Source organism: Sciurus vulgaris (genome assembly GCF_902686455.1).
Source record: "Sciurus vulgaris genome assembly, chromosome: 5".
NCBI classification, from domain to species: Eukaryota; Metazoa; Chordata; class Mammalia; order Rodentia; family Sciuridae; genus Sciurus; species Sciurus vulgaris.
Window position 1 is genome coordinate 101,530,928 of NC_136465.1, and position 144,179 is coordinate 101,675,106.

General features: G+C 35.4%; 1 long non-coding RNA gene and 1 pseudogene across 3 annotated transcripts; one reads left to right on the plus strand and one right to left on the minus strand.

Moving 5' to 3' along the window:
• Positions 1 to 27,280: 27,280 nt before the first annotated feature.
• Positions 27,281 to 93,323, minus strand: LOC306660863. Of its 2 annotated transcripts, XR_013763773.1 has the most exons (4): positions 93,182 to 93,323; positions 91,164 to 91,229; positions 87,332 to 87,433; positions 27,281 to 28,258 (listed from the first exon to the last, which is right to left on the minus strand). It is a non-coding gene; the product is annotated as an uncharacterized lncRNA (long non-coding RNA). The 2 variants fall into 2 exon arrangements; XR_013763772.1 differs by lacking the exon at positions 91,164 to 91,229.
• Positions 38,463 to 40,263, plus strand: LOC306662265 (dTDP-D-glucose 4,6-dehydratase-like; annotated as a pseudogene). Its single transcript has 2 exons — positions 38,463 to 38,500; positions 38,736 to 40,263. The product of its transcript is annotated as a dTDP-D-glucose 4,6-dehydratase-like (transcript).
• Positions 93,324 to 144,179: the final 50,856 nt, after the last annotated feature.

A 144,179-nucleotide genomic window follows, 5' to 3' on the forward strand; every position in this document is an offset into this window, starting at 1 on the left:
TACAGAAATAGAGCAAGCAATTATGAAATTCATCTGGAAGAATAAGAAACCCAGAATAGCTAAAGCAATCCTCAGCAGAAAGAGCGAAGCAGGGGGTATCACAATACCAGATCTTCAACTTTACTACAAAGCAATAGTAACAAAAACGGCATGATATTGGCACCAAAATAGATAGGTAGATCAATGGTATAGAATAGAAGACATGGACATAAACCCAAATAAATACAATCTTCTCATACTAGACAAAGAGGCCAAAAATATGCAATGGAGAAAAGATAGCCTCTTCAACAAATGGTGCTGGGAAAACTGGAAAACCATATGCAACAGAATGAAATTAAACCCCTATCTCTCACCCTGCACAAAACTCAACTCACAATGGATCAAGGACCTCGGAATCAGACCAGAGATCCTGCATCTTATAGAAGAAAAAGTAGGTTCTAATCTTCAACATGTCGGCTTAGGATCAGACTTCCTTAACAGGACTTCCATAGCACAAGAAATGAAAGCAAGAATCAACAACTGGGATAGAGTCAAACTAAAAAGCTTTCTCTCGGGAAAGGAAACTATCAGTAATGTAAAGAGAGAGCCTACAGAGTGGGAGAAAATCTTTCCCACTCATACTTCAGATAGAGCACTAATTTCCAGAATATATAAAGAACTCAAAAAACTTTACACCAAGAATACAAATAATCCAATCAACAAATGGACTAAGGAAATGAACAGACACTTCCCAGAAGTACAAGCAATCAACAGATATATGAAAAAATGTTCAACATCTCTAGTAATAAGAGAAATGCAAATCAAAACTACCCTAAGATTCCATCTCACCCCAATTAAATGGCTATTATCAAGAACACAAGCAACAATAGGTGTTGGCAAGGATGTGAGGAAAAAGATATACTCATACATTGCTGGTGGGGTTGCAAATTAGTGCAGCCACTCTGGAAAGCAGTATGGAGATTCCTCAGAAGGCTTGGAATGGAACCACCATTTGACCCAGCTATTCCACTCCTTGGCCTATACCCAAAGGACTTAAAATCAGCATACTACAGAGATACAGCCACATCAATGTTCATTGCTGCTCAATTCACCATAGCCAGATTGTGGAACCAACCTAGATGCCCTTCAATTGATGAATGGATAAAGAAACTGTGGCATATATATACAATGGAATATTACTCCACCATAAAGAATGATAAAATTGTGGCATTTGCAGGCAAATGGATGAAATTGGAGAATATCATGCTACGTGAGATAAGCCAATCTCCAAAAACCAAAGGACAAATGATCTCGCTGATAAATGGATGATGACCATAATGGTGGGTGGGAGGGGTTAGCATTTGGGTTAGGGTTAGGTTTTGGGTTCGCGTTAGGGAAGGGGGCAAGAATGGAGGAAGGCAGGACTGTATAGAGGGAAAAGAGGGGTGGGTGGGGAGGGAGGGAAGGGGGAAAAAATGGCAGAGTGAATCAAACAACATTGCCCTGTGTCAATTTATGATTACATGAATGGTATGTCTTTACTCCATGTACAGAGAATCAAAATGTATCCCATTTGTTTACAATAAAAAAAAAAAGAATACAAGTCACATGTTGATCCAACTTTGTTCAGAAACAATCTTTTTATAGCTGCTTTCATTTGGAAGTATGAGCAGGAACAATATTCATAAACATATTTGACATAGAAATACATCATATTTTATAACAACCAGAAATATTTTTAATGTAATAAATACAGGTGTGTGGGGTGGTTTGATTTTCCTAATTTTCTTCTTATATCCCCCACAAAAATATAATAACTGGATCAATCATTATTTTCGAAGAACCCAGGGCTCTTCATTTTCTACAAAAGTATGTATAGCTTAATGTATAATGAGAAGATGAAATATAAGGAGAAAAATTTAGGAAGCCTTCCATGACTGTGTTGGTCAGTTTTTCATTGCTGTAACCAAAATACTGACACAAACATCTTGAAGGAGTAAAGTTTTATTTTGGCTCATGGTTCCTGAGGTTTCAGTACATGGTCACATGGCTCCATTGGTCTGGCCCTGAGGTGATGTAGCACATCATGGTGGAAGGACATGACCAAGGAAAACCTCTCAGCACATAAAAGCTGGGAAGCAGAGAGAGGGAGAAAGAAAAGAAAGGCTTGGGGTCATGATATAGTTCACCAGGGCACCCCCTGCCAAGTGACCGACTTTCTCCAACCTTTGCCTACCTGCCTTAGCTTCTACCACCTCACAGTAGTCTATTCAGCTTCCAGTGGATTCACCCACCAATGAGGACAGAGCCTTTCTGATCCAATCACTTTCCAAAAACCCCATCTCTGAACATTGCTGCATTGGGGCCAGGTCTTCAATACATGAGCTTTCGGGGACATTCCAGATCCAAACCATAATGATGCCATTGTACTTCTCACAACTGAACATTTTTTTAAAAATTTGTAACCATCATCACACTATGTCAATTACCAGCTCATTTGTTTCTATTCTTTACTAGACTACAAGATTCATGAAGTCAAGGATTGTGATGTCATGTTCACAAACATCAGACATATAAACCTAGCAAATGTTCAATGAATAAATTTTACAAAGTGCATGAGTCACTATGAATAAATGCGCAAGGAGGTTGAGCTAGAACAATTTTACATTCTTTAAATACAGGACTATAAACAAGTTTAGCAACATTCTGTGGAATTTTCATTATCTGTTTTTTTAAATCAGAGATTCAACTACTTTAATGTTCAAATACATTTTTATAGTAGAATGCCTTCCTAAAAAAAAAGGAAGAAAGAGAACAAAAGAAAGAGAGAGAAAGAGAGAAAGAAAGAAAGAAAGAAAGAAAGAAAGAAAGAAAGAAAGAAAGAAAGAAAGAAAGAAAGAAAGAAAGAAAGAAAGAGGGAGGGAGGGAGGGAGGGAGGGAGGGGAGGAGGAAGGAAGGAAAGAGAAAAGAAAAGAAAAGAAAAGAAAAAGTAGGAAAAGTTGGGGAAGCTATGGTCTAAAAGAGATTCAAGATTAAGATCAACCAACATGTAGACCTTATTTGGATACTGATATTAGCAAATCAACTTTTAAAAAATGTAAGTCATAGTAAGAAACTTAAACACTGACTGATGATATCAAAAGATTATTGTTGTTTTAGGCACTATAATATTTTGGTTGATTTCAAATACAATTCTTTCAGAAATATATACTGAAACGCTTACCAGAGTGCCTCTGTATGTCAGAATGAAAATATTTTTTGCTTTGAATATTTCTATATAAATGTGTTGAAATATTACTTAGAAATCTATATGTTATGTATATATTATGTAAAAATAATTTAGCATTTAGGATGACCTAAATTAAAATTGATTTAGAAATATGTGTGTACATGTATGTGTATACATGTATACTTGTGTGCACTTGTACACTTACCTGTGTGCCAAAGTGCAGTAGCTATAAAAAGAAGATCCTTTACTTTGTATTTTTAACAATTAAAATTAGTTATAGTAACAATTTGTTGATTTATGGGGATTTAAAACATTTGACAGACATAACTAATGAATATGTCTGATAATATTTAAAATTAGAATATTCTAACATATAAATGCATATAGAAAAAATCAAGTTACTACCTTATAGATAGGAAACTGAGGCTAAAGAAAAAAAGGCATTGCTCTTTGTAACATCAGTAATTGTAGTTGCTGCTCATTTCTCTTTTCTTATGTACCCCTGTTCAAAACAGTATCTTTTTGTCTTGCAATTATATTGATAAATTCTCCAGGTAGTCGATTGCATAGCTGCTTTCAGAAGATGTGTTGTAGTTCTGAGTCACTGAAATTAGTTTAAATTTACATATTTCATGTTACATTACATTGACATTTAAAATAATGGAACATCATACCTAAATTTTTCTCTTTCTAAATTTAGGCATATCAAATAAGGTACAATATGACATTCATTTGTTTTCATAAGGATCTTATACTGCTTAAATGTGGTTGCTATTTGTTGCTGTTAGTTTAACTGGCGGTGAGGGAGGCATGCTTTTTACCCACATAAATAAGCAGGACTATTATTGGATACCATATTCCCATAATGATTTTGAAAAAAATTACAACCAACTCCATCATCTGTGGGTGTTCAATTTTTCATTTATGTTATCCACCTTACCCATTAAAATAGAGACATCTTATTAAGAAAGTTCATAAGGTTTTTGAAATAGGTTATTTAAGTTGCAATGATCTGGCCTATGGATGATGTGATATAATCAAATGTTTCTTACTACATCCTTCATTAGTATCACTATAAAATTTTGTGTTCATTATCAATACTGCATTTTCACTTTTATAGATCACAATATAAAGTGAATCTCAAATTTATAATTGCAACATGAATATGAACAATTACTATAGTTAAAGCAAACAAATATTTATCTAGCTTATGATTCTGTGGGCCAGCAGTTTGGATTTGGCTTAACTGGGTGTTGTTCAGCTGATCTTAACTAGACTCACCAAGTTCAACTAAGTCATTTTACAAGCAGAAGCCAAAGGAAACGGTGTTGATTGGGGTTGTAGGGATACTTGATCTGTGTCACCGGGTGAGCCTGAGCTCCTTTCCTTGGTGGCATTGCCAGAGGTCCCAAGAGTAGCAAGAGAAGGCAAACCACAATGTACAAATGGTTTTCAAATTTCAGCTCATTTTATGTTTGCTACTGTTTCTTTGAACAAAGCAAATCACATACCCAAGCCCAGAGCATTATCAAAGGACTTGGATGAAAAGAGAATTTGTCCTAACTTTTACAATCAGTCACAGATGGGTTTTGGATAAATTGATTCATGGACTCCAACTTTGCTGTCTTATTAAGGGTATTAATCAATTTGTAATTATAATTGGTGTTAAATACCAGTTAGTGGGTTAAACAGCAAATGGGCCTGCTCCCTTATGCTGTCACATCATTAAGACTGGCAATTTAGGTTACATCCACAGTGTTAAATATTTTTATAATATATGAAGTGATTCTCCCCTTTTCATTATCAGTTCATGAACAATCTTTTGGCTTATTGACTGAGAATTTACAAGTTTTTAGATATTTATTTCAGATGGTGCTATGAAACATTGAACCATGTAATTCTTAATCCCATAAGTACAAAAGAATAATTTCCATCATAAATCTTGAACTATGCTTTAAAAGAGTTGATTTCAACTCCACCCAAAACCTCAAAGTTTCCTCTCAGAGCTTTTTAAATGTATCATTACACTGACCTCCTTGGTAAACTGTTGGTGTTAGTTACTTAGATACACACATAGGTATATGTATCTAAGTAAATATACTAGATAATCCCTGAATGAGTCTACCTTTACTGGAATAATTAATCTGTTTGCTAAGTATTTTGGAGTCTCCTTGGATTTTCTTTGTTTTTTTGGTACTGGGGATCCCCCCCCCCCCCGCCCCCCACCGTGGCTCTTCCTTTCCTATCCCACTTTCCAGAGCTCAACCACAGCTGCCTTTCTGGCCCTGCCAATGTCAGAGGATCCTCAGCAAAAGGCAGGATGGAAACAGACTCTCTAATCAAATTTATGAGCCTGCAAAACTCTAAGTGACTGTGTGATCTTCTACCTGCTTCTTATAGGTGTCATTAACCTAATTAGTCTCCTGTTACAGTGAGGACCTGTTAGTTTTAAGTAACAGTAAAACACCCATAACTTAAGAACAAATAATATAGAACAAGGAATTTATTGGAAGAGCAAAGAAATAGCTGTAATTACCTTAGATCTTCCTTGAATCTTGGGCCTAGAACAGACTTAGTTTTTCTCTCTTTGTCTCTTATCTCTATTTCGCTTGGCCTGATGACCTTATTCTCCTACTATAGCCAGATTTCCCCATTCAGTCAAGAAGAATGGCTAGCAGGAGCCCTGTGCTCAGATCAATCATTGAGGGAACACTAGGACTGAGATTTCTCCCATCCATTACCTTTGATTACTCTGGTTCGGGAGCTGATGAAGCTTATTATCATCATTAAATACAAATTATTGAACTTTACTGCATGTCAGAGACTGTACTATGAGTTCTCATAAGTAATTTAATTCTCATGTGAACTGTTGGAGACAATCATAAAGGAGGATATAATCCCATGTTATGCACATTTTACTGATGAAGAAATTGAACAAAAAGATTAAGTAACTGTTCTAAAGCCACAGCTAGTTAAGTGACTGAGCCAGAATTCAATATGAGGGCATTTGCCCTAGGGGTAAAAGTCCAGTGAACCTGCCATTCTTTGGAGTTTAGAGGTAAACAGTGGTCAACCACTTTCCAACTTTTTACATAGCCTGCTTCCAAGAAATGGCAATTTCAACACCTTATCTTCTATGCAAAAACCATGAATTTGAAATGCATTTATGATGGTTTTTTGTTTTTGTTTTTGTTTTGTTTTGTTTGCAAATGTGCAATTTTGTGTTTTGCAATGTGCAATTTGGACTCTTTTAAGAGTTAGAAAACAGCTTCAGTTTTATCCAGATAGCTGAAGAATGAAAGGACTAAATAAAATTTTGGCTGGTGAGCAAATGATTATATACAGCAAAGACCTGTCAAAAAACTCTTATATTGGATCTATCCCACCTTCATTATGATTAGCTCTGCTTGAGCTTTGCATTATTTCTTGTTCTTCGTGTGGGCATTAGTTATTAACTTTATAAAGAATGTTTATTTTACTGTAATGTTTTCAAGAAATACAACAAGAACTTTGTGCTATGGAATACAAATAAAATATACAGATGCAATAAAATAAAATGGTAATTTATAAATTAAAGTTCCATATTATAGGACAAATTCTTCAAATTTTGTAGCAACAAGATTCTTTAATCTTCTCTAGTATGGTGTTGTAGAGAAAGCTAAATAAAATGAAGTTTATTTTCTCCTTTCTTTGCTTCAGTTTCTTTATTTTATTTGAGCTTCACAGAACAACCACACTTCTTATTCTGAAAACTCCTATTATCAGTGAAGAGACTGAAAACAAGCAGGTTAATGGCACTGCCTCCTTTACCTCTTGGCCTGTTTCATCAAATTCAGGAGCATTCCTTTTCTTCTGACCACAGTCCTTTACAAACACTTAAAGAAAAGCCCTCTTAAAAATGTTCTTAAAATACTCTAAATGAAGACAAAGAAGCAACACTGACATTCTGATTGGAATGTTTGGCCAAAGGCACTGCTTATCTGTAACTGCCAGATTATAGATCCAATTACGTACAGAGATGGTGGTTGGAAAGACCAGACAGATTCTCATTCAGGAGAGTCTTTTGCAAACTAAAATAGCCACATATATGGTTTTGTGAAAGTCAGCCTTAATAAAAGATACCAAAAAACTTGTCATGAGAAATGAACCTAGAGATTCTTATGACACAGAAAATTTCTTTTGTTTTCCCATATTATTTACTTTTCACTTGCTACATGATGTGAACCATGTTAAATGCTGGTCTCTTCCTCAGGAAGAGAAAGAAAAGATTTACTGAATAAGTTCGGTGGGTTGGAGTCTTGTCATCCATTCATCAGCAACTTTACTTTTCAGCATCAGCAATAGAGCAGTAAGACAGGCAAAGTTCCTTATTTCTGAGAGGTTGCATTCACATAAAAAAGGCAGATCATAAAAGGAAATAAGACAATTTCAGAGAAGTAAGTGTGATGAAGAACATTTAGAAGAGATGATGTGATAGAGCTGGGTCAGGCAGGGACCCTGGGAGATATGTAAGGAAATCTCTTAGAAATATTTGTGTTGAATTACTGAATAATAAGAAGGAAATATCTAAGGTAAGTGTGTGGAGAGGAGTATCCCAAAAGAAGAAAAGAGCAAATGCAAAGAAAGACCTGAGATCAGTACACATCTTATCTTCTTTAGTCTTTACTAAGTTTTTGTAAAGCAGGTAAGATTAACCTAATTTCATCAGTGACAAAATTGGGAGCCACAGAAGTGACTTAGTAAGGTCACTACCAGACATCAAGTAGGATGCCCTGACATGAGCTCAGGATTATTTGACAAGAGAATCCATTCTTTTTCTGCTGCTTATGCTACTTCATGAGATGTTTGATCAAAGTCAAACACATACATCAGTAAGGAGTTTCAAAGAAAGAGAGATTTCTATGCCAAATATTGGTAAATCTCCTAGATGGTCCTTCATTTTCTTCTACTAAGAAATATTCAACAAAGACTTTTATGTCTTCACTGCTCATTAATTCACTCCATATATACTTTGATTATCTTCAGTGTAACTATACTATTTATGTTAAAGGACTAAATGATAGTCAGGTGAAGAGTATTGAACTATTTTCCTTCAAGAAACTGAGAGTGGATTTTTTGGTGTATCATTTGGGAAGTCTAGTAATATAATCTGTTCTGTCAAAAAGTTACATGGAAGGGCATAATACATTAAAATCTCAAAATTAATTGAAATTATCTCTAGAGTTGATCCTCAGAACAAAAGAGTATTTCATAAGGCATTGATTTATATAAAATTTATAAGGCATTGAGTTATCTTATTACTGGGACTCTATGAACTCTAATAATTATAAATTTTAAAAAATCAAAACTCTTGAGTTCATCATTGTCTAGATCTATTTTCTATTATTTTTTTCTGCTGTGCTTTCTGGCTTATTTTATTATTGGCTAATGTAGATAGGACAATGCTGCAGCAAAAATAACAGAAGTATGTATAATCCATTTCCTTTACATACGTGAATGGTCTTGTGAAAAGAAACCTGTGGTTATTTAAGCCAATGAATGTTCTTAGTGTTTAATCATAACGGTTCTCATACCTGAAGTCTGCAGTAGCAACAGTAACCTGCACATAATAAGTACTTAATGTTGTGAAAAGATTATATACATGTAGTCATATAACTATACTCTTTAATTTTTCATAATCTTTATAACATTATATTTTAATTTATTATTGAATAGTTTCACTAAGGAGTAAGGAAACTAGATCATGTCAGCCTTATGAAATTGTAAAGACTGGATTATACTCAAATGGGCTGAGAAACTGTTGAGGGATCTTGAGCAACAAGGGTATCATTTTCTTAAGAGAACAATTCTGGCTGCTCTTTTGAGCACTGACTGAAGAATGGATGCACAGAAGTAAAGAGATGAAGCAGGGGCAAAGCAATGATTTTGGTGAAATGTAATGGTGCCTTTGTTTGGAATGACTGAACATGCCAGAGACTAGAATACAGGCGTCAAGCTGGCATAAGCAGGGCCTTTTAGATAGCTTTATCCCCAGGGCACAGATTCACGTCTGGAGTATAGCAGGAGCTCAATAATGTTTGTGCATGAATGAGTCGATGGGTACATGAACATTAGCTTTCCATAGCTTCTGTCTTCTCCCCATCTGTTCATTACTTAAGTTAAAAATCTAAACTACTTTCCTTATCCTCTTATTTTCAAAATTACAGTAAAGGAGAAACAAAACAAACCAGCCAAGTTTCTTCTCAAATGTAATTGAATTCAACAAGTTTCTTTTAGAGCACTTTTATGTAATGACTTCTTTGGGAACATCAGATGCCAACAGAGAGCTCCAAGAGAGTGAGATGAGATTATTGCTTAGGGTCAGGACTATGCCACAGCACCACAATTTACTTTAAAATTAAAATTGCTACATAGGATTTAATTTCCTCCTCAGAAGGGCAATAACCTTTTCAATGAATCAAACTTGGTTTTTCCTACTTACTATAAATGGGACCATGTGATCGTGACATTACAAAATACCTAAATGGCAAGCTGTATTAAAAAAAAACTGGGGGACAAAGGGCACAAGAGTATATTTGGTATGTAAATTTGTATGTGAGAAAGCAGAGAAGTAGGGCTTGGGGTTTTAGCTCATGGCAGAGCACGTGCCTCAAGGCCCTGAGTTTAGTCCTCAAACAAAAAAAAAAAAAAAAAAAAAAAAAAGAAAGAAAAAGAAAGCAGGCACGTACACATACAATTGCTTTGATATACATTAGAGAAACAGAACAGATACAGAAGCAAGTAGAAAAACAGGTTTTTCTGTAGGGGCAGGAAAAAAACTGGATAGACAGGAGCAAACTTTTTAATAGATATTTTTATATCATTTTGATGAATGATTGTGTGAAGTGTTACCTATTTAATGAGTGAATGAATGAACAAATAAAAAAATAAATGTTTTTAAAAAGCTAGGGGATGCAGGGAAGAAGAGAATTGGGGAACTTGAAGTGAAACTTCAAGTGTTTGTTTTGTCATTTTCCTAGTCCTTATAAGCTGCATTTTGAGCTGGTAATTCTCTGATGAAATATTAGTAAATAAAAACTAACCTTGTCATTTTTTCTTAACAAACAGTCATAGGCCATGAGACTGCTGGTTTTTTGTTTTTGTTTTGTTTTGTTTTTTTAAAGGTGGTCTTGCTGCCCAGGTTGGCCTCAAACTCCTGGACTTAAGCAATCCACCCAGCTTAGCCTCCAAGTTGTAGAGCCACAGGTTCATGCCTCTCTACCCAATGAAGCTTAATTTTTTTTTTTTTTTTAGTGTGGGGTGTGGGCAGTGCCTCATGAAGTTGCCCAGGGTGGGCTCACACAATTATCCTCCCTAAGCCTCCTGAGAAGCTGGGTTTACAGGTGAGCACTGATATGGGACCAAGACTATGGATTCTTTTTTTTTTTTCCTTTTTAATATTTTAGTAGAGGCAGGGTCTTCCTGGGTTGCTTGGGTCTCGCTAAGTTGCTGAAGCTGACTTTAAACTCTGTATCTTCATCTTTTTTTTATGTTCATATGTTTTATTGCGCCTTGAAAAAAAGCCCTCTGTAGTTGCATCGGATTCTTTTGTGTTGCTTTTCTTTGACTTCATTTGAAAACTCTTAGTTTCGTTTCTTTTTCTTTTTTTTTAAATTTATTTATTTTGATTCTTTGTAAACAAATGGGGTAAAACTTATTTCTTTGGTTGTACATGAAGTAAAGTCATACCATTTGTGTAATCATACATGGACATAGGGTGATGTTTGTCTCAATCTGTTATTTTTTCCCCTTCACCCCACCCCTCCCACCCCTCATTCCTCTAGAAACTGTGGTATATATACACAGTGGAATATTACTCAGTCATAAAGAAGAATAAAATTATGACATTTGCAGGCAAATGGATGAAATTGAAGAATATCATGCTAAGTGAGACAAGCCAATCCCCAAAAACCAAAGGCCGAATGATCTCTTTGATAAGAGGATGATGATACATAATGGGGAATGGGAGGGAGGCTGAATAGAGGAAGGAAAAACTATGGATTCTCAAAAGGCTAGAGAGGCCAAATGAAGAAAACCAATCTGTAAGGATGATTGGCAGTTCTCTGATCCTTTCGGAGGCTAAAAGAAGTAAAATTCTGCTGTGGAAATTGTTCTAGTGTATTTCTGCTTCCAGGAAGGGGTTATAAGATTCTGAAATTTTGCAAGCATTCCTGCTTAGAAGACTCCAGGGATCCAGGCCATACCTGGCATCAACCCTGGGAGCAGTAGTGTGGAATCCCTCAGTCCTGCAAGGCTCAGCCCAAAGCAGCCTGTCAACCTGCACACAGAATCTTCCCACTTGTCAGCCACAGCTGTGAAATCTGCCCCTGTTCTTCTCTTCGATAAAAAGTTTCGCCATCTAAATAACACCTTCACCCTTTGTCAAGTTTTATATTTTTCAAAATGTTTTCACCTGTGTCATTACATCTTATGGGGAAGCTAAAGGATGGAAGAAACTTCAGATGCTGTGACCCCCATGTGGCAGATGGACAAATCAGGAGACAAAGTGATCACTTAGCCCAAAGAGTTAGCAGAAGAAATACTCAATTCTCCTGGGTCTTAACCCAGTAATTTTCTATTACTATCATATAGCAATCTCAATTGTTTTCCTCGGGCTCCTCCATTTTTTGAGGGTTCATTTTCTTTTTTTTTTTTTTTTTTTGTCGTGTTTTGTTTTGCTTTGTTTTTGGTACCAGGGATTGAACCCAAGAGTGCTTAACCACTGACCAACATCTCCAATAGTTTTATTTATTTATTTATTTATTTATTTTAATTTTGAGACAGGGTCTTGAGAAGTTACTTAGGGCCTTGCTAAATGCTGATGCTGTCCTTGACCTTGTGATCTTTCTGCTTTAGGCTCTGGAGTAACTAGGATTTGAGTCTTCTTATTGTGTTCTTCTTGACCCATATGTATTAGTTTTTTCCATCATGCATTAAAGATGACTTTAATGAAAATTTAATAATAATAATAATAGCATTTAAGTATAATATAATAGAAGTTATATAAAATTTGATAATTTCTTATTTTGGTTGAAGCTTTCAAAAAATCACCATAAAACTGTTGTTTTTTGCCACCAATTATAGTTTCATCCTCAGTTTCTATGTCTCACACACTGAAAAATTAAGCATAAATAGAAATGCTGATTATTTAGAGTTGATTTCCTTACCAGTGCTATGATTTATACTTGAATTGTTTCTTATCAGATTTGTTAGAAGATGGAATCTTCTAAGTACTCCCTTATGAATATTCTTTACCACTGGGTCCACACTAATGAAAGCTCTGTCAAAAGTTTGATAAGAAAATGTTTCTTAAAGTCAAAGCTGATGACAGACACTATGTCAAATTTTCTATTCCATGATAGGAAAAAGAAAAACAGCATTTATGTCTAAATTCAATTTCAGTAAAAGGCAAGGAATTATATCCAGGTCAAGTTCCAATCCAGTGAGGTTTGAATCAATTGAAATATTATATCTCAGAGTTCAGTGCTTGGCATGTTTAACATTCAGAGACTTGCTGGAAGTTAAATCAGCATTGCACAGAGTTGGAATGATATCACTCTGCAAAGGCGAGCATCCTCAAAGGACTGTGATTCTATTCTGAGTGATTTCCTCACTCAACATTCATATGCTCTGTGGTAACCAAAGGGCTGCCTTGATACCACAGCACCAAAAGGCCCATCCTCTGGCTATTAACAGAATGATGAAAATATTACTTGGGGACATTCAAGAACTTCCTCTTGGCTGATAAAAGACAAAGTATTTTCTTCCTTGCTGATAATTTCCCTTCACGTTGCCAATAGAATAGCCATTTTCTTCATGACTTCTTACTTGTGTCAATGCTATGGTAGGAGCTAGAATCAGAATTTCTTTCTGGTTCATTCTTAAATTTTTCCCTGATACCTCTGTGTTCTTTTTCTAAAACAAGAGAAAAAATTTAGCTCAGACTTCCAGCTACCTTGTGTGGATTCATAGAAGCTTTTTTTCTAATTAAAAATGCAAGTAGGTTAACTGGTAGGGGAATTTTTTTAACTGAAAATGAAATCTTAGGTAAATCTATAAATATCTTATTCTACCATTAACTATATTATTGTAACATAATTGTGATCATTAAACATTTGATTAAACTTTAAGTAATTTTAAGTATTGGTTTATATGTTACTTGGTACAGGGAGATATCTTTCAAAACAAGATAGAGAATATTTCAAAATGTTTTCTCAGTTTTTGCAACACATCTGTTGTTGGTGACAGAAAACCTCCAGTCTCCTATGAATTTAAAGTGCAAGAAAGATTTTAATGGTCAAATGCCTCAACATTTTAACACAGAGATTTGTAATGAAAAAGTTGTCTACCACATCCAAGAAAATGTGTTCTTTTTAACTAAAGTTTAAATTACAGAGAAAAACTCTACATCTAAACTTCTTCACTGCTTAAAGAGATTTTAAAGAACTCAATGCTACAACATGAGTCAACACAAGTAAATTCTCCTACAACTGTTATGTACAGAAGTTACACTGTTCACACACACAAAATAAGTTTAAAATGGATTAGAGATTTCCATGGTTTGAATGGTTTTGTCCCATTCAAAATTCATACTGAAATTTATCTCTGAGTGCAACAGTATTAAGAGGTATGATCTTTAGGAAGTAATTACGAGTCATGCAGTTGGGATTAGGTGCCTTTATGAAAGGGTTTGGTAATGGAGTATGCCCTTTTCTTTTTCTCCCATCCTTCCTATTGTGTGAAGTCACAGCATTGCTCCTCTCCGGAGGTTGCAGCAATAAGACTCCTTCATGAAAGTAGAGATTGGGCCCTTGCCAGATACCAAGATTGCTGGTACCATGATCTTGGGCTTCCAAGTCTCCAGAACCAATCTCTGATCTTTATAAATTACTCAGGATCTCGTATTTTGTTATAGCAGCATAAATAGACTAATACAGCACTTCAGTTTTCATCTTGAGTGTCTTCGAAAGACCTGTGTGTTAAACCCTTGGTCACTAGCCTGTGGCACTATTGGGAAACTTTAGTAGCTAGAATCCTAGTAAAAAGAAATTAGGTCACAGAGAACATGACCTAGAATGGCATATGAGGACTCCAGTCTCTGCCTATTTCTCTTTTCCCGTTTCTCATGAGGTAAACAGGTTTCCTCTGTCACGCATTTCCACCATGATGTACTACCTTGCCACAGGCCCAAAACAATAGACCCAAGTGACCGTGAATTAAAACCTATGAAGCCAAGAGTCAAAATAAGCCTTTCTTCCTTTTGAGTTGCTTATTTCAGGTACCTTGTTATAGCAACAAAGCTGACCAACACAGAGACCTAAATATAAAATGAAAAGTTCTAGATTTTCTACAGGAAAAAAGCTAAGAGGAAAATCTTCTCACCTTGGATTTGTTGATGAGATTTTTAGGTATAACATAAATGCACATCCATGAAAAGAATAGACAAAACATAGGCTGGGAGAAAATACGCCCAGTATATATATTTCATAAAAAACTTATATCCAAAATGCACAAAAATATCTCAGACTCAACAACAAGTAAACAAACAACCCAATTTAGAAATGGGCAAAAGATATGAATAGACATGTCATCAAAAATGATAAACAGATGACAAATAAGCATATAAATAGGGACTCAACATCATGCATTAGTAGGTAAATACAAATTACAATGAGATGTCATTTACACACTTATAGCATGTCCAGAATATATAAATATTGACAACCAATTGATGGCAAGAATTCAGAACAGCACAAACTCTCAATTATTGCTGATGGGAGCACAGAATGTAGAGCTGCTTTGGAAGACTGGTAGTTTATTACAAAGCTAAACATTGTCTTGTTGTGTCACCTAACATTCCTAGATATTTACCCAACTGGTTCCAAAACTTATATCTATACCAAAAAATTGCATACAAACATATGTAACAGCTTTATTCATAATTGTTCCCAAACAGAAACAACCAAGAGCTCCTTCCAGAGTTGAATGGACAAACTGAAATAGATTGACATGTCATACTATTTATCAATAAAAAAAGGAATGAACTAACAAGTCATGAAGAGATATGCATAGATCTTAAATGCATATTGCCAAGTGAGAAAAGACAGTGTGAAAAGGCTAGATGGTGTACTATTCCAAATATATGACATAGAGAAAAGGCAAAATTATACACATTAAAAACAGATCAGGGACTGGGGATATAGTTTACTGGAAGAGCTCTTATCTAGCATACACAATTCTCTGAGTTCAATTCCAAGCACTAAAAAAACAACAAAACAAATAGAAAAGAAAACAAACAAACAAACAACAAAAACAATAGATCAGTGTGTGACAGGTATTTGAAGGAAAAAAAATTAATAGTGAAATACAGGGGATTATTTTTAGGGTGAAGAGAACTATTATGTAAGATATTATAATGGTGAATTCAATGCACATGTCAAAGCTTCATAGTCAAAAAGTGAACTTCGTTGTATGCAATTTTTTAAAAGTCATTTAGGTTGTCAGGGAATCTTAGCTAGAATCCTGAATGTGACCAATGACTTTAACTGTATTACAAGTGTATGAAAAAATTTCAGTGAAGGGTATGGGAACAAAATGGTTCTCAATTGGAAATGAATCTGATCCGTAAGACAAAGGGCAAAACACAAGTGCTGGACTATACTTGAAAAGTTGTTTCCCACTGAGTTATGGATTAGCAACTCTAAAACCACAAACATGTATACTGGAATTGAGAAATTAAGTAAATACATGGAGTTGGTAGGAGCAAAGCAATAACGGTGGTTAACCCGCTTCCTCAGATGTTGAAGTCAGTGTGAGAAGCACGCTGAGGAAGAAGCTTTATTAAAGAAAGTAGAACAGACTTCTCCCGGGTGGAAGAAGGGGACCTAAAGGTGTAGAGCAAGAAAAGTCTTGCCCTTTTTATAGATTTAGAGATTTCTTTGTTCTCCTGTCCTCTCCCCGCTTATTTCTCTCCTTCCTGCCTAGGCCCCTTCAGAGGCCCAGGAGATGGTGAGATGGTGAAAAGGTAAGAAGCAGATGGGCAGGGGGAAGGGCCTAACACAGTGATTCAGGCAGGTAACAGCCTAGGGGGGCGTTAATTAGCAATTCCTTGCCTGCAGTCTTTTGGAAAGGATAGTAAGGGCAGGTAAATTTAGTAATCAATGGGCTCCAGAGGTCTTGACATTCCATTCTCCCAGCAGTGGTTTGCAACTTCCCAGTCACAGATGGCCTCCATTTTCTCCATTTGGCCCAATTTCCTATTCTACAGTAATTGCCTGTCCTCAATTCTGGCTTCAAAAGTATCTCACTCAGTATGGAAGGTTACAAATGATAACAATGATTTATAGTTAGGGGTAAACTGGAGATATCAGCATGAACTCATGTTCTGCTTAACTTAAACACAAATGGATGCACATAAAATGTAACTTTTATAAGCACATATTTCCTCACTCTGTCATCTTAGAAAGCCTAGAATCAATAATATTGCAGTAGCCACAGGTATGCCTGGTGCCCAGATCTTGGCTTCTAATACACTCTCCAATAAAGGAACGAAGAATTCTTGGAGAAATGGTTGATTTTAAGAATGGGACAGTAAGTATACAAGATGTCTTTGGAGCATCTTATACTACCATAAAGAAAGAAATGGTTAACAGTGAAAACAAAAAACAAAATCTCACAATCTCATAATGTCTGTGTGTCAAGGGTCACAGGAGTCAACAGAAAAAGTTTCCAGTGACCAAAACTAGAACACCTTGGGCAACAAAATAATGTTAAAGCATAAACTAAACCGTGAAGTAAATTCCCACGAGTCCATACTGAGAGAAATAAACCTCCTTGAGTGCAAAAGAATTCCAAATAATCAATGTAAATACCCTCAAGGAAGAGAACTACTCCTTAAATATGGGATGACAATACTGGATCCCTTGTGAAGAATATAGCACAGAACATGGGGGAGTAAACTTATAGTGGAGAAACCTGACAAATATTAGCTTAGCCAAGTGACCCAGATGAGCACAAGTGATCCATCCTGTTGATAAGATGCTCCCTCAGATTATGTTGTGATGGGGACAGCACTTCAGTTTTATAATCATCCTCCTGAATTTCCATAACCCAAGTCCAGTCATAAGAGAAAGAATCAAACAAATCCCAACTAGAAACTGTCATAGTCTGTTAGAGTTGCTACAACAAAACACATTAGGTGACTTCTAAGCAATGAAAATGTATTTGTCATAGTTCCGAAAGTGAGAATGGTGAATTTGAAACTATCCTTAAAAAGTTTAGTTTAAAATTATGTACATATAAAATCTCACAAGTGAAAATGAGAATACAGCTGGTATGTGTGACTATCAAACATAGATCAGGGAAGATATTGAAGATCTGTACTAAATTGAACAAATTCAAAGGAGATTATTAAAACAACTTTAAAAAATAGTCACTTTATATAGATAGGAAATATTGACATTAACAAAAATTCTGACATAAAACTTTGGAAGAATAGGTACTCGAGAAATGTGTGTAGAGAGGAGAAATAAAAGTTGAATTGAGAACCAAGGAAAAAATGAGTATATTCTTTTGAAGTTAGAGATATAAATAGCAAAGGACAAATCTCAGGTAATTGAAGAAGTTGCTTCTGAGGAACAAGATTCAGTAATAAGGTAGTTGTCAACTATAAGAGCAGTAAGACTGGCAAGAATTTTTGATAAAACAATTTTAATGTAAAACATAAACAATGTAAAATGTATATATAAAGATACACACACACGTATATGTTTTAAATATATTAAATAAAGGAACAAAAACAACAAGTAGTGTGTTTAATGGAGAAACATTAGACCAAAATTTAGGAACTGCAAGTTCTGTCACTAACAAGATGTGCATGTTTAAGCACAGCATCACTCTGATCCTTCATTTTCTCCTTACTGAACTAAAACAATTCCAAAAGAAACTTCCCCTCTAAGATTTTTATGACAGTAGAAAAATAAATAACAAAGTTTAAGGAAATAATACCAGAAATTTAAAGTTTTGAAAATCTTAGGAGGTTCCAGGAAGATTAATGATTAAATGAAAAGGAAAAATAAGGTGTAGCTTTCAAACAGTTGGTGTCAAACTTTGCAATAAATAAAGGTAGTTATAATAATGAACAAAAACAGTGAGGCTTTACCAAGAAAAAGTATAGCCAAATATATCTTGACAAATTTACTCACTGAATTTTAGAAAGTGAGAGCTTAAAGAGAGACACGAGGTATCAGTCATTTGTTATGGATTGGATATTAAATGTGTTTCAAAGGCCCATGTGGTAAAGGCTTGGGCCCCAGCCTGTGGTGTCACCAGGTGGTGGTAGGACATTTAGGAAGTAAGTTGAAGGGGACACTGGGACTCCAGCCCCTTCTCCTCTTGGCATCTCAACCACCATAACGTGAGCATCTTTGTTCTGTCATCTGTTCCTCACCATGATGATCTTTCTCACCACAGTCCAAAAGCAATGGAACCAGCTGATGGTGAACTGAACTGAAACTTCTGGAACTGTGAGTCAAAATAAACCTTTCCTTCTTTTAAGTTTATTATCCCAGGGATTTCTTTTTTTTCTTCACATAAACAGAAAGCTGACTAATACAGCAATAGAACACTTAAAAATCTACTTGAGGTAAAACAGATGTGGTGATTTTGTGAAGAAAGAAAACAGAGTTAACAGATGACGTTAGACTCCCATGTATCTAGGTTGGAATTGTGTCTGTGACAGACAGTAATAAACTTGGTAAGCACAAGTTTCTTTATAGGATTTTATGACAATTAAAAGGCATATTTTCATAACGTATTTGGCATAGTTCCTGGCTCAATAAACAACAACAAAAAATCTTTGCATCTTTTTCAAGTGCTTAAGAGGCCAGAGTTTGAAACACCTTTGAGAGATCATTAAAATAGTTTCAAGAAATGTCAATAAGAATAAATTAAGAAATAAATTAAAGAAGTAGTAGACCTTAATGACTAACCAAAGGGATAAAAAAGAACAAGGGGTCACCATAGGCTCAGAAGTTTGGTGTCTGAGTGACTGGAAGAATATGGGCTAAGAAGGTGGTGGGGGAAATACAGAATGATGAATTGCTTTAAATGCACCAAGTGTGAGGGGTTGAGGATAAATTAGGTAAGCATTTCCATCAGTCTGCTTGGGATCCGGGTTTATATTATTCCCCTGTAACCACAACTGGAGGCTCCATCAGAGTTCTGTTCTCTGTTATGCTCCTGTGATTACAATCCACCTCTCAGTACTTTCAACCAATTCCACAGTTTCAATTTGGCCATCCTATGAAAGTCCCAGGTCCATGAAGATTTCCACTTAAATGTCTCATAAACACTGTGCCTCAAATTTGATGTGTCCAAAATCAAAGCCATATTTGTCCCTCATTGATTTATCTGATTTTGTTAATAGTACCTCCAGTTCATCCAGAACAGGTAAGCTTCAGTAAACATTTATGGTTTTTTTCCTTACTTGTAAAATCTGACAGGCATGGGTTTGTTTATTTTGTTTTATTTTGTTTTGTTTTGTTTTGTTTTTGGTGAAAGTTAACATTCTCCTTTAAAAGGATTAAAGATTCATATCACCTGTACAAAACATTCATGGTTAAGGTATTGCTATTCACTTTGTTATCTGTTTTGACCACTAATTATAGAAGATAAAATTGATACATTGAACTATATTAAGATTAACAACTTTTATTCATCAAAAAACAAAATTAAAACACCATGATAATCTGAATAGAATTTATTGGCCACACAAAAGGAGCTATAACCAGCATATTTTAAAATTTCATTGCAAAAGAAGATATCCAAATAGCAAAAAAGATGGAAATTTTACTATTTAAAAGGAAATTCAAATTAAACTCACCAAGATAAACTACTACACACCCACCAGAATGAATAAAATTTTAAAAACAAAAATGAAAACCAAATATTGGTAAATATATGGAGCAACTGATGCTATCACATACTGCTGATAAAATTAAATGGTACAAACTACATTGGAAAACTGCTGACCATTATATACTACGTATATAATGCATATATTATATACGCTGCATATGCATACACCCCATGAATTCAGTCCCTAGATATACATCCAACAGGGATTTTACATGTGTTCACCAAAAGACATTAAAGAAAAGTTTGTAAGAGCATTATACATTATCATTCTAAAGTGGAAACTACCCAAATGCCCACACACAGTTGAATCAGTAAATAAATAATAGTTAATCTATACACTCTAATATTGTACAGCAATGTGATTGAGCCATCACACAAAAAAAGTGGATAACACAAGTATGATGTTGAGGGAAGTCAAACACAAAGGAATCGTCTGAGTGATTCTAGTAATCTGAAGTATTAAAGCAATTGAAAATAATCTATACTAGTAAAAGACAGCATAATGGGTAGAGCAAGAAGAGAAACAGGAATCTTCTGGGGTTCCTAGTAATGTTCTGTCCTTGATTGGCATGCTGATTTTGAATATTAAATGAGTTCAAATATACTTCAGAGTAAACTTAAAGTATAGGTCCTTTCTGGTATATATGATATTTCAAAACTATGAAAATATCAGTAAATCTTGCCTCTATAATATTTATCATTTTTGCCACATCCTTAACATTTCATTATTCACCTTTTTACATCAAACCCTAATTACTTTCACATAAACCGTTGTTGGTTTTCCATGCCCCTCTCCATTTCCATTTCTTTTAATTGCACTTAACTGACCTGTCTTAACAAGCAAAGCTTCAGTCATTGCAGCTCCTTATTGACTATGAAATTGTTTGAATACTTAGCATAGATTTCAAGATGTCCATACTCCACTTGCAAAAAATTTTCTCATCCAATCTTGCCTTATTCTGAAAAAAGGAAGATTTTTTACAATTCTAAACATGACTTTGTCCCTTCTAGTCTTCGACTATTCTTCTTGAAAAAGTTTCCACCACTTTCTACTGTTGATACTGTACCTTCTTCCAGTTCCAATTCAAATGCCCCAGTCTCCATCAATCATTCTTGGTCATTGCCTTCCTATTCATTTCAGAATGCAGTCCCTTCTTGACATAGCATCCTCTGAAACCACTTTGGGTTGCTTATCTTCTTCCATGCATTATATTTTTATCTTTTCTTCCCTTTTTAGCTTCTAGCCTTCAGTGGTAAAATAGAAGTTACCTTACTTCCTATCATCTGCTCACTTCATCAATTTTGCACAAAATTCATGATCAAGAAATACTTTAAAATTTTGTGTAATCAAAATAACCTTAAAACTACTTGCTGTTTTAAACTTTAATCCCCCCAAAATCCCATAATATCTGCTATTTTATGTTTAACAATAATGATATTTATCTTCCATCCAATGATTGACTTCAACTGGATAATCTGCTATATATTGCAATATATAGAATATGTGTGTGTGTGTGTGTGTATTATTTTAATCCGAATCACATAAAAATGCTTGCAGTAAAGATGAGTCTACTTTGCCAACACTAATCTTCCTCTTTACTTTTCAGATTACTCTGTATTTAAGCCTACTGACAAGCAATGATATTATACTGCTGTTGTTTTGCACCATAGTATTAAATTTTTATCTTTGGTAATATTAAATTGATATTTTTGGCAAAATATGTACAAAATCTGGACAAATGAGCCATTTTTAACTAATTTAACTAGAAAAGGGGAAAGAGAAAAGTTAATGTTGTAATTTGATTTTCTCTTTTGGGGTTGAAATGAAAGAACAGAGTAGGTGAGCAGTTTGGGGTGGGGTAACTTCAGAGTAAGTTTTTGTGAGGAACTATTTAGGTGTTCTTGTCACTACTAATTACTAATTGTTAATATCATTATGAATCACCTGTTCATATATTTTGTCTATTTTAATCAAAGTGTTCATTTATTTTGCTCTAATTGTTAAATTTTAATATACTAATATTAAATATTATGCATATTCTTTTATTACAAAAATTTCATTTTAATATTGATAATAACTATGCATATATTGATTTTTATTTTTATGGAAATAGAGATGTGACTCTAAAATTTAAAAAAAAAAAAGAAAGAGAAGAAAATACTGATAGTTAACATTATGTGATATCACATTATATTCTCAAATACCTGGCAAGGTAGCACTATCACCCACCCCACACATGAACTTACCCAAGGCCCACACAATTTACAGGTGGCAAAAGTGTGATCCAATTAATTTTAAGGAAGAAGAAACTTCCAATCAGACCAATAGTGGAACCAAGAGATTGCCAGTAGGAATTGTCTTTCATATCTTGTATTTTGTTAATACATACAACTTGCTGAGTCCTCTATTGAATTAGAAAACTTTAAAAAGAGGAAAGACAAAGAAAGAGCACAAGCTAAACATGAAAAACAAAACACTTCAAACACTGCATTTGTCTGTGTTTATACAGGAATTATAGAATTTGCCATCCATTTAGGGATATTTGGAAGAGGAATCTGAAGGCATAATTTCAGTTTTCACTCTGCCAACCTCTGTCTCCATATTTTCATGAACTTGAGGAAGCCATTTTGCCTTAATCCACTTAAACGTTTTCTAATTTGTACAATGGAGATGATATCTGTCCTATGGTTTACCTAATTATTTTAAGGATGATGCTATGAATTGATATCCTTCTTATACCTACAAAAAGCAATTCATGTATCCATGCTTAAGAACATCTGAGATATGTTTTCGGGTATGAAGTCTGAAGATGAAATGCATTTAAATTCCATAAACATAGTGAAAAGACTCTAAATCATGCTTCTGCATATTTACACTTGCTACAGCAGTGTAATGTCCAAAATTGAATTGGACATTATCATTACTTTGAGACCTAAATGATGCCAGAACCATTTAATGCCAAGCTTGTATGACATTCAAAGAATGAATCCAACACCAAAAAAAAAAAAAAAAAAATGTAAAGGTGCTTTTGTATTTGCATTGCTTTCTCTTAAAAGACCATGGTGGTTCCACTCAGAGCCTATGAGTGAACTTGAAAGTCTCTTCCTCATCCTCCTTCACTGTGTCTCCCAATATCTCAGACATTTCACCAGAAGATGAAGATTCCTTCTCTGCTTGAAGTTTGTTGTTATTAGAGTGTTATAGTAACATAAAGTAGCCGGGTTCAATCCCAACAAACTGCTTGAGGTTTTTGAGGACTGCTTCAATCTCAGCCTGTATAACTGATATCACTGACATCTCAATATTCTTTCTCTTTCTCAACCCATCCTGTGTTTCTCATACTAATTCTTATATCTTTCTTTGGTATGCAGTTATGGGACTCTTCCAAGGTTAATGCCAATAGTTTCCAAGGGATGTTTACTTCTCTCTAACTTAAAACTTTAATTAAAATCTGCTAGCCAACATTGAATCCTTCTTAGGATGATGGAGAAGTTACAAGTAAATACAAATGTGCAGCAGTGTTAGGTAATTAGATGCCTTGAAATAGGACTAATGTTGAAACATCGATTCCAAATAGTAGCACTGAGAAAATGACAAAGTTACAGAAGAAATCAAGATTGGAGGCAAAGATGGTGATGGTTTGTGGTTAGGCCCATCCATTTGTTTTGGATAACATGCATCTCTATGGCAGCTTTGATAGCTCTGGAAGGACAGGAAAATGATAAGGGAGATTTAAAAGCAACTCATTTATCAACTACAGCAGAAGGAGAATAGGAAAGAATAGAAGAAGGTGACTATAATTATAAATTAAAAATATATAATTAAATTATAGCTTTATAATTTCCTATAGATTTTTTGGAATGAGGTTATGAACTACTTTTCCAGTTAAGTGTTTTTTTTTATAAATGTCTCATTTCGCTAAACCTATAATTCTTCATAAAAAATAATTTTTGCATCTTCAATTATTTTAGAGTAAATATTGAGACATTTTAATCAGCATTTAAAGTATTATAAAATTAAAAATCTGTACTTTATTTAGATCTCAAAGTAGTTTTACAGCTGAGAAATTTACTAAATTGAAAAGTTTCTAAAGCCTTGAAGAATTTAGAAATGAAGAAAAATGGAAACCAATTTAATCATGAGATTTACTTGCTTGTTTGCTTGTCTTTTTACCTTTTAAAAAAAATTAAAAAGTGAAAAACTGGCATATCAGTTTTACTATGGCTATATCATTAAAGTATCATGCTTATACTCATTTTGGAGTCAAAATCAGACTGGAGATGTCAGATGGTCTAAGTTGGGAGTGGGAGTGGGCTGGGGTGGGAGGAGTGGGGTACAAGAACCTAAGAAGTAGAGAAGTAGCATGGCAGAAAAAGCACTAGACCCAAGGGAGAGGGCAATCTGTAGTCCTGATCCAGGTAAACACAGAATCAGATGCTAGTATGTGAGTCTGATAATGTGATGCTGGTCAGTACTAAATTTTAGAAAAATTTAAACTGAGACCTGAAGAAAGAGTTAGTCAATTATAAAGTAAGGCAAAAAAAAAAAAAAAAAAAAAAATCAAAAAAAAAAAAAAAATCCAGATGAAAATTTCTGCAAAGAAAACAGGAGAATGTCATAGGTATGTATGAACCACCCTAGCCATCACCTTAGGTATTTTGATTTTAAGTTTAATGAGAAAACATGGGAGGGTTTTAATAAGGAAATTATGATCTGATATATATTTTTAAAATTATCCCTCTGACTGCTACGTGGAGAATAAATTGGAGTGACTGTAAGATTATGTACTAGAAATGTGTGGCAGTAGAGATGATGGCAGGGTAGTCTGAAAAGGCCATCTGTGCAGATGGGAGACATGGTTGTTTAATGGACTGAATTCTCCCCACCCCACCCCCACCACAATTCATATCTCTGGTCCTAACTCCCATTTCCTCACAGTGTGGCTGGATTTTTGACAGAATCCTTAGAGAGCTAATTAAGGTAAAAAGAGGGGTGATTAAGGTTATATGGATGAGTCCTAATCCAATATGACTCATGTCCTTATAAGGAAAAATTAAAACAGAAGCACAAAGGAAGAGTACACCAAGACACAGGAAAAAGGCAGCTGTCTGCAAGCCTAGGAGAGGAAACTCAGAATGAAACCAGCTCTGCCAACACCTTGATGTCATACTCGTCCTCCAGAAGAGTGAGGATAAATTTCTGTTGCCTGAACTCTCCTGCCCATGGTACTTGGTTATGACAGCCATAGACTAGCATAGGGTGAACTAAAGGTGTACTTGACACATAGAATCGCTAGGACTGGAGATTGGAAGGGGTGTTAAAGATGGATGGGTCTAAGGGAGATATGTTAAGAATGCTCCCTAGTTTGAGCAATTGCCTTAATGATAGAGAAGTTATTTTTGCCCTAAACTGAGTCTTCCATAGGTTACATAGCTTGTCAATTTCTCTCATGTAGAAAGAAGGGAAGGTTGGGTTTAAAATCTGTTTGCTGAACTCCCCAAATAAAATTTAAGCTGTATGTTACTATATGCTCATATTTTAAAATACTATAATTATACCATTTTAAAGCAAAAATGAATCAGAAAATTATTAATTTTATCCCTTTCTGTTACAGTTGGAAAGCTGAGGCCCAGGAGAAGACATGGCAGACAGACCTCTCCCTTTTAAAAGAATAAGTTCAGTTTATCTTTGTATTATAAAAGGAACGGAAATAAGCATTTTACCTACCATCTGCAGGAAAAGAACTAATTCATCTCTGCTGATTAAGAGTACCCTTTTGAATAGTGAAAATCAAATTCATTAGCATTTCAAATAATAGATTTAGTTAAACTTCTCTCCATCTGATGATTTTTGTTTAATGAAACACTACCAAGCATGAAACTACATGATTGGAGTTAGCTGAATTTAACTTTAAACCTTTACTTATTGGAATGAAGTTCATTGTAGAACAGTGGAATTTAGAATAAATAGTGGTTACCTGGCTTTTGCTCCCCCCCCCCCTTCCTTATATAATCTTAATTGCTTGTCCCTAAAACCTCTTTGTTATTTTCAGAATGTACCTGATCTTACAAGTACCTACAGAAGGCAAGCATCTGTATACACAGGTAAACATCTCAAGCAGTGTGTCTTGAAAATGACCTTAGTATTGAAGTTCTGTTTGGAACTATGTTGAATAAAGTGAGGATCCAGGGAAAAGTTAAATCCTAGGAAAAAGGGGGCTTGGTTATTACAGGAGGAATGACCACCTCTCATGACCAAGATCATCACTACCATCATCACTGCCTCCTCTCTCACAAAAATGTACAATGATAAAGATATCATTCTTAAAATTCTAGTCTTTGGACCTAATGATAAGGCACCATGAAGATGTGATTATTCTTATGTTATTTCTGGTAGTTATCCATTGGATTGTGTTAGTCAGCTTTCTGTTGCGTTGACAAGATATCTGAGATAATCAGATTAAAAGAAGGAAAGATTTATTTTGACTCATGATTTTGAGAGTTTCAATCTTAGGTTGCTTGACCATGTTGCTTTGGGTCCATGATGAGGTAGGACATCCTGACAGGAAGCAAGTGGTAGAGTGAAGCTGTCACCTCATGGTGGCTAGGAAGCAAAAAAAAAGGTGAGGAGGTGCTGGGTTCCATTATCCCCTTCAATGGCAGACCCCTGCCCACTTGCCAAAGACCCTTCCACTAAGTTCAACCTCCTAAAGGTGATACTGTCTTCCAGTAGAACCACAGGCTGGTGATCAAACTTTGAGCATATGGACTTTGGGTGGACATTTAAGATCCAAACCCTAACAGATTGTTAGTTTAAAAATCAGAAACTTAGAAACAAAGAACATTAATCAATCATATGGCTTTAGACAGCTCAAAAATGTCTCTAGTCTTCAATCCTCTTATCTGTAAAATGGGAGAGTTTACGTCTGAAGGATACAACACAGTGCATGGAGGACAACCCAGTCCTTACAGTAAAACAAATTTGGTTCAAATCTCAACTGGGCTAGGGATATCTACCTAATTTTCCTTGAATATATTCTGTCTATAAATGAAACTTACATTGTTTAAATGATTCTTCACAAAAGAATTACATGGGAAAATACATGTAAAGCCCTAGATACTGGTAGAATTCAAGAAATGTTATTTCATTAAATTCCTCCTGAGCTCCAGGATCTCAAATCAGAATTGAATGAACAATTGGGTTAAGTCCTGGAAGGTCAAAGAAAAGAGACGATCATGCCACCCCTTTTAGTTTAGGAGACTGATGATGGTAATAGTGGTAGTTCCATAGTAAATTAAACAAGAAAGCACTCATTGAAGGCTAAATGCTTTATTTGGCATTAGGATGCACAGATGCTGACTCTATAAGTGACTCTCGAGGAGTTCACAGTCTTCAGGAGATGAACACATAAACATTATGAAGCAGTGTGTTTAGACCAATGATACAGCTCGATATAGAATGTAGGATATTATAGGCACATGCCCCCCAACTGCCGGGTGAATCCCATGCAAGTAAATCTCTGGTCTCTTCTCAGCATTATCTGATAAAGTGACTTCCTCTTGTGGAAGCCATTAAGTATTCAGTGTGTCATTGAGTCCCAGTAGTATCATGCCTGACAAAACAAGGAAACCAGCAAGCATCTGATTTTCAAGGATGTTCTTGGAATGTTTCAGTGTTTTGATCTGTTTTGGAAATGCTAATTTAGAAATTTTTCATTATTTGTAATTGTCAAAGATTTCATTTTCATCTCTTAAGAGGTCTGTTTAAAGACTATGTTGTAACACCACTTTTACAAATTTCCTTAACAGATATATGCTTCCATTAGATTTGGTGAAAAATCCTTCAATTGTCATTATTCTGAAAGGTAAAGGATCTTGTGTTTACTGAAGGGAAGGGAGAAAGTGTTGAAGGATTTTGGCTTTTGCAGGATACTCAAGGAAGTTATGGTTAGGTGGAGCTGAAGCATCCACAGTCATTTTAACAGTGGGAGAACCATCCATCTCTGGAAGTTTTGTTCATTCTGGAGCAACGTATCTCTGAGATGTTATCTTTTCTCTTTCTTCTAAATCTCCCCCATTCTGGAAAGGGAGGTACTGTTAAGGAAAAAAATATATATCTTTGTCCTGAAATGCATTACAAGATGTAGAAATTACACTGCCTTTTCACAAAAGGAAAGTGTTTGGGTTTGGCTAATCAGGCAAATCAATACCATGAGATACTTTGAGACTGTTAAACTAGAAACCTGAAAGTCATTCCACGTATTTTGATAAACAAATTAATGAAACATTTGGATGCATTCATGTAAAAAAATTGTCTTCAAATACTCTGAAGAGGGGCTGGAGTGTGGCGCAGTGGTAGAGGGCTCTTCTCAGTCTCACTTGTGTGAGGCACTGGGTTCGAGCCTCAGCACCACATAAAAATAAATAAATAAGATAAAGGTATTGTGTCCATCTACAAGTAAAAATTTTTTTAAATTCTAAAGATATTTCTATTCAAAGTAACATAAGCTTCTTAAGGAGATGAAACTCTTGTTATAGAAAAATTTGTGAATATGTATAACATGAATATATTGAAGTTTTTATCATAGTATATTAAAATCCAATTTAAAAAGACCGTTCTGTGTTTGTGTGTGTGTGTGTGTGTGTGTGTGTGTGTGTGTGTGTGTGTGCATAAGGGGGCAGAAACAGAAAGAGGTAGAAGGAGGGAGAGGGAGAGGGAGGGAAAAGCAAATCTGCAAAAGCAGAAATCCATTAACTCTTGGTTATTGAGTGCCAACCACAGGGGTTCCACAGGAGAGAAAAGTCAATTGGAAATGCCCACCATGGAGGTGTTTGATTCCTGATGAATTGTGAAGTGAAGCAGTAAGAGGCACAACCTTGAGCTTTCGGCATGTACAATCTGTAGCTCTGGCACAGGCCCATAGTGTACTATTAGCCCAGATTAAGTCAGATCTATGGGACTGTAGGGCTAAGTGCAGCCTAGAGTATGGGGTGGGCACTCACTTTTCCTTTAAGTTAAAGATCTTACAACATACATTAGCAATAGATACAATGATTTATCTCTAAAGATTACTACTTTGTACTTCCTGTACCCTACTGTCAATAATGAAGAAGAAAAAATACTGAAGAAATGAATGAATCACAGGTCCTTCTTTTCAAAGGCCTGTGGTAAAGGATTTTCATAGGTCTTAAAAAATGTCAAAATAATAAGAGTTCAAGACATCCTATATGAATTAAAGGCAAGCATTATAATTTTTTTTTTTTTTTTTTTTACCGCAGGAACTTTCTAATCTATGAATATGTGTCACCATACTATGTGGCAGCAACAAATAGAACACAGTTCTTTCGTATGTAGTTGACTGCACAATTAGTACCGAAGTTAGGAAGGAGAAATCAATTGGTTTTATAGAATTTAGCAGCTCAGCCTCCATTTCCCTTAAAATAAAACATATTCTTCCTTTTGACAAGGAGTTTAGGTTGATTTGGCTAAAGGGTGTCTAGACTGCTGAGTGCAAGGATGTTTTAAGACTCTTGGGCACTGTTTCTTTTGAAATCTCCATTCTAAGTCTTATGAAAACTTTAAAATGTAATCAAATGTCATATTAATAAAATGATTTTGCTATAAAGTCTTTTTAAAGGATTTCAAAGGTAGTTTTTCTGACAGTAACAAGATAGCATTTAAAAACTAAGTGCAATGCAAAACTTGAAAAGGAAATGGCCAATTATGCAAAGAAGTGGCTATCATTGGGAAAAAAAATGTCAAGGACACACACATTGATGGTGTGCATTAAAATACTATTTAGAAAAAGGGCTTCCACCAGGACCACTCCCGGGGGCATGAGTTACATAGATGGTCATGTGAATGATATGTACTAAAACTGTGCTACATGGCAGCCCTGTTTGGGAGGCAGGTGCGTCTGTGGAAGTGCTCCTGTCCAAAACAGGAGGCCATTAAGGCTGTAATCAAAGCACCAGCAGCCTCTGTTCTGAATCCAGGATCACAAAGCGATATTCTGATTATAATTTGACTTCCTGTGTAGCTTCCTACAGAGAAAGAATATGATGGCCAGAGCAATGAATATCTATCCCACTTGACAATTATTTTTCTTTTTGTAAATGAAATCAACACTGTGGTATTATCCATTAGTCCATTATAAGCTTTGTTATAGTGAGTAAACATCTTACAATTTGATCTAGTCCAAGTGAAAGACAAAGTCAAAGTTTGAGTTTGGAAATCTAAAGATCAGACCCTGCCTGATATGATTTTGAAAATATAGTACAATTTTATGAAACTTCTTAAGTATAGCCAGTGGACTTCACCTGGTACTGTAGTATCTCAAACACTTTATATTTTAACTTAAGATGAGATCCTGAGTAATAAATAATAGACCAATTTCAAGTAGAATCTGAGAAATGAAGTGTTTTACTTAGTATTTCATTACCATGACCAAAAGATCTGAAGAGAATAATTAGAGGAGGAAAAGTTTGTTTGGCTTACAGTTTCATAGGTCTCAGTCCACTGAGAGCCCACTCAGTACTTTGGGCTCTGGATGAAGCAGAACATCCTGGCAGAACCATGTGGTGGATGAAAGCATCTCAGGACATAGCACCAGGAAGTGACAGTCATGTCCCCAGTGACCCCCCCTTCTCCAGTCACACTCTACCTGCCTACATTTACCACCCAGTTAATCCCTATCACTGAATTAATCCATTGATTAGATTTCACCTCTCAATCTACTTATTTCATTCTGAACATTCTCACATTGTCTCACAATGAGCTTTGGGAGGGTACCTCCTATCTGCACCATAACAGAAAGGCAGTTGATGAAGAAAATCAATGTCAATTACATTTATAAAATGCTTCTGATAGCACTATTTCATTTCAATCTCAAAACTTTGTGAGGTAAATTTATATTGTCATTTTAATGAAGAAAATGGATGTTTTGCAAGATTTCCAATCCTTCTAAAGCCATACAACTGAGAAGAGTTAGAACTGGATCACAGGATTGCTGGCTCTCACATTGCATAAGGAAATAAGGAAAATGACTGAATGAACCTGTCTAATCCTGAGTGGAGAATGTAGTAATAATCTGAAAAGAGAGAGAACTGCAGAAGATTCAAAGCTGGGGCTGGCTAGAAAGAATAGTGAAAACATTAGCACATTTAGACTATCCTAATGAATGTCAACAAATACTGAATACTAAAATAAAAACAATGTGTATCCCAATCAAGAAGGCAAGAAGTGTGCAGTGACTAACTTAATATACACTGATTGCAACTTGAGTTGAATTATTTGTATATTTAACCACACCCATAGGCCTATGTATCTGTCATAAATTTTTATGACATAAATTTTTATGGTCAGGGACAAAATATAAACCCCAGAGTCACACCCTCAGTGACCATATTTTACTTGCAAATAACTGGAGATATATTAAAAAATAGACTTGAAGAGTATGCAATACAACTGCGCACATTAAAAAAAAAAGTTGTCTGGCTGACAAAGAACTGACCATTTATTTTTCAGTAAGTGCGCCAGAATACACAAGTAAAAAAATAAGAAATCGCATACGTTGTCACATTGCTAGTCAGGCATGTATCAATTTTAAATGAAATGCAGGGCATTTTTAGTGTCAGAAGATCATCTATAAAGGATTCTATGTATGCCAGCTGGGCTTGTACTGCCATGCAATAATCAGAAACTTGGCAAGAGTGTGTTCACACCAATCACAGTGTGGTTGCTTTTGACTAGAAATGCCACTGTGGTAGCTTTAATTAGAGACATGTCAAGTAACTCAGTATTAACAGTGGTATGGTTGAACCAGCATTGGTTACAGTTGGAAAAACTCTTTGGACCTTTACTCCATGTCTGAGAGTCTCTTGGCAACATTTTTGTGAGCTGAAAATAATTCATATTATGTCTGCTGGTCATTAAGTCATGTCCCATTGTGTTCATGCCATGACTAACTGGAAAAGCAGATGTGGCAATTAAAAACTAAAAGTGATACCCATTTATTTTTGGCCAGAGAATTACTACACATAGCAGCACTTTCTTTTTCCTTAGCCAAAAAGATGTTTTGTACAGAGTAACTATTATCTTCCTGCTGTTTATGAATAGTTCATGAATCACGACCAGCACCCAACCACCTGCATTTTTCTATTTTTAAACCATTTAAAAGATGCTTATATTCATTTATTGAAATGTCCCTTAATTCCTGGAAAAATCTAAAGCATGTGTTACCTTTCTTTCTTTCTTTCTTTCTTTCTTTCTTTCTTTCTTTCTTTCTTTCTTTCTTTCTTTCTTTCTTTCTTTCTTTTTATATTTTTAAAATACAATTTGGTTACAAAGAAAAAAAGTAGTTAAATAAGCAGAATAAAATAGCAGTTTTGAACAAACTTTGTGCTCACAGTAAAGTCACAAGCATAGAGATAGAGAGTAACGACATATTTCCCAAGTCCATCTCATACCTATTGCAAGACCAACCAGGTCATGCACTTATTTGACAGTAATTGATCAAATTAACAATCAATTTTACACAATTACCTTTTGAAGAAGATCAAAACTATTGTATTAACTAGTATTCAATGTGTCCTAATTTTAAAGATTTCTACAAGTTAAATACTTTTAATTATCTACATTTTAGAAAGATTTTTGAGAACTTTGCAAGACTTTAAAACTTTTTAAAGAATAAGAAACAGCTTCTATTGTCATAGACCTCACAATCTAATAAGGGAAAAAACTCTGTGCTATAAATAACTTTACTTCAAAACAAAGTATATTAAGAATTTTATAGAGGTAAATTAAATTGCTATGTGAGAAAATGGTAATAAAACTATGAGTAAACATAATCTCAATAAAAAAATCCCAGTAGTCTTCTTTCTGTGAATTGGCAAGCTGATGCTTAAATTCATATGAAAATTCAAGGGACTTGGAAATATAAGGATCTTGATCAAAACAATCTTAAAAAAAAGAACAAATTACAAGAATTAAGGCTTATTTTATTTCAAAACACTACAAAACTACAGTAATCAGGAGACTTTGATCTTGGAATGAGGAGAAATATATACACCAATGAAATCGAATAAAAGACCAGAAATATACCAAAATGACCATATATTCAATATACCATATATTCAAACTTATAAGTGAATGATTTTGACAGGGGTGCCAACACAGTTCAACAAGGAGAGAAGTTGATTCAAAAAGTTGTGCTGAGACAACTGAAAAGGCATATGCAAAAGAAAGAAGTTGTAGTTATATTTTATATTGTACAAAAAATAATTCAAAATGGAACAAAGATGTAAAAGTAGTAGCTAGAATGATTAAGCTTTTTGAAACAATAGGCATAAATATCCATGAACTTGGATTAGGACTAAGCAATGTTTTCTTAGTTATGACACCAAGAATAAAAGGAAAAAAAAAAAAGACAACAGACATCATCAAAATTAACATTTTCATGCTGCAAAGAACATAATCAAGAAAGTAAAAAGATAATCCACAAATGGAAAAAAAAAGTTTGAAAATCATATTCCTAACAAGGAACTTGTATCTAGAATAGATAAAGAATTTTAATGAGTCAATAATAAAAGAGAAGTAATCAAAAATTTTAAAGGGAAAATAATCAAAATAGAAATAGCTTCTATGAACGTGCCAGTGTCCAATGAATGCATGAAAAAACACTCAACAGGGCTGGGGTGTGAATCAGTGGTAAAGTGTTTAGTATACACAAGGACCTTGGTTCAATCACTCCTCCCTATCTCCCAAAATTAAGATGTTCAACATTATTAGTCATCAGAGAAATGCAAATCAAAACCACAATGAGATATCACTTCAGACCTATTATGATGCTTCAATCAAAAGGACAGATATTAAGAGTTGGGGAAGATATAGTGATGTGGAAACCCATATACACTACTAGTGGAAATGTAAATAGCACAGCCATTTTGAGAAACATTCAGGCAGTTTCTCTGAAGGTTAAACAGAACAACCACATAAATCAGAAATTCCACTTCTAGGTCTACTCAAGAGAAATGAAAACATATGTTTACACAAAAACTTATACATGAATATTTCTATTTGCATTATTCATAACAGTCAAAATGTGAAAACAATCAAATGTACATCAACTGCTAAAAGGAATGAGTGAATGAATATTGTGTGTCTTTCCCATGGGGTATTATTGGGCAATGCAAACAATAATAATGGGACTTCTAGTTTCCAGTTCTACACATAAAGAACTTGGAAATCACCATTTTGTCTATTAAAAAAAAAGTAAAAAGCTGAAAGATCAACAACTCATTAAGTCCATTAGACATGTGAGGTTACAGGGAGAACTACTGCCCCCAAACTGGAGAAAGACAAGAATAGTCACAGAATCACAACTTAACAGGAGCAGAGACTCATGAACAAGGTACTCCATGGGAAGTAGCATGGAGTAGGAAAAAGACCTGCATTTTGTTTGATGAATTACTGGTTGCTTAGTGCAGAAAACCTGAGAGTTAGAAATGCCAGCAGACCCCACACTTTTGTGAGTTTTCTCTCTGGGAGCATAAAGAGGTTCTCACATCAAATATTGGAGAAAATTCTCTTATTGCTTTCAGGAGAAAGAAGGGAACTAGTTTGAAATATGCCAGAGTGTTGTTGAGGAAAAACTTAAACTCTGGCTCTACTCACTCTAAATTCACTTTAAAAATCACTAACTTTGGAGGTCACAAAAATGACACTATATTATTAGTCTTTCACTAATTGTACTGTAGGTAACACCTCTGGCATATGGATTATGATGAAAATTATTGCCTCAGTTACTGTTTGGCAACCTGAAGACTGCTTTTGCTAAAAACACTGATACTTCACTTGGGTCTACAGATGTCTGACTAGAATGGGATGAAAACACTTGTCGTCTCTGTCTTGTGTTTGTCTCCTTTGTTGACTTAAACTTTTGGTCAGATTCTACTAAGCATTGCATATCAACATAATAATTATCGAGAAATGTTTTGTCCTAAACTATAATATAGGATCAACTTAGCCTAGACTTGCTTAGTGTCTCTCTCATTACCTTCAAGACTTACCACCTACGAGTCACCATGACCAGAAACACCAAACCATGGAGAGAATGAAAAGAAGTGGCACTCAAACTAATGGAAGATCTGAATTTCCAGAAGAAACATGAATATTCTTCCCCTTTATTAACCTCTCCCTCATTATTCCTAGTCTATATCTATAATCCCTTAGCACCCCTGGTGTTGAGAAATCAGTCTATGAGCAAAGTTCCCTCTTCTCCATTCTCTGGCCACTGAATAAAATATTTCATACTCTCCAACACTTGTCCCTGAGACACTGGTTTCTCCGTGGGATGAGTTTCTGAACCTGGGTTTGTTGATAAAAGAATTCATCTCTTTTATTTTTATTAGTTCATTTTAGTTATACATAATATTAGGGTTCATTCTGACATAATTATATATGCATGGAATATAATCTGTTGAATTCAGTCCCTGGTACTTCCCCTTTCCCTCCGCTCTTCCTGTTCCCTTTCCTCTACTCTAATTCTAATGATCTTTCTTTTATTGATATATATATATAATAAAATTTACTATATATATAAATATATATAAATTTTATTATATATATATAAATTTTATTATATATATATATTTTGTGTGTGTGTGTGTGTCTTGTGGCAGTATGTAAAGATGAGAGTCACTGGGATACATTCCTATATGTAAACAGGTAAATTTGGTCAGATTCATTCCACTGTTTGTCCCTTTTCCTGTCCCTCCTCCCTTCCCTCTCAATCTCTTTCCTCTATTCCACGGATCTCATTTCTGTCTTCGTGGAATTCCTTCCCCCATCCACTGTCTGCTTTTACTCCCCCTCATTTTGGTCTAGCTTCCCTATATCAGAGAAAACATTTGAACTTTGGCTTTCTGGGTTTGGTTTATTTCACTTAGCATGATGTTTTCCAGTTCTATTCATTATCAGCAAATGCTATAAATTCATTCTTCTTTATGGCTGAAGATCTTCTCTCAGGAGAAACTGTTAAACAAGAGCCTAAGTTGCTGGAGATTTATCAGTGCTTAACTTATCTGGAGGAAGAAGAATACCCAACTCTAGTTGGTGCTTGTCTTCCACAAGACAGAAGAAAAACACCCAACTTCAATCCACTGTAGCCAACCTAGACCACCTAAGGTGGCGGCATTGAGATGCACTTGTGACATTTATAGTCCAGTGGTATAGGCTCAGAAGGAGACTGAGACCTAATTATGAGACTATAGAACACATCCCCTCCCCTTACATCTTACTATGGCATTGCTACAGGTCTGTTTACAGATTTCTTTTTTTTTATTCAGTAGATCAAGTCCAGCTACACAGAAAAAAAAAAAAAAATGACATACTATAAGACAAAAACACAGTTTGAGGATATAGAATATGCGCACCAGAATCAGACATGGAAGAAATGTTGAAGTTTTCATATCAGTAATTTTGAACAGCAGTGATTAATAATAAGGGCTCTAATGTAATAACAGATCAGGCAAAGAGATGGACATTCGAAGCTTTGGTGGTGGGGAAGGACAAAACTAAATGCTTAGGATCAAAATGCTGTAACAAAAATAAAGAATGCTTTTGATGGGCTTGTAGTAGGCTGGAAATGTTTGAGGAAAGAATCTCCGAACTTGAGAATATATCAAAACTGAACAGCAATAAAAGCAAAGATGAAAAAAAAAAAAAAAAAAAGAACTGCAAGATAGCTACAAAAGGTGCAATATATATGTAATGAGCAAATATCAGAGGGGAAGAAAGAGAAAGGAAAAGAAATACTTATAATAATAATAATTTCTCAAAATTAATTCAAGACAACAAAACACAGGTTCAAGAAACTCAATGACGATCAAGATTGGGGAGAAGGGCAGAGAGGGGGCAAGGAGAGAAAGAGAGATAGAAAGAGAGAGAGAGGAAGAGAAAGGGACGGGGAAGGAAATACTTAATACAAGCACATCATATGAACAATGCAGAAAACCCAATATAAAGAAAAAAAAGTTTAAGTTGGAGTAAAAACACATTAAGAAGCAAACATAAAATTTTCTTCTGACTTCTCAGAAACTGTGCCTACAAGAAGAGTGGAGTGAAATATTTGAAGTGTTGATAGAAAAATATACCACTCTAGAATTCTGTACCACTGTGAAATTATCTGTTTCAGTCAGTATTTTCACTGCCGTGACTAAAAGACCTAAAAATAACAATTTTAGAGGAGGAAAAGTTTATTTGGGGGGCTCCCAGGTTCAGAGGTTTCAGTCCATAGACAACTAGCTTGATTCCTCTGGACTCGAGGTGAAGCAGAAAATTACGGTGGAAGAGTATGGCAGGAAGTGGCTCACATGATAGTCAGGAAGCAGAGAGAGAGAGAGACTCCACTTGCCAGACACAAAATATATACCCCAAAGGCAAGTCCCCATTGACCCACCTTCTCCAGCCACACCCTACCCACTTTCAGTTACCACTCAGTTATTCCTGTCAGGGAATTAATTCATTGATTGGATTAAGACTATCATAACCCAATCATTTCTCCTGTAGACCTTCTTGCATTGTCTCACACATGAGCTTTGGGGGACACATAATATCTAAACTATAACATTAGTCTTCAAAAGTGAAGTATTTTCTGAAACCAGTAAAAATGAGGGAATTTGTTGCCAGAAGACATACCTTGCCTTTATTTTTTTTCCATATTTTTATGGGTGCCTTATAGTTGTACATAAGGGTGGGATTTATTGTTACATATTCATATATGCACACAATATTATGATATAATTTTCATTCCCTAATATTTCCCCTACCCCCCCCCCCCCAGTATATCTTGCCTTGGATGCAGAAGAAAAACATAGGTCAAAAATGCAGATCTACATAAAGAATGACAAAACATTATAGATGAATAAGTTAAAAAAATCCTTTTATTATTTTTATTCTTAATTGACTAGATAAAAGTTTGTTCAAAATAACAAGAGCAACAATATATTTAACTATGCATGTTTATTATGCTTTTATATAAGTTAAATGAATGACAGTAATGATTTAAGGGATGGGAAGGAACAGTATGATTATTTCACCTTTATAAGATACAATACCAGTGAAGCAAGATAGTATTATTTGAAAGTGGACCACAATGTTATAACTGTACATTACAAATTCTAGGGCAACCACTAAAATCCATGTAACAGTGGAGAGCAAATAGAATCATATAAAGTGTCAACTAGACCCACAAAAAAAAGAAAAAGAGCAAGAGCAACAAGTAGAAACCAGTAAGAAATGGTGGACACAGCTGAGCTGGGAGATGTTGGCAGAAGGTGGGGCAGAACACTCAGGTGTTCCCAGCAGCTTTGCAAAGTGGGTCACAGTGACCTGGGATGCTGGTTTCATAATGTAAACTCTATGAAAACTGAGACCACTGTTCACTAAGCACCTGAAAGAGTACCTGGCCCATTTTATGAAGGTCTTCATTGATCATTAAATGGATAAATACAAGAGTAATGAACAGGAAACTCTCCCACCCTGAAGGAACTCAGTGTCTAGTGAATGAAGAGGAAATGTGGGGATTGATTCTCATTTATTGCCCATTAGTACATTAATCATTTCTTCTAATTTGAGAGTCACTTGGTGGAGAGTACCAGGCTGTGCATCACATGTGATTGTCTTTTTAGTAGAAGATTATCCAAACTCTATTATTATAAATCTAGACAAGCTGGATTACTGTGCAAGCTTTACAAATCATGAAACCTTTTCTAAAAAATACAACTACAAATTTATACAGAGGGCCATTTTCTGCTTTCTGAAACAGAGAAAATAGATATGGTATTACGTTTTGCTGCACAAACACATGTAGATCTGTTATTTGTCCAGGTCTTTGAGTTTACATACATTAATGTTTATGGTACTCAAGTTTTGCTAAGTGCATGAAGCCAGAGTGGAGAAGTTTATTTATGTTAGCACAGATGAAGTATGGGGAGGGAGTCTTGATAAGGAATTTGATGAATCATTACCCAAACAACCTATCAATCCTTAGACATCATTCAAAGCAGCTGCTGAGTATTTCATACAGTCTTACTGGGAAGGATATAAGTTTCCAGTTGTCATCACAAGAAGCAGTAATGCTTATGGACCACATAAATATCCAGAAAAGGTTATTCCAAAATTTATATCTTCACTGCAACACAACAGGATTAGGGCTTCAAACAGGAAATTTCCTTTATGCTACTGATATAGTAAAAGAATTTCTTACTGTCCTCAAAAAGGGAAAACCAGGTGAAGCTTATAACATTGGAACCGATTTTGAAATGTCAGTTGTTCAGCTTGATGAAGAACTAATGCAACTAATCAAAGAGACCAATTCAGTCTAAAATGGAAAATTGGGTTGATTATGTTAATAATAGACCAACAAATGATGTGAGATATCCAATGAAATTAAAAAAAAAAAATAATGGATTAGAATGGAAACCTAAAGTGCCTTGGAATGAAGGAATAAAGAAAACAATTGAGTGACTTAGAAATAATTTTCACAACTGAAAGAACATAGAAAAGGCACTAGAATCCTTTCCTATATAGCCACCATTTATATAATCAGCAGAGTTTTCAGAGAAAAAATTATGCTACCTCAACAAGTATTATAAAGTCAAGTGACCAAACAAAATGCCCTCTTCATTTGGAATTAGATTAATCACTTTTTGTATTAAATGCAAAGTCTTTAGAAGAGTTCTTACTGGCATAGGATTTAAATATGAGAATTCTTTCCAGAGAGTATGTCCGGGAAATTAGGAAATACTAAGGATAGACAGTGTCCATGAGTGGGCCAGGGAGGAGACTTCTAGTTTTGAGAACAAAGACAGGTTGTGGCTCTGTGTGGATGGCAGCCTTGGCTGACTTGGAACTCAGTCAGCTTCCCAATCTTTACCGGTGCCTAGAAAGTCTCTCAAGTTTTCATTTTCAGGCAAAGTAGGATGAGTAATATGCTATAATTCAACTTTTTTTTAAGGTACTATATTTATAGTTGCTTTTAAAATGGAACAAAATGGAGGCATATCTAGCACTTTTTAACTTTGGATAATTTTGTAAATTAAGTAAAATGCTTTTCAAAAAAAGGTTGTAAAATTTTTATATTTTCAAAATCAGTTGTTAACCTATATATAAACTATATCAGAAAAAATTTATCATGCATTTACTCTTTATAATTATTTATAAAATTATCAGCATTTTAACATATTTAATATAGAAAGAAAATTACATTTTTATTTTTCTGTAGAGGAATTTTAAAAAATACTTGATTGTATATTTTTAATCACTCTGTACTGAAGACTTAAGATGACTTGAAAAATAACTGACTAGAAATTGAGACAGTGGGAAGAAGCTCGTTGACCCTCTCATTATCCAGAACACAAACTTCTAAGCTGGTCACCTGGTCACAGGAGATATCAGCTAGAGCAGATTCCCTCTATGTTAAATGTGTTGCTAGAACCCAAAGAGGCCTATAAGACACCACTTCCTTCTTTGTGGAAGATGATGTAAGATGCAGCAATTTGACTTTTACTTTGGAGGACATGTCCTAACACACCCTGATCATCAGACTCCTAAAAACTTTACTGAAATGGAAAGCCCCTGAATCATAGGGGTGGAAGTGAATTACCAATGCTACCAGTGTGCTGTCTACCTCCTCTAATCCTGCCTGGTCAGCATGATGGCATCATTGTGATAGATCCATGTGACCTTCTACAGATGTTCAGAAGATCCAAGTCTTACAGAATAGGACCAGTTCATATAGCCCTGAGATGAAACTGAGTGAAACTCCTTATTTTTTGTGATCAAGATGGAGATACATGCATTCACTAAGTCAGTGGTTGAATGCCGTGCACCCTAAGAAGATGCCACATGGGCACAACAGCCACCATGTGAGTTGCTGTTTGATTCAGCTGGCAGTTGTCTGCAATTTCTCCAGGGTCTACCCCGTTTCAGCAGGGCTCAGATTAATGAGTTAAATAGAGATGTGGTGAGAACCCACCTCTGCATCCTTGAGATCCTCAAGGGTGACCTCATATTCACATCTCCAAGATGTAGTTTTGTTTCTGATTTACTATCTTAGTCAGGGAGTGGCCAGTTGAAGCAAGTCTGTTAAGCTGAGGTCAGGGCACTGATTGGGAAGACTTAGGACCCTGACATATGCATGGAAGTATCTGGGTGGATGCCTTTAAAGATTTTGACTTTGAAGTTTTTTAACAGTTAAGTCCCAAGGTTGGTCTTGGGCTTTGTCTTCTCTACATCAAGTGATAAGATCCTCATGTAGTTATCACTTGTTTGTTAATTACACTCAACTTTTCCTTTCCCTTCTGTAGTTACCAGTATAATTTATTAAAGACCAATCACTGCCAAAAAACATATGATGGATATTAATCCAACTGTATCAATTATCATATCAAACATCAATGGTCAAAATGCACCAATTAAAAGATAAAGATTATCATAATGGGTTAAAAAAACCTATCTACATGTTGTGTTTGAGATACCCACTTTAAATATAAAGACATACATTACTTATTAAAAGTAAATCACTAGAAAAATGTACACAATGCTTACAGTAATTTTAATAAAACAGTAGTGCTATAGTGGACTATAAAGTAAGAAACATTATCAGGGATAAAGAACACTACATAATGATAAAAGAGTCAATTCTCCAAGAGAAATAACAATCTTTAATATGTATGTGAATAACAACAAAGTATCAAAATAACTGAGGCAACAACTGATTATACTGTAAGAAGAAATAGATGAATCCACTATTATAGTTGGAGATATAGATGGACAGATTCAGAAGACAGAAAATCACTGAGGACACAGTTGAACTACACAGCACCATCAATCAACTGGATATAATTGACATCTATAGACTTCTTCATACAACAACAGCAGATGATAGATTATTCTTAAACTCACATGGAACATTCACTAAGACAGAATATTCTAGGTCACAAAACACACCTTCACAAATTAAAAAGAACAGAAATCATACATTGTCTCCTCTCAGACCACAATGGACTAAAAGTAATAATCAATTAGCAAAAATATAACTGGAAAATTCCCAAATATGAGAAGATTAAACTATATACTTTTACTTAATACAAGGGCCAAGGAAGAACTCTGAAGAGAAATTTTAAAATATTTTGAACTAAATTAAAACGAAAACATAATTTATCAAAATTTGAGAAATGCAGCAAAAGCAGTTCTAGGAAGGAAATGTATAATTTGAATGCATTTGTTAAAATGAGAAAATACCTAAAACAAATACTCTAAGCTTTTCTATTATGAAACTAGAAAAGTGAATTAAATTAAATAGAAGAAAAGAAATAATAAAAATTAGAACAGAAATCAATGAAATTCAAATTAGGAAAACAATAGTGAAAAATCAATAGAACCCCAAACTGGTTCTTTTAATAGATTAATAAAATTGACAAGACTCAAGCCAGGCTAAAAAAGAGAAAAGAAAAGGGACATAAGTTACTAAAATCAGAAACAGAAGAGTAGAAATCATTACAGATCCCACAGACATTAAAAAAACAATCAAGAAACACTGTGAACAACTCTTTGCCTACAAATTTTATAAGCAAGATTAAATAGACCTATTCTTTAAAATATATACTCTTCTAAAACTCACACAAGAATAAATAGCAACTGGAATATGCCTAAATCTATTAAAGAAATAGAATCAATAATTAATAACCTTTTAAAGCATGACATATGAGGTCTAGATGAATTCATTGGTAAATTTTACCAAACCCTTAAGGAAGAAATGATCCTGGTTCTCTACATTCTCTTTCATGATGTAGAAGGAGTGGAACTACTTCTTAACTCATCCTATAAGACCAGGATTAACCTACTACCAAACCCAGACACAAGTCTTACGAGAAAAGAAAATTAAGACCAATACTATTATGAATACTGAAAGTTCTAGCTAGTGCAAGAAGACAAGAAAATAAATAAAAGGTATACTGATTGATAAGGAAGAAATAAGACTATCTTTGTTTTCAAGTGACATGCTTATCTATGTAGAAAATCTGAAATGTTAAAAAGAAAATCCCACACAGAAAATAAATATCCTGGAATTAATAAGCAATTGCAACAAGTTCACAATTACAAGGTTAATACATGAAAGTCAATCACTTTCTTACATACCATCAATGAACAAGTAGAATGTGACATTAAAAACACAACACAATTTACATTAGCCCATTCAAAAATTTAAAAACTTAGATATGAATGTACCATAATATGTACAAGATCTACAAGAGGAAAATGACAAAATGTATGAAAGAAATCAAAAAAAGAAGTAAAAGAAGAGTTGTTTCAGGTTCATGTATAGCATATTAGGATTCTTTGGAGAAATAGAACCAATAGAATATATAGATACAGATATAGATAGATATAGATATATGAGAAGGAATTTATTATCAGAAGTAGCTCACATGATTATGAAGGCTGAGAAATTCCACAATATGCACTCTTTATGCTGGAGAACCAGAGAAGCTAATATCATAGCTCAATTCACCAGCTGAAAACCAGGGCAGACAGTGATATAATTTTCAGTTTAAACCTGAAAGCCTGAGAACTTGAAGAGGGGGAACTGATACAAATGCCAGAACCTAAAAGCCTGTGAATTTAGAGTTCTAATGTCCAAGGGTGGCAGAAGGTGGGTATCTCTGTCCACAAGACTCCTCCTCTTTTCATCTGATGGTGCCTGCTCGTATTGAGTAAGATCAATCTTACTTACAAATCTTCCCTATTCAGTCCACTGATTCAAATACCAAATTCTTCCAGAAACACCCTCACAGACATACCCAGAAATAATGCTTTACCAGTTGTCGTGTATACCTTAACCCAGTCAAGTTGATACATATGAATCATCACTGATGGAAGACTCAATATTATCCAGATGTCAGAGCTTCCCAAATTGTAGATCCAATGCAATTCCAATAAAAATTCTAGCAAGGTATTTTGTGAACATAAGGAGACTTATGCTATGGTTTATATAAAGAGGCAAAATATCTAATTAATTGGTGAAAGAAGTCAAAGGCTACATACCGTATAAGTTCAATGATGTAACATTCCAGAAAAGGCAAAACTTTGGAGATGATAAAATAGTCAGTGGTTGTCAGGGGTTGGAGGGGGGGAGGGATGAATAAGTGACCCAGTTATTTAGGGCAGTAAAATAATCTGTATGATATAAATCTAGATTCATATAATTAAATATTTGTCCATTCCCACAGAATGCACAATACTAAAAATGAATTCTATTGTAAAGACCTTGGATTGATAAATTGTAACACTTCTACCACTCTGCTTGGAGATATTGATAATGGGGAAGGCTGCCCATCATGAACTAGGTATTGTTTGACTCAGTAAACCATAAAGTTGGGTGTCGATAGAGTGAGACTCCATCAACAAATAGAAATGCTATATATTTTATCAGGCACAAGTAAGACTGAATGTTCAAGTTGTATGAGGAAATATTCAACTACCAAAAATTCTATTCTTTCTACTTTACCTTTTCTTTCTCAGTGTGAATTTATGGCTTCTTGGGGATGTTGTTATGACCTATTGACTAATTAAAAAAAAAAAAAAAAAAAAAAAAAACTTGAATCGGGTGTGTGGTGTGATGGTTTGCCTGATTGCAGTTACCATCTGAATGTAGACACTAAGACCTTGCTGACCCTTCCAGGGACATCCAGGAAAGCTATGGTGAAGGAACATCCCCCAGTGAACAGATTTCTAAGTATTCCTCTTAATTGTTCATTTTTCCGTTGAAGGAGAAATAGTCAAAGGTAAGACAATGTATAGATTCAGGGTCTAGGGCTAGTGGTTTGGCTGGATAGGTGGGTCACTGAGAGAACATAATTGGGAAATTGGTGACATGGATGTCTGGGAAAGACATATGCCCTGTGACATGGTCAAAGAACATGAAGATATTTGTGTTGCATATCAATGCTCATCAAAGGGTGACCTCAATACTGGGCTTTTTAAATAAGTGAATAGGATGGCATCTTCTGTGGATAACAGCCTCTTTCCCGCTGTTTCTGTGGTTTTCCAATGCACTTATAAACAAAATAACCATGGTGGCATGAATGAAGGTTACATCTGGGCTTAGAAACATGCACTTCCATTCACCAAGTCAACCTTTCTACAGCCAGTGCTGAATGTCGTTTGTGAGCTACAAAGATCATCACTCTGTCCTTGATATAGTACCATTCCTGGGTTTATCAGCAAGCTACCTGATGATGTGTAGTTTGCACTGGAGTGCTTCTATTATGGAGGAGTAGTGTTTGTTTCTACTATAATAGGTAAAGATTTAGTAAGGATGGATCACTTACTCTGCATTCAGGTTTGCCTTCCTTGCATTCATTGTTTGCATCAAAACTGCCATCAATGGACTTACACTGCCTTGCACACCATCATGCTATTCCACAGTCTTGCTTCTGATTAAGAAACTTATCTCTCAGCAGATGAATTGTGTTAATGAGCATGCATGTTCATGGAATTCACAGGGTTTCTCATGATCCCCATCAGTCCAAAGCATCTGAATCTAAAGAATATCGGGATGGCCATTTGAGGACCCGGTTTCATTGTCAGACAAGGGGCAGCACATTGCCTAATGTTCCCCCTCTCAGGGAAAAGTAGTAACTTGGAGTTGTGGGTTAAAGGCAGAAGCAGGATGTTTACATTCAACTCTAAATCTACATTTTTTAATGCTTTAGCATGATGATATATAATATAGTTAAAATTCTGTAATACAGATTTCTTCATGTCTTATAATGTTCTGATAGTGGTTAAGTTAATCAATTCATCCTTCTGCCAGGACAGAATCATAGTTAGTGAGTTATTTTCTACTGTTTCATTCAATCTATTTTAAAATGTCACCACTTGTGTCACTTGTCGCATTGCCCAAGCAGTAAAACTGACCTTTCTGTGACTGATTAGCTTGGTTAGCTTGAGTACAATGCTAAAAATATTGGATATATTTGAATAGGCTGTTTCATTTTTGTTTTGTTCCCAGAAAATAGTCTGAGCTGGTTAAACTCTACCATCCTTCAAACATGATATCAGCCCAGTAATATTACTATTATGTGACATGGTATCAAGAACATGACTTTAGAAGCTATGAAGGATGGATAGAATCTATCATTTGATGAATTTAATGATATTAGAGAGTAGGTGCTAGATACTGCCTTCTGAGTACTTGTGCTTGGCTGTGGAATTTATGGACAGTGGGTGATGCTATTGGAAAAGGCAGAATGTCAGGTGTTCTTTTGTTCTTTTCAGATGTTTCATTTCACTGTCTTTTGTTTCCAGAACACTAAAATGTCTGCATGTTACCAAATATTTCTTAACATGGTCTTGCCACTGTACTCTTATGCACATCATTCTTACTCTCAGAAACTCCATTACTCTTTTTTTTTTCTAAGTGGAATGTTCCATTGATGTTTTTTTCAAGGCTGAGCTCTTGAGTGAAGCTTTCACTGAAAGGAATGCGTTCTACAGAGTTCTGTGTTGCATGCACACTTGTGTGATGTTCACAAACCCACATCTGATGTGAGATCATGAGTTTCTGTGACATTGGAATCCATATCTTATTAACATTTCAATCCTCAGGACCAATATGTTGCCTGGAAAGCAGGCAATCTATATAGAAGAAAGGTAATAATATTCAAGCTCATAACCTAAAAATTAGCTTAATTACTCCAGTTTAGAAGTTATTAAACCATGCTTGATATATTGCTACTGCCATTAGGGTTTTGCCATCACCCAAGGCATTCGAACCAAGGCATCAGCCTTGTATCAAATGAGTCACAATAGCCTTCTAATTTTAAAAACATCTGTGACTGCTTTATGAGATAGGACTTCGCCCAATAGTGAAAGCACCTGCCACTGAAACTTTCAAACTCCAGTTTACAAAACTGTGAATTCTTCTATGTACCTGATTCAGTAGCTCATCTCTGAAGAAAAAAAAAAAAATCCCTATAAGGAGTCGGCCCAGGTCTCTGGAAGGTTATGAGAAGATTCATGTCTCACGGTACAACTACAGCAGTAGTTCTGTCTTCCCAACCAATCCCTCTAATCTGCACTAATGTGCTGCCTCTGAGGCAGCCTTCTTGGTCTTTGAGATCTGAGCTAAACTGCATGCTTGAAATGTAAGCAAGAGAATAGCTCTCTAGTCTACTAACTTTGTAATCATTAATTCTCAATACTTTTCAATTAATATTTTTATTATTAAAGTACACTAGAAATAATAACTATAGAAGAAGAAAGTACTGTATTTCATGTAAAGAACACTGTTGACCCATTCAAAAATGAACTCATGGCTTTCTGGTTTTCAACCAAGAATACTTATCGTATGGTTGACCTAAAAATTAAATGCCAGAATACAACACTCTTTAAAAAAAAAAAAAAAAAAAAAAACCACTTTATTGTATTTATTTATTTTTCTATGTGGTGCTGAGAATCAAACCCAGTGTCTCACACATGCTAGGCAAGTGTTCTACCACTGAGCCACAACCCCAGCCCTAGAATACTCTTATATGGAACTTTATATTTTAAATGTTTTCTAATATTGACTATGTTTTTATACTATAAAGTAGAATGATCTCAACTTGCCCTATGCTGCTGGAAGGTCAAGAAAGGTATAAAATTTCCCATTAGTTATTTATTGATCATTAGAAGTTTTTTTCTTTGTTTTTTGATGAAGGGGTAAGGAAAAAAGTTAAGTAGCTCTAGTTTGAGGAGTAAATGGACAAGGAAAACTGAAAAAGTAAATCTAAACTAATCTTTTGCTAAATTTAAATTAAATAATAATGACATTATGACAAACAGAAAGAGCTAATAAAATATTATTTATAAGGAACATGCCCAGGGTCAATTTTCCTTACTTTCTTTTTTAATCTTCCTCAACATTGCTGATGAAATGCAAGGACATAAAGAAAATAAGAAAATAATTTAAATTAATCTTTATTGACATAATGTATTAGAGCTGTTCTTCAAATAAAAATTAACTGACCAAAAAAAAAAAAATTGTTTTATTTAGCATTTTCTTGCTATGACCAAAATACCTGACAAGAACAACTTAGAGGAGGAAAAGTGTATTTTGGTCTCAAGATTTCAGAGATTCAGACTCCATTGCTCTAGACCCATGGTGAGGCAAAACAATATGGTAGAAGGTTATGGCAGAGGAAAACTCTTAGCTCATGGTAACTATGAAGCACAAAGGAGAAGGGACCAGAGACAATAGTCCAAGGCCATGCCCCATACAGTTATCACCCAGAGTACATTCAAACTATTAATACATCAAATGGATTAATCCACAGCCTCCATGATCTAATCATTGCCTGAAAGATCCACCTCTGAACTGTGTTGTCTTGGAGACAAGACTTTCAAAACATGAACTTTTAAGGGGACATTAAAGATCTAAACCATAACAACCACAAACACAAATTAAAGAAGTACATTAAAAAATAAGAAAAGACCCAGGGATGACAATGGAATATAAACTGAATATAGTAAACAAGTCTAATGATATTGTTAAAAATCTGATAGCTTAGATATGTTAAGAGGTTTATGAGCAAGCAAAGACAGAAAGTGATAATTGCATGATTTTCAGCCTTAATCAATTTCTTGAAGGCTCTATCACACTCTGAAAAAGACACAGAAAAAAAGTCCAGATTGCAACAGAGATGACAAAAAGTTAGGATTAATGGGGAAATGTTAATAGTAAAATTAAAAACTAGAAAAAGGAAAAGAGGGTTTTCTCTTACTAAATTTTATACGTTAAGGGGAAGTATTTACTATACCATGGAAGTAAAACTAAGTGTAAAAAGAGATTCTGTTTACAGCAGTGTATTAGATGTCACTGAATTGTATCCCAAGCTCACACTTACACTCTTTTTGGAGGCATTCCTTTGATTCTCCTTGTAGACATTCCTGAGAATTCTGTTTTTCAACTTGAAACTTCTCTCCTGCAAAATTTGATATGTCCAATGGTGGGCACTGTACATAGTTAGGATTAGCAGAGTATAGGGTAACTCAATTCTCCCAGACATTTTATATATAAACTCAGGAGCCATCAAAGGCCTATGTCTAGTAAATCACATGGTTATTTCATGAGAAGAAGAGAGGAAACCATCCCACAGAGATAGAGAAATAAATAGGGAACAAAGCCAACTTATGGAAATGCAAAACTTAAGATACTTGGGAGGTGGGACATCACCATGCTCTAGATTTAGGGTTCAACCTACTTTCGCATCATTGTGTTGAGGTCATAGGAGACACCTACGTGTCTTAAATAAGAAACTTTTTTTTTTTTTTTTAGCTTATTTTACTTAGGAAAAGTGTTATTCCTTTTAATACTAGAGTTATTAATGATCCAGCAAAGAAGAATCTTTTATTATCAGAGAGAGAAAGTTCTGCGGTATACTGTTAATGTGAGGATAGAGTCATGTTTGTGCATTCTTTCTCCCAGTCTTCCTCTCTCTCCACTTAGGCCTTGTCACTGCCCCACCTCAACTTTGTTCAGAGTATTGCATAAAATTCAAAATAATCACAGTCAACCTCCATGCCAATACATGCGTCAGGCAATGGCCAATTTAGTTCTCTTCAGCTGCCTTTCATGTAATGTCATTTCTCTGTTCCTGACTGAATCCTGAACAATAGTACTCCTGGTCACCTTCCCTTTGCGCCAGCAAAACTAAACTACTTGGTGTTTCCAGAATACACTTACACTTTTTTTCTGATTTCATACTTTTGTGTATAGCTCTTATCTACATTAAAAGGCCTCCTCCTCAATTCTTCCCGCAAACTTCAGCAAATTATTTCTATCCCATTTTAAGTTTGCTTAACTCCTCCACAGCTTTTTATTTGATCACTCCATAGAAATTAACTAACACCTTGTTACAATTCTTTACAGCAATTCTTTTTGTTTGGTTGTTTTGTATAAGTAATGCATGTTACTATAGAAAATTTGGAATTACATTGAAGCGCCATTAACTGAATCAAATATGATTTACTAAACTTGCAATAAAGTTATACCCTCCTGTACATCATCTGGAAATAGACCTCCTAGCCTCCTAGTTTCTCTAGAAATTCCAGGAAACATCTTAGGTGCTATAGAGTATTTAGAGATACTGCATGGTGAAAAACAATTTGTTTTGCATAGGACCCAGATACCCAGTGGAATTATACTCATTGGAAACTAAGCTACCTAGAAGTGCGACAGAGTTCCTTTATTCTATCACTAGTGCCTAGAATAGTTCCTGGCGTATACAAAACCTTTAAGAAATACAAACACACACACACACACACACACACACACACACAAATATATGGGGAGAGAGAGACAGATGAAGAAAAGTAGGGAGAAAGGAGAGAGGAACAGGGAGATGTTTTATATATATATATGCATATATGCATATGCATAAAACATACATGTATATATGATGAGAAATAAATAAGGAACAAGGCCAACTTATGGAAATGCAAAACTTAAGATACTTAACATATGTAATATTATTTATGTTAATTTTCCCCCAAAACTTTGTGTTCATTTTGTTCTAGGTGTGGTATTTATTCTTTCATTTCTATGATTTCTTTCTTTCTTTTTTTTAATTCATTTTTATTGTAAACAAATGAGATGCATGTTGTTTCTCTGTTTGCACATGAAGTAGAGGCATACCATTTGTGTAATCATACATTTATCTAGGGTAATAGTTTTTGATTCATTCTGTGATTTTTTTCTCCCCCCACCCCTCCCATCACTCTTATCCCTATAGAGTCCCTCCTTCCTTCACTCTAGCCCACCTCCCACCCTCCACTATGTGTCATCATCCACTTATCAGTGAGATCATTCATCCTTTGGTTTTCTGAGATTGGCTTATCTCACTTAGCATGATATTCTCCAACTGCATCCATTTGCCTGCAAATGCCATAATTTTATTATTCTTTATGACTGAGTAATATTCCATTGTATATATATATCAGGGTTTCTTTTTCTATTCATCAATTGAGGGGCATCTAGGTTGGTTCCACAATCTGGCTATGGTGAATTGAGCAACTATGAACATTGTTGTGGCTGTATCTCTGTAGTATGCTGATTTTAAGTCCTTTGGGTATAGGCCAAGGAGTGGGATAGCTGGGTCAAATGGTGGTTCCATTTCAAGTTTTCTAAGTAATCTCCACAGTGCTTTCCAGAGTGGCTGCACTAATTTGCAACCCCACCAGCAATGTATGAGTGTACCTTTTTCCTCACATCCTCTCCAACACCTATTGTTGCTTGTGTTCTTGATAATCGCCATTCTAATTGGGGTGAGATGGAATCTTAGTGTACTTTTGATTTTCATTTCTCTTGTTCTAAAGATGGTGAGCATTTTTTCATATGTTTGTTGATTGCTTGTACATCTTCTTCTGTGAAGTGTCTGTTCATATCCTTAGCCCATTTGTTGATTGGGTTATTTGTATTCTTGGTGTAGAGTTTTTTGAGTTCTTTATATATTTGGAAATTAGTGCTCTATCTGAAGTATGAGTGGCAAAGATTTTCTCCCACTCCATAGGCTCTCTCTTCACATTGCTGATAGTTCCTTGTTGAGAGAAAGATAGTTAGTTTGAATCTATCCCAGTTATTGACTTTTGCTTATGTTTCTTGTGCTATGGGAGTCCTGTTAAGGAAGTCTGATCCTAAGCCAACAAGGTGAAGATTTGGACCTACTTTTTCTTCTATAAGATGCAGGATCTCTGGTCTGATTTCAAGGTTCTTGATCCATTGTGAGTTGATTTTTGTGCAGGGTGAGAGATAGGGGTTTAGTTTCATTTTGTTACAATGGATTTCCAGTTTTCCCAGCACCATTGGTTGAAGAGGCTATCTTTTCTCCATTGGATATTTTTGGCCCCTTTGTCTAGTATGAGAAAATTGTATTTATTTGGGTTTGTGTCGGTGTCCGCTATTCTGTACCATTGATCTACCTGTCTATTTGGGTGCCAATACCATGCCGTTTTTGTTACTGTTGCTTTGTAGTATAGTTGAAGGTCTGGTATTGTGATACCCTCTGCTTCACTCTTCCTGCTAAGTATTGCTTTAGCTATTCTGGGTTTCTTATTCTTCCAGATGAATTTCATCATTGCTTGCTCTATTTCTGTAAGGTACATCATTGGGATTTTAATTGGAATTGCATTGAATCTGTATAGCACTTTTGGTAGTATGGCCATTTTGACAATATTATTTCTACTACCCAAGAACATGGGAGATCTTTCCATCTTCTAAGGTTTTCTTTAATTTCTTTCTTTAGTGTTCTGTAGTTCTCATTGTAGAGGTCTTTCACATCTTTTGTGAGATTGATTCCCAAGTATTTTATTCTTTTCGAAGCTGTTGTGAATGCACTTTTCCTAACTTCTCTTTCTGAGGATTCATGACTTATATATAAAAATTAATTGGCTTTATGAACATTAATCTTATATCCTGCTACTTTACTGAATTCTCTATGAGTTCGAAAAGTTTTCAGGTGGAATTTTCTGGTTCCTCTAAATATGTAATCATGTCATCAGCAAATAGGGATAGTTTGTGTTCTTCTTTTCCTATTCGTATCCCTTTAATTTCCTTAGTCCATCTAATTGCTCTGGCTAGAGTTTCAAGGACAATGTTGAACAGAAGTGGTGAAAGAGGGCATCCCTGCTTGTTCCAGTTTTTAGGGGGAATACTTTCAGGTTTTCACCATTTAGAATGATATTCACCATGGGCTTGTCATAGATGGCCTTTACAATGTTAAGGAATGTTCCCACTATCCCTATTTTTTCCAGTGTTTTGAGCATGAAGGGATGCTGTATTTTATCAAATGCTTTTCCTGCATCTATTGAAATAATCATGTGATTCTTGACTTTAAGTCTATTGATGTGGTGAATTACATTTTTTGATTTCCAGATGTTGAACCAACCTTGCATCTCTGGGATAAAACCCACTTGATCGTGGTACATTATCTTTTAAAAATATTTTTGTATGCCATTTGCTAAGATTTTGTTGAGAATTTTTGCATTGACGTTAATTAAGGATATTGGTCTGAAATTTTCTTTCCTCTATGTGTCTCTGTCTGGTTTAGGTATCAGGGTGATATTGGCTGCATAGAATGAGTTTGGGAGGGTTCCCTCCTCTTCTGTTTCATGAAATACTTTGAGAAGTATTGGAATGAGCTCTTCTTTAAAGGTTTTGTAGAACTTGATTGAGAACCCATCTGGTCCCAGACTTTTCTTTGTTGGTAGGCTTTTGATGACTTCTTCTATTTCATTACTTGAAATTGATCTATTTCCTCCTCGTTCTCCTTGTTCAGTTTATGTAATTCATATGTCTCTAGAAACCTGTTGATGTCTTCAAGATTTTCTGTTTTGTTGGAGTATAGATTTTCAAAATAGCTTCTAATTATGTTTTGTATTTCACTCATGTCTGTGGTGATATTTCCTTGTTCATTCCAAATTTTAGTAATTTGTGTTTTCTCTCTCCTTCTCTTTGTTAGTGTGGCTATGGGTTTATCAATTTTGTTTAACTTTTCATAGAACCAAGTATTTATTTTGTCAATTTTTTTGATTGTTTCTTTTGTTTCAATTTTATTGATTTCAGCTCTGATTTTAACTATTTCCTGTCTTCTACTACTTTTGGTATTGCTCTGTTCTTCTTTTTCTAGGGCTTTGAGCCATAGTGTTAGGTCATCTATTTGTTGAGTTTTACTTCTTTTATTGAATGAGCTCCATGAAATAAATTTTCCTCTAAGTACTGCTTTCATAGTGTCCCAGAGATTTTGATATGATGTTTCTTTGTTCTCATTTACCTCTAAGATTTTTTAAATTTCCTTCCTTATATCTTCTGTTGTCCATTCATCATACAATAGTGTATTATTTAATCTTCTGATGTTGGAGTAGTTTCTTTTTTTTACTCTGTCATTTATTTCTTATTTCAATCCATTATGATCCGAAAGAATACAAGGTATTATCTCTATCTTCTTGTATTTGCTAACAGTAGCTTTGTGGCATAATATATGGTCTATTTTAGAGAAGGATCCATGTGCTGCTGAGAAGAAAGTGTATTCATTCTTTGTTAGATGGCATATTCTATAAATGTCTGTTAAGTCTCAATTATTGATTGTGTTTTTGAGATCTATGGTTTCTTTGTTCAATTTTTGTTTGGAGGATCTGCCCAGTGGTGAGAGAGGTGTGTTAAAATCACCTAGTATTATTGGGTTGTGGTCTATTTGATTTCTGGCATTGAGAAGGATTTGTTTGGCGTATATGGATGAACCTCTGTTTGGGGCATAGATATTTATGATTGTTATGTCTTGCTGATTTATGCTTCCCTTAAGCAGTATGAAATGTCCTTCTTTATCCTTTCTATCTTTGGCTTGATGTCCACATTATCTGATATGAGGATGGATACTCCGGCTTTTTTGCTGAGTCCATGTGCATGGTATGTTTTTCCCCATCCTTTCACCTTTAGTCTGTGGGTATCTCTTTCTATGAGATGAATCTCTTACAGGCAGCAAATTGTTGGTTCCTTCTTTTTAATCCAATCTGCCAGTCTATGTCTTTTTATTGATTGATTGATGAATTCAGGCCATTAACATTCAGGGTTATTATTGAGATATGATTTGTAATCCCAGTCATTTGACTCCTTTTTTTTTTTTTTTTTTTTTTTTTTTTGACACAACTTGATTTCGCCTTCATTTGGTTGTTTCTTTAGGGTAGTTCCTCCCTTTGCTGATTTACATTGTTGTTTTGCATCTCTTCCTCATGGAATATTTTGCTGAGAATGTTCTGTAATGCCAGCTTTTTTTATAAATTCTTTTAGCTTTTGTTTATCATGGAAGGATTTTATTTCATCATCAAATCTGAAGGTAAGTTTTGCTCGGTATAAGATTCTTGGTTGGCATCCATTTTCTTTCAAAGCTTGAAAAAATGTTGTTCCAGGCCTTTCTAGTTTTTAGGGTCTGGGTTGAAAAATCTGCTGATATCCGTTTTGGTTTCCCCCTGAATGTAATTTGATTCTTTTCTCTCACAGCCTTTAAAATTCTGTCTTTGTTTTGTATGTTAGGTATTTTCATTATAGTATGCCTTGGTGTGGGTCTATTGTAATTTTGTGTATTTGGAGTCCTATAAGCCTCTTGTACTTGATTTTCCATTTCATTCTTCAGATTTGGGAAATTTTCTGATATCATTTCATTGAATAGATTGTTCATTCCTTTGGTTTGTTTCTCTAAGCCTTCCTGAAGCCCAATAATTCTTAAATTTGGCCTTTTTCATGATACCCCATGATTCTTGTAGTTTTGTTTCATGATTTCTTACCATCTTCTCTGTTTCGTCAACTTTGTTTTCAAGATTCAATATGTTGTCTTTGATATCTGAGGTTCTGTCTTCCACGTGTTCTATCCTATTTGTTATGCTTTCTATGGAGTTTTTAATTTGGTTTATTGTTTCCTGCATTTCAAGGATTTTTGTCTCTTTTTTTTTTCAATATCTCCAACTCTTTATTGAAATGATCTTTTGCTTCCTGTATTTGTTCTTTTAATTGTCGTTTGGTGCGACCATTCAATGCCTGCATTTGCCCTTTCATCTCCTCGTTTGCTTCCCTGATCATTTTAATTAAGTACTTTCTGAACTCCCTTTCTGACATTTCTTCTGCCATGCTTTCATTGGATTTTATTGTTATACCATCTAGGTTTGTTTGGGACATTTTCTTCCCTTATTTTCTCATATTGTTCAGGTATCTACCCTTCTTGTAGTAATACTCTGGGATATTGCAGATTTCCTCTTGACTAATATTGTCTCTGTAATTTTGCAATAACTCACCTCTTAGCCTTCAGTAGCCTGAAGTCTTGGAGGAACATGATAATGCAGTGCTCCACTCGGAAGCTGGCCTTCTATGGGTGGTGGCATTCAGGTGGGGTAAATTCCCCATTGGGTCTGAGTTGGTCCCAAGTCTCTCAATACCTCCTCTTCTTGGCTCCTAGGTCTTGTCAAAGGTCCTCTAGCCTCCTGTAGGTGTCTCAGGAAGGGAGTTGCCCTTCCAATGATGATGGCCTGGACCTCAGGAGTAATTCAAAATGCCTGCACCAGCCTATTAAGAAGCCTCTGGCAAGCTGTGTGATGGCAACAAACCTCAGCGTGGTGGTCGGGAGGGGTTGTTCTGTGATGGCGTCTGTCTTTGGCCTGGTGGTTGGGCTGGTTGGCTACCCCCCGCCCAGCTCTGCAAGTCAGGTTGGTTGGGTGCCCACCTGCTACCTCCCTGGTGCAAGTGGCCTGACTCACCCACCAGCTCTCTCCGCAACTGCAACCAACCAGTGATGGCACCAACCTAGGTGCAGGGGTCAGGCCGCGTTGTTCAGTTATGACGTCTGTGTTTGGCCTGCTGACTGGGTGGGTTAGCTGTCTGCCACCTACCTCTGCGATGTAGGTGGCCTGACTTACCCACCAGCTTGCTCTGCGACTGCCTCTATGATTTCTTTCTATATGAATGGTCTCTTTCTATATATCACATATATTTTAGATATATTCCCAATTTTATTATTTGTCTGTTAATCTTATCTAGGCCTATTTTATCTGTTATTTATACTTTGAATTAATTAATATTTAATACTAAGGTAGATTCTTACAGAAACCCCCACATAATGACTGAAATTTTCTTGATGCCATAACACAAAACTTCCCCCAACTTAGGGGAATAGAGAATATTATATTGTAATCATTATTTCTAGGTAAGCTTTGCCAAAGTGCACTGTTCCCTATGTTAACTTAGTTACATGTTTGCACTGAGGAGCATGAGTAAAATATGCTAATTTCATTCCCTTGTTTAGATCTATTTAGACAGAGAATGTGTGTAAGAGAGAGGATTTGTTTACCTTCTAATAGGATTGCTTAGATAGAAACTTTGCATAATAATGGGCTTAATCCCTGTGAAAGCTGCCAGTGGATTTCATTATCAGTCATAACCTCTGCTCTCCCACTCTGTGAAGTACTAAGAGAGGGATTAAGACAACTCTCTTAAGAGAGTTGCATGAGAAGCAGCTTAGTTTTAGGCTGCTACTTGCACCCATGTGCACACACACACACACACACACACACGCACACATACACACTCAAAACACAAACCTAAATGGCATTCATATCTCCCTGGAACTGCCAGTCACCCAATATGAGTGAGAAAAGGTACCCAGAAATTTACATTTTTAAGCATCCAAGAAAATAGCAAAGGCCATGTAGCAGTATCTAAAAATTTGGGGCCTAAAAGGAATAGGATTCATAAGGCAGGTTAAAAGCTGACAAACTGATGTCTCTTATAGTTATGAAATGTCTAATTCATTGTATTTTAAATGTGATTGAACCCAAAGAGCAAATACATCTTTATTTGGGGCACACTCAGATTTATATATGTATGTGGAAAATTTTTACACTTTGTAAAGATGTATATGATGTTTTTATAAATATCAGTCTTCTATTTTATTTGAAAATAACAAAGAGAGCTCAAATTTATATAGCTCTTACTACATACCAAGAATTAGTCAATGTTCTTGATACAAGAATTCCATTAAGCCCCAAAACAACCTGTGAGGAAGGTAGCGCTGTTCTCATCTTAAAGATGTGGAAATAGAGGCATTTAGATAAGTTCCTGTTCAAAATCACAATGCAAATAAGTCTATCAATGTTTTCCATTATGGGTTCTTCTTTTGCTATTATTTTTAGAAAAGGTTTTTTTTTTTTTTTTACTACATATTCACTTCTGTTTCCTGTGAGTCTTTTATATAAGTCTTCATTATTACAATTAACTCTTTTCCAACCAAGAATTTATTCTCAGATGGTGTAAGGAAAGTGTTAACTGTATGTCATTAATTATAATTAATTTTATAATTATAAAATTTTTCACATTTTAGCATTTCTGAAGGCAGAATCCCTCATACAGCTGAAGAAGTGCTACTGTACTTCAGGTACAGTCTCTGCCTGATTCTGCCTGCTAAGGTCAAGATAATGGCAACATCAAACTAGAGCTGTGAGTGTCAAAGACTTTGAAGAAAACACAAGAAACAATAGATAGAACATGCTTTTATGAAATGCTACATCACCCAAGTTCTAAATGGAACAAAGGACACTACTGTATGGAAAAAAAAAAAAATAGATATTGACAACCCTGAGTGAAAAAGTGAATCTGAAGAGTTTATGTTTGGAAAAAAATTTTGTACATGTCAAAAATGATTTATTGTTTTTACATTTAATTTCTGTATTTGTGGACAAAGTGGTACATGATTATAAGTCTATTTATGTAAATCCAAAATAGCTCTTCCAAAAAAGTTCAGACAAGGAATTGGTAAACTCTTCTGGAAAGAGACAGAGAGTAAATATTTCGAGTTTTGTGAACCTGACAGGTTGTCTCACAACCATTCAACAGCGTGGTTGTAGCACAAAATCTTCCATGGACAATTTGAAAATGAAGCGACATGGTGATGTGTAATTAAACTTATTTACAAAAACAGACCATGGACACAAGTTTGCCCTAGTATTGAGTGTACGTAATGAAAACACATTCTGTTTTAGTTTATCTGCTAATTTTTTTCTCATATCAGTATGTAACGTAAAGCATTCTATGATGTTGGTTTGTCGCTTTTAGTTTTGAAAAGAAATGCATGAGAAATTATGCATTTGAAATGTCATCAATGTCAGAATATACAGCCTCTTACTTGTTTTGGGGGAATGCAGGAAGGGAAGGAGTTTATTTTAATGTTTCTATTAGGACTGCAGACAATTAACACTACATACTCATAAAATCAAAATCACAGAAATCATCCATAAGTCATTTTTTGCTTACTTACTATTTTTATGCATAGCTTGGAATAGTCACCTTGGTTTATGAATTATAGTTTGTAATTCCTTTCCCCTGTAAAATTCCCCAGAGCATTGAATAATACTGACTGCCTTATTTTGATTGAATGATTAATTCACTATTTTCATTGAAAAGGGGTTTAGATTGTCTTATTTTTTAAATATTGATTTTTTAGAGAAGATAATTTAATGATCTTTGAATTGAAATGGATTTATGTCCAAATCCAAATTCAATACCCACAACATAGGGTTGGGATGTAGATACTGCTCTTATTAACAAAAGTAACATTGCATGGCAGTCTCTTACTTTCTAGGATTTATATGAGGGCTTTCCAATTTGGACCATCAATGTAATTCTCTACTTCATCACAGAAATATACTATTTAAAATATCATAATGTTACAATATCCTTTATTATGTTTTAGTGTTCCTTAATATCTCTTCATAATAGAAATTGTTTTTAATATGATCACTAACATATCCCATTTGTTTACAATAAAAATTTTTAAAAAAGCACTTTAAGTTGCAAAAACAAGATATTGAGATCAAGGTTGCAATTATATTAACTCAATCAAATTAATTTGAGTAAAATTAAATTTTTTACAAAATTTTAATCTTTGAATCCTGGAATTTAAATCTTTTTATGATTTCAGTAAAGGATTACACCATATTTCAGTGCACAATCATTGCCATTGCATTACCATATATACATGCGTACTCCATGTCTCCTAATCTTACACTAAAGATAGCTTAGAAATAGGTGATTTTTAAGTAATACTGACACAATATTTTTATTTAAAAACATTCACATAATGATCACAACCCACTTTTTGCAAAAAAAATTTGGCATAAAATCTGCAATGGTTATGTAGTGAAATGTAGTACTTTATCCAAATAGGCCCTACATATTTCTTATGAGTCACTTCCTAGATATTTAATATATTTATAATTACGAAGAATTGATTTCTTTCATTCTCTTGTATTTTCCAGCTTGCATCAGTTGGTATGTAATACAGCTGATGATATTTGTGAAGTATATAATCAGTATCTGCATTTTAACATGATAATTTCAGAAATAGTATTATATTTATAATATTGGTTATCATTAGTTTTCTGGAAAGACTACCATATTAATAGTTTTTCTATTTTCTTTTTAAAGTTTTTATTGTTGTAACTCACTTGTTCATTTTTTAGGTAATTAGGATTCTAGACATCAATGGAACACCTAAAGTATCTATTACATATGAAGTTAACTGTTGAATTATTAAATAAATATTTTTTCCTAGAAAAATATTTTGATTTTAAATAGATATTTTTCCAAGTCTTCTTTATGAAGTTGGTGATATTTTTCTTCTTTTACCTATTTTTGGAAAATATAGCAGTTCCACTTCATTAGTATGAAACATTATTACATTATTGGAATTGTTCCTGGATATGTTTATGAATGATGAATAATATGGTATTAATTTACTTGAATTGTTACAGATATATATTAATTAGTAAGTTTTGTTTATGTTATCTTTCACAGTCTTATCTTTATTAAGTTTTGTTATTGGGGATGCTAGGGTTTGAAAATTAATTGGAATTATTTCTTCTTTTTTCTATGCATGTTGATAGAACTGAAATTATACATTTTTAAAAGGTAGAATTATTTTATCATTGTTTTTATAAAAATAACATCTTTATTGACATATTATATAATTCCCATACCATAGTCCCCAGTACTTCCCCTTTCCCTTCCTTCCTCCCTTCTCCTGTTCCCATCTCTCTACTCTACTCATCTTTTTGTTATTTACTTATAGCATTTTTTTTAAATTAGTGTCTTGTGGATGTACATGATGGTGAGATTCACTGTGGTATATTCATATATGTACATATGTACTAGGAAAGTTACGTCAGATTCAACAAGCTAAGTGAAATGAGTCAAAGGTCAAATGTTTTCTCTGATATGGGGAAGCTAGTAAAATAAGGACAGGAAAAGCAAAGAAAAGGTGGGGGTTGGGAGGATTCTATCAAAATAGAAGAAAGATCAATGGAGTAGAGAAATGGGATTGAGGTGGAAGAAGAAGGGACTGGATGAGGGAAGAACAATGGAATCAATCTGACCTAATTTTCTGTACCATAGTATTTACCAAAGTATGTCAAGGATTCCATGTATAACTCAGGAAATTCTAGTATTTTCACAAAGTTGTGCAACCATCATCACAATCAATTTTAGAATATTGTTGCTCCCCTAATTAGAAACCCCATATGCATTATCAATGATTTACCCACAACATCTGCTCATCCTTAGAAGTAGACAACCACTAAACTACTTTCTGTCTGTATGGATTTGGCTATATAAATGGAAATATGAAATATGTATTCTTTTATATTTATCCTATTTTTGAGGTTCATGTTTTAGCATATATCAGTACTATTTATAATTAAATAAATAAATAATATAGATAATCATTATTTTTAAAAAAAATTAAAAACTTTTTTCTAAAGTGATTTATTTTCATAGCAAAATAGACAGGAAGACATAGATACTTCCCATAATTTTCTAACCCTACAGGAAATCCCTTCCCCATTACCAATATCCCCACCAGAGTGAAATAAGTGTTACAAATGGTGAATCTACATTGAGAGATTTTGATCAGTCAAAAATCCATGGTTTACATTAGGGTTCACTCTTGAGGTTTAGCAGTATTGGTTTGACAACTGTATAATGACATGTACCCACATCCACCATCACAGTAACATACTGAGTATTTTCACTGTCCTATAAATCCTCTGTGCCCTGCCAATCTACCCCTCCCACCCCTCCATTACAGAACAATCACATTATAAGTTTTTGACAGTACAAGACCCTTCCTCAAGGGGACCTGGTGTCTCCTTCCTTCAAGAAGTTTTGGGTCAATAGACAGGTTCATGTCTGAGAATTGATGCAAGGGCCACAAATCTCTATTTTGGTGATTCAATTTAAACTTAATGTTTACTGAACCTAGAATTCATCTGCTTATATAGATGATGTAAGAATTTATAGACTCCCCATTTATTCCTGTTTGAGGGATATTATGAGCAACTAGCCCCATGCCATAGATTTCTGCAAGTCAGACAATTCAGATTTCTGCTTTGTCTATATCTTCCATTATGGTACCCAAATCAACATTGTGTTTGGTGATTTTTTCCACTTGGCTTCTGCCACTACAGGATTCCTTGTCTCTTTTGCATTTAGAGAGTTCAATTGACAGTTGGAGTTTCCACTATGATCTCTGATCTACAGGGAAGCATGACAACAGAGTTCCTCAGGGATGCTGTAACTCATGTTCAGATGTGTGTCTCACGATAGTGGTAAAAGTTGTGTTTTTGGACATTCCTGGGGTGAGTGAGCAGGTCTTACATGATAAATCTATTCCAACATTGCAATCTCCATAAGCTTTTGTGTATCTTCCAAGGCAATTCTAGAATTTCAATTTCATTTTGGTTCCATGTTTCAGCCAATAAGTAAAGTAAATTATTAAAGACCTTGTTTAACCAACGGAACCAAAATATTAAATCCAGAATCTCTATTCGGGGGGCCCATGCCAATAAATTCAGCCTAATCCAATTTTATATTCCTTCTACCATGATTTTAAACCCTTAAGATTCATTCCTATAGACATTCCCAGTTTTCAGTGCAAATTGAAAAATTGTACATAGTCCTTTTGTGTGTGACATACCTCATATGTTTCTTCTCATACTTTGTACAGTCTGCTGAAACTTGAATTGTGTTATAGGCCTAGAAGCAAAAAAAGACAATGGGGATAAATCTTGAGAAGAATCAGTAATGTCTTGAAACAGAACTGATTTACCAGAAACCACACATATGTTGTTCATACAAAGTAACAGGAACCTCCTCAGGCAGGAGTAGAAAGACTGCTCCTTTTGACAAAGAAGACTCATCCCCAACTTCACCAAAATCTACCCATTGTGCTCATTCCAATTTTCAGTATTCTGTTCCTTCACTGTCAACACCCTGTCTTTAAAGAAGATACTAGGGAGGGTTGGAATTCATTTTGCATTGTAATTCTAGTATACAGGACTGGACTTGGTTTGGTTTTCAGAAATCTTGGCCCTTTCACTACAGAAGATAGTTTCTTAAGGGTGGTTGTAGAAGCTTTCAGATAATCAATGAAGAGGTTGACCTGAGAAATTTAAGCCCAGGTCTTATCTTTCTACTTCCCTGGGTTTCTTCCATGCAATCAAAAGAAGTCAGACAACTACATTATATTTCTTAAAAAATGGGTTCCACCAGAAGAATAGAATCAATAAGAGATTTATATTAAGAGACTTTTGGGGTGGCTAGGGATGCATTTCAGGGACAGAGTAGAGTGGTAGAGAAAGAATTATCACATGATGAAGACTGGCTAGGAAAGTGCCAAGCATACAGGACAGGCTGCACGCAGGAGATGCAGGTTGAAACTCAGTTGCAGGCAGAAACTGCTGTCCACAAGCTGAATTTCTTCTTCAAGAAAGCCCCAGTTTTTAAGATGTTATAAGGAGTGAATGAATCAGTAGCAACCATAGTAGTTAGCATAGTCTCAGTTAAAGTTAACTGATGATGAACTTCAATCACATCTACAAAATAACTTCACAGAAACACTGGGATTGGTGTATAATTGACTGGATACTGTAGCCTACTCAAGTTAACACATAAAATGATCATTAGTTTTTCACGTAGTGAAAAGGGATCAGTGTTGTATATTATAAAATTATATGTGTTCTTATGTCAATCCTACAATTCTGTGATATAATTTACACTTTAGTAAAAATACACTCTAATAAGAATAGACTTTTTAATTATGTATTGGGACTAACATACCCAGGCAGTGAAACCACAACTTAGATAAATCACTCTTCTAATGGAACCACCTTTACTATGCATCTATTTAGCTAATATTATGTTGTGTGTGCTATAATCTGAATATGTGTGTCCTCCCAAAATTATATATATTTAGAAATGTACTTTTCAAAATTTTTATGGGACCTTCATGGGTGATTAAGTCATGAGAGCAGAACTCACTATGTGAGTGATTAGTGCTTTTATGCAAGATGCCCCAGGGAGGCCTTTGTCTTTCTACCACATGAGGTCAGAGTGAAAGACGCCTGTTGACGAACCAGAATGCAGACACTGGATGTGCTGGCACCTTGTTCTTGAATTTTCCAGACTCAACAGCAGTAAAAAATAAATGCCTGATATTTATAACTCACCTAGTTTACGATGTTTTGTTTAACAGCCCAAATAGATAGCATGACATATTGCTTTTGCTATTACAAAGAATCTTTGTAAAAACTTCATAGCTACATATATTTAGTGGCTACTCTAAGGGGTGGCATAGTTCTAGAGGGAATAAGTATATGATAAGCAATTTGACGACTAAACACAATCCATGTTAGTTTGTAACAAAAGAAAAAGAGTCTTGTGAACAAAACAAGACAGGTAAGAGTATAAAGAGACATGAGTGAGTGAATATGCTATTTTAGTTAAGGTTGACAGGGTACAGCTCCCTGATAAGGTGACATTTAAGCAGAAACCTGAAATAATGATAATAATGTGCCTAACATGGTACACAGCACATAGGAAGTGCTAAATAAATATCCCTCTGATATTTATTATTAGCTATGAAGGATCTTGTTATTCAGTGACTACTTGAACTATATCATAATAGACTTATTTTAGAAGGAAATTTTTCTGCATTTTAAACAAACATACTGTTATTCTGAAATATTAAATTCTAGTCATGATTTCATAAAATGAAATAGTCTCCTTGAAGTATCAACAGAGAGAAAATAACTAGCTTCATACTATAATAATAACTCAGTAGAGAACAGAGAACAATTTACTGGTCTCCCAATTTCTTTTTAAATGAAAAACAGCAACGTTCAATCTTAAACAAAGTTTTCATGCCAAGTTGTCAGATGTACAACAGAGGAAGTCGTTGCTGAGCAACACAATAAGACTGAGCTCCCAGGATAAGTTCTTACATAATCTCAAAATGGTACACTGGATAACAACCTGTTCTGGGAAGTAAAGAACCTGGTTTAATGGAGTTGGTGTTTTTGAAATCATTCTTAATTTTAGTTGAACGCTAATTTTCTTACAGAAAAACTTGTGATGACAATGGGTCTCTCTTCATGTTTTATGAGTTAAAATGCAGCTTACCTCATGCTAGGGAAATCCACTGTGACGCTTCTGCTGGGATTTAGAACTCTATTTCCGATAAAGCCTTTTTGCTATTGTTCTGTTAGTCCCCAGAATAAGATGATATCAATTAAGGACTTTAGTTTGGGTAACCAGCAGACATTTTCTCACCTTTAAGTCTTTGGCTAGCTAAGGTAGATCAGGTCCAGGTCTCAACCAATGGTCAATTTTTGTTACCTTTTCAACTTTCCTGAATGTTATAAATATGGAGTTTTTGATTAATCTTAAAAATGAATATTTAAAAAAATGTAAGCCCCCCCATCCCTGAAAGTATTTAGGGCATATCTGCAAGGTCACAATATTTTACAGTATATCCACTTAACTAAATTCTATCCAGACTTTAATCCCACTTTCAAGTGAGGACTCTTCCCTATGGCCCTCTCCATAGACCACAAAGCTTTAAGCATTTATGCGCTGCTTTTATGCCTCTATGCTCCTCCTAATCAGGTATTGATTTGCACTTCTACCCAATTATTTCCTGCACATTTGCTTTGTGCCTTGGAGGCAGCACTGTTTACCTTTCCTGTACTTTCCTTTCAGCATTTACTTCCATACTGGGCCCAGAGCATGAGATGAAAAAACAAGAGTAACACACACTAAGTTTATGTGAGGCCTTATGCTTTGCACAATGTTTTCACATGTTATCTACATGGAAACTGCAGTTTATAGGTGTTGAATGATTGCATTTCAGTTGCATAGGAAGATAATTTGATGACTACACACATCTAAATTGCTCTGCATGAATGGAAAATTTTACTTTTAACACAGTTGAGACAACAAATCTAAGCTTACAACTGAGCTATTTTAATGAGACTTTAGATAGCCAGGGGTCAGACTCTATCTTCTTACTGTAAATCTTTTGCTTTTGTAATAACACAAAATTTCTTATTTAATGAATGGGTAGATACATGAAGAAACAATTGAATGAGCTTCTCCAATTCGATCACTATTTTTCATTTATCATTCATCCCTATTCCACAAATATCAAATAGAAGATACTCCATTATTTTTCAGGTATTTTTCAAATAGTTCTAACAAACCTTACAATTGTGTCAACCATGACATCCTTCAGCTAGTACTCTACTTTCCTAATGTCTAATTTATCCTCCTTTCAAAAAAGATAAAATACTTCGGACTCAATCTAACAAAAGAGGTGAAAGACCTCTACAATGAAAACTACAGAACACTAAAGAAAGAAATTAACGAAAACCTTAAGATGGAAAGATCTCCCATGTTCTTGGATAAGCCGAATTAATTGTCAAAATGGTCGTACTACCAAAGGTGCTATATAGATTCAATGCAATTCCAATTAAAATCCCAATGATGTACCTCATAGAAATAGAGAAAGCAACTATGAAATTCATCTGGAAGAATAAGAGACCTCGAATAGCCAAAGCAATCCTGAGCAGAAAAAGTAAAGCAGGAGGTATCATAATACCAGACCTCACTACAGAGTGATAGTAACAAAAATGGTATGATGTTCGCACCAAAATACAGTATACCAATGGTACAGAATAGAAGTCACAGAGACCAACCCACATAAATACAGTAACCTCATACTAGACAAAGGTGCCAAAAACATACAATGGAGAAAAAATAGCCTGTTCAACAAATGGAAAACTGGAAATCCATATGCAGTAAAATGAAATCAATCTTTTACAAAACACAAAACAAAATGAATCCAGGACCTTGGAATTAAACCAGAGACTCTGCACCTAATAGAAGAAAAAGTAGGTTCAAATCTTCATCCTGTTGGCTTAGAACCAGACTTCCTTAACAATCTATACTATTCTTAAAGTCAAAATCATTTTCCTTCAATGTCATATTGATCATTCATATGAAGATGCTAGAAAATAACACGAGAATTCCATTGCTCAATAAATTTGATAGATACTTGAGTCTTTTAACCACCCTTCTTTATTTTCTTAAGCCATTGTATCGTGTACTGTAACATCCAATAAAGCAAATCTATTTTTCCTCTCTTCCTCACTTTTCTTTTCTTTTCTTTTTTTTTTTTTTTTTTTGTCAGTCAGTCTCCATCAATTCTAGTCTTCTCTTTCTCTAGTTGCTTCATTGTTCAAACTTTACCTTCTAGGAAATAATACCAACTACTACTTTGAAGGCCCCGAAGAACTCCTTTATATACCCTTAAGATGTGTTTTATACATGTCCTTGTATAACTAACCTGGTTATTACAGTCAACTTGTCCTCTTTCCTCTCTAGATTGATATACAAGGGCAAGGGTTATAATCTTATTTCTTTCATATCTTCCTTAACTGTTTCTATAAAGTTACCATCAAAATATGTTGTTAAAAAGTATTTTCTAATCTGAATATATAGCTCCTCACAGGGCCATTTTAGCCTTAAACAGATGCCTAGGGTTTCTTTCAATGCATAGGAGGAAAAAAAAATTAATGTTCTCTATTTCCAAGATTTTACCAAGTTAACAGTGGATAGTGTAATTCAGTAAGATATAACCACAGGAATTAAAACATTTCTGAATGTTGTTATTATGTCTTGCAAAATGAGAACTTCTTTTGTACTATCTCAAGCTTTCTTTCCCCTTCTCTCCAGATAGCTAGAATAAAATCTTGTGCTTGTCCTGAAAAGAACAGTTTATATGGGGCCAGTCACCATCAGTCATAATAAAAAAGTTTCTACTGGTTAGTTGAAAGAGCATATCTATAAGCAAACTAAATGGGGGAAAAAAAAGATATTTCAGAGTTCACAATATGGTAGGAAAACAAAAACAAGATGTAAAGGTCTTTGCTGGAAGACATAATCAAGAGCAAAAAGAATGAAAAATTAGATGGCTTTAGGAGAGAGAATAATAAAAATGAATTAAGTAGAACAGAATTTATGCAAAGTTGCTGAAATGAAAGCACAGAAGCATTTAGCAAGAAAGAGATTTGCATCAGTTAGAATGGCATTAAAAATAGCTCTTGTATGTACATGGGTACACTATGTTTGATATGTGGAGTCACCCTTATGATTAGACAAGCAAGTTTTCTTTTTCCTTTCACCCTCTCTCAGAGATGGCAAAAGTACTGAGGTGCCTAGCTAAGTCACCCTTTCTATCTGGCCACTTTAATCTATTTTTTCCTTAAGCTCCTTAACATTATAGAAAACTGCTTTGATCATTTTTGTTCTCCACATTTGCAGGTAAAATTAAGTCTCCTAAATACTGTTGGTCATCTGTCCTGGTTTTATACATTGCGCTATATGAACAATAGGGGCCATCAGGATGTAAGAGGAAGTTTATTTTACTATGTATCCACATTCAAACATATTTCCTTTTATTTTCACTAAACTCTTCTCCTTCCCCATCTCAGTGGAAAGAGTCTATTTTTAAAAGATAATAATTTTAACGAAACTATGGCTCCTATTCCCTTCCACTGACTTGAGTTCCCTCATTAATCATCAGTCTCTTTTCTTTGTCTCCATACTTTCTCCGCACTTAAAAATTTCACATAAAGTCCCTTCCAATTTAAACAGGAATGAAATAAAAAATAACAAAAAATACTTTAAAATTTTGCTCCTCTTCTACTATTCCATCCATCACTCTAAACTCTGTACACATTTCAGTTGAGTTATTTAATAATATCTCCAACACTCACTGACAGTACTTGCTATGAATGTGCCAGGCACTATTCTAAATATTCTATGTGTACCAGTCCATCTACTTCTCATAATGAAGTACTTGCAGTATTACTTTTTACAAATGAAGAAACTGGGACATGGTATAGTCAAGTTAGTTGCTCCAAGTCACAGAGCCACTAAAGGCAGAGCAAGATCTAAATCTAGTCAATCTTTTCCCAATGCCTATGCTTTAAACTCCTTACACTCTATTTCATGTTTAGTGGAGAAGCTTACAGCCAATACCTCAGTTTCCTCATATAATTCTTCATCCTTCTGCATTCTTTGATGAAATTGCTGTTAACAACTTATGTTTCTTGAAATCCAAGGAAACTTATCAACCTTATCATATTACAAGCTATGGGTGGCATTTACTTTCTCCCAGGATTTTTTGATTGCCTCCTCTTCCTCTGTGTGACTCCATTTTACTTTCCATCCTCTCTCTAGATAATTTTGTTCATTTCCATCATTTCTATAGCCATGATAATGACTGCCAACTCTAAATCTTTAGCACAGAATTTCCCCCTTAGTTCATATTTCAGACTCTACACTGGATTTCTTTACTTCGTTCTCCAGAGGTACTATGAATTTTATGTTTTTAGAAAGAAGCTCAACATCTTTCTCAAGTATGACTGTCTACCTAGTCTCTCAAGTCAGAAAGTTGAGTCATTCTTATTTTTTCAGATTCTCTACATTTCTTACAATTATAAAGGTAGAAAGAGTATATCTTAACATCTTTGGAATCTGTCACCTTTTTAAGAATCTCTCTAATATTCTTTTAGTTCAAAGCCTTGTAATTCTACACCCATCATCTGAGCTCCAACTTTTTGGTCTCACTTTCTTTTTAAAAATCTTCATAAATTTTCCTTTTTCTTTTTCCACAACAAAATTCATTTATATTGCCATGACGTATTATTTTAGTCAGCCTTCCTTACTGTAATATCTGAGATAATCAAAATATAAAGAGAAAGGTTTGTTTCGGCTCAAAGTTTTAGAAGGGGTTTCAGTCCATAATTGGCCCCATTGCTTTGGGTCTATGGCAAGGAAGCACATTGTAGTGGGAGCATATGGGAGAACAAAACTGTTTATATTGTGCCCAAAAAGTAAAGGTAGAAAGAGCAAGAGGTCATAGTCCCATGACTCCTTCAAAGGCATGTGCCAATGACCTAAAGCCCTCCCACTAGGCCCCACCTAGTAAAGGTTCCACCACCTCCCAGTAGCACCACGATGGGGACCAAACCTTTACATGGATCTTTGGGAGACACTTATGTAAATCATAGTACACATTAAGGTACTATTGGATCATACCATGCTTTTACTTTTACTGAGTATTCTTCATGCAATCTATTCTCCATTTATATCAAAATTCATGGTTTTCTAACCATACCTTGAACTTAGGCTTCATCATGCCATTGTATATGTTATTCTCTTTGTCTGGAATATTTATCTGTTAACTAAATGTTCTTTTTCTACATATTTTTATTTTAGACCTTGAATGTGTCCATAATCTGCTCTTTTCTCAAATGATTCATGTGAACTAAAAACATTGAACTGTAATTGATGAGATCATATTTATCTAAAGAAGCACTCTTTCTTTTTTCCACCTATAAAAATCTTTTAAAATTAATTTTTCTTATATTTCAGGATCCCCCTCTTTCTACAATGTTGATAAATTTTAAGTACATTTATAAATCAATTGATCAAAATGCCTTTTAAAACATGTTTATATTTTACTAGAGAAGGGAAACTCTCAGAAATTGAGTTCTTTGTAAAAGTCTGAAATATGTACACCTGGCACTCTAACAGGATTTCCCCAATTTATCTAATCATTCTCTCATCAGAAGTGACAGCATTTCCTATGCCTGTTTGATCTAGTCCACTTTGGGTAGGTCATGCACACAATGCCTCCCCCAGGTTGAATGAAGGATGACATGTAGTGCAAGCGTCTCTTCCATGGTTCCCACAGGGCCCTTTGGTCAATTTGGGTCATTGTCAACATGCAAAGAACAGAAAATTAGGGCAATACAATACCAATATCATGGTCTAGATCTATCAGTCCTAGGCATCAAGCCCTGAAAAATTAATTTCTCTCAATGTATCTGAGCACAGAATACTGACAAACAAAACTGGTCTTTTTTTCTCCTAAGATGATTTTTTTAGGACTATGGAGAGAAAATACTGGTGAAAATATCTACTTCAAAAAAAAAAGACTAAGAATTTTCTTTTTAGAAAAGTTCATTCTGTGCACAAAAGTATAAAAGATATCATAGCACTATTTTTTCCCCTTTTAGCTATTCATTAGTGTTCTGTTTATCTGGACTAAAGAGACCTGAGTATTGACCACCATTCTGATGAATAAACTTTCTATTTTCTTTTTTCTGAATTTTCCCCCTGAATCCAAGTACACTCTAGGTAGCTTCTCCTTTTGTCATGTTATTGTATTTGAGTTTGGTATTTTGAAGAATACCATATTGATACAAAATTATACAGCACACTTACCAAGTTAAATTTCAGGAAATAAACTTTCAACAGGTATTTTTTCTTGTCTTTTCATGATAAAAAGTGTACCTTTCATCCTATCCTGCAACTCTCCTCATCTCTCCAGGAATTTATCTGATTCTAAAGCAGTTAGGATTAAATGATTTTTCTATTTATTTGAAAATGGTCTCTACATCTTTTTATTTTTTCTTTGTTTTTTCTACCTTCTCAAAAATGTTTTTTAATATAATTTTCTTGGAGGGATTTGAGACTTAAGAAGATACATAGTAGAATGAGAGATAATGTTATAATTCAATCATTATGAATACCTAGGACTACTCTACTGTCATTCATTTCCATGGCATTTATTTTGGAAGAAGTCAAGAAAACTCTTTTTAAATATGTTTTATAAATTTTAATTGATACTTTATAACTATGTATTTATGGGGTACAGTGTGATATTTCAGTAAACATATACAATGTCTAATGATGGGTAAATGGCATATGCGTTACCTCAAACATCATTTCTTCATGTTGGGAACTGCTATGCTTTGGATCTGGAACATCCCCCAGAAAGCTCATGTGAAATGATTGGATCATGATGGCTGTAACCTCAACAGTGGATTAACCCATCTGATGGTTAATAATTTGAATGGACTACCAGGTAACTGTAGGCAAGTGGCTCATGGTTAGAGGAAGAAAGTCACTGGTGGTACGCTCTTAGGAACTGCATATTGGTGTTTTACTTTCTCCTCCCTTTCTCTCTCTGCTTTCCAGTTGTCATGTACTAAGCTGCTTTCCACTGCAAGACTGTTCTTCCATGATGTTCTGCCTCATCTCAGGCCCAGAGCAATTGGGTTGGTCACGCCTGGACTGAGACCTTTGAAACCATAAGTCAAAATAAACCTTCCTCTTATAAGTTGTTCCTGTCATGTATTTTTGTCACAGTGATGAACAGTTGACTAAAACAAGAATATTCAAAACCTTTTGTACTAGCTTTTTTGAAATATACAATTGTTGTGAGCCACCCTTGGCCTACTATGCTACAGAATATTAGAAATTATTCCTATTATCAAACTGCACCCCTGCATCTATTAACTATCCTGTCTCCATTCCTCTTCCCTGCACCTTTACAACCCTCTTGTAATCAAAATTCTGCTCTACTTCCATGAGATCATCTTTTTAGCTTCTGCATATAAGCAAGAATATGCAGTCTTTGTTTTTCTATGCCTGTTTTATTTCACAAAACAGTATGTTCTCTAGGGTCATCTATGTTGCCTTGAATGACATGATTTCATTATTTCTTATGATTGAATATTATTCATTTTATATATATATATATTATTCATTTTATATATATATATATATAAATAGTGATGCGTCCCACGTCCTATCAGAGGTGCTGCTTATCAAAGGTGCTTCGTATAGGTGCGTTCTTAGTCCTTCTCCCAGGTGAAGAGAATGTCTTATATACACTAAGGCAGCCAATCAGCTTAGGATTAATAGCATGATTAGAGCACACACCACGGTACCAATCAAGAAAGAATGAGGAACACATGTTGACCATGAGCGCTGAAGAGACATCAACCAATCAGGCAAAAGGTCATGAGAGTTCCCCTGTCCTGGGATGGGCAGTGGTTTTCCTTGATGCATGTGCAGGATGCCTGATCCCCTGCCCCCCATCCAGCCACTGCAGACTGCCCTAATACTTGGGTGGTTAACTGTGAGCTGGAGGAAATTTTTCAGCACCATTTTTTGAAGAGATTGTTCTTATTTTAATGTATAGTCTTGGTGCCTTTGTTGAAAATTCATTGGTTGAAGAACTGTGGAAACATTTCTGGCTTCTCTCTTCTGTTCCATTGGTCTATGTGTCTGCTTTTAGTTCAGTACTATGTTATTTTGGTTACTATAGCTTTGTAGTATCTTTTGAGGTCAAGTATTGTGATGCACCCAGCTTTGTTGCTTTTGCTCGGAATTCCTTTGGTTATTTGACTTTTGACAGATTGGGTATAATGTACCTGGGAGAGGTGCTCTTTGGTTTGAATCTAATGGGGGTTCTTTGAGGTTTGTTGATCTTGATTTTCATATCTCTCTCTAGACTTGAGAAGTTTTAAGTTGTTATTTCACTAAATATGCTTCCTGTGCTTCTCTCTACTTCTTCTCCATGTCTTTCATAATTTAAGTATCTTTTGCATAATTGTATTTCATAGTTTCTGTAGAAGTCTTTGCCTTGTTTGTTTTTCCCCCACTTCTCCTCTCTGACTGGATTAATTCAAAAGACCTTCAAGCCTAAAAATATTTTTTTTTTCTTCTGCTTGATCTAATCTGTTATTGTGGCTCTGAATTGTATTCTTTATTTCATTTACTGAATTATTCATTTCTCTGTCATATCATGAACCATTTCCTGATTTCATTGAATTCTTTATATTTTATCTCCTTGAGCTTAAGATTATTATTTCTAATTAAATTTCAGGTATTTTTAAAATTTTCATTTCTTTAGGCTCTGTTATTAGAGAATTATTATATTCCTTTAGGAGTGTCATGTTGCCTTGATTTTTCATGTTTCTATGTTGATGTCTCTGCATCCAGAGCAACAGTCACCTTTTCCAATTTCATGGAGCATTTCTCGGTGGGGAGCAGGTTAAGAGATGATTTTTCCTGCAGAGAAGTGCTATGCTGTCAGTGGGTAGTATGTCTTAGCTGTGATTCTGTATGGACTCAGTAGTGTGGACTCTGTGCAGTTTCTTCATCTGTAATGCTATTCTGCAATGTGTGTGGCATGAACGCATTGGTGTGGTGTTTTTGCTAGATGCAAAGTTGCCACCAGGATGGCTATGATGCCTGATGCAGACACTCACAGGTGCTGCAGGCCTGGGGCTAGTAGCGGGCTTCCAAATGGATAAGACCACCATCTGGCTATCAGGCCAAGCTTAGGTGCACATGGATATTGTAGGCTGACTAGCTATTTGTCAATTTCCTATTTGTATGAGCGCTGTGACCTGCATGGTCATTAATTCAGAAACCAGGAGGGGCAATGGGGGGATTAAGAAATACACACAAACATTGAGAGAGAAAGCTGGGATCAGGTGAGACACTGAACTCTGATGGCAAAGCAGTGACCCAGAGCTGGCACAGCAGACTTATTATTTAGGGTCTCACAATGAGGAAGTAAAAACTGTAGAGGCATTGTTCTTTGTGCACCAGAAAGCTACAGGACTAGAAACATTGTGTAGCTATTCTACTGTTGGAATGTTAGGAGCTTCCTATGGCATACATAAATCCCATTGTCCAAAGTTTCTGTTAAGCAGGCAGGCCTGGAGGTCACAGCCCTGGTGAAACATTGTGGTTATCTTGCTGTGCTTAGAATATTCTATCCCTGGGAGCTGGTGTCTGAGATCAAGGTCAAGACTGATACAGCTTCTGTGCTTTGCCCATAGCCTTCATGAGCAGAGCATCACCATAGCAACTGAACAATCTTGACCTGTATTTTTCATAGGAAGTTCAGCATTTGCAAGTGCACCACAACCATGAGACAATCAAAGACCCATAATCCACACGTAGGTCAACCTGTTCCCTGTGGGATCTGGTACCATATACTCACCAGTTTAGGAGCTGGTGAGTCAGCTTTTCTACTTGGCTTAGCCTCTGAGAAGCCAGGGCTGTAGTGCTGTAGCCACCCATGATTATGGTAGAATAGAACAGAGTCTCAAAAATGGAGATATGCTGTGGTGACTGACTTCCAGGGTGGGATGACTCTAGTAATTTTCAAGATGATGCTGAGCCATAGCTATTTAGGTAATAAGGTTTACAACCTGGGATTCTACTCTGTAACAATATAGTCATGTAAAATCTAGGCTACTCTCCAAACTGCTTTAGAGGCCTGTAAGGACAGTGAGAATCTCTGGTGCTGCCATCTACAACATTGTCAGAGACCACTGGGGATCTCCAGTTCACTTTTCCCTGTAAGGGGAGGTCTTGTGGGGAGAGAGTGTGACAGGGATGTCTAACAGTCTTCTATATGATGTTATCTTGGCATTTTGTGATCTATAGGGGTCATGTCAGTCTTTTGCTACTTTCCAGAATACTTTCTCAGTCACTTCAGCCAGAATAGTGTTATGGTACCTTTTTGTGCTGACCACAAGTAAAAGGCAATTCTATTCAGCAATCTTCCTGACATCACTTCTCAAAATATTCTTTATTATGGGAATATTGTATTTATGTACTTTATTCAAAAAGAGCTTTGAATGTCCTTCTCTCCTAGTAATAACCATTGGGTCTAAATTTGTCTAGTTCTTATTCTCATGAGCTCATATTTCCTCCTATATCACACTGATATTGATAAGACTTTACTTTATGTGAATTCTCTTTCTTTTGCACTGAAAATGAGGTAAGAAAGTCACTACTTTATTCTAGTATATAAAAAGTGTCAATGCTACCATATTTTCACTAGCATTATTTCCAATCATGTTCCTCTGTATTGCAGGTGCATAATTGCTAAAATTCTCAAGTCCACCCACAATTTTTTTTTTTTTACCACCAAAATCTGTGTTACAACCCAAAGATAAAATAATCCATTTGTCTTATTATGGCATTAAATCTGGACAGTTTTAAAAAGTGGCAAGTGAGAATTTTTTATCTATGTACTTAGTACTAAACATGAAGAAAACATTTTAAAACTTCCAGGCCACTGGAAAACTTTTCAATGGTTTAAGCAATTTCTGATCTATGATATTCACCTATGGCTTGCTGTTTAATCTGTCAGATATGTTTTTGATGTTCTGCCAATTCTCAAATCGTCCTTAGATTCTTTATCATAAAAGGAAGGTCCTAGGTCTAGGGGTGTGGTTCACTGGTGTTCCACTTCCTTAGCTCAAACAAGGCCCTGAGATCCCAGCACTGCATAAAAGAATTTTTTTTTTTTAATCATAAAGAAAAAAGGAAATTTTGAAAAAAGTGTCTGCTAAAAGGGTTTAAAGAATTTCTATTGGATTCTCTATAAGTGCTTTAAAATCTGGAGTTCTGTTTTTAACATGTGTGAGTATTCTTGAATTTTGAAAAAAATTATTGCTATCATTCTATTTCAAGTAATATTTGGATAAATAATAGTTGCTCTCAAGGTAATGCTATCACTTCCCTGAATTGCAAGGAAAAAGAAAGATTAGATCTGTCTTACATATTAGTTCTTTACACTCACCTCAGAGGTAATACAATGCATTTGTGAAGAATAAAATGGAAACAGAACAGGGTCAAGGACCATTCCACACAGATAATAAAGTTTTAAAATAATGCTTTAAATTTTTAGACAGAGTTACTACTTGATACATTTAAATTCCAGTGGAAAAGGCATTAAAAAGCACTTGAAGTCCTGATATAAGTATTTTAAAATTATATGCTATTTTATTTTATTCTCAACTATTCTATTGGTTCTTTTTTTTTTTTTTAACTTAACTAGCTGAGAACCATATAGATACAATCATTTAATAAATTGGTGATACTTCTAATATTCACAAATCCACAGGTGAATAAAATGCTGAGTTATAGATAACACTTTTGATTTGGAATTTAACCAATTTTATTCCTGAATAAATATGAAGATCACATAACATTATTTATGGAGTCCCCCAAACTCTTTTCCTTTCATTCAATGAAAGCCTACAAGTCCCAACAATTAGATATTTATAAAGGTTGTTATCTTCATTTATTCATGCATAGATTCAAAATATATTTGTTGTGTGCTTACTAAATGTGAGATAAAATCTCTAATAGTATTTTATTTCCCATGAAATATAACATCCTATTGAAGGATACTAGCATCAACCTTTTCGATCATGTGTAATTCAAGGCCATTTAGTTATCAGATCTTCCAAGACCAAGTCATCAAAATGGAGGTAGAGAAAACATGAGGGCAGAGGAGGGTTCAAGGGAGGAGACCATGAGTGGCAGAGCACAATCTCACAACTACATTGTAATATTAGAGTATAATTTCTGCTTAGAAGAGAATGTACATGATATGTTAATAAAATTTGAGAGTTGTATTGTTAATACTACTTATTTTATAACTGTGGTGATAACAATGACAAAAGGCACATTGGGCAACAAGATGAAGGAAAGCATAAGTAAGTCTTCAGCATACTCTTTAAAATTCTTTTTTATTTGTCCTAATTAATTATACATGACAGTAGAATGCATTTTGATAAATCACGCCCAAATGGAGTGAAAGTTCTCATTTTTCTGATTGTACATTTTGTAGGATCATATCAGTTCTGCTGTCATATATGTACAACAAGCAATAATGTCTGTTTCACTCTACTATCCTTCTTATCCCCATAATCCTCCCCTCCCTTCACTCCCCTCTACCTAAAGTAACCATATTCTTCTCTAGTGCCCCCTCCCCCTTATTGTGAATTAGCATCTGCATATCAGAGAAAACATCTGGGCTTTGGATTTGGGGATTGGCTTATTTCACTTAGCATGATATTCTCCAACTCCCTCCATTTACTGGCAAATGCCATAATTTCATTCTTCTTTAAGACTGAGTAATATTCCATTGTGTGTGTGTGTGTGTGTGTGTGTGTGTGTGTGTGTGTGTGTGTGTATACACACCACATTTTCTTTATCCATTCATCTGTTGAAGGACACCTAGGTTAGTTCTATAGTTTAGCTATTGTGAGTTGAGTTGCTATAAACATTGATATATCAAAATTACTCTAAGATTTAATCTCACTCCAACAGAATGGCAATTATCAAGATACAAGCAATAATAAATATTGGCAAGGATATGGGGAAAAAGATACACTCATACATTGCTGGTGGGAATGCAAATTGTTGCACCCATTATGGAAAGCTGTATGGAGATTCTTCAGGAAACTTGGAATGGAACCACCATTTGACCCAGCTATCCCACTCTTCAGTTTATACTCAAAGGACTTAAAATCAGCATACTACAGTGATGCAGCACTTCAACATACCCTTAATGAAGTCCAATTGAAGTTCTGGCAATACATAATGGCAGATATATGTGAAGAAGCCATATGTTGTCTTTCACCCACAGCTCCAAACACATTCACTAACTGATTTCTCAAAGGAAGAGTTTCTTATTTTTGTTTTACTGTTGTGGTTGTTGTTTTGGTAGAGCTAGTAAACATCTCTTGTTAATATTTAAATAGAGGAATCTCCATACTACCTTCCATAATGGTTGTACCATTTTGCATTCCCACCAACAATGTATGAGTGTACCTTTTTCCCCATGTCCTCACCAACATTTATTGTTTCTTGTATTCTTTATAAATTACTATTCTGATTTGAGTCAGATGAAATCTTAGAGTAGTTTTGATTTGCATTTCTCTAATTGCCAGAGATGTTGAACATTTTTTCATATATTTGTTGATTAATCGTATATCTTCAGTGAAGTGTTTGTTCAGTTCCTTAGCCCATCTATAGATTGGGTTATTTGGTTTTTCTGATGTTAAGTTTTTTGAGTTCTTTATATATCTGGGAGATTAATGCTTTATCTGAGGTACATGTGGTAAATATTTTCTCCCAATCTGTAGTCTTTCTCTTCAAATTATTGATTATTTCTTTTGTGAGAAGAAGCCTTTTAGTTTGAGTCCATCCCACTTATCGATTCTTGATTTAACTTCTTGAGCTTTAGGGTCTTATTAAGAAAGTCAGATCCTAGGCTGACATGGTAAAGATTTGGGTCTACTTTTTCTGCTAGTAGTCACAAGGTCTCTGTTCTAGTGCCTAAGTCTTTGATCCAATGTGAGTTGAGTTTCATGCAGGTTGAGAGATAAAGGTTTAATTTCATTTGCTTTCCGTTTTTCTCAGCACCATTTGTTGAATAGGCTATCTTTTCTTCAATGAATGTTTTTGGCACTTTTGTCTAGTATGAGATACCTGTGTTTATGTGGGTTTGTCTCTGTATCTTCTTTTCTGTACCATTGGTCTATATGTCTTTTTGATGCCAATACCATGCTGTTTATTACTATAGCTCTGTGGTAACCATTATGGAAAGCACTATGGAGATTCCTCAGAATACTTGGAATGGAACCACCATTTGATCCAGTTATACCACTCCTTGGTTTATACCCAAAGGACTTAAAATCAACATACTACAGTGACACAGTTACATCAATGTTTATAGTTGTTCAATTAATTGTAGCTAAAATATGGAATCAACTTAGATGTCCTTCAATCGATGAATGGATACAGAAAATGTGGTACATATATCTATATATGGTGGAATATTACTCAGTTTTAAAGAAGAATGAAATTATGGAACTTGTTGGTAAATGAATAGAGTTAGAGAATATCATGCTAAGTGAAATAAGTCAAACCCCAAAGGCTGAATATTTTCTCTCATATGTGGATGCTAATTCACAATAAGGGGGCTGGCTAGGGAAGAACAGAGTTACATTATATTAGGTAGAGGGGAGTGAGGGGGGAGTGGTAGGGGTATGGGGGGTAGGAATGATAGTAGAGTCAAACAGACATAATTGCCTCATGTACGTATATGACTGCATGACCAACATGACCCTATAATAGGTATTATCAGAAAAAGGAGAGATTACACTCCATTTATGTATGATCTATCAAAATGTTTAAATGCCTTCTACTGTCAGGTACAACAACTTAGAACAGATAAGAAATGTACAAGATAAAAATAAAATAAAAGGTCAAGAATGAAAAAACAGATTCAAATAGAAATTGATAACAAGTCAGAGTAGGAATGATACATCTTGACCTCTATTTCTTACTCTTCAGTCTGAGTATTTCTAGGGTGGATTGACAAAATCAGTGTTTGTGTGTGGTGCCTAGAAGTCACTTGCAAAACTTAAGGGAGCCAGGCGCAGTGGCACACACCTGTAATCCCAGTGGCTGGGAGGCTGAGGCAGGAGCTTTGTGAGTTCAAGGCCAGCCTCAGCAACTTGGTGAGGCCCTAAGCAACTCAGTAAAACCCTGTCTCTAAATAAAATATTTAAAAAGGTGTGGCAATGTGATTCAGTGGTTAAGTGCCCCTGGGTTCAACCCCCAGTACAAAAACAACAACAACAACAACAACAAAAATCTTTTTTTTTAATTTATTTTTACTATAAACAAATGTGATACATGTTGTTTCTGTTTGTACATGGAGTAACAGCATACCATTTGCATATTCATACATTTACATAGAGTAATGATGTTTGATTCATTCCGTTATTTTTTTCCTTCCCCCCACCCCTCCCACCTCTCTTTTCCCTCGATACAGTCCCTCCTTCCTCCATTCTTGCCCCCCTCCAACCCCCCATTACGTGTCATCATCTGCTTATCAGTGAGATCAATCATCTTTTGGATTTTTGAGATTGGCTTATCTCACTTAACATGATATTCTCCAATTTCATCAATTCGCCTGCAAATGCCATAATTTTATTATTCTTTATAGCTGAGTAATATTCCATTGTATATATATACCACAGTTTCTTTATCCATTCATCAATTGAAGGGCATCTAGGTTGGTTCTACAGTCTGGCTATTGTGAATTGAGCAGCTATGAACATTGATGTAGCTGTTTATCTCTGTAGTATGCTGATTTTAAGTCCTTTGGGTATAGGCTGAGGAGTGGGATAACTGGGTCAAATGGTAGGTCCATTCCAAGTTTTCTAAGGATTCTCCACACTGCTTTCCAGAGTGGCTGCACTAATTTGCAACCCCACCAGCAATGTATGAGTGTACCTTTTCCCCCACATCCTCTCCAACACCTATTGTTGCTTGTATTCTTGATAATCGCCATTCTAATTGGAGTGAGATGGAATCTTAGTGTAGTTTTGATTTGCATTTCTCTTATTACTAAAGATGTTGAACATTTTTTCATGTTTGTTGATTGCTTGTACATCTTCTTCTGTGAAGTGTCTGTTCATTTCCTTAGTCCATTTGTTGACTGGGTTATTTGTATTCTTGGTGTAGAGTTTTTTGAGTTCTTTATAGATTCTGGAAATTAGTGCTCTATCTGAAGTATGAGTGGCAAAGATTTTCTCCCACTCTGTAGGCTCTTTCTTCACATTGCTGATAGTTTCCTTTGCTGAGAGAAAGCTATTTAATTTGAATCTATCCCAGTTATTGATTCTTGCTTTTATTTCTTGTGCTATGGGAGTCCTGTTAAGGAAGTCTGATCCTAAGCCAACAAGTTGAAGATTTGGACCTACTTTTTCTTCTAAAAGATGCAGGGTCTCTGGTCTGATTTCAAGGTCCTTGATCCATTGTGAGTTGTTTTTTGTGCAGGGTGAGAGATAGGGGTTTAGTTTCATTCTGTTGCATATGGATTTCCAGTTTTCCCAGCACCATTGGTTGAAGAGGCTATCTTTTCTCCATTGCATATTTTTGACACCTTTGTCTAGTATGAGAAAATTGTATTTATTTGGGTTTGTGTCCCTGTCCTCTATTCTGTACCATTGATCTACCTTTCTATTTTGGTGCCAATACCATGACATTTTTGTTACTATTGCTTTGTAGTATAGTTGAAGGTCTGGTATTGTGATACCCTCTGCTTCACTCTTGCTGCTAAGTATTGCTTTAGCTATTCTGGGTTTCTTATTCTTCCAGATGAATTTCATGATTGCCTGCTCTATTTCTCTAAGGTACGTCATTGGGATTTTAATTGGAATTGCATTGAATCTGTATAGCACTTTTGGTAGTATGGCCATTTTGACAATATTAATTCTGCCTATCCAAGAACATGGGAGATCTTTCCATCTTCTATGATCTTCCTCAATTTCTTTCTTCAATGTTTTGTAGCTTTCATTGTAGAGATCTTTTACCTCTTTGGTTAGATTGATTCCCAAGTATTTTATTTATTTATTTATTTATTTATTTATTTATTTATTTATTTATTTATTTATTTATTTTGGCTATTGCAAATGGGGTTGTTTTCCTCATTTCCCTTTCAGCTATTTCATCGCTTGCGTATAAAAATGTTTTAGATTTATGCATGTTGATTTTATAGCCTGCTATTTTGCTGAATTCATTGATGAGGCCTAGAAGTTTTCTGGAGGAGGTTTTTGGATCCTCTAAATATAGAATCATGTCATTTGCAAATAGTGACAGCTTAAGTTCCTCTTTTCCTATTTGTATCCCTTTAATTTCTTTGGTCTGCCTAATTGCTCTGGCTAGAGTTTCAAGGACAATGTTGAATAGAAGTGGTGAAAGAGGACATCCCTGTCTTGTTCCCTTTTTTAAAGGGAATGGTTTCTGTTTTTCTCCATTAAGAATGATGTTGGCCATGGGCTTAGCATAAATAGCCTTTACAATGTTCAGATATGTTCCTACTATCCCTATTTTTCTAGTGTTTTGAGCATGAAGGGGTGTTGTATTTTGTTGAATGCTTTTTCTGTGTCAATTGAAATAACCATATGATTCTTATCCTTAAGTCTATTGACCTGATGGATTACGTCTATTGATTTACGAATGTTGAACCATCCTTGCATTCCAGGAATGAACCCCACTTGATCGTGGTGCACAATTTTCTTAATATGTTTTTGGATACGGTTTGCCAATATTTTGTTAAGGATCTTTGCATCTATATTCATCAAGGATATTGGTCTAAAATTTTCTTTCCTTGATGTGTCTTTTCCTGGTTTGGGAAATGAGTTCGGTAGGGTACCCTCCTTTTCTATTTCCTGGAATACTTTGAGAAGTATTGGAATGAGTTCTTCTTTGAAGGTCTTGTAGAACTCGGCTGAGAATTCCTCTGGTCCTGGGCTTTTCTTTGATGGTAGATTATAATGGCTTCTTCTATTTCATTGCTTGATATTAATCTGCTTAAATTGTGTATGTCCTCCTGGTTCAGTTTTGGAGGAGCATATGTCTCTAGAAATTTGTCAATGTCTTCGGTAGTTTCTATTTTGTTGGAATACAGATTTTCAAAGTAGCTTCTCATTATGTTCTGTGTCTCAGTGGTGTCTGTTGTGATATTTCCTTTTGCATCATGTATTTTAGTAATTTGAGTCTTCTCTCTCTGTCTCTTTATTAGTGTGGCTAAGGGTTTGTCTATTTTGTTTACTTTCTCAAAGAACCAACTTTTTGTTTTGTCAATTTTTGAATAGTTTCTTTTGTTTCAATTTCATTGATTTCAGTTCTGATTTTAATTATTTCCTGTCTTCTACTACTTTTGCTGTTATTCTGTTCTTCTTTTTCTAGGGCTTTGAGCTGTAATGTTAGGTCATTTAGTTGTTGACTTTTCATTCGTTTCTGGAATGCGCTCCATGCAATGAATTTTCCTCTTACTACCGCTTTCATAGTGTCCCAGAGATTTTGATATGTTGTATCATCATTCTCATTGACCTCTAAGAATTTTTTAATCTCCTCCCTGATGTTTTTTGTTATCCATGTTTCATTCAATAGCATATTATTTAGTCTCCAGGTGTTAGAGTAATTTCTCTTTTTTATTTTGTCATTGATTTCTACTCTCAGTCCATTATGATCTGATAGAACACAAGGCAGTATCTCTATTTTTTCTCCCAAACAGAGAAGATGATAAGAAATCATAAAAAGAATCTCCAAGAACTATGGGACATCATGAAAATACCAAATTTAAGAATTATTGGGATTGAGGAAGGCACAGAGATACAAACTAAAGGAATGAACAATCTATTAAATGAAATAATATCAGAATATTTCCCAAACCTGAAGAATGAAATGTTAAATCAAATTCAAGAGGTTTACAGAACACATAGACCACAACACAATAATTCTGGGTGACTTTAATGCACCACTGTCACCACTAGATAGATCTTCCAAACAAAATCCAACCAAAGAAACCATAGAACTCAATAACACAATCAATAACCTAGACTTAATAGACATATGTAGAATATTCTATCCATCAACGAGCAGATTCACTTTCTTCTCAGCAGCACATGGAACCTTCTCGAAAATAGACCATATGTTATTCCACAAAAATCTTAATGGATATTTTAAGTATCTACAAGGCTGTCTGACAATGTGCTTTGCTCATCAGGACCCTGAAAGAACATTGTGAACATAAACATGGAGGTTATTTATTTAGTGTCCCATATAGTACATCATCCATCATTGCTTTGATTTGATAGAAACTCACACTTAGGCTAGAGAGTGCAGGCACTTTGGAGTGAAGAAGTAGATGAATTTGGGTTGCCCTGACTGGAGGTTGTTGCTGGGAGGAAACTGGTGGCAAGCTAAATAGAAGTGGGGCACCCTTTAAGATTGGCTAGAGGAGCATATTTGGCTTTCTCTGGTTGGTTCTGATTTGAAAGTGGAAGCAAAAATCAGGGAAACTGGTAATTACTGCCAAGTCCTGGCTATTCTGGAATGGATGCTGCACAGAGCTTGTGATTTAGCTCCCTGGTTCTGGCAGCTGAAAAGCTTGTAGATCAGAGTCATACTGTCAGATAGACTGGTCATTGTCCATTCACATATTCAGTTTCCCAGCATTTAGTAGGACAGATCGATAAATGTATATTTCAGCGTGTACCATGTATTATGTGAATCTTCATGCCACACTCGGTTATCAATTTCTAGAAGAAGGAGGGAGAGTGAAATGTCAGTTTAATAAATAATTCTGAAAAGGAATTATACAACATTTACTTTGACAGCAACAATGTCCAATGCCTCATAGGGTGACAATCTAAAATTTTTTATGCCAGGAAGAGAAGCAGGAAAGGGCAGCAGTTCATGATTTTTCAATTCAAAACCACACTTCAACAATGACACTGAGAAAAGTCTTTGATTTTGGGGCTGAAGACTGAGGACATTTCAAAGACGTAAATCAATAAATGTCAATAGAATAAAGGAATGTGAGGCATGGGGCCAAACATCCCCTGAACATGCTGCTGATTATACACACCAGTGATTAAGGGTACCCATCTGGGCTTCTGAAATGTGCTTTGTGAGATCAGGTGGGAACACAATGCCAGTGTTGCAAAAGATTCTCTGCTAAACCTTTATGCCTGCACTCTTTATGCCAGCATAAGCAGAAATCTGAAGTAAAACTTTCCCTACACACACACACACACACACACACACACACAGATATCTTTTGTTGTAGTTTTGTTTTCATAAGTGAAATCTATTCCCACTCCCTAAACACACCACTCAACACACACACAGACATATACACACACCATTAAGAGAGAAAAACAAAGGCAGGAATTGTGCCTCTGTGGCTTCTGAGTTCTGTTCTGAGATCCTCTGGGCGCTGTAACTATTCCTGACTGCTTCTGGAGAGCCATGATTACCATGGGCTGAAACTGACCCTTGTTCCTAATTATTGCAACAAAAGAATCCGTGAAGAAATGATTCTACAAGCAAATGTTTTACAAATGGTAAGCTAAAAATAAGAGTTTTTTGATGTTGGTATGAAAATACAGTGGTACTGTTGAGAAGAAACTGTTTTTTCCTTTTGGAATATCTTTTTATTTTGAATATGTAGACAGATCTCCGAATTCCACATAATAGAGGAGAGAAGGTAAAGAAGTAATGCCAGCGAATATAAAATCCAGAAGTCATTTGTGGTTGTCTTTTGAATTTGTGGACGATTTTTGTTATAGTTTAGTTAACTTTCTGGAATTGTTTTTTTTTTTTTTTTTTCCTGATACAAAAATTGCCTAGTTGTGTATCAAGAACAATAGAGAAGAAGCTGAAGATGTCTACTGAGTAACAGAGTTCTAAAAAGGACAAAAGTGCAGATGAGCCTCTTTGTAATTTCCTCTGTTGCTCTCAACATGCATGTCCTCCCTGTCATGCTCAAAGTGTCCTTCAAACATGACTTGCTTCTCCCATTCTTACTACATGGCTTGGCTTGGCTTCTTTCTCTCTCCAAGTACAACTCAAAACCCATCTCCTCTGTGAAATACTCTTACAGCCTTAGCTTCTTCTGCTCTTATATCTCACCTCAGTTGTAAACAAAGATCATTTTCAAGCTTTTAAGCTTTTAAGAAGGATATAGTTCTATCCTTCTAATGTGTTTTTAAATTTCTTATAGGGATTATTTATACAGAATTTTATTCCCAGTACCCAGTACAAATTCTTAAATCGTTTTTTAAATTTGTTAACTGGCAATTCCTCTGGGAAAAATATAAGAAAACATTTAAATTTTGCTGGTAAAAATGTTTCAGCATAAAGAAAGGAAGCTGTAATTCCTATAAAATTCTGAGTTGTATCAAGTACCTTTCCTAGTACTATGGTTTGGACATGAGGTGTTCCCCAAAGCTAATGTGTTAATGAAAGAACATGTAGATTATGAGAGTTATAACCTGATCAGTTGATTAATCCATTTTATTGATCCATTTAATGTATTAATAATTCAAATAGACTAATGGATTAGCTGGGTGGTAACTTTAGGCAAGTAGGGCATGCCTGGGGAAGTAGGTCACTGAGGGCACACCTTGGGGTTTATATTTTATCCCTGGCACCTCACTCTCTCTTTGCTTCCTACCTATCATGACCTGTGCAACTTTCTTCTGCCACACCCTTCTTCCATGACTTTATGCCTCACCTTGGGCCCAGAGCAATGGAGTTGGTCAATCGTGGACTAAACCAATGAAACCATGAGCCAAAATAAACTTTCCCTCCTCTAAGTTTTCCTTGTTAGGTATTTTGGTCACAGAGGTGAAAAGCTGTCTAACATGCCCAGGCCTCCCAAATGTAATCACACATAATTTCTAGGAACTTTATGTGAGTCCCTTTTTAAAACACAGAACTTTGCATGGTCTAGGTGTTTGTCCACTCCAAAGTTCAGGTAGAAAATTAATCCCCCAAAGTTATATGTTATTGGTGTTTGGAAGTGTGTGGTCTTTGTTAGATAATTAGGATTAGATGAAGTCATGAGGATGGGGCCCTAGGATCACATATTAGCCTCTTTATATGAAGAGAAAGGGAGACCCAAGTTAGCAGGCCTGCTTGTCCTCACCTTGTGATATCCTGCACCACCTGGGGATTCTCCAGTCCTCACCAAGTAAGAAGGTCCTCACCAGATGTGGCACTACAATCTTGGCCTTCTGAACCTTGAGAACTATAAGAAATACTTTTTTTTTCTTTATAAATCTTCTTGTCTTGAATATTTAGTTATAGCAACAGAAAACAGAATTGGACAGAACTCCTTAAACACTTCTTACAATAATTTAAAATCATTTTTAACCTGATTAGTGTTCTATACTCCCATCCAAATAATATGAATTTTGAAAGTCAGATGAACCTAGCTACAAATCTTAATTGTGTCACTTTCTAGTGTAGCTGTAATATCTCTAAGATGTACTTTTTTTTTTCAGTGAAAGAGAATTAATAATGCTTCTCACATATGGTGGGTGTGAAGATTAAGTACAATTATAAAAACACGTGCAAAATGTCTTGCTATTGTCATTATTGCTATTATTTTTATTCACTTTGGGAGGGGTACTGGGGATTGAACCCAACGGTGCTTTACCACTGAGCTACATCACTAGTCCTTTGTTTTTTAATTTCTTAATTTTTTATTTGAGAAAGGACTTCACTAAATTGCTAAAGATGGCCTTGAAGTTGTGATCCTCCCGTCTCACACTCCTGGGGTTATGCGGTGTGTGCCATGTGGCATCTGGTCATATCCTTTGTTAAAAAAGAAAAAAAATTCTCCAAATTCACTTACTCAAATCACTTTACTGACTATACAGACTTGAGAATGAAGTTATTAAGTATTTGGTCTCAATACTACATGAAGACACCCCTATAGGTAACATGGTTCTCAAACACAGTCCTATTCATAAGACTGTGGATACAAAGCATAAAGTTATACATGCCTCCAAGATGTATGCACGATTTTCTTAAATGTTCATAGATCTTGTGATTAATAAAGTACATTAGGCCCATTGATTATTTTGGCAAGTTAAAAACTTCTTATATTAACAGATGTCCTAAAAGTACAGAGGAGGTGGGGATACCATGTGTTAAGCAAGCTGGAAGTTCTCTCTGAAGTAAGGTAATACCAATTATATTCTCCTTGTGATAAGAAATGCAAATACGCATAAGATTTGAATCTTACTCTTAAAGAGATCATCCTTTAAGTGTGGGATTAAAATACGTTGGTAAAGGGATCTTTCTAGGGATGACATTATTACAGTTTCAGAGAAGGTTTGAGAGATTAAAGGAGGTATCTGGAAGAGATAATCAGAGGAGATTAGCTGCCACTTGCAAAAGGATGGGGACAATAAGTTGCATAGGAAATTATTCTGTAGCACAACCTGCCTCTAGTTGCTAGGATGGGTAAATTTATAAAACCCAGTCTGTGCTGCTCTCGTAAAATATATCAGATCATGATTTAGATGGAGAGTATTCAAAATGTTTTATAAGTAATACAGGAGAGAGTTTTACCCATTGAGCAAATTAATTGGATGTCAGTATACAAAATGACATATTATTTGGTCATAATAAATTATCATGAAGCAGGTTTATGTGCACTTCTCTGGAAACTTCCCCAAACTATAATAGTCAATGCAAAATGAATATTTTACAAGGAGGAACAGAATAGATAATATGACCCTATGGGCCTACTTGCATATTAAAAAGTGATATAAATATAAATGTGTGTATATGTATTTTTTCCTGGAAGAGAATATAAATATGTAATATATATGTTATTAATGTCCATATATTAACCATTAATGTACAAGAATGAGTAATATTTTGGATCAGGTGGGTTATTATTATTGTTGGGAGTCTCCAAAGACTTCTAAGAAATAGTGAATTCCTTTTTTAATCACCAGTGCTGTCACTAATGTCAGTAATTTGAGAGACAAAATAATGATGAAGGATAAAAAGCCAATTTCATATACATAAAGTTCAGAGTGGAGGAGATTGCTGCATATGATGCTCAAACAGGTCTGCTAATTATATCTGTGATCTGGAAACATCTCAGTCCTAACCCCTGCCCCTGAAGGAGCAACAGAGGGAAACCAGTGAACAGCCTGTGCCTAGAAGACGCACAGACCGGAAGAGGAGAGAGGAGGGTGGAAACAGGCCGCGCACACCTACTCATTCTTGCCAAATGCACCACTGTGAGTCACTTATCTCTTCAGGAGAAGAATGAAAAAAAGGAGAAAATAAAATCAATGTTGCTCATAGAGAAAATTTCTTTACATAGGTATGAAGTTATATATGCCCCCAAGAGTCAGGAAAAAGTTCCCCTTGAATAGCCATTTGATGTCTTTTCATAACATTTTCATGTCTTAGCATGTGAAGATTTTACTATTATAATCAAGGTAGCTTAATATTATTTAAAATCTTTTCTTTGAAAATTTATAACCTTTAATAATAATTAGAACTGTCCGAAAATGGAAAAGGCTGCATTATAATTCATTCTTTTGTTCAACTACTATAGACCAAAAACTACCTCAGTTATTGGAGACACAGGTCTCACTGCTGCTCTGAATAGATTAGATTGCAGGGAGAGAATGGAAGCAGAGAGGCACTGATTGTATTTCCATAAATGGAACTGTCATACAACTAAAGGTCTTATGACTCAAAGATAGAAGATTTGGGTAGACTCAGATATCTGATCTGAAAATGATCTGCAATTTGAGGCCTGTGTGAAAGGAAATCCCATGTACTGAACAAGTAATCTGTGTTGTAGGGTAGAAAGCAGAGGGTCACAGGCTAAATGTGCTAAAGAAATTGAGCCAATGTATTAACCCTACAGAGTATGATATAATCATAATGATTGAAATGATATGCTTCTATGGTAAATTAACATGTTTAGAAAGTTAAAATGTGGTTAAAATATTAATGAGTTCAATTTAATTAAGGTTAGAATTGCAGGAGCCATGTGGATCTTCAACAATTAGTATCTGCCATTGGCCAGAGACTGAACCAAACACTCTAAGAAAGAAAATGAACAGGCAGAATTCCTGCTTTAGAAGGATTTACTCTCTTGGGATAAATAATATCGTTATATAAAAAACACAATAGAATCACGTGTTTATAGATGTATTGCAAATATTTGTTTACTTATTGGGCTTCCCCAATAAGCTAAGACTTCTTTGAGGGAGGGTCTTTGCTATCTTTCTCTTTATACTCTGTGCTTGACAAGTGTTTGACAGAAAGGAGGTGGTCAATGTTTATTGAATCAGAGAGACTCAAACAAGAAAGTTCAAAGGAAAGGAGAATATGTGTAGATGTGTGTGTGTGTGTATGTATATACACATATATATTTATATAATGAAAAAGAACAAAGGCACAAATTAGTTGGGGGAATTTAATCTAGCTATTGAAAAAAAAAGGCTTTTTTATTTCCTTTATGGACAGGAAGTGATCCATATGAAAATGAAATGCAATCGAAACATTTGTGCATAGTGGACCTGACTTCTTTCAGTGCTGTAGTTCACTATTATTAAAACTGAAATGACAGCAAGGGAGATGGCAAACACAATGAAAAGGACAGAAAATATCAGTGACAAACCTGCTTTCAGCCTCTCCAAAGAGAATTTGAAAAAGTATGTCTTACATAGATCTATGATGAGAAAATAATATAAGTCCATACATTTTAAAATTTTGAGTGCAATTACCAGATATAAAGTGACTCAAAGAATAGTACTTAAATATTACTTCATTTAACTAAGAATAGTATTCTCATTAATTTGAAATAAAAGTAAAAGAGGTAATAAAGTATAATTAATGACCGTATAGACATTGCAGTCATTAATCTGATCTAGAAAATGTCCTCTTGAGAGAGAAATTAGTAAGGTAGAGTACTGGCAAATGTAAAAGGGATTTACCTGATAACAGAAGAAGAAAGAACAAGTGAAAGGTAGCTTCTTATGGAGGAGTGAAGATTCTGAGTCCTGTATGAAGGAAAGAATAAATGAAAGCTATATTATTTCCATGGATCATAATAAGGGATCTTTGTGCTTGACTAGGAAATACTTTCTCCTCTTTTTTCCTGAAAATAAAGTGGCGGAAATAAGATGAAGGGAAAACATTAGTGTTTAGTTAGGTTTTAAGATCAATTTGGCTCCAGTAAAAAACAAAATTTAACGTCAAAGTCCTATCATTAGAAATAAATGATCATGTGGTCAATTTATTCATAATACTCTGGTTTCTGTGCTTTGTGACCTTGGGAGTTGTAATAGCTGTTCATGTCTCTTTTATTTCAGCTGACTGGGCCTGAGGACATAGCTCAGTGGTAAAGCATATGCCTAACATGTACATTACCCTGGGTTCCAAGTAACAGTATTCTTTCTTAGTTGACCAATCCTAGAGATGTATCAGTGAGTATCAGTTTTGGAATCTTAAACTATAGTTCAGAGTCTGGCCACTAGCTTCTCTTTCCCTGGCTCTCTCCCTTCTTCAGTCTGGTCATATCTACTCTTAAGCCTCATGAAATTCTCCACTGCCCATCAACCACGATGCCATCTTCTCAGTCCACCTTTTCTAAGGTGGAGCAGGACACGGGGCTCCTCTGGGTTTGAATATTGGAAAAACTGACAATTCAGATTTGATTCATTTTCCTTTATTACCAAATTAAAAAATGAAATAAATAAATAATAAAAACACAAAAACCAACTCTGTACTGGGCAGAAAATGACCACACCTTCCTGAAATATCCATGGGTCCTCCTGAGTTGGACGTGAAGTTAAGTGTTTGTTAGAATTTAGGAACACTCAAGGTCAAGAAATAAAGATTCAGAGTTTCCCTTACCTTTTATCCCATTTTGCTTGTGTTGGAGTCACTTTGGCATACATGGGTCTACTTAATACAACCTAAAGAAATCTTACTACAGTGTTTTCCTTACTTTTTCTACTTGCTATCAAGCATACAATTTATTGGAATAGCCACAACTTGTCAGCCGTTTTAAATACAAGCATCATATCTTTTATTCTTTTGCAGACTCTAATGCCTTCTACTGCTCATCTGTGCAGGCCATAGTACCATCACTAGCATGTTTACTAAAATCAGCTCAAAAAAGGGGGGCATAATTCACATCTCAAGCAAGGCACAATGGAATGACACAAAATTTCATCAAGTGATTCAGAATGATAGATCATTTAAAACAGGAATTTTTCATTTGAGGGCTGTGGTTTAACACAGGTAACCGAAACCACAGAAATTAAAACCACACTTGCATAAGGGTGGAGTTGTGTGTGTGTGTGTGTGTGTGTGTGTGTGTGTGTGTGTGTGTGTATTCTTTTCTGTCTCCTGTCTCCATTCCTTTTCAGTTCAAGCTGGTGGCTTTCCAATACAATTCTCTCAAAAACATATGGATCTTTTATGTATCTTATTATTTACTTTATTAAACAAGAATTACACCCTCAAGTTTTTTGAAGATTAGTCTTTCTCTACCTTGACCTTGTACTGAGACAGCTGAGAGACAACTGCCTTAAGGTTCTAAGGTGAGTTATTGTTTAGAATTATTGTTACAATTTTCCAGGTTACTGACTTGTTTCTTTTTGAGGTCTTAATATTTATCTTTATCTTTAGACCAAACATCCCTGACTGTGTTTGGATTTGATCTTGAGGTCATTTCCTACATTAGATATCATTAGCCAGTGACAGAGACTGGGAATTTCCAAAACTACCAAGTGCTGCGTCCTGTTTTGCTTAACAAGACTTCCTTCAGCTTATTTCTCTCCTCTCAAAATTTACTCTGTGGGGCAAGAAGAAACCAGGGACAGCTTTACCTCTCTTCCTAGAAGAATCCTGGGCTAGATCACTGAAGCACATTACTTTCCACATTAGCTCAGATGAAAAGGTGCTGAGCTTTTTCACCTCTACTTAACAAGTACTGCTTTCCCACCTGCATCCAGGGATGTTCCTCTCACTTTCCTTTAAACCTTCATTGGAAGCCTCCTCAAAAGACATTCAGGTTCTACTCACAGTCTTTTCAATACTTTTTAGGTTTTCAGGAACATTCTCGTCCAAGTTCTACCTTCAGCCTGTTGCTCAGCTTCAAAGCCACTTCAGTAGCTCAGGCTTGTTATGGCAACACTCCTTTCCCAGTGCATATTTGCTTTAGTTATCTATTACTGCATAACTCTTACCCAACACTTCAGCAGCTAAAACAAAATACACTTATTTTCTCATAGTTTCTCTGGATCAGAAATCCTGGAAAGGCTTAGCTAGGTGCGTTCGATTCCAACTCTTCTCAAGTTGTATTCAAAGCATCAGTTTGAACTGCAGCTTCTGAAAGCTCAGCTGGAGCCAGAGGATTTGTTTTCAGGGTAGTTTGCTCACATGACTATTGGCAAAAGGCCTCAGCTTTTTGCTGGCTGTAGGCAAGAGACCTGGGTTTCTTATCTAGATCTCTTACAGTACTGCTTGAAAGTCTTCATAACATGGCAGCAGAATTTCTTCAGAGGGTGTGTCCAAGAGACTAAGAAAAGGGGACACAACATACTGTTTATGTCCCATTATCACAAGTCATCTATCATCTCTTCTGCCATCTCTACTCATTAGAAATAAGTCACAGTCTACTCTCAAGGGAACAGAAACTAAGTGGTGCTTTTTGAAGGGAAGAATATCCAGGAATTTGGGGCATGTTTTAAGGTGACCACACATGTGTACATACTTCAAAACTACTTCTTTGTCTACTGTCTATCCATCCTCTATCTTAAATAGACTTCATTCTAGCCTTTTCCATTCTTTTTGGAACTTCAGTCTTTGACACTTTAATAACTGTGTGTTTATGCCTTTTCCCATTATTCTATCAAAGTTTCAGTCTTTTCCTTCTTTAAGACCTCTTCATGTACTAGGAATTTTAGCAATTTTTCTGCAATATATGTTGCAGTATTTTCTCCTTCTATGTCAGTTGCCTTTTGACTTTTTTTAAACAGTGGTATTGGGGTCTTTACATTTTTATTAATTTTTTCAATGCAATTTTGAAAATATTGCTATAGTCAGGTTATACATCTGTTAGAGATTTATAGTTAGGTTTTTTTGTTTTGTTTTCCTAAACTGATATTGCACAGGAATTCACTCATTTTCTCCCGGTCCTCTAGGAGTACAATTCAATGTAGTTGTTTACACTTAATTGTCAATTTATTTGGAGTTTATTCCTGTGTGTGATGTGAGGTATGGAGGATTCTAATTTTATCTTTTTTCCAAGTGAGTACTAAGTTTTTCCAGCTTTATTTATGGAAGTCTCTTTTAGCCAGGTGTGGTGGTGAATTCCTGTAATCCCAGTAGCTCAGGAGGCTGAGGCAGGAAGATTGAGAATTCAAATCCAGCCTCAGTAATTTAGCAAGGCCCTAAACAACTCAGCAAGACCCTGTCCCTAAATAAAATAATAAAAGAACTGGGGATATGTCCCAGTGGTTAAGTGCCCTTGGGTTTAAAATATATATATATATTTTTTATCCCAGTAAATTGAGGGAAAAGCACTTTATTTTTGGATAAAGAAACTTAAGGGAATTTGGGAGAATATGAAATTGAATCATTCAGAAAGAGAATATAAATATTATAATAGTTATTATTTATGATGTATTTGCTAAGTGCCAGGAACTGTTCAGTATACTATATACATTATCTAATTTAATCTTTATGCCAGTCATGATTGTTAATCCATTTTAAAGAGCATTACAGTGAGACACAAAACGATTGAATTTCCAAGGGTCATGGAGCAACTATGTGATGAAGACAGAATTCAGATTATGCTAGTCTGGATTCACATTTTTACTTGATACCACTATAGTCAATTTCTTATTAATGAAATGAAAGTGTGGCATAAATATTAAAAATGTTTATCAGATTTTGATTTGCAAACAACTTCCTTTGGATATTACAAAACTACAGATTCTCATTCAAGATCTGCTAAAAGACCTGAAGTTCTTCACTTCTTAACAACTCCTACATTATTCTTTTGCTGTGGCCCTATAAGTTAGTAACAGACTCCATTGTCCAAATAGCTTAGGGGAAGTAAGGAAATGAAACAAAGACAAAGGTGTTAATTAGCTCCAGAAAATGTTAAAATAAAATAATATTAAAAATCTAGATACTCTATGTGAAGTCAAGTGAAATCTAGATAAGCCAAATTCAAGAATAATGTCTCTCAAACCTTTAGTAAACATTTTTTGGAGGAATGGAATTCCATCCTTTTTGATAAATAAGTAAACAAGTATTTTGTTGACTTAAAGGATAATTTTTTTTACTTTCAATTTTAAGCCTTTCAAATAATAATTATGATTTTTAGAAGCTGGCAGTGACAATGAATGTAAATACGTGCAGGACACTTGGCATCTAGAGATCAGAGGATATGGTTAGAAAGAAGATCTCAGGATATAAGATCTTAAAGCTGGCATATGATTGATTTCAAAGACAATCAGTACATGACAAGATTTGATATGGCACAGGAGAGAAAGCAGAGGACATTGCAAAACTCAAGAAATTTCAAAATGTGGAAGCTGTCAGATCTCTGGAATAAATGTTACATCACCAACAATTAACATTGTAGGGTAAAGGCAAGAATGGTGAACTTGTACCCTGAAGACTCAGAAAAAAGGTGGAGGAATGTCAAGTTTCAAGTAGGTAAATGACGATGAAGAGGACAGAGAACTATAGTTTTTAAAAATGTATCATGTGTGTAATTTCTATTAGACTTTTATACATTTTTTTGGAAAGTCAAAACATTAAATAATAAAAAGGCTAAAATACAAAAACTTAACAAATGGCAACACTTTATAACATTAACCTATTCTTTCAAGGACATATTTTCCTAATCTTAAAAACTTAACTTCTCTATATGCATCATGGTAGTGAATTCCATTAAGACAAACATTTAAGAAGTCAAGCAACAAATACCCAATCTTACTTTTCAAGTGCTGGTTGTCTTGCATAAAATAGCAATAGAGAAAAATTACTTCTCCTTGACAAAACATTTTCCTTACAAACATTCATATGTACTCTTTACTAATGCTAATAACAAAATCATCAAATCACCAGTTTACTTTGATAATTGTATCTATTTGATGAGTGGTCTTCATCTAACACTTGACAGGATTTCTACTTATGCACTCCTGTTTTTGGTTCTCTCCAAAATCACACAATTACTGAAGCCCCTATTTATGACTTCATAGAACGCCTGTACAACTATATAGTGAAAAACATCTTTACTCAGTTACACACAGCTAGCTGTTAATCATCCATGGTGATTAAGAGACAATAGCATAGAAAAGTGAAATCAATTTAGCAGAGAGGTGTAATTACCTCTACCCTCATTATTCCTTTTAGCTGAGATGCTAGTAGGTAGCCAACAGGTTCATTTGAATTTCATCCTTTATTATTCCAGTTGCAGGATACTTGCTACTCAATAAATGGTAATAATCAGAGAAGCAGCCAAAAGGCAGGAAGCAAAAGGGGAGAGAAGCAATGGGAGTGGATAGCCCCCAAGTCAGATAATCAGTTCCTGAATAATCACAGGTTACAATGGTCCCATTGCTATAAGGATATAAATGACCATTACATCCTCATCCTGCAAAGTGGAGGTCTTGTTTTTTCAAATATGTAAATGTTCTGAAGGAAATGTTTCATTCAATTATTTTGTTTCCATTTTTAGGCTATAATTGAGCATATGTCTTCTTTCTAAATATTTTTTAAAATTATTTTACAATATTTTATACATTGCTTTTTTCTGAGCACTTCCCCTCGTTTCTTTCCTTAGATTAAGTTGATTATGATGGGCAAATCCAATTTGTTCCAGTCCTGCCAAATCTGTTCACTTGCCAAAGAAAGTTAAACTATTGAAATGTGCCTGCTTTGATTATTGGGAAAGAGATGTCACTAGAGCTTCTCTTTGTCTCCTAGCTAAAATTTCTGAGTGAAGCATGCTGATGTTCATGTCAAAAGTCCTACCAATCTTCCTTAGTACCTGGAATAAGATAAAAACCTGTAATAAGAGCCTGTTTATAGGATACAAATATCATTTTGTTGTAGGCATTAATGAACGTGATTTTGTTATTGATATACTGATTTCCAGCTAGCAAGATGAACTTTGTTATGCAGGATGAATATTTATTGTAAGGCACTGAGAGATATTTGATTGCAATATAATCTTTGTTAACCAGAAGTTTAACAGCAAGAAGATGACATTATATTTAACAAACACTCCAGTATACACACATCACTTTTCTATTTTCTCCCAAGTTTTATTCTAGAGAGTAAGTTCAATTTAAAAATCTATGTTTTTGATATTTGACTACTGGTAGCTTTTATGTCTACCCCTCCCTCTTCACCTTCTGCCCCCACATCTGGCAGGTTGATAAGAAGGGCCCAGTACTTCCTTTGGTGCTGGCAGAAAGTTCAAACCATGCACAAGAACTCCACCTTCAGTTCTAACCGCCAGCTATGTAAAAGTCATATGCCGGACTCCTTCACCCTATTCTCTCAAGACATTCTTGGACTAGCTTGGGAGTTACACCCAAACTCAGGAAGCCTCATTATATGAGTAATAAATCTTTTCAGAGTTGTGAGTGTAGTATCATCAGTCTTGATAATTGAACCAAGTTGGAGGTAGAGCTATATCCCCTTTTTTTGTTGTATTCATAAAAACAAGGACATAAACCCTACTGACCATAGATCCTGCAGGATTTTATTCATCATTGATAGGCGAATTCATTTACTTAACCAATATTTAAAGATATAGGAAGCCAAAACTACATGCAAATTGGTCCTAGCCCTAGAGATCTCAGCTAACGACTGGTTTACAACAGTATGACAAGCATGTCATTGTGGATCCCACATTTTAGTGTGATTTAAGCTCCCTCATGGGTTAAATCCTCCTACTTCTACAGTTGCTAACTGAAAAACTGAGAAGGAAACAGAAAGGTAAAAATTGGCTCATTTTCTTAAAAAGACTGAAAGCAGGAGGTTGAGGCAGGAAGACTGCTCTGAGCATCACTTATCTCCATCTCTATGACCATCACCCTTACCAAACAACTACTGTCTAGCAGCTTCTTATCTGGTTTCTTTCTGCCATTATTTTCTCCCCTATGCAGTCTACCTATAGCATAACCATCTCTTAAAATGTAAATCAGATGATTATACTCCTCAAGTAAGACCCTTCAGTGGCTTTCTAATTGCTCTCTGAATATAATAATCTCTCTGCCTCTTTCCAGTCTCGCACATTCTGACCACACTATTTTAGTAATCTCTGACTTCTCAGAAATCTAGACCTCTAAACAATCCATTTCAAAATAGTTTCTCCTTAACTTCATCTGCATAACTTCTTTCTATATCTCATATTAAATGTCCTACTCTCAGATATGCCTTTCCTGGGCTTACTCAATTGAACTCAAATGTCTATATTTCTAATAGTTCATTGATCTTTTTTTTTCCTCAATCATCAAAATGTAGAGTTAAGTTGGTATTTATTTACAAGATCAGACAAGAAAATCCTCAAGGACATATCTTTTTTGTTGTTGTTGTTTTTTGTTTGTTTGGTTTGGTTTAGTGTCTGGAGCCGGCAGGTCATGCCCCCTGCCTCACCTCATGTTGAGCTAAGATGGCGCCTGCCAGATGCTGGCGGGGCATGCCTCTCCCTGCACACATAACTGTCAGACAATACCAGGTGCATCAGACTTGATTGCATGGTGCTTCACGACTGGCCAAGTACACTTCCTTATTTGAGTTCTGGCGCGCGGACTAGTCTTGCCTTCGCACGCTTTCCCCTGATTGGTTTTTGTACTTTATATTAACTGGGTTTATTCCCCTAATAAACGAGACTTGATCAGGCTTTTGTCTTGTCTCCATTTCTCGTGTCTCTTGTCTCTCCCAATCCCCGCTCCCCCCTCCAGGTTCCTGTTGAAGTCCTGCGGGTCGGGACAGTTTGGTTAGGTTACTCATGGAAGACAAGTTTCTTGAACCTCTTAAGTCTGTGCACATCTTGATTACAAAGTCTGCCTTTTTTCCTGACTATTCTTCCAAAGATGTTCATATAGCAAGCAACCTTGAAAGACAGAGATAGATTCTCCTAGGTAGTCATTCTTATTCTTTTAAAGTCTACATAATGTGAAGTTCATGCATGTTTACTGCCCATTATTAAATTTTCAAGTTCCCTAAGCTTAGAGTTCATTGCCTATAATGCACTCCACTCTCTGTACACCGGCTGCCTGACAGTCTTTACAGCCCCCAAGGGGAAACCGAGTTGCCGCCATAGATGAGTTGACACCATAAGCCCAGAGTAAACACAGTACTCAGTCCACATTAGGTATCTAATAAAAACATGTTGATTCAGTAAATGAAGCGTTGTGTTCTTTTGAAAAATCTCCTTGTGTTGAGTTCCTCATCCTGAAGAACACTGTAGATATGTAAATGCACACATAATTTTACTTATAATATCAGAAAGATTTCAAGTCTTCTGAAGCCACTCCATAGACAAATAGATCTCTATATACTAGCTGATGTTTATTTTCTAATATACACAAAAGGACCAAGACACAGAGAAAATCCATATGTTTATTTGTCTGGACAGCTATAACAAAGTACCTAATATCGGGTAATTTATAAAGGATAGAAATTTATTGCTTACAATTCTAGAGACTGCAAAAGTCTAGGATCAAGGTACCAATACATTCAGTTTCTGGTGAGTACTTACTCTGCTTTGAAGATGGTCCCTTTTTTGTGTACTCACATGGAGAAAGACTCAAACAGGTTCTTTAAATCATTTTATAGGGCACTAATTCAATTCATGAAAGTGAAGCTGTCCTAATCCAAGTACCTATGAAAGGTCCCAACTCCTAATACTATCACTGTGGGGATTAGCTCTCAATCTGTGAATTTTTAAGGGAATTGAACTTTCACAGATCATAGTACCATAATTCCTGAATTTTATTCTTTTCTTTTTGTCCTAGTTGCCACCTCCATGCAAATCCCTTGAAATAATTTTTTAAAACAAACATAAAAGCACTTATTTTTATAGTAGTGATAAAATTATGGAATGTGTATGTAAGTAAAGCTAGATTCAAGATGAGTCAGATAGAAGCTTGTAAATATGGGTGAACATAAGTACCCAGCACATCTGCTCCTCCACATAAAAGAACCAAAGCAACAGGAGTATGGCTGTATATTGAGGTGAATGACCAGAGGAGAACACTAGAATTCATAGTTCAGACACAGAAACCTTATAAAATTCAGAGACCTGGTATACCACCACAGAAAGAGAAACAAAATATTCTATCACCTACCACCCCAGTCCCATAGCCAGGGAGATAAAGTCTCCCCTCCACAGGAGAAAAAGTGAAACAGAGACCTAACAAATTCTACCAGCACAGATTCTGACAATCATGGCTACTGGAAAGTTTGGTGGCTTTTGCAGGCTATAGCATAAATAGATAAGAAACCTAAAATTGGCATATCCGTTGACCTTTGGAAAAGCAAACCCTCAGGGAGTTGTCACTGGGAGTCATCTTGAAAGGGGGTCTGTTTTCTGAATCTGGACTACTTTAGGTGTCAGACACCATCACATATCCCCTTCTCTGGAACCTGACAGATACCCCACTTCCCTGGTTTAGTGGTAGCTGCCTTACAAACCATACTTGGCTTGATGGAGTATCTCTGGCACAAACCAGCTGAGAATGGTCCATAGTAGGAAACAGGTATAGTAACTCCAACGCAGAGAAGGGCAGAAAGAAGTGGAAGGTGCCAGTCAGAAGAACTGGAGATGGGTGAGCCTGCCCTCTAAGACCAGGGATGTGACCAGTCATATTCAGCTTTGTATGGGTGCAAGGTCTGAGGGACATTGCCCTGATGCCTTTCTCCCAGTGCCACACCCAAACACCTATTGTTAAAATGGAGAGGAAAAAAACTTGTTATGGATATGAGGTGTTCCCCAAAAGCTCTTATTAATGTAGGAATGTTTAGAGATGAAATGATTAGATGGGTGATCAGTGAATTGGTTCATTAATTTATTAATAATTTGAATGGACTTGCTGGGTGGTAACTGTAGGCAGGTGGGGTATGGCTGGAGGAAGAATGTCACCTTTGTGGTATATATTTTGTCCCTGGTCCTTTGCATCCTCTCTTTCTCCCTACTTTCTATCTGCCATGAGCTAAGCAGCTGTCTTTTACCACAGCCTTCCACCATGATGTTCTACTTTACCTCAATTCCAGAGCCATGGAGTTGACGGATTATGAACTGAGGCCTCTGAATCCATGATCCCCAAATTAACTTTTCCTTCTCCAACTTGTTCTTGTCACTTATTTTAGTCACAGCTATGGGAAGCTAACTAATACTGAACTCCTGATTCCCATTGCTTCTCTATCTCTAGTTCTCCCATGGTGGCTCAGATGTAGACCCATCTCCAAGATATATAGCCTAAGAAAGGCCAGAAGGAAACTGCTTGATGCCAACTCCCTCTCATGCTCACTTTCTCCTTTGAGCACCCCAGCTGAGAGGAATTTTGTGTGATGACAGCCATACTTCAACTTAGACCCTGTTGGGTGCTACTACTACTCTGGCCATCACCCCACCCACAGACATGCATAGCAGGGTATGTGTTTCACTGGCACCCCAGGTGCCTCTGCTTCTGAACAGGCAGTTCCAGAACAGCATCAAAGAGCAATAACACAACACTCCCTGCATCCACACATACAAGGTTGCCCCTACATCAGTTGCTTCTATGCCTTATGTGATCACACACTACAGACAAGACTAAGTGTGAGTGTTACAGATAGGGATGCTGTGATTCCTGCCTCTTCCTCTCCCTATGAAGCACTTGGTCCTATACCAGTGTCTAATCAGAGGACAAGTGCCTCAGGACACATACAACTACTAGATCAACCAATACCAGGGACCCATTCAAGTAACAGAGTCGATATCCACAGTACATGAAAAAACCCACAAAACCTAATAGAGGTCACTGCAGATGTAGCACTATACTCTGCTACCTACATCACACCTGCCTGAAATGCTACAGGGACTCCACTCTCAAGTGACTTGCAGAGACAGTGGGTCTAACTCCAATTTGGTATGTGCCCAAATTCATTAATCATAGTCAAAGAAGCTATAAGACGACTATACTATAGTACCTAGCTGGAAATAAATTCAAAATTGCCTAACAAACCATACTCCAAGACACATCTTTAGGGGAAAGCTGCTTGCTAAGAGGACTATCCCATACAAGTGGTAGAGATGACTATTTCACCAAATGCATAAACCTCAACATAAGAATGCAAGAAATACAAAAGAGGTAATATGACACTTCTAAAGTTCATAACATTCTAACAGATTCCAAAGATATCAAAGTGGATGATATACCTGATAATTAATTCAAAACTATGTGTTTTTTTAATATGTAAAAGCTCAATGAAATCCAAGAAAATACAGATAAACAGTCAAATGAAATTAGGAAGACAAAGAAGGATATGAATTAGAAATTCAACAAAAAAAGAGATTGAAAAAGTACCAGAAATCTTGGAAATAGGCTCCATAATTCAGATAAAAATATTTAAATGGAAACTTCAACAATAGATGAGACCAAGTGGAAGAAAGAATATCAGACCTTGAAGACAGGCCTTTTAAAACATCTGATTCAGACAGAAATAAAGAAAAACAATAAGAATGAAGAGAGCATACAGTTTATTTGAGACACCTTAAAAGTTCAAATGTGTAGGTCATCAGTATACCTGAAGAGGAAGAAATAAAGGTTAAAAGTATAGAAAATCTATTCAATGAAAGAACAGCAGAAAACTTCTCTAATTTTGGAAAAGATAAGAATAGTCAGGTAGAAAAATGATAAGATTCATAAAGATGACTGAAAATGAGTTTTAAGTGGGTAGAAATTTTCATACTACATTGTAAAAGGGACTTCATAAAATGTAAGACAATTGTCATGCTTTTCCAAAAGCTAGGTCTTGGTGCTATTGGAGAAGACTATACCTAATACCAGGTAAGAATAAACTGTAGTTGCCATTCGATATCTTGATAGCTTAATGCAAAGAGTCTGGATGCATTACTGACCATTCTCTGACCTTAGAGAAGTTACCTTTTGAGTTTGGATATCCTCATCTGTAAAACTGGCAAAATTTTATTTAAATCATAAGGTTGTTCTAAATATAAAATAAGATTTTTGAAAGAACCAGTGTGAAGAAGGTCCAGGAATAATGATAACACAAGTTAGTAACCCCCACTTGGTCTCTTTTTTATTTGTTTTTAAAAAAGAAATTTGTATAATTTGCATACTTTGATATAAGGAAACCTAGATTGTATAGGTCTGCTATGTTGCTACAAGTTTCATTTGGTGGGAATACAGTCTTATTACTTGTTTTCAAGGACTGACAACTTGGATAATATTATGACCCTTGGAATTTTAGATCCAAAAGCAGATATCCTTTAAGTTTCTTTGAACTAGGAATCATGAGGTCCAAACTTACACCATAAAATAGACGTTAATCGTGAGGCCACTGTAGATATACTAATTTCAATGACTGTTAGCTCATTGACTTACAAGTTCTTTATCATCCCCTAATTTTGTTTCCTTATTTATAAGATAAGAAAGAACAATAGTAGTTACCTCCAGGGATATTGTGAGTATTAAACAAAATATTGTATAAATTCCTCACAATTCTTGAAGTTATTGCTAAATAGACACACACACACACACACAAATCTTAAAAATGTATAGAATTAATTTTTTGTCAGAATCAGAAACCAACCCAGATATACCAAGAAGTTTTTCCAAGATAATACAGTTGTTAAAAGCAGAATTAAAATAAAATATTCAGTTTCTCCAGTTATAAACTTTATTCCATTTTGTTATATTCTCAGAAGCTGTCTAAATGCAGAATAATAACAGGAGAATAATAACAGGTGATTTGGACCATTCAGGAAGTTTTCTATTTGTTCTGAGATTGGCAATATTATTTTGTATTTGAGGATCTGTACACTTGTGAAACTTTCCTAAGTCTTCTAAGAAGAAATGCCTTGGGGAATCAGCAATGCCTCTCTCTCAGGGAACCAGTATTAAAGCATTTATGAATTAAGAGAACATGTACTCAGTGAACTAATGACTGGCTTAAATCTGAGCAGATGATTGCATCTCATAATAAAAGGCAAAGTGCTTGTCTTTCATTACAGTCTTGAACCTTTAACAGATCACTATTAGAAGGCTAACTAGGTAGTGTTACATTATAAATGCTACTGTGTCAGACCTTATTGTTAAATGTTTCATTTTTTAATCCAACTTTTTAAACATACTACAAAATATCTAGCTCTAAATGCACTTGAATTAATAGTAGTTGTAACATGGTAATGACAAACTTTCTTTAAGTGTATAGATGGGTAAATGAACTAGTCAATTTAAGTACCAGTTTTATTTTGCAAGTATATCCTGGCTTGATGACAAAAATAATTTGTACTTCAGGCTGCTTCTGTGAATTCTAGTCCCTGAATGGTGTGATGTGACTGTTCTTCACCATACTATTCAGAAATCTGAGATTACTTTCATATCCCAAATGACTCTATACTAATTTATGTTCCCCTTACATTTGATGAGACACGTTTTCTTCTATCTCCTGTGGTGAATAATTCATGGTGAAGGGCAAATGCTTGTTATAACAAGAATATACATAGATGACTTCCAAAAGTAGGTTTAAGTGCTTAATATAACCCTGAAAAAGAAATCTTGTGATGCTTCACTGAACCCATGTGATGTTGATCCAAAAAGGCAGTGTTACCCAGAGCATGTGGCTCAAAAGTGGATAAAGCAAAGTTGGAAAAGTTTAATGCAGGTATGTCAACTGCAGATGACTCTGAGAAGCTCTGATGGGATTTCTTGAATGAAAATTAAAATTTTAATAATTTGGTACGCTACGTATTTTTGTCGCATTTCTTGCAAAATATGTTTCATGTCCAGTATTTTTAGATTATTACCAGATGAAAATATTGATAGGCTTTATACAAAATTACTTCACAAGTCCAAAAAATGTGTTGATTTTTAAAAGTATTGCTTCAGGGACAATTAATTATAAATGGCTCTTTGTTTTGGCAACTCAATGCATCAATTTGGCAGCTGTCTCAAGAATCCTGGCTTAATGATTAAGGCAATGTTGCTTTGTTGCTTAAAAAAAAAAAAAAAAAAAAAAAAAAAAAAAAAAAAAAACTTTCAATGGGCCTTAACAGAACTCCCTGGATTAGGTCTGTTATTTCTACTCTTTAAAATAGTCTCTTTAGACAAGTCTTTCTGGCTGGTACTCCTTGTGCCATCAAGTTCTTGTATTGTGTAATGCACAATTTCCAGCTATTAAATTTCTGAGGGACAATGTGACTGTAGAGACGAGTACATACAAATGATATAGAACTGATTATAAGCAAGATACTATAACTGGTATTCTAACACTACCCACAACTGACAACCCAGGAGAATGCGATATTTTTTCACTTGACCTCCATACCATCTGTACAAATTGGCATACTTGGTGCTTTTCGCACCTGCTTTGCTTCAGAAGTTGATGTGCAGGAGGAGGTTGTCACAAGAGCAAGAAAAGTATTTTCCAGGTTGCTTTGAGATGTTTGTCAAAACAATACCAAAATGAATCCAGTTTCAGGGGAAAAGCAATGTGTTATTTTAAACTCAGAGGTTACATGGTAAAATGCAGTGTTTTAAAAAATTTAGATCTGAGGACGTGACCTCAGGGGTATTAAAGTTGTACATGAGTTTTTTTTTTTTTTTTTTTTTTTTGATGACAGACTTTAAAAAAAAAGTAGAATGGTAAAATTAACACATGATATAATCCTTTCTATATAAAAAGATTAGAGTACCTCAAAAAAGGAGAATTTGACCAAACTTGAATCTGCAGAATTGCCAAAATATTAAAAGTAAACAGTATGAGATTAAAGAGAAATGCCAAAATATGTAGGGGGAAAAAAACCACTGGCATAGAAGTTGTGGAAGTAAGGAGCAGGAGCAAGCCCTAGGAGAATCAAAGGGGAGTCATGAGTGTTCTGCCATGGAAACAAGCAAGTCTTCCAAACGCTTTGCATCTCTACTTGATGCCAGCTCCACCTCCAACTCAAACTGTCCAGGCAATAACGGGTTGGCTGTCCACACACAATGTGGGAGGTTAGGGATGAGTGACACCGCAGAAATTCAGGAGGCTGATGATGTCTGGGAAGAACATAAGGAACCAATGATCCAGAGATGAGCTTGGAAGTAATCCACTAGCAGCATTTCATTCTAATTACTCACTGTCCAGAAGTAGTGGAGAGTCCAAGTTGGGCAAGATCTCCTCTTTACAAAACAAGTTGTGTAAACCCAGCAATAAAATGATGAGCCATCACCAATTATGAGTGGAGCACTACCATACTGAATGAGAGGCTTCTAATTCAACTAATGTAAGAACTCATACTGGAGAACAGAGGGTTAAGTAGATATTAAGTACAGGATGTACAACTAATGCGATTTTTAGAAAGAATATGCTAGTCATAACAAAAGAACTGTTATGCTTTACATTAAGTATCCCCCAAAATCTAATGTGTGAGACAATGCAAGGAAGTTTAGAGATTAAAGGATTGGGTTATAAAAGGTTTAACCTAATCAGTGCATTAATCCCCTAACAGGGATTAACTGGGTGGTAATTGTAAGCAGGTAGGGTGTGGCTGGAGGAGATTGGTCTTTGGGGCATGCGTTTAGAGTTTATAATTTGCCCTAGGGAGGAGAACTTCGCTTCCTGGTGCCCACCAGCTGCTTTCCTTAGCCACATCCTTTTGCCATGATGTTCTGTCTTACCTTGGGCCCTAAGGAATGGAATCAGCCCTCTATGAATTATGACCTCTGAAACCATGAGCCCCAAAATAAAATGTTTCTCCTTTAATATTGTTCTTATCAGGTCTTTTGGTCACAGCAGCAAAAAAGCTAACAAAAACAAGCTGTTATATACTCAAAGAGCCAATTAAAGATTAAGGCTGAAATCGACATCTTTTCATGGCCGAATAGCCACATTTATAGCAAATTATTGGCCTGAAATAAAAACAATATGTACAAAAAAAAAAAAAAGACATGATCTCTGGAAATTATAGAATCCATCTGATAGGTCTTCCAGATGAAGAATATAGAGACAATGAAAGGAAATCATGGCTTTAAAAAGATGACAATTCCCTGTGATGAAAAAAGATATGAGACCTTATATTTGTATGGCTTATTAATTGTTAAGGGATAAATTAAGAGCAAATAGAAAGCAACAGATAAATAAACCTCTGTCCTAGGATTATCATGGTAAAATTTCAAAATGTCAGCAATAAAAGAAATCTGTGAAATACTGTGACAGGCGAGACCCGGGGCCCAGGGTTACGCCACATGCATCCAAGATGGCGACTGGCAGAGAGCCAAAGGGTGTGCTGAATGTGCCTTGAGAAAAACAGGAAGTGTTTACCATTGGCTGTATGATAATTAGTTCAGCCGCCTAGCGGGTGGACAGATATATGTATGCTTGAGCTCGTGATCACTTGACCTTTAATAGGATTGGATGGACGTATTGTAAGGCCCTCAAAAAGGAAACCCCAACTCTGTCCCATAGATGGACGGCAACCCCAATCAACCGCAGGAGGCGTCACTTGATGCAAACCACAAGAGGTGTTTATTCCAGCGTGCTGGGACCCAACTCGAGGAGTCGAGTCCCTAGCAGAAAATCTTGTAGGTTTATAAAGGCAGAAACCACACATCGGGAGGGGTCACACATAAAAGGGGGAAAAGGGGGAAAAAAGCTGCCAGGAAATTTCAAAGGGGGTCTGGGTTTGCTGACAACATGTTTCACAATGTTTTACAACAGGTGTAGATTCTGGTCAATAGTTTCTGGTAATCCTACTGTTTGAGCACTATCTGGCTATCAGGTTCAATTTACTCTTTTACTCTCTGTTTGGGGCTGTTTCCTGGAACAGCTTTAAGGGCTTTGTTCCCATTACTGGGAGGGAAACCTTAGGGAGTTGAGATAAAACAGACAGCTTAAAAAAATGTCCATTCTTTCAGTATCTGGTTACAATTGCTTATGCATGAGACTGCTTATATATTGAGGGTATTATCCGAATAAAGCGGAAGCTGCTTCATGAACATCTGAAGTGTACGTGTCGTTTGTCCCGCTGGTCGGTGGCAAGCGGCAAAATACTAAAGAGGAGGCACTACTGATCAAGGAACAGGAGTCATCAGCTATGTGGGAAGCCAAAAGTTTTGTAAGACAATTGGTTCCATGACTTGAGATTCAGTACTTAATGTTCAATTCATCTAGCATTCAAATAACTGGAACTAGTTAAAGATATATTTAGATGTACAAGAGCCCATAAGTTGTGACACCTACAGATCATCCCTCAGAGGTTGTGCTTAAGCAAGAGGAACAAACAGTCTAGGAAGAGTAGTGGAGCACAAGAGGCAATGATGAGTCAAGAACTTGGTAAAATTCATTATTGTGGGTTGAACAACCCTGATCCAAAAATGAAAAATCCAAAATGTTCCATAATCCAAATTTCACACTTAACCTCATGTGATAGGTCATATTCAAAATCCAGACACACTAAAAGTATTGAATAAAATCACCTTCAGATTATGTGAATAAGATGCTATCTGAAAGGTAAATGAACTTTGTGTTTACACTTAGGTTGCATCCTCTAGATATCTTATTGTGTGTATATGAATATGCAAATATTCCAAAATCCATAATACTCCTGGTTCTAAGCATTTTGGATAGGAGGTTTTCAAACTAGACCTCTAAACACTGACTAAGTAAATATGTTTTGAATGGAGGAGAGACATAATCACAATTGTGTTACAGGAACACTACTGTGGAATCTCACTGTAGTGTGAACAAGAGAATTGTCTGACTCTACCCCACACCAGCATGAGAAATGGGCTGCTTCAAGGGTTAGCACATTCCAGCACTTGAGCTGATTCGATGAATATTCTAAGTCTAAAGGGCAGGAGAACATAAGTGAAATGCTACTGAGAGTCTGAAAAGGATGGGAGTGGAAATGTTGCTGCTGGATCAGGTAACTATAAAATCTTTGATGATTTTTTTGAAGAATCCTCTTAAAGAATGAGGGGAAGAAAGAATAACTAAGGAAGCATAATCACCCAGACCCTGGAAGGGCATGGGAGCAATAATTTGAAGGGAGAGGTTAGTTTTAAAGGAGAAGATGGGTCAGGCGATTGGAAGGAAATAGAAAACAAAAAGAAATTTTAAGTACAAAATATCAAAAATGAAAAGGAGAAACAAAATGAAGTGACAAGTCATCTGTTGAAAATGTGAAGGCTCACGGAAATAAAGCCCTAAAGACAACTAAAAAGGAAGTAGTTCTATTTTAAAAAAATAAAAATAAAAAAAGCAAAATTGATAAGGGAATTGACTGGAAATAATATTTCCATGCATTCTCAAGTCCTATGCTAAAATAGTCTCCTTTCACTAAATGATTCACCATATATCTATTAGTCCCCTACTAAGTTAATCACTACAGAAAAACAGTTTATAGGGCAAGTCTCTCCCTTAAAGAAATACAGAATTTAATGGAGCCTAAAAAATAGAAAGTAGCTTAATAAAATTCTAAGCATGGGCTGAGGGAGAGTAGAAAGTAGCACCTGGCCCAACTTGTAAATAGAGAAGATTTTGACAGAGTTTTTGTGAGGTTTGTGATCCTGGGTTAAGCAAACTGATCTGTGTAGTGGAGAATTTTACCTGTTTTATAACTTTTAAAGACTTAGTAATGTGAGCATTCTTTTGATAAAAACAACAATGAGCAGAAGCAAAAGTCCCCTGCAAAGATTTTTTTTTTTTTTTTTTTTTTTTTTGGTGGCAGCATCTTTTAGTTATAACATGTGCCTTTTTCTCCTGTATCTACCTCAAACCATATAAAGCAGCTGTTCTCTGGAACACAGCTTCTATTTATAGATTGGTACTTGGAATTCTTGGGGAATACTACACATGGTCACTTTCCACTCACTTGAATAGCTAGCTGTTATATGGATAATACACAATGACAGTCACTTCAAATATTAATTTGCATTGTTCCTCCAGATGTGTTTTTATAGTTAATCCTGAGTGTTAATATATCATTTTAAGCCCAACAAAATCAAAGAGTAAAATGTCACTGTGAAAATTTTGGAAGAGAAGTGAATGCTCAATTATTGTTCTATCCTCCCAGCTTTTGAATTATTCCAAGACAGAGACATCCAACTCAGACTAAACCTAAGTTCAATAATCTTTGAGAAAACATTCTGGAGCAAGAACAGTGGCTAAATGTTTCAATTTCAAAGTACTTATCTGCTAGAAATAAAAAAAATCATTTAAAAAATAGAGAGTGCTAGATTTTTGTAAAAGGAATTATTCAGCAAAATAAATATCCACTGTCAAAAAAGAAAAATGTCAACCAAGTACCTAATCAGAATACCACAGGTCCTTTCACATGTCAACAAATGTTGACAGACCTTTGCTAGACTAGCTACAGTGCAGCTAATGGAATTTGAGAATTACCTCTGTCTATAGTAGTATAAAGTATCCAACACTTCATAGTTTATTTCTATGTCAGATTCAATTCAAAAGAGATCAATAAGTTTTATTACAAAGGCTATTGTGAGCCTGAGCCAAGAAATATGTCAGTCTTGCCCAGGTTGGCAGAAGAACATGGTCATTTCTTTTGACAGCAATTAGCAGAATAGAATTAGTCAGCACCAGTGAACTCACAGATAAAAGCCGAAGAAGCTATTCTCTTTTAGCACATTCTATGGCAATTACCTTTCTGGCTCAGGTCAGCTTTTCTTTGAGTTGGAGAAAGCAAAATTTCAAGTTCAATGCCAATTCAAGAGTAAAGGTGTGAACTTTCTGACATAACTTTAAAACTCCCATATATATAAAATTGCTTTTCAGAGAACAATTTATACTTGTGAATGCATTAGCTAGTTATATGGTGCTGGCATCGGATATTTGTTAAATAGGTTGTCCTGGAAATTTCTTAAGAGTAGAAATACCTTTTTAGCCATGTGAAGAAAAGATAGAACCTTAGGTTTGTTTCTCATTCTTCTATTTTTAATACTAAATAAAAGAAACAAAAATGAGTTTGTAAGAAAATTATTATTTTCTGCAAAATAAATACATTAATTAAATGAATTGTTGAGCTCAATTTTATAACAAGAATTCTTTTATAAGTAAGAATTTATCCTTATGCAAAGCAAAAACCACCATGAACCAAAAATAATCAAACAAAACTAAAAGGAGTTTAGGTTAAGCTATGCTTCAGGAACAAATGGATCAAACAACAAAGGTTGATTTCTCATTCACATGACACAGCATAAACTTTGTTCCAAGTTCTCTTCATCCTTAATCATACTTATTTTTATTACAAGTACATTTTCTGTAGGTTGTCTTCTTGGGTTCAGATCTCTGCTCTACCATTTACTATCTATATCTATATCTCTATATCTAAATAGATAGATCAATAGTATATTTATATCTGTATCTATAGAGATATAGATTGTTGGGGGCTGTGCCATGTTGGCGGCGTCGGGATGGGCCTGATCACATCGCACGGAGGAGGTTAATTGACATAAGCACACTCAGGTGATTTTCAGGTGATTTTCTCGTTCACGCACACAATGTATGTGCATGTGTTCTCGAGCACTAATTGCCTGCTCCGAGCATCTCGCCTAATCTTTGGGTAAGAGGCGTGGCCCTGCTCTCCGCCTCCTGGAGGTGATATAAGCTTAGGCGGAGCAAAACACGCCACAGCAGCCATTAGCAGAAAAGCAGCAGCAGGAGACATGCGGCGGGGCAGTAGCCAGAGAAGAAGACACGCCACAGCAGCCATTAGCAGAAAAGCAGGAGAAGAAAGGAAAAACACGCACGGCAGCAGCGAGTAGGGGCAGCGGCGGAAGGCGGAAGGCAGATCGCAGAACGGAGAACTGAGATGCATCACTAGGGCACCTTAGGTAGCCGTACCCTTAGTTCACAGGATGCAGGACTTTAAGGTGTAGCAAGTCTCTTCTTCTAAGCTCTAAGCAAAGCCTGTCCTTCTCTCAACATCTCTCTTAAACAAAGTCTCTCTCTCTCCTCTCAAAGCAAGTAAACCTCATTTCCTCTATCCTCTATAAACAAGCAAGAAGGCAGTGCACTAAAGAGAAAGATAGAAGTGCCTCAGTTTCCACTCCACCACCCATAAGACCCGTGCAAGTTGTTGCTGCAGGCGGTGACAAATATCCATGGATTTTGTACCGCAAAGAGCCAGCGACAATAGATATTATAATGTCAAAATTAACTTTATTCATTTTGACAAGACTTGGAGGCAAGAGAGTGTAGACATGAATAAAATGGGTGTGTGTTGAGGGGTAATTATTTTACAGGAACTCACAACCTAAAGACCGTCCAACTATTACATGGAAAACAATGTGGGGCAGATAATAATCATTGCCTTAAAAATGGCATATGTGATGGGAGTCTCAGGAAAATCTGGAAAGACTTTCAGAAGAAGCTGAAGTTGATAGAGACCTAAAGGGAATATTGACTCTTAATAATTTGGAAAAGAACAATAAAAATCGAGGCCATATCTTGATTCACAGATCATCACAAACCTAATATCCTTAGGATTATGGGGAGCACTGAGGGTTTTAAGTGACAAAATGACATAAAAAGATTTGTATTTTAGTAAGATAGCTCTTGCAGTAAGCTGTAGCTTTATTGTAGTGGTGAGATAACCAAGAAATAAAAAATAGTTTGGGAGTCTTTCAGGAAACTCAGGTAAAAATATATGGCAAGAAATGACCTGACTAGAGATACCAAAAGAGGATAAAGGGAGGAGGACTCCATAACTGAATGCATGTGGTTGTTGACCAAGAGAAAAGAGAGGAACACTGGTCCTCAAATAGCTACACCCTGGAATTGACCAAGATGGCCTTCATGTTCCCTTCAGCTTGACTTAACTTTAGACAGGTTTCTTCCTGAAGTTAGCCCCTGACCTCCCTATTCTTAGAACATTTGCTTTAGAAAACTTGCAATTGCAAATTATTTCCATCCATTTGAGATGTAAATCTTCAACAAGCCAGTAAACAAAAACAAAACCAGATCTTCAGGGGACGATTGAGCTGCTACCAAGCTTGAAATCTGCCTTCCTTCTGAATTGCTTTCTAATGAAATAAAAAAATGTCCTCATTGTTTTAAGTTCAGAGTTTAATTTCTACTGTTTGAAGTTGAACCTAACCTAACTGAAGAAATAGTGTAGTCTAAATTAAAGAAGTAAAAATGATTCTTCCCAACAACCTTTCATTTGAGCAAAAGAACCAAACGAAATACCTTAAGTTACTTGAAGAAAAACTATATAAGGCATAGAGAGGAACTTCACTGCAAGAATGGGTTGAGTTTCATCCATGAAGAATATTATTTTATTTTTCAATAAAAGTATCTCCACTTGCTCAGGGAAAGAATATGGGATCATAAGACAAGATGTCACCCTTTATTACTATGATAACTTGAAATTTTAGTTTCTAAGATTAATGAGGGGATGATACCAACTTAAAAATATACGATCCTCTGATTATAAATATGAAAACGATATGAATTTCCTTTAGGAAATCCTTAAAACCAGATAGATTTCTCCGTGTAATTCATAACTCATTTATAAATTCTTTCAGCAAATATTTGCTGAGTATTCAAAAGCAGAGGCTCATTTGATGGATTAAATGGCAGGGTGAAAGTCAATATATGCTGCTCATCAATTTCACTGCTATTATTTCATTAATCCTTCATGAATATATTCAAAACATATATTCATCCCTGTTATGTAGCTTAGGTGTTTGATTGTGAATGACAGGAAAAGGGCAGGAAGGAGAGGTCAAGGAAAAACTCATCTATGCACAAATTTGGCATTAGTATGTTAATGTGGTTAGATGAGATATGCATATAAGTCCAGCACACGGGTTTAATAAAAACCTGTTGTTATTAAAAAAGCCAACCATTTTTAATGTGTCCTCATAGTATGTGACATGTAATGTCACAATTACTCTAGGCTTCTGGCAAATGTACTAGAGAATGTAGGTACATTTTTGAGTCATTAGAAAGATACTTATTCTTTTCAACAAGTCAAAAATTAGAGTCTGTTTTTCCAAAGGATTGCCATGGCATGATTAACCCACAAAACATGGTGCAAATGCAAAAGAAAAAAAAGTGTTATTAAATCAGATTCATCATTAGACTAGAACTAGCCATAGCTCTGTGACTTTGGGACCTTAGGCAAGTCACTTGGCCTTTCTGTAACTGATTTTACCTATCTTTTAAAAGTAGAGATATAAATATTTCATTGAATTCTTATAAGGAGATGATATAATTCAAGGTTCTATGTAAGCTGAAAATCAGTGTACATAATAATGTGCTTTTTTATTCTATAATTTTTACCTTGTATAATTTGTTTAATAAGAATTTTTAATTCAAAGAACAAATATGAAATTGGTTTAGTTCTCTCCAAATCTTGATTTAAATTCCACTTTGTTGAAAGCATAGACATCTTGGTAAAGTCCAAACTTTCCAATTTCTTTCAATTATTGCAATGTACAAGTCCTCTTTGTAACTGGTGATAATTCTTCCCTAGTCTCTAGTTAAGAGATAGACACTGACTGCTCACCCGGAGACCAGGGGTGCAGAGGTTTGCTTCCCAACTCTTTTCCCAAGGCTTCACTTCTTTATTGGATGAAACTGGAACTGGGATAGAGACACTTCTGATGTGAGCTAGTCCTGCACTGCAGCTGGGAGATGACTTTGGTCTTCTCTACTTCACTCTGGCTGTGTGTGGTGCTAGTGACCTTGGGGTGAGATGTCTGGTTGGTTAGGGTGGTGTTCAGTTTGACCTGGCACTCTTGATGGGTAAAGAAGCCCTCAGACAAGCACAGTAGACTTTTGTCTTGACAGTACCACATAATCCTCTCCTGAACAGAGGATGTCTTTTCACATGACCTGTCACTGTCCTCCATCTTGGCAGTCTTACGGGATCTTTCTCTCTGTGATAACCTTTCTCTTGCATGCAAAAGCACAAGGATGAAAGATACAGCTGTAGAGAAGGAGAGCTAGACAGACAGACTTGCTAGAATCCACAATCATGTGAGTCAATTCTTTAAAAAGATTGGAAGATTGTTGTCAAAGGATCTGGGTTGAAGTATAACCTTGCCATGATATTTGCCTTGTGGTTGAGCAGTTAAATCAACCAAGCTTGAAATCTGCCTTCCTTTTGGATTGTCTCTTCATGAAATAACAAATTTCCTCATTGTTTAAGCCAGAGTGGAATTTCTATTCCCTGAACTAAAACCTGAATTAAATCTCTGATTCAAAAAATAAAAACAACTCACATGAGAGTGGGGTCCATCAAGTCCAAAATCTGTAGTGCAGGCTGGGAAGAAGGCAGGAAATTCAGGTCAGAGTTGATCTGGGAGTCTTCCCTCTAGTATGCATTGGACAGCATGCGAAAAACTTAGGCAGTATTTCCCTGTTTTAGACTTGAGACAAAATTCCTTGTCCAGAAAACCCCAGATTTTGTTCTCAAGATCTTCAACAGGCTGTAAGAGACCCATTTGCATTATGGAGGGTATGCTGCTTTAATTCAAGTCAATTGATTAAAAAATCAAATCTACAAAATACCTTCATAGTATAGGTAGACTATGCCTGACCAAACAATAGGCACTATAGCCTAGCCAAGTTGACACATAAAATTAATAGTTACAAGTACCTTATAATTCATCAGAAGCCCCTAGTTACTTAATTTTGTATTTTAAATATCCAGTTACAGTTATCTATTTTTCATAATAATCTTAAGAAGCAGAAATTCTTTGTTAAGATGAGAAACTTTGAAAAGAGATTAGGTGCTTGAAATCACAAGACAAATATCATGGCAAGGTTACACTTCAACCCAGATCCTTTAACAACCAAGCCCATACTATATCCCTACCATCAGTACCTGCCAATAAATATTTGATGATTTTTACCACTGAGCACAATTTTAGAAGTAGTTAAATTAGTAGAAAACTTGCCAACATCACCAAGGGGTTAAGGAGGAAAAGGAAATTTTATTGACTAAGTGGAATACCAGGATGTAACTTAAATTACTAAAGACAAAATTTAAAGAATTTTAACATAGTCTTACATAGAATTCTGAAAACTGAAAGATGCGTTTCCAATTTTCTGCAAACTTCTTGGTTGTTTGGTGCACATCTGTCTCCTTTGACTTCTAAGTTTAGTATGCATTTGTCAACAAAAGAGAGAATGATTTCCTAAAAGAAGTTTCCTATAGCATCATCTCCTAGTGCATAAGAAATCTAAACCCAAACAACTACTTTTGCTTTTCTGTGGAAATAATTTATTGTAATTAACTTTATCTCTTCCCCTTTACCAAACACTTTTTATTTGAAGGTATCAAATATTAAAATAATTTTTAACTTTTTTTATTTTAGATTAATGCTTGCCCCCAGCTTTACCTCATTCTTTGCTGTTTTGCTATTTGTAAGAGTTTTAGATTGGGCTGCCCTTTCTGCTCTGAGCTTGTCAGGCAGAAGGGTAACTACAATGGCAGGCCTATTAATTCAAATAGCAGCAAAGCAGAAGAACCAAATCAGGTATCAGTTGGTGATGATGACTAATGCATGTCCCCATTATTTCTGCACAAGAACAAGAAAGTGTGGACTGGGAGAGCTGCAATCATGGAGATTGTCTCAGTACTCCAAACCTAGAAACAAATTGCCCACCAGGCACACGTCAACCTCAACTGTACCTAAATCACTGTTCATTTCAAGGATAGAGTAAAGAAAAGGTCCCTGGTTGCTCATTTGTAAAAGGAAAACACCATTGTTATAAGTTTCCGGTGACTGTTTGGGTACCTTCTCAAATGAATATCTTGACATTCCTGGTTACAAAAAACAAAAATATAAACCAAAAACAACAACAAAAATCAGTGCTTACAGCCTAATAAGGACTAACATTCCTCAGTGGTCCCAATACTATCATAGGATAACTTTACCCTCTGCACTGAGTTTTTATCAGGTAGTCTAGCTCCTTCTCAATTTTCCCAAGAAACTTTCTAAACAAAAACCCAGGTGATTTTTTGCTACTAGCTGAATTTTTCTCACTCTGTCTCATTGAAAATAGTTTTCTTTGGTTTAAAAGTAACAGTTTTAGAAATAAAATGCTTAAGGTACCAAGAGTTTCAGATTAAATGAACTTAAATGCTAACATGTCTCTCAAGTTCTTTATTAAACTAGAATTTTTTAATGTTATCGTTTAAATACAATTAGAGTCCACAGATATCTGCATAAAAAAATATGTTATCGAGGGACATCATGGCAGTACTTAATTAAGTTTTATAATTCTAGGTCCTTGTTGTGTGATCCTGTACTTATCAACTAAGATATTATAAAAGATCCCATTATCCCCCTAGAATTCTGTGATGTTAAGGTGTAATATTTAAATTTGCATACCATATAACAAATCTGCTACAAAAATTTGGAATTTTTTGATATTGTTCAGATGATTGGGTTATTCATTAATTTATCAGTTACTTGTTGAACAGCAGAGATATTAGAGCTGGAATTATACTGCAATATTAATCTGCCTATTCCATAAACTCCTGGGAAGCCTTTGAAGATTTTGGCATGATACAGCACTAGTATTAGGTCCCAACTTTCTCATTCATTAACTGTGGGATATTTGACAAAATTATTAGCCATGTGGATAGGAGAGGAAGTTGACTACAAATGTCTCAAAAAGACCTTTTTGGAATGATGAAAAAGTCTAAGACAGGATTGTAATGATGATTGCACAACACACACATCGATATATTGCTGTGCATGTTAGATGTCATTAAGGCATCTCCAGAAGAATGTGGATGAAGCCCAAAACAGTACATTTTCATGGGAAGTAAACTGGCTTATGGGTTTTCAAAGATTTTATTTCCAATGTGTAGCGATATGTTGCTTAGGTATAGGAATATGTTCTGAAAAATGCATTGATGGGGATTTCATAATTCTGTGAATATCATAGAATGTACTTAGAGAAACTAAAACAGCTACGATGTCAATAAGAACCATTTTTGTATATGTGGCTGGTCACTCACCAAAATATTGTTTGATGGCACATGATTGATATCCTTCTATATCTTTTGATTTTACATAAAATGTATTAACCCATTATTCTACTCAATAATAAATTTGAAGTTTATAAAAACATAAGCTTCTTTTTCTGGATGTATGTGTTACATTGTGAAAGATCAATACACCTGCTGAAATAGCTAGAAAAACTGAATATGTTATAAAAGTTATATTTTTTTAAAGTTCCAGAGAGCTGTGGTAGCAATGAAGACTGATGGGCCAAGATCCCAGAGGAGACAGCCATTAAGGCTGAGTTGAAAATTCAGGGTAACTCTTTTATACCTGAGGATTCCTACCAATTCCCAGAGTTGGCTTAGAAGTGACCCTGGCAGAAGGAAGCTTTGGGAGAAAAGAGAAATGAATAAAACTTTAAGCAATTAGACATGACTAGAATGGGAAAAATCAGAGTTGAAGAATTTCAACCACAGTCTGGTTTCTCCCTAATAATTTTGCTAAATTCTGAGGTTGTGCAAAGGGGAAAGAGCTAGACCACAATCTGAAAAGGCAGAATAAAATCTCATGCCATCTTAACAAAAAAAGCCATGCTGGGGAAGAGAGAGTGAAAACAACTCAGAGAATCCATGGAAACTTATTAAGATGCTTCCTAAAGTGTGTTTACGAACCAGAAGGATAAACATCACTGGGTAGCATATTAGGAATTAGAATTGGGATGTCTCCACCTGGATCTGTTGAAGTAGAAACATTGAGAAACTCTAGGGTACAGGAGAGTCACCTCGAGGTCTTATTAAAATACAATTTACTGAGCCCTAACCCCAAAGTTTCTGACTCAGTAGATGTGGAATATGGCCTTGGGATGCATTTGCACCTAGCAAATCTCTAGATGATGTTGTGGCTGCTAGTCTAGGGACCACAGTTTGAGAACTCTGCCTTAAAGGAAATGTTGAATTCAGGCTGATGACCAAGGATCATAATTCGCTGGGTGCACTTAGCCAATTCTCTGTACTATTGGAAGCTAGCAATTTAGACCTAGTACATAGCAAAGGACATTTTCTATGTACTAAGAGCAGAAGGGCCAGAAGAGATGTTCTCATTTGTGAAGGACTGAACTGAAAATATGGGATTTAAAATATGTAACTGATCTTTCTCCCAATGCATTTGCAAAATGTTGAAGCTGTTTGGGAAACTAAGCTATCAAACAAGCAGAGCTACTTATCTGAAGTTAAAGGAGATGAACAACTTCTAGACTCACAAAATTCCAGAATACCATGGCAATGATGAGAAAGACAGTCTATCAAGGTTTCAATTCAGCCTCAATTCTTGATTGGATGGATGGGATCAGCTACATCAGCTACTCCGCCTAAGAGAGAAAATGAGATACCCTCTCAGATGGAAGATGATATCTGGAGCCCTTACATTCGTGTGTGTGTGCGCGCGCGCGCACAATGTCTGGCAAATAATAGAAAATACATGAAACATGAGAAGAGGTAACAAAATAATAAATACACAATACATGTAGACTAACTTGTATGGAGTAACTATAATTCATTTTATAGTGGGGGAATAGAAGGGGTGGATTTGGTTATAAAAAAATACAACAGATCCTTGTGGAAATGGAACTACTCAGTATCTTGATTTGATAGTGAATACATGAACCTACACAAGTGTTAAAATTGTGTAGAATTTAACACACAAACACACACACACACAAATGAGTACAAGTAAAACTGGAGAAATTTTAATAAGATCAGTAGACTGTGCAATTGGTGCATTATATCAATACTAGTATTCTACTTTTGATATTATACTCTGTGATATTAAACAATATGTTAAGATTGACAGGAACTGAGAAAAGTGTACATGGATCCCTCTGTATTATTTCTTAGGACTACATATGAACCTACAATTATCTTTATTTTTTTCCCACTTAACACATTCTCTTATCTTCATGATGTTGGAATAAGTAAAACAATATTTAGATGATGCATAAATAATACCAAACCAAAAAAGCTGATTTATTGTATATAGCTAATAACCTTGTTCATTCCCCCCAAATTAAGATATTAAGATACATATTCAATATATATTAAGATATTATTAAGATATATTTTTAGCCCCTGGTGTGTGTGTGTGTATGTGTATAATAATTTTTTTTTGGTACCAATGTTGAATCCAGGGGCACTTAACCATTGAGCCACATCTCCAGCCCTTGTTATTTTTTATTTTGAGGTGGGGTCTTACTAAATTGCTTAAGGTCTCACTAAGTTGCTATGACTGGTTTCAATTGCAACTCTTCCGCCTCAGCTTCCTGGGGTTACAGTTGTACATCATCTTGCCCAGTCAAAGTAAAAGATATTTATAATACTTGATAAAAGGCTCATATTCAGAATTTAGATTAAAATTTTTTTCACAAGTCAATAGGTAAAAAAGAAATTAACAATGGAAAAATGAGCAAGAGACCAAACTTTATAAAACTTGGAGTCTAAATGGACAAAAAATATGAAAAATGTTCCATATCATTAGTCTTTGTGGAAATTCAGATTAAAAACTGCAATGAGAAGAGTGAAAAGTACTCACCAGAGGGCTAAAATGAAAGAATGTAGAAAAGAGGTAGTGTTGAAAGAGGTGGAAGCCACAAGAACTCTCATACTTTGAGCAAGAAAAAGAAAATTGTCATAACCACTTTGAAAAACTAGTTTTAAACACTGCAATAGCATTTATTAAAGCTGAAAATGTATATACAATGGAATATTACTCAGCCATAAAGAATGATAAAATTATGGCATTTGCAGGCAAATGGATGAAATTGGAGAATATCATGCTAAGTGAGATAAGCCAATCTCAAAAAAACAAAGGATGAATGATCTTGCTGATAAGCAGATGATGACACATAATGGAGGTGGGAGGGGTTAGGGTTAGGGTTAGGGAGGGGGACAAGAATGGAGGAAGGAAGAACTGTATAGAGGGAAAAGAGGGGTGGGAGGGGTGGGGGAAGGGAAAAATAACAGAATGAATCAAACAACATTACTCTATATAAATTTATGATTACACAAATGGTATGCCTTTACTCCATGTACAAACAGAGAAACAACATGTATCCCCATGTATCCCATTTGTTCACAATTTTTTTAAAAAGCTGAAAATGTGCATACTTTCTAACTCATTAATTTTATACCAAAATATATTCTAAAATGTTAGGATGTGCACTAAAATGTGTACAAAAATGTCCACAGCATTACTGTTTATATGAACCCCAAACTGGAAATGACTTAAGAGTTCATTGGTGGAATGAAGAAATGTGGAACAGTCCATAGCAATGACAACAAATGAACTACAAATTAATAATTGGAATCTCACAAAGAAAATATTGAGAAAAAGAAGACAGACAACATTGGGTGTACACTGTAGGATGACATTTATACAGTTGAAAAACAAATGAACAAAACGAAAACACAAAACAAAGTATGTCATTAGAAATAAGACTTGGATGATAGTGACCTAAAATGGTTGCAAAAGAATGCCTGGGGTTCTAATAGTATTTTATTTCTTGATTTGGGTACTCATTTCTTTGTAAAAGCTCATTGAGAGGCAGTTTAGAAGTTTTTCTATTTATTATTTTATACTTTAATAAAAGTTAAGAACAAAATTAAATATGTATATACCACATCTATGTGTATATTTTAAGTGGAGGAAAAAAGGTTAAAATACTAAAAAATTCACCAGAGAATGTGATTTTATGGAAAGAACTGAGGGAAATCAAAGGAAAATTCTAGCATAGAAATGTCACTGATATTAAGTACCAAGTGGATGAGTTAAATGATTCTGGTGAAGACACAACTAATGATGTATTAGTAGAAAATCCCCAGAACAAAACACACCATGTAAACTGAAATGGAAAGACATGTAAGAGCATAGATGACATGTGGAAAACACTCCTAAAGCTTTACATACATTCAGTTCAAGTCACAGAAAAGGAAGAGAGAAGAGAATGGGGCAGAAATTTTATTAAAATAATTGTGAGAGTTTTTTTAACTGCTAAAACTTAACTTACACACAAGTGAAGCATTATAATAGATACGTATTATAATAGATACAAATAAAATCATACCTATACACCACTTTCATTGTCAAACTTGTAAAAAATCGAAGACAAATAGAAAATCTTTAAAGCAGACAGGAGCTAGGTAGTGGTCCTTAACCCTTCCACAGCATAGGAAGGTAGCAGTGAAGAAACACCTGGCTGGAGAGGTGGGTGACAGAATAAATGCTCTAAGACATAATATTGGGAAGTCTGAGACTTGGAGACACTTAAAGTTCAGTTGCTAGAGCAGAAAATAAGGGCAGAGATCCTTAACTCTGAACATGGGCCAGGGTGGGGAGAAGGGGGCATCAGAGAAACAAAGGACAGAAAAAGCACATAAACTCACTCTCTAAAAACAGCTGGAAAGAAAAACTGACTAAATTACAATGTGAGAGGAGCACCTGAAATATTGAAGGAGATAAAGCAATTTAACCCAAATCATGGGCAGAATGCCCTGTTGGGCATGGCAGCCATTTTGTGGAACCCACAGCTGACTAACTGCCTTAGAAAAAATGAAGTTGATACAACATAATCCAACCTCCAGATAGCAACAAATAAAACCCAGGGGAAGTACCCTTGCAGTAGGACACCTCAATAATCCACCTAGAAGGACCCTCTACAAGGATTGCTACCAGCCAAAAATTGTTGAAACCCCTACCCATCACCATAAACAAGAGGAGTGGACTGGATCATACCCATGCAGGGAAATGCTAGCCCAAGCCAGCACTCCACACAGACTCTGCAGGAGACCAGGCAGAGACAAAGCAGATGCCCACAACCCAGAGTGGCAGAAGTGAGAGCTTAGAGCCAAGTAGGAAGTCATATTTATACCAGGAAGTGGAGAAGAATGGCACCTCATTCAAGGCCACATTCAATGGGAGATTGGACACAGGAGGGACACTGTCTCTGTCTCAGTCAGCAGAAGGAAGAAGTGCCTGTACAACCTTAGGCAATGAAGCTAGAACCCGGGAGAATTAGCTGGGTCTCTTTACCTGCTAGAGTAGGGTAAAGGCATTAGTAGGGACAGTGCCCAGGTGATCTGTGTCAGTCAGGGGAAAAGTTGAGTGATTTCAACACATACCTCTCACCACTAGATAGATCATCTAGACATAAACTAAAAAAGACTCTTTAGAACTAAAATGTATTGTTAATCAAATGGACCTAATAGACAACTATAGAATATTTTATCCACCAACTTTAAATTCACTTTCTTCTCAGAGGTACATGAAATATTATTTTAAATAGAGCATATTTGTGGGCACAAAGTAAATCTTAGCAAATACAAAAAATATTGGGATAATTCCTTATACCCTAATCAGATCATAATGGAATGAAATTAGAAATCAATAAGATAAAAAACAGAAATGATTCTAACACTTGGAGATTAAACAATACACTTTTGAATGAGGTAGGGATTACAGAAGAAATCAAAGGAGAAATAAATTCTAAGAAACAGATGAGAATAAAGAAACAACATATCAAAATCTCTGGGACAGTATACAGGCAGTTCTAAGAAGTTTATAACACAGAGTTCTTACACTAAAGAAATAGGACTATACCAAATAAATAATCTAACATTACCAAAGAAGAACAAACTAATACCAAAATTTGTGGAAAACAGGAAATAATTAAACTCAGAGTTGAAATTAAAAAATGAAAAAAGCAATACAAAGGGTCAATGAAAGAATTAGTTCTTTGAAAGGGTAAACAAGATTGCTAAAGCTCTAGCCAAAATAAAAAAGGAGAGAGAATATCCAATTTAACAAAATTAGTGATGAAAAAGGAGATATCACTATAGACACTACCAAAATACAGAAGACCATTAGCAACTATATTGAAAATTTATACTCCAATAAACTAGAAAATTTCAAAGATATTCACAAATTCCTAGAGGTATATGACCTACCCAAAATGGAACCATGAGGATATAGAAAACTTAAAAAAATCCAATATCAAGTAATAAAATTGACTAACTATTAAAAACCTTCCAACAAAGATAAGTCCAGAATCAGATGGATTCTCAGTCAAGTTTTACCAGACTGTTAAAGAAGAACTAATGCCAGTACACCTCAAATTATTCCACAAAATAGAATCCTATGAAGCCTGTGTTACACAAACAGCAAATACCAAAACCAGACAAAAACACATCAAGGAAACAAAACTTCAGACTAATGCCATTGATAAACACAGATGCAAAAATTCTTAATAAAATACTGGCAAATTACATTCAAAATTCATTAAAAAGATGGTGTACCATTATCAAGTGATTTTTATCCCAGGAATGCAAGGTTGGTTCAACATACACAAATCTATAAATGTAATTCACCATATAGAGTTAATGACAAGAATCACACAATTATCTCAGCTGATGCAGAAAAGGCATTTGATAAAGTTCAACATCCATTAATGTTTAAAACACTAGAAAAAATGGGAATAGAAGGAACTTACCTTAACATTTTAAAAACTATACATGAGAAAGCCAATGCCAGTATTATCCTGAGGAGAAAAACTGAAAATATTTCTTCTAAAAATAGGAACAAGACAAGGATGTTCACTTTTTCACCACCCCTATTCAACATAGTCCTTGAAACTCTAGCCAGGAAAAGAAGCTAATTAAAAGGATACAAATAGGAAAAGAAGTCAAATTATCTCTGCTGATGACATGATACTATCTGCATAAGACCCCAAAAACATTACCAGAAGACTTCTAGAGGTAATAAAAAAATTCAGTAAAGTAGATGATACAAGATCAACATACACAAATCAATCTCTTTCCATATACCAATCATGAATTCGCTGATATGAGGGGAAAGGTGTGTTCATACTTTGTTAGTGGGATTGCAAATTAGAACAACCACTCTGGAAGAAGTGTGGAGATTCCTCAAAAGTTTAGGAATAGAAACACTATATGACCGAGTTATCTCACTCCTAAGTGTACATCCAAAAAGACCTAATGTCATCATACTATAGAGATACAGCCCCATCAGTGTTTACAGCAATGCAATTCACAGTAGCCAAGCTATGGAACCAACCTAGATGCCCATGAATAAATAAATGTATAAAGAAAATGTGACATATATACACAAGGGAGTTTTATTCAGCTATAAAGAAGAATAAAACCATGACATTTGCTGGTAAATGGATGTAACAGGAGATCATGCTAAGTGAAATAAGCCAAAGCCAGAAAGTCTAGGGTTGAATGTTTTCACTGATATGTAGAAGCTCAACCAAAATAAGAAAAAGAAAAAGAAACCAAAATAAGAAAAGAAAAATAAGAAACCAAAATAAGAAAAGAAAAATAAGAAAAAGAAAGGAAAATGTGTGGGAATTTCATGAAAAGAGAAGAAAGATCAATGGAGTAGAGGAAAGGGATTGAGGGAGAAGAAGACAGGATGGGAAACAGGAGAAATGGTGGAGTGAGTCTGACCAAATTTTCCTATATATGAATATACCACAGTGCATTTCAGATTTATATATATATATATATATATATATATATATATATATATGTAATGCACTAATTTAAAAAAGTATAAATAAATATAATAAAGATAACTAAAGTAGAAGAAAGGAAACAGAGAGGTGGGGAGGAAAAGGGGAAGTATTGAGACTGAATTGGAACAAATTATATTCCATGCTTGTACAATTATGTCAAAATAAACTCTAATATTATGTGTAACTAAAACAAACAAACAAAAAAAAAAAGCAGAGAAAAAAGACACAATCCCTGATAAGAAGTTAACAATATTAATGACCCTTGACTTATCAATAGTTAACTGGAATCAGAAGAGAATTACTTCTTTAGTGTGCTGAAAGGAAAAAAAAATTACAATTTAGAAATTTATACCCAGAGTGAAAATATCCTTAAAAACGAAAAGAAAATAAAATGACTCTGAGTCACTTTCCCCAACTTTGCCCTGTCTCAGCAAGAAGCATTTTGGAGTTGCCCCATTTTCCATAGAAATGGAATGTACATATTGATAGTGAGGAAACGTAACAGTGGTCCGCTTTATGCTTTGAATATAACCTGTGCTGCTCTGCCATTGCGACTTATTTTTGAAAGTACAAGTTTCTTTCTCTTCCTCCATCCCTCCTCTTCCCTCCTTTCCCTTTTCCCTAATGATGGTGATGGGGGCAGGGACAAGATTACCTTTCTTCCCTATTCATGGCAGAATTATCTGTCCTTGAGCACATACCCACCACAGGTAGGAAGTAATTCAGACTTTGGGGATGACATCAGAAGATATCAGAAATGACTATCGCCCAAATTAACAAGTGAATTACAACTCCAGCAAACAACATGCGGAATAAAACATGTGTTCCCCCATGGGCAAAATCAAAGCTTCTGAAACAGGAGTCCCCTGTGTTTCTCCTTTTCTAGCAAAGCAATAAAACTTCATTTTCCTTTTTTCTCAAAAACAAAAAAGAATAGAAAAAAGAAAGAAAAAAAATTTCTATGAAAGCTGTAAATTCAAACTCTATGAATAACCCACTTATAGGTGTAGATCCAAAAGAAAAGAAAAGATCATATCAGGGCCCAGGCCCACGCCCCAGCCCCTGGTCTAGCACCTATGCTGTGGCTGACCATCTGTCAACACGGGGGTCGCCTTTGCTAAGCATTGATTATTTCTGACCTAGAGGTAATGGGACAGCACCCTTTTTAGGACACAGCATTATCAAGTTCCTCTCAGGCATCAGGCTACTGAAGAATAGGAGGTTTGAACAATACAGTATAATTTTATTGCAGAATTATTTTTTAATTAGTATTATTACAATTATTCCCATTATACCTACTATATTCCTATTTTTTTCTTTTATTAATATTTTTCTCACTCTATTTTCCTCTTATCTGTTTCCTTGGAGATTCTTTCTCCCTTTTCTCATGCTAACAACCTATTCTTTTAAATTCCACTTTCACTATTCCTATGACATAGTAATTCTATAGACTCACTTCTTATTCCATTAACATTATATCCTACACCACTCCTCATCCTCTTTGTCCACCATTAGAAATTGTGGTCCTTATTGCAAACCTATTGGTTATGCTGTAGATAATATTTTGAACTCATCATCTGTTTTTTTTTATTTTGAATAATTAATAATTTTATCAGCAATTATAACTCAGATGTGCTTAGGACCTAGAGGTTAATGAGTTACTTTTTTTTTTTTATTGTAAACAAATGGGATACATGTTGTTTGTCTGTTTGTACATGGGTTAAAGGCACACCATTTGTATAATCATAAATTTACATATGGTAATGTTGTTTGATTCATTCTATTATTTTTCCCTTCCCCCCAACCCCTCCCACCCTTCTTTTCCCTCTAAACAGTCCTTTCTTCCTCCATTCTTGTCCCCCTTCCTAACTCTAACCCTAACCCTAACCCTAACACTAACTCCCCCCACCCTCCCCCTTATGTGTCATCATCCACTTATCAGCGAGATCATTCGTCCTTTAGTTTTCTGAGATTGGCTTATCTCACTTAGCATGATGGTCTCCAATTTCATCCATTTGCCTGCAAATGCCATAATTTTATCGTTCTTTATGGCAGAGTAATATTCCATTGTATATATATACCACAGTTTCTTCATCCACTCATCAATTGAAGGACATCTAGGTTGGTTCCACAATCTGGCTATTGTGAATTGAGCAGCTATGAACATTGATGTGGCTGTATCTCTGTAGTATGCTGATTTTAAGTCCTTTGGGTATAGACCAAGGAGTGGGATAGCTGGGTCAAATGGTGGTTCCATTCCAAGTTTTCTAAGGAATCTCCACACTGCTTTCCAGAGTGGCTGCACTAATTTGCAGCCCCACCAGCAATGTATGAGTGTACCTTTCTCCCCACATCCTCACCAACACCTGTTGCTTGTATTTTTGATAATCGCCATTCTAATTGGGGTGAGATGGAATCTTAGGGTGGTTTTGATTTGCATTTCTCTTATTACTAGAGATGTTGAACATTTTTTCATATGTTTGCTGATTTCTTGTACATCTTCTTCTGTGAAGTGTCTGTTCTTTTCCTTAGCCCATTTGTTGATTGGATTATTTGTATTCTTGGTGTAGAATTTTTTGAGTTCTTTATAGATTCTGGAGATTAGTGCTCTATCTGAAGTATGATTGGCAAAGATATTCTCCCACTCTGTAGGCTCTTTCTTCACATTGCTGATAGTTTCCTTTGCTGAGAGAAAGCTTTTTAGTTTGAATCTATCCCAGTTATTGATTCTTGCTTTTATTTCTTGTGCTATGGGAGTCCTGTTGAGGAAGTCTGGTCCTAGGCTGACATGTTGAAGATTGGGACCTACTTTTTCTTCTATATTCTGCAGAGTCTCTGGTCTGATTCCAAGGTTCCTTGATCCATTTTGAGTTGAGTTTTGTGCAGGGTGAGAGATATGGGTTTAGTTCCATTCTGTTGCATATGGATTTCCAATTCTCCCAGCACCATTTGTTGAAGAGGCTATCTTTTCTCCATTGCATATTTTTGGCACCTTTGTCTAGTATTAGAAAGTTGTATTTATTTGGGTTTGTGTTGGTGTCCTCTATTCTGTACCATTGATCTACCTGTCTGGTACCAATACCATGCCGTCTTTGTTACTATTGCTTTGTCATCTCTGTTTATTAAGACAAACATGGTTAATATCTTACTAGGGACTATTTAGGTTAAGGACACATATTATATGGTGTGCTGCTAATATTGATCTCTCGCTTCAAGGTGAGGTACTGGAAATCTGCAGGGACACTATAAGTCTATAGTGCAAAACTGCAATACCTTGAATTTGCACAACTAGAGGGGCAGATACATGAACAACATGAGAAAACAAGGGAAGAAAATGTCCCAAACAAACCTAGATGCTATATCAATAGAACCCAATGACAGCATGGCAGAAGAAATGTCAGAAAGGAAGTTCAGAATGTACATAATTTAAATGATCTGAGAAGCAAATGATGAGATAAGAGAGCAAATGCAGGCAATGAATGATTGCACCAATAGACAGTTAAAAGAGCAATTGCAGGAAGCAAAAGATCATTTCAATAAAGAGATAGAGATTCTGAAAAACAAACAAACAAACAAACAGAAATCCTTGAAATGAAGGAAACAATAAGCCAAATTAAAAACTCAATAGAAAGCATAACCAACAGGCTAGATCACTTGGAAGGCAGAACCTCAGAAAATGAAGACAAAATATTTAATCTTGTAAACAAAGTTGATGAAACAGTGAAGGTGGTAAGGAATCACAAATGGAAACTCCAAGAATTATGGGAAAAGATCAAATTTAAGAATTATTGAGATTGAGGAAAGCACAGAGATACAAACCAAAGATATGAACAATCTATCCAATGAAATAATATCAGAAAATTTCCCAAATCTGATGACTAAAATGGAAAATCAAATACAAGAGGCTTCTAGGACACCAAATGTACAAAATTACAACAGGTCCACACTAAGACATATTATAATGAAAATATCTAACATACAAAATAAAGATAAAATTTTAAAGCCTGCAAGAAAAAGGCATACAGGTGTAAACCACTACAGATATCAGCAGATTTCTCAGCCCAGACACTAAAAGCAGGAAGAGCCTGGAATAACATATTTCAAGCTCTGAAAGAAAACGGATACCAACCAAGAATCTTATACCCAGCAAAACTTACCTTCAGATTTGATGATGAAATAAAATTCTTCCATGATAAACAAAAACTAAAAGAATTTACAAATAGAAAGCCGGCACTACAGAACATTCTCAGCAAAATATTCCATGAGGAAGAAATGAAAAACAATAATGTAAGTCAGTAAAGGAAGGAACTACCCTAAAGGAATAGCCAATTAAAGGAGAAACCAAGTCAAGTCAAAAGCCAAAAATAAGTCAAAATGAACAGGAATACACGTCATATCTCAATAGTAACCCTGAATGTTAATGACCTAAGCTCATCCATCAAAAGACATAGACTAGCAGATTGGATTAAAAAGAAAGATCCAACAATATGCTGTGTACAAGGGACTCATCTCATAGAAAAAGATGCCCAGAGACTAAAGGTGAAAGGTTGGGGAAAAAACATACCATGCATAGGGACTTGGAAAAAAGCAGGGGTTTCCATCCTCATTTCAGATAAAGCAGACTTCAAGCCAAAGTTAGTCAGAAGGATGAAGAAAAAAATTCATACAACTTAAGGTAAGCATAAATCAGCAAGACATAACAAACATAAATATTTATGCCCCAAACAATAGCACATCCATGTATGTTACACAAATCCTTCTCAATTCCCAGAACCAAATAGACCAAAACAAAATACTAGGTGACTTTAACACACTGATGTCACCATTGGACAAATCTTCCAAACAAAATTTGAACAAAGAAACCATAGAACTCAATACCACAATCAATAATTTAGACTTAACAGACCTATTTAGAATTTTCCATCCATCAACAAGTGAAGATACTTTCTTCTCAGCAGCACATTGATCCTTCTCTAAAATAGACCATGTTATGCCACAAAGCCACTCTTAGCAAATACAAAAAGATAGAGATGCTACCTTGCATTCTATCAGATCATAATGGAATGAAATTAGAAATCAACAATAAAATAAAAACAGAAACTACTGCAAGACCTGGAGACTAAATAAGACACTATTGAATGATGCATGGATAACAAAAGACATCAGTGGGAAGATAAAAAAATTCCTAGAGGGAAATGAGAAAAATGATACAATGTAGCAAAATCTCTGGGACACTATGAAAGCAGTACTAAGAGGGAAATTCATTGCATGGAGTGCATTCAATAAAAGAAGAAAAAGTCAACAACTAATGATCTAACATTAGAGCTCAAAGCCCTAGAAACAGAAGACCAAATCAACACAAAAAGTAGAAGGCGGGAAATAATTCAAATCAGAGCTAAAATCAATGCAATTGAAACTAAAGAAACAAAACAAAAAATTGACAAAACAAAAAGTTGGTTCTTTGAAAAAATAAACAAAATTGATTAACCCTTAGCCACACTAACGAAGAGAGAGAGAGAAAACTCAAATACTAAAATTCATGATGAAAAAGGAAATATCACAAGACACCATTGAAATACAAAACATAATTAGAAACTACTTTGAAAATCTATATTCCAACAAAATAGAAAATCTCAAAGACATCAACAGGTTTCTAGAGACATGATCCACCACACTGAATATGGAGGACATACACAATTTAAATAGATCAATTTCAAGCAATGAAATAGAAGAAGTCATCAAAAGCCTACCAACCAAGAAAAGTTCAGGACCTGATGGATTTGCAGTTGAGTTATACAAAACTTTCAAAGAAGAAATCATTCCAATACTCCTCAAAGTATTCCATGAAATAGAAGAGGAGAGAACCCTTCCGAACTCATTCTATGAAGCTAATATCACCCTGATACCAAACCAGACAAAGACACATTGAGGAAAGAAAACTTTAGACCAATATCCCTAATGAACATAGATGCAATCATTCTTAACAAAATTTTAGCAAATCACATACAAAAACATATTAAAAAGATAGTGCACCATGATCAAGTGGGTTTCATCCCAGGGATACAAGGTTGGTTCAACATCTGGAAATCTATAAATGTAATTCACCACATCATCAGGCTTAAAGTTAAGAATCACATGATTATTTCAGTAGATGCTGAGAAAGTGTTTGAGAAAATAGAGCACCCCTTTATGCTTAAAACTCTAGAAAAAATAGGGATGATAGAAACATACCTCAACATTTTAAAGGCTATCTATGTTAAGCCCATGGCCAACATCATTCTAAATGGAGAAAAACTGAAAGTATTCCCTCTAAAAACTGGAACAAAGCAGGGATGTCCACTTTCACCACTTCTATTCAACATCGTTCTTGAAACTCTAGTCAGAGCAATTAGAATAAAGAAATTAAAAGGATACAAATAGGAAAAAAAGAACTCAAACTCTCACTGTTTGCTGATCACATGATTCTATATTTAGAGGATTCAAAAAATTCCACCAGAAAACTTCTAGAACTAATAAATGAATACAGCAAAGTGGCAGGATATAAAATCACTCATAAATCAAAAGCATTTTTATTCATAAGTGAAGAATCCTAGGAAAACTACCCCATTCACAATAACCTCAAAAAAAATGAAATACTTGGAAATCAATCTAACAATGAAGACCTCTACAATGAAAACTACAGAACACTGAACAAAGAGATTAACAAAAACCTTAGAAGATGGAAAGATCTCCCATGTTCTTGGATAGGTAGAATTAATATTGTCAAAATGGTCATACTACCAAAGGTGCTATACAGATTCAATGCAATTCCAATTAAAATCCCAATGACATCCTCATAAAATAGAGAAAGTAATAATGAAATTCATTTGGAAGAATAAGAGACCCAGAATAGCTGAAGCAAGAAGAGCAAAGCAGTTGATATCACAACACCAGAACTTCAACTATACTACGGAACAACAATAACAAGAATAGCATGTATTGGCATCAAAATAGGCAGGTAAATCAATGGTACAGAGTAGAGTACAAAGAGACAAATCCACATAAATACAGTTATCGTGTACTAGACAAAGGTGCCTAAAACATACAATGGAGAAAAAATAGCCTCTTCAACAAATGGTGTTGCAAAAACTGGAAATCCATATGCAGCAAGATGAAACTAAACCCCTATCTCTCACCCTGCACAAAACTCAACTCAAAATGGATCAAGGACATAGGAATTGGGCCAGAGATCCTGCACTTAACAGAAGAAAAAGTAGGTCCAAATCTTCATCATATCAGCTTAGGATCACACTTTCTTAATATGACTCCCAAAGCACAAAAAATCAAAGCGAGAATCAATAATTGGGATAGATTCAAACTAAAAAGCTTTCTCTCAGCAAAGGAAACAACCAACAATATGAAAAGAGTGGGAGAAAATCTTTGCCACACACACTTTAGATAGAACACTATTCTCCAGAATCTGTAAAGAAGTCAAAAAAATTTACACCAAGAATACAAAGAACCCAATCAATAAATGGGCCAAGAAACTGGACGGGCAATTTACAAAAGAAGATAAATAGGTGATTAATAAATATATAAAAAAGTGTTCAACATTTCTAGTAATTAGAGAAAAGTAAATTAAACAACTCTAAGATTTCATCTTACTCCAATTAGAGTGGCTATTATCATGAATACAAATAATAATAGGTGTTGGCGTGGATGTGGGGAAAAAGGCACACTTTTACATTGCTGGTGGAGTTGCAAATTGGTGTACCTACTCTGAAAAGCCTTGTGGAGATTCCTCAGAAAACTTGGAATGGACCCACCTTTTGACCCAGTTATCCCACTCCTCAGTTTATACCCAAAGGACTTAAAATTAGCATAGTACGGTAATGCAGCCACATCGATGTTCATAGCAGCTCAATTCACAATAGCTAGATCGTGGAACCAACCTAGATGCCCTTCAGTAGATGAATGGATCAAGAAACTGTGGTACATATAGGCAATAGAATATTATTCGGCCATAAAGAAGAATAAAATTATGACATTTGCAGGTAAATGGATGTAGTTGGAAAATATCATGTTAAGTGAAATTAGCCAATCCCAAAAAACCAAAGACCAAATGATTTCTTTGATAAGTGATTGATGATACATTACAGGGGTGCAGGGAGGTAAGGGAAGAATGGAAGAAGGATGGATTGTGTAGACAGAAATGAGGAGTGGGGAGGGGGCAGGGGAAGGAAAGATAATAGAATGAGACAAACATCATTACCCTGTGTATATGTATGAATATGCAAATGGTATGACTATTTTGTGTACAACCAGAAAAATGATAGTTGTACTCCATTTGTGTACAATGAATAATAATAATAATAATAATAATAACAATAAATATTCAAGGAAGCATACAAGGACAGAGACACAAAAGCAATTGTTTCAGGGGCAACTTTCAAGACTGAAAAGTGAGAATATACATGTCCAGGAGTAGTGAACTTGTTGAGTAAATTGTGGCATATACTGCAAAAACAAAACAAAAAAAGATTATATGAGCACTACATGCCTAAAGTAGAAGCTACCTAGTTCTCCATAAACAGTAGAATGAAAAATCAAATTGCTTTACAGAAACATGAATAAACAAATCACAACTACATATAAGACAATGGATGGATCTCACAAATATATAATTGAGCAAATCAAGGCAGAAACAGGAGTCCATGCTGCAGATTGCATGTATACAATGTACAGACACTTTTCTATGCTATTCTGAAATCAGCAAGGGGATACACTTGGGGGGGGTGGGTAGCAGGAAGCAGCTGTGGAGGATGTGGTGATATTCTAATCTTGATTTGGGTGTTGGCTACACGGATATGTTTAGCTCTTGAAAGCATATGGAGCTGCACAACAACATGAATTTTTCAAAATGTATATAGTCCTTAAAAAAATTCAAGAAGTTAAAATTTGATATAAGATAACCAGCCTTTAGTATTAACAAATAATTTTTGAGTAATTGAGAGTTACACTCTATAGACACTCTATAACCAAAACAGTCCAACAATAACAAAGCAGCAAAAATTGAAAAAGAGAAACTGAATTTCCTGATCAATTTTTTAAAAATTTATCCCAGTAATTCTCAACATAAAGTATTTCAGAGATAATTGCAACCTGCAATTTTCTTTGACTAGTTGTTAAGTCACCTTCATTGATATTACAGTATATGTAACATAGTAATTTGGAAATGTGCTACATATTGTGTCTGGAAACTGTGAAACTGAAGGATCTTTGTACAGGAGAGATTAAAGAATAATAACTTCTTATAGAATTATGACTTATCTGCATTCCATAAATGGTCAGAGATCACAACATCTTAGGCTCTTATATAAAGAAGAAAGAACAGTTATTTTATTTCAAAGAGGTGAAATTGCCAGCATTTTACCTAAATGAAGGAATATTTTATGGTTCAACCTATTAATAGATATACACTGCATATTGAGCCTGTGTATGCTTTATAAGGACTCAATTTACTCATAGAAGTTTTCTAATTACACTTGAGGTGAGAAAAGATATACAAATTTTTTTTTGCCAAATTTTTGCTTATACAATCAAATGATTTCTCCTCGAAAGACTAAAAATTTTATAACAAAATGAGGAAATTTCTCTTTCTTAGAAGGGTTCAAGATTTCATCAAGTCTTAGTTGAGCAATTTGGTTCCTTGGTTTTGTGTGTTACGGTAACAAAGCAATATAGCACTACCTCCACTTATTTTCTCTAAAACCTATATAAATCACAATCCCAGTCCCAGAAATGTCTTTTGCTCTCATTAAGGAAAATAAATTGAGGCAACCCATATGTCAAGACAAACCTTCAGACTACACTTGGACAGGTCATGATTGCAGCCAAGTGCAAGAGGGATTTCAATAACTTGGTGACTTATGCTCTTATGTACCTGGTAGTCTTGTTGGAGGTACGGAGATATTAATAATTAGTCACTACATTTACACTTGAGGAATCTCTCTTTTTGCTATTGTAGGAGGGTATAATAGTGGCATAGAATTGAAATGAATAATGTCAGATCATTTATTTCATCTTGAAGAGACCAAACTGTTTGAGCCACAGGGAAGTTATATCCTGCCAGTAATTCAGTTGATCTGTCACTAGAGCTGAACTTGTTATCCTGAGGGGAAATTTGGCCTCTGGTTCTTCTGAATTACCCGGTCCATTTGTTTTTGTTTTTGTTTTTTCAGTAATGTTGTCAGTTTCTTTTTAATGTTTGGTTTATATATCAAGGGCTTCATGGGACTAGAATAAGGAAATCTTCCAGAATGTCCTGGGAAAGCCAGTGGAGCTTAGGGGAAACTGCAAGCAAATCACTGGGCTTTTCAAATAGGCTGTCTCGGCACAAATCTCCTGTATTCAGGAGTTTCCTGTGACCATTTTAAGGTAAAAAGTAAGAGTCAATATCTTAGTTATTTCAAAACTGAGCTAGAAGAACATAGAAAAATAAGGAATGAAAGAATAGCTCTAAGTTCATTGACAAAGACCACGTGTAACATGGAGATAATTGATGAGCATCCAGTGATTAGCAGGTGTCCTGCACAGCTGCACTCTCAGCACTGGGGTCCTCAGCAGAGGCATCCAGAAGTAGTGGAAGCTGAGCTTCCTCACCAAATGACCACAGCAAGAAAATCATAGATGAAGAACACTTTGGGAAATGCCCCTGAACTCCATTTGGAAAGTTAATGCTTGATGGAGAGATTTAATCAAGCTGAAGCAGATACAGCTGGGCTCTGTTGTCTCTCAGACCACCATTGTGTCCAAAATAAATGGACCATGACTTCTTTTTGGTCAGCCGCTAGCTTGGTCTATCTTTAAATGGGTTCTGCCAAGGACAGTGTTTCATTAAGGGCTTATTATTTTGTAAATCATTATAAAGCTGGGTTATAGTTTTAAGAAATGATTCCTATACCTGAGGAAATATTTTTTGATCTTATATTCTAAAACATGCATATATCTCTACACCTTTTTCTAGACATAACATCTTCAGTGGAAAAAGAAAACTTCTAGTCACCATTCTCCTAACTAATTTTTGTGCACAAAGTTAGAGAGATTTGAGGCAGGAAAGAATATCATGTGATGATAATAATACTCCCTTTATTTTTCAATTTAGTGTAATAATTAGGTTTTGTTTGCTTTTATTTCTAAGTGTTTGACTAGTAGCTGTTGAAGAGTGTTGCTCCCTGTTGGGCAACAAGGTCTGATGTACCTCCTCAGGGCCCGCCTGAGGAGAATACGGGCGGCAGAGCAGGATGATGAGTGTCGGTGGCAAAGGAAGTACACCAGAGCCGGGAGGTCTGTCAGTCCACGAGGCACAGCAGGAATCTCGTTTATTGAGGAAATCACACAGCTTTTATGTAGGGTGGAGGCTAGGCAGGAACCAATCAGCTTAAAGTTCAGCAAGGCATGGGGAGGTTCACCCAGGTGAGAGTCCCATAGGACTACATGGCAAGCACAGCTGATCACGTTCCGGAACTGTTGTTAACCAATCCCTGACAGTGGTCCGATTTATTGTCATTAACTATTGAAACCGCCTTTAAGGCCTTGATCTAGCTCACTTGCCAGGGCGTAAGGAGTCAGCCTGAGTTAGTTATGTGTCATTAGTTCCAACAGAAGAGACAAACTAACCAACTGAGAAAGTGGTTCTGAGGATCTGTAGCCAGTCTACTCCTGTCTACAGATCAATTTATTAAGGTACTACTCTTGCTGGATCTGGTGGCCCACACCTCTTATAGCAGTTTGGGAGGCTGAAGAAGGGGGATTGCAAGTTAAAAGTCAGCCTCAGCAAATTAGAAAATCTCTAATCAACTTAGTTAGACCCTGTCTCTAAATAAAATATTTTTTGAAGTGACTGGGAATATGGCTCAGTGGTTAAGTGCCCCTGGGTTCAATCCCTAGTACCAAAGAAAAAAAAAAAAAAAAAAAAAAAGAAGTGTTACTCTCCTGTACATTGTACCTGTTTGTTCTTTTCTTGAGTATTGCCTAAATTTAATACACAAAGCTTTTAATATTTCCTATTTTAGCTATTCAAAAACACTTCTCTACCAGTTATCTTTGGGTCTTTTACTATTTAAAGAGCCGCTGCAACAATCATCCACAAAGTGGGTGGATTACACAAAATAAACTTATTCTTTCACAGTTCTTGGGGCCAGAAGTCTGAAATGGAGATGCTGGGAGAGCCATATTCCCACCTAAGGCTCTAGAAGAGAATCCCTACTTAGCCTCCTCCTTGTTTTACTCTTTTGGGCTCTAGGCCATTGCTGGCTTATGACTGCCTGAATCCAATTTTCACCTCCAGTTTCATGTGGTCTTCTCCTCTGTGTCCGAGGCTTCCCCTCTTGTATCTCTTGTAAGGGCACTATTAATAGAATTTAGGGCCCACTCATGCAATCCAGGATGATTTCATCTGAAGACCCTTAATTTAATTATATCTACAATCACCCTTTTTCCAAATAAGGTAACATTCATAGGATCTGTTTATTCTAACATGGACATATGTTTTGGGAGCCCACTTTTCAATCCACTCTGTGGCACACAAGAATTGTGCATATCTGATATTATTCGATGGCAGTATTTAGAATAGGAAAGGAGGCTGAAGAAAGCTAAGGAAAATGTGCCAGAACTGATTAGGCAGCACAGTTCCAGAGAAGGAAGCTTGACCTTGATCATAAGTATTATTTACTAGGAGTCTAGGATATGCATAGCTATAATTTAGGTGCTCTAAGTATTATAGGTCAGTAGAGTTCTTGTCCTCAGGAAACTGACAGGGTACGCAGCCAAGTCTCAGAATAGCATGATTTATTCAAAGTATGATTTTCTCCAAAGTTTATTCTTTTCTGTCTCAGTTTTCCTCTTTGGCAATTATGAATGTCAATTATTTGCCTCTCAAAAAACTACAAACATTAATTAAACTCGTGGGCAACCATGTGAGCCATCTTCATTTGAAGATCTCCTTTACCAAAATAGACGGAAGATCTGAGAATCCTTTCAGTCATCGCATACAAATAAATGCACCAAAGTGATTAATCCCTGACTTTTCAGTCAACAACTTTAGTATTTCAATCTAAGCCATCTTAAAGACAAATTATCCATAGTGATATTAATTATAACAAGATTTCTTGAGAGTGCACATCAAGTGCTTCAGAAAATCACTCAGGTTCATTGCTTTCAAAGTCTACACAGCCCAAATTTCATGGAAATGCAGCATCCTCTAACTGATCTTATTTTAAGAAACAAGATATCTGTGGTAGAGAAATACGTTTATATACTATCTACAAGATAAAGAAATTCTGTGGCAAAGAATAGAGAAATCAGGAACAACACAGAATCTATGGATTTATTTACTAAAATAATTTTTTAAGACTAACACTTGTCTGACTTTTCTCTTGGGACTATTATGTGAAAGGACATAATGTACAAAAACTTCTGTATTTGATAATAGAATGCCAAGTGTGCAGTATTTATAGCATTTTTATTTCCAGAAAATCTCTTTTATTTTTATGAATCTTTGATGTTTAAAAGAATATATATATATATTTTTTTGAAATTAATAATTCTTGGAGAAAGAACTACATGGTTTCTCTATTTCTGTGGGCAGGCGCTTCTCAACATTTCCTTTTGTTATCCAAAATGCACACATGTAAGTCCCCACACACATAATTTCCATGCTCATCTTAAGGAGATAATGTTTGTGATATCTATTCTTGGATTAAAAACAAGAATGGGGAGGGAGTTAACAGAGGAAAGAGGCAGTAATGGAGTTAATTACCATGCGATAAAACCACTGAGAGTGTGAAGTAAATGTCAGTTGTTAGTCAACCAAAGGAGGAGGCAACAGATACTTGCTTAGACAAATACACAGTCAACTTTAGAGACTTTTAGAGAACTCTAAATAAATAGCTAATTCATATGCTCAATCAGTCTGTGACAAGTCATAAGTATTTTCTGATGCCCATAGTTTAAAAATACAGATAAGCATTTTTGCAAAAATAATGTTACAAAATAAAAACAGTAATTTATCCTGAGCATCACCATTTTAGCAAAACTAACCAATTTGATTTAATTTTACTCCTTTTAATTCTTAAAAAGTCTTTAAAATATTTTTAGTTGTAGATGGACACAATACCTTTATTTTATATTTTTATGTGGTGCTGAGGATCAAACCCACTACCTCACAAGTGTGAGGCAAGTGCTCTACCACTGAGCTACAGTCCCAGCCCCTTAAAAATTTTTGAGATAATGAAAATAACTATAGAGTTATTTCATTAACAACATGTTTGTACATTTTTCCTTGAGTTGCATAAAGATTTATACTTTAAAAACACCAGGACATTTGAGCTAATAACGTAAATTTTAATGGACTACATTTGGATAGAAATATAAATAGTTTTCAGTCGGTCAGTAAATCATAAACCAATGTACATCATTAAAAAAAAACTTTAGAGAACAGAATTCCAAAATATACTGTTTTTAAACTTAGGGGCTGAGTTTATTTGCAGCTACTGACTTCATTTGTGACATCATTTTTCTCCCAAACACATTAAATATTCACTTGTCACTAGTTCATTCATTTAATATATGTTTGAGACTCTGCTTGAGCTATTATTAACTAGAAAAACAATGATAAAATAATTGAAAATCTATGGCATTTAAGGATCAAATTTTCAAGTGAGCATAAAGAGAATAGTAAATAAACACCATTTTAATTTTGGATAGGCCTGAGTGTTTTGAAGAAAATAAAACATGAACTTGAATAAAAGTGATAGAATGGTGGGGATGAACTGAAGGTGAAAAATTGACAAGGCAAAACTTGAGTTGTTGTTCTTCTTCAAAGGGTAATCTCCTAACTCCCACACCAATCATCTCAAAAATTTATGTATCGCGTGGTTTGTGTATCCTTTTGCTGTGCAGAAAAACAGAAGGGAATAATAACTCAAGAAGGACTATTCACACAGAATTTGGAAGCAAATCAATGTTGATGACTATAGTTTTTCAGGAAAATATTAAAAGAATAAGAGGCCAGTAATCCCAAGTCCCAATGATGACTAAAAGAAAAGTCTTTCTACATTCTCATTTCTTACAGCTACAGATGGGATGAATACAGAATGACTTATTCTTTGACTATGTCTTGCCAGAATCAGAGCATTGTACCTGAATCAAAAGTTGCTTGAGGTGCAGGGTAAGCAGTAAATCTGTCACATTTAAGAGATGAGGTATGACCCAGTGCTGTATCTAAAGGGATCTTGGTGTGAAAATTGGAATTAAGTATTCTAGTCTTTTATGTCTTGAAATAAGTGCCTATTCCCATCATGAATAAATTTCATTCTGGTTTTGATCGTATCACTAATATAAAATTAAATTGCACTAGATGTTTTTAACTCCCTGATATCAACCTTCAGTTTGCTTCCTATAGCTGAGTACGAATGTTTACTCTTAACGTAATTGTGGATTTCAGGGGGTTTTTTTTGTTTGTTTGTTTTTTTTTTTTTTTTTTTTGCCATATGTCCTCTTCTTTTTAAGTCAACAACCTAACCTCCATTTGGAACTGAAAATTAAGGTGGTTTTGTTGTTTTCTTTGCTTGATTTCAAGTTTTCTGGCTAGTAGGTTTTGGCAGTGGCAGGGTATTAGCTCTGGTATTTGACCTTAAGTAGGAGCTGTGCAGCAAAAGTAAATGATTTGCATCAAGCAAGGAAGAGGAAAGTACTTGTGTTATTAGCATGAGTGTCATAGGTTCATAGGTTATGACCTCTATATATGAAAATAATAACCATTTTTTATATATAACAAATGTTGAGATCCATAGAATCATATGACTGTTTTTTTTTTTTTTTTTTAATTTGGTGTGAATCTATGTAGTCTCAACCTCCCAGGAAGATAGGAACCTTTCTGATGAAAACAACGCAAGAATATAACACTTAATCCAATCATTTTCTACTGTGACTCTGCCACAGTAGGCTAGAAATCTTATCCATTTCCAAAGACTTTCTAAAACATCATCACAGTACTAAGAAATTTTCCTTATTTCCATGTCAAGAAGTGAACAAATTTGTTTTCCAGATTCTACAAAAAGAAAAACTATTTAGAATATGACCTGAGGGGGTCAAAAAGTAGGAGACTAATAAATACTGGATATTTATCAAGAAAGAATTAGTTTAAGAAAATCTTTCAACCCAGTTTCATGTTACATATAACATGCCTGTGCCATCCTTTGTCTGGGGGTGATATTCAATGTCTCCAGAACAGCCTTTGGTCCCGTGGCCAGACACGGAAGGCTGTATCTGACTCCCATGCAACAAATACCGCTGCTCTTATACTGAACCCCAAACTGTCCTCAAACCCTTTGACATGGTTTGTCAACATTTACTTCATATTCTGGAGTTTATAGCCCCCACTGATTAGCTGGCATTAATACAGTCATTTCTCTGCACCGTTCCAGGCACTTTACATAGATTATTTCCCTAACTCCTATAAACATTCTATGAAGTATATGCTGTTTGCATCTTCATTCTACAAATGTGAAAACTGTAGCAGAGAGACCTTAAATAATTCCCTCATAGCCACACAGCTGGAAAATGCAAGCCAGGAATTGGATCCAAACTCTCAGGCTCCTAAGCCCACACTCTTAACCTCTTTGCTATTTTGCCCCCAAATACATAGACTAATTTTGAATGTGGTTTATTACTATACTTTGGAACAATTCAGTCATATTTATTCATTTATTCCACATCATTTAAGGGAAGTTTTTGGAGAGCCAGCTACCATTCTGTACTCTAGACAAACACAGAAAACTTTCTCAAAGAAGTGCATGTTCCAGTGAGAAAGACTGAAAAGTAAAGCCATGATTGCAGTGCTGTCGAGCGCGTACTACAAGATGTCTACAGGGAAGTCTGAAGAAGCATCTACCCCTAAGTGAGTCAGGGAGGCTTCTTTGTAGAGGGAGAGTTGAACTGAGTTTTGAAGGAGCGTAAGAGTAATCTAAATAGAGGAAGTTTAGAGGGAATTCTAGGCCACAGGTGTCTGCTGCAATGTGGTAGGACATGAAATGACAAAGGACACTGGGCCTGATAGCTCACATTATAGACAATGTATATTCATTGCTTTCAATATTTCTAGAATTGAGGTGAGGGCTTTACGTTCATTACTTCATTTAATTCTTACAACTGCCAAATGTAGAGACTGTCACTATTCCACTTAACCTGTGTGTCAACTGAAGCACAAAAATGTTGAATCATTTGGCCACAGTTGTACCAATAGAATTTGAGTTAAAGTAAGTGTATTAGTTTTCCATCACTGTGACTTATACCTGAGGTAAACAACATAAATAAAAGAAAATTTTATTTTAGTTTCTGATTTCCAAGGTTTCAGTCCATGATTGCTTAACCATGTTGGGCCTGTGGCATCAAAGTATATCATGGTGGAGCATGTAACAGAGGAGGCTACTTACCTCATGACCAAGAGGAAACAGAGAGAGGAAGGGGTCAGGGTCCCAGTATCCCCTTCAAGGTCATACTCCTAGTGAACTAACTTCCTCCCACCTCCTCAAGGTTCAGCCACATTCCAGTAGTACCAGGGCCAGTGACGTTTGAGAACCAAACTATTACAGCAGGTTTCTATAACTCATGTCCTTTATCCTGCACTATCCTGGCAATCTCATAATGATCATACTAGACCAATGCAATTGTACTTTCTACTGTACTTCTGTAGTAGATATGCTTAAAGGCTGCCGTATGCTAAAGCAAATTCTCTTGGGCTGATTTCTTTTATATGTTAGCTCAATTTGTCCAACAATAATAGCCACATTTTGTTTGTGCTTTCTATTTGTCAAGTATCATGTTTATTATTTACTCTAATTTGCACCTATAACAATGAAATAGGTGATAAGTAATGTTAGAGAATAACCTGATTTATATTTGTTATGGTTTAGATGTGGTGTCCTCCAAAAGCTCACGTGTGAGAGAAAGCAAGGAGGTTTGGAGGAGAAATGATTGGGTTATAGCCTCAACCTAATCAGTGAATTAATCCCTTGATAGGGATTAATTGAGTGGTAAGGTGTTGCTGGAGGAAGTGGGAATTGGGGAATGTCTTTGGGGTATAATTTGTATCTGGCAAGTGGAGATCTCTCTCTGTTTCCTAATCATCATATTAGTCGCTTCCC